This window comes from Pieris napi, chromosome 21 (assembly GCF_905475465.1).
Source record: "Pieris napi chromosome 21, ilPieNapi1.2, whole genome shotgun sequence".
NCBI lineage: Eukaryota > Metazoa > Arthropoda > Insecta > Lepidoptera > Pieridae > Pieris > Pieris napi.
In genome coordinates, this window is record NC_062254.1 from 8,213,216 (window position 1) to 8,357,394 (window position 144,179).

General features: G+C 33.7%; 2 protein-coding genes and 1 non-coding gene across 3 annotated transcripts; 2 read left to right on the plus strand and 1 right to left on the minus strand.

Annotated features, from left to right (window-relative positions):
• The first annotated feature begins 54,190 nt into the window (after positions 1-54,190).
• LOC125060440 (connectin-like) lies at positions 54,191-117,667 on the plus strand. The gene is made up of 3 exons (XM_047665345.1): positions 54,191-54,314; positions 100,438-101,498; positions 116,424-117,667. The coding sequence occupies exons 2-3, from the start codon at positions 100,451-100,453 to the stop codon at positions 116,843-116,845; spliced, it is 1,470 nt and encodes a 489-aa protein (XP_047521301.1). The 5' UTR covers positions 54,191-54,314; positions 100,438-100,450; the 3' UTR covers positions 116,846-117,667.
• Positions 65,326-67,152, plus strand: LOC125060441. Its single transcript, XM_047665346.1, has 2 exons — positions 65,326-65,494; positions 65,954-67,152. The coding sequence occupies exons 1-2, from the start codon at positions 65,326-65,328 to the stop codon at positions 67,150-67,152; spliced, it is 1,368 nt and encodes a 455-aa protein (XP_047521302.1).
• Positions 117,668-122,098: 4,431 nt separating the features above from the next.
• Positions 122,099-122,217, minus strand: LOC125060559. Its single transcript, XR_007118886.1, has one exon. It is a non-coding gene; the product is annotated as a 5S ribosomal RNA (ribosomal RNA).
• Positions 122,218-144,179: the final 21,962 nt, after the last annotated feature.

The window sequence follows — 144,179 nt, forward strand, 5'->3', positions numbered from 1 at the left end:
AGAAGACTTCTACTGTAGCGAGCGGAACACAAGTACCAAGAGAAAGCAAAGTTAGGAAGAGTATAGACCAGTGGGAGGGGACAACTGCAGAAGAGGAAGAAAGAGGGAAAGGTAAAGAATGTAAAGAGTATAAGAGTCGCACCACGGAAGCATTGGCGCAAAGACAGAGCGTAAGCAAACATTTGAGTATGTCAAGAAATATAAAGGGAGAAATAAAAACAGCGATCACGGAGGCAGTCAAAAAATTATATGAACTTGTAAAGGAAACTGAAGCTGAACTCAAAAGAGAGGAATTACCAATAAACAAAACCTATAACATAGACGGTAACGGAAACACGAGAAGCACGCCGCAAATCGATACAGAAAAATTAGAAGAACAAATAAAACGGCTGGAAAAAGAAAACGACAGGATGGAGGAAACCAGCAAACAACTAAAAGAGGATATAAAAGCTCTTAATACACAACAAGGAAACAGTATAGTAGAAGAAATGAAAATGGAACTAAGAGAATACAGACGCGAGGAAGAGGAAAGAGAAAAAAGGATAGAAGGAAAGATTTTAACGTACGCAGAAGCGGCAGCAATTAAGCAAAGAAACACTGAAACGAATGAAGATGAAACGAACAAAACCCTGAACAAACGAGGGCAAATGCACTCGATTATAATAAAGTCCGCAGGCACAGAAACGAGCGAAAAATTACTAGAACGCATCCGGAACACGGTAGACGCCAAAAACACCGGACTCAATGTAGACAAAATCAGAAAAGTAAAAGATCAAAAAATAGTTATAGGATGTACCACCACGGAGCGACTTGATAAAATCACAGACCGCTTAAAGACCGACTCATCCTACATAGTGGAAACTGCAATCACCAAAGACCCACTGGTCGTCCTCAGAGACGTAATAAAATCCCACACTGATGAGGAAGTGGTGACTGCACTGAAAATCCAAAATCAGAACGTGTTCAAAGACCTGCGGGAGGAAGAGATAAGAGTGGCAGTAAAATACCGAAGACGAGCCAGAAATCCGCATACCGAGAATATAATCCTACAGGTCTCTCCGCGCGTGTGGAAAATGCTCACAGAAGCAAGGAAGGCACACATAGATTTGCAGCGAGTATCGGTGCAAGATCAATCACCTCTTATACAGTGTTCGAGGTGTCTGGGTTACGGCCACGGGCGGAAATACTGTAAAGAAGCTGACCCAACCTGCTCACACTGTGGAGGATCGCACCTGAAAGCTGACTGCCCAGACCACCAAGCGGAAGTACCACCGGTGTGCGTGAACTGTCGAAAGGCAAACACTGGCCCAGATGCGCACAACGCCTTCAATATCGAGTGCCCAGTGCGGAAAAGATGGGACATACTGGCTCGCAGCCCAGTAGCTTATTGCTAACGCCAGAGTTGAGCAAAAATCTATCAGGGTGATACAGGCAAACCTGCAAAGAGCTAAAATCACCACTGAAGAACTCATCCTGGAAGCACAAAAGCGTCGCGTAGCGATAGCCCTAATCCAGGAACCATATGTCGGGTCGAAGGGCAGAATGAAAGAGTACAGGGGAACCAGTGTGTACCAAAATGTAGATACGATGGGAGGCCACAACAAAGCGGCTATTGTTGTGCTCGATGATACTATCGAGGTACTGCAATACCCCGAAATCACAACTAAAAACGTGGTACCCATCGGTCTTAAAACAGCCGGAGGCGTGATACACCTGGTTTCCTTCTACATCGAGCCAAAACCCAAGCCCATAAGACCGTTCCTGGATGAGATAGAGAGGGCTATCCAAACACTCCGCCAGAAGATTCTGATAGGAGGAGACACCAACGCAAGAAGCCCATGGTGGGGCAGCAATACCACGAACGACAGAGGCGAGGAGGTCGAAGCGACTCTCGACGGTGCAAGTATGGAGATCGTAAACCAGGGCGGGGAATACACATTTGACACTATCAGAGGAAAGACAAGATACACGAGTTGTGTTGACATCACTGCCGTCACTCATGATCTTCTCGGACTTATCGAAAAGTGGAGGGTCGATCATGACGTGACAGGCTCTGACCACAACGCTCTTACATTTACCATCAAATTAGAACTAACACAAAAAGTAAGCGTTGACAGCACAACCAGGGTTTACAACGTGAGAAGGGCGAACTGGACCCATTTTCATGAGAAAATTAGCCAGTTGCTCTCCGAACGCAATCTCTCAATAGAACACATAAACAGTATACACTCAACACAAGATTTGGAAAACACACTCACACACTACACAAACATCATCACAGAGGCATGTAACACACATATACCAAAAATTAAAAAACGCAAAATACTCACCTCCCCCCCCTGGTGGTCCGAAACGCTCTATCAGATGAAGAAAGATGTCGCCAGGAAAAAGAGGAGAATTCGATGCGCAGCCCCAGCTCGCCGTACCGTGGTCGTTGAGGAGTACCTAAACGCGAAACAGAACTATAAGGAAGAAATTGAGAAAGCAATGACAGACAGCTGGAAATCCTTTTGCAGCAAGCAAGACCGAGAGAGCCTTTGGGATGGCATATACAGAGTGATAAAAAGAACCAACCAAAGGAAGAAGGACGAGATGCTGAAAAAAGACGGAAGGGTTCTGACGCCTGAAGAGTCGGCACAGTATCTGGCGGAGACCCTCTTCCCAGAGGACACGGCAATGGGAGAAAGCGGGGAACAATCAGAGATAAGGAGCAGAGCCGAAAGGTTAAACGGTACAGTTGATGATAATGATAACTATGATCCGCCGTTTACCTACACGGAACTCACTGAAAGCGTTGCCAGCTTCAACCCGAAAAAGGCACCCGGGGAGGATGGGTTCACGGCAGATATATGCGAACGAGCAATTTCGGCTAACCCCTCCATCTACCTAGCGCTAGCAAATAAATGCCTAAAACTCGGACACTTCCCTGTCCAATGGAAAAAGGCCACGGTTATCATATTACGGAAACCGGACAGGGAAGCGTACGACCAACCAAAGGCATACCGCCCAATTGGGCTGCTGTCTGTATTGGGGAAGATAATGGAAAAGATGATCGTCAAAAGGCTGAACTGGCATTTAATACCAAGAATGTCGGAGAGGCAATACGGCTTCGTCCCACAAAAGGGCACGGAGGACGCGCTGTACACTCTGACAAAGCATATTAGGGAAGGTCTGAGGGCAAAAAGGGTGGTGACGGTAGTGTCTCTCGATATCGAGGGGGCTTTCGACAACGCTTGGTGGCCGGCAATTAAAACTAGACTAGCCGAAGAGGACTGCCCCCTCGGTGTCGGGAGGATTATCGATAGCTACCTTAGGGACAGGAAGATCAGAGTTATATATGGAGGTACAGCCTGGGAAAAAACCACAAGCAAAGGGTGTGTTCAAGGTTCCATCAGCGGACCGACATTTTGGAATTTACTGGTGGACCCCCTGCTAAAAGAGCTAGAACATCAAAATGTATACGTACAAGCCTTCGCTGATGACATTGTGTTGGTCTTCACAAATGAAACCGCGCTGGAAACGGAAAAAAGTGCCAACCAAGCACTAACACATGTCCAAAGGTGGGGACAGCGCAACAAACTAAAGTTCGCACCACACAAAACAAAGTCTATGGTGATAACTAATCGGACTAAATACGATGTCCCGAGACTCACCATGGCTGGTGTGGACATCGAAACTTTTAAAAGTATAAAGATACTGGGACTTATCATAGACAATAAATTAACCTTTAATGATCATACGGCAGCGGTAGCCAAAAAGGCGATAAACTTGTACAAACAAATAGCTAAAGCAGCGAAAGTAAGCTGGGGTCTAAATCCAGAAATAATCCGCACAATATATACAGCGGTAGTAGAACCAATAATCCTTTATGCAGCCAGCGCCTGGTCTCCATCAGTAAGCAAGCTGTACATAAGAAAAAGGCTGGACACGATCCAACGAGGTTTTGCAGCAAAAATCTGTAAAGCACACAGAACCACTTCGCTTAACTCAGTGAGGGCACTCGCCGGACTGCTGCCCCTTGACCTGAGAGTGGAAGAGGAGGCAGCACTGTTCAAAATTAAAAAAGGGCACGAAAATCTGGAAGCGCTGAAGGACGCGGAGTAAGAGGTTAAAACACCCTACCAAAACACTCCGCACCCAGCAAAAATCCCAAAAGTTAGCTACCGGGTGTTAGCAGATGAAGAAGTCATAACGAACGAAAACGAAATTCATATTTACACAGACGGCAGCAAAACAAGCGAGGGCGTGGGTGCAGCGGTGACATTCTGGAGAAACAATCGTGAGATCCTGAAACATAAAATAACCCTGGCCGGCTTTTGCAGTGTTTACCAAGCCGAATTATTGGCCTTGAAAAAAGCAGTGCACTTGGCGGTGCGACGAAAGGAGGTCGGCTTTAATATATTTAGTGATGCAAGGTCAGCGCTTGACGCTATAACAAGTAGCCGCTCTCTCAGTCCCCTCGTCACCGATATTCGTGAAGTGCTCGGAAAACACCCGGAAAAGGAAATAAAACTTTTCTGGGTGAAAGCCCACGCAGGTAGGGAGGGAAATGAGAGAGCGGACGAGCTAGCCAAAGAAGCAACAAAAAACCACAAAAACAAGCCGACCTACGATCGCTGCCCGCTGTCGCACCTAAAGCGCCTCATAAGAGCGGAAACGCTGCAAAAGTGGGCCACAAGGTACAAAAACGAACAAACAGGGAAAATAACAAAAATGTTCTTCCCGGATGCAATCGCTGCATACAAAATAATCAGAAATATAACATTTAACAGTACACTGTCTCAGATACTCACAGGACACGGGGGATTTTCTGCCTACTTATATAGGTTTAAATTAAAAGAAAGCCCGACGTGCATATGTGGATACGCAGAGGAAGACGTTCCACACATCCTATTCGACTGTCCCGTCCACCTTTACGAAAGAATGAAACTTGAAAACCAGATAGATGTAGACAAAATAGGCAAATGTAATATAGCATCGGAATTAGCGAAAAAAGATAATAGAGAAACGATACTTCAATATTGTATAGAAATAGGAACCTTAGTAAATAATAGAAAAAAGTAAAAATTGCAAAATATGTATTGTAAAAAATGTAATCAAAATTTAAATGTAATTTGAATTGAATAACCAAATAAAGGAACAACTAACAAAGTATCAGCTATTCCACGGCCCGGAGTTGCCCAACGTCCGGGGGTAGGCTATTAGGAAGAAAAAAAAAAAAAAAAAAAAAAAAAACCCATCTAAATAATATTTGTTTTTTTGGACAGCTCCGATCGAAATAATAATTGTTTAATCAAGCCTCAGCTTCTTGGCGACCAAATATTCATATACTAACCTAACCTAACCTAACCTAACCTAACCTAACCCATCTAAATAATATTTGTTTTTTTGGACAGATCCGATCTAAATCATAATTGTTTAATCAAGCCTCGGCTATTCGGCGACCAAATATTCATATACTAACCTAACCTAACCTTACCTAACCTAACCTAACCCATCTTAATAATATTTGTTTTTTTGGACAGCTCCGATCGAAATAATAATTGTTTAATCAAGCCTCAGCTTCTTGGCGACCAAATATTCATATACTAACCTAACCTAACCTAACCTTACCTAACCCATCTAAATAATATTTGTTTTTTTGGACAGCTCCGATCTAAATAATAATTGTTTAATCAAACCTCGGCTTCTCAGCGACCAAATATTCATATACTAACCTAACCTAACCTAACCTAACCTAACCTTACCTAACCTAACCTAACCCATCTAAATAATATTTGTTTTTTTGGACAGCTCCGATCTAAATAATAATTGTTTAATCAAGCCTCGGCTATTCGGCGACCAAATATTCATATACTTACCTAACCTAACCTAACCTAACCTAACCTAACCTAACCTAACCTAACCCATCTAAATAATATTTGTTTTTTTGGACAGCTCCGTTCTAAATAATAATTGTTTTATCAAGCCTCGGCTATTCGGCGACCAAATATTCATATACTAACCTAACCTAACCTAACCTAAAGTAACCCATCTAAATAATATTTGTTTTTTTGGACAGCTCCGATATTAATAATAATTGTTTAATCAAGCCTCAGCTTCTTGGCGACCAAATATTCATATACTAACCTAACCTAACCTAACCTTACCTAACCCATCTAAATAATATTTGTTTTTTTGGACAGCTCCGATCTAAATAATAATTGTTTAATCAAGCCTCGGCTATTCGGCGACCAAATATTCATATACTAACCTAACCTAACCTAACCTAACCTAACCTAACCCATCTAAATAATATTTGTTTTTTTGGACAGCTCCGATCTAAATAATAATTGTTTAATCAAACCTCGGCTTCTCAGCGACCAAATATTCATATACTAACCTAACCTAACCTAACCTAACCTAACCTAACCTTACCTAACCTAACCTAACCCATCTAAATAATATTTGTTTTTTTGGACAGCTCCGATCTAAATAATAATTGTTTAATCAAGCCTCGGCTATTCGGCGACCAAATATTCATATACTTACCTAACCTAACCTAACCTAACCTAACCTAACCTAACCTAACCTAACCCATCTAAATAATATTTGTTTTTTTGGACAGCTCCGTTCTAAATAATAATTGTTTTATCAAGCCTCGGCTATTCGGCGACCAAATATTCATATACTAACCTAACCTAACCTAACCTAAAGTAACCCATCTAAATAATATTTGTTTTTTTGGACAGCTCCGATATTAATAATAATTGTTTAATCAAGCTTCGGCTTCTCGGCGACCAAATATTCATATACTAACTTAACCTAACCTAACCCATCTAAATAATATTTGTTTTTTTGGACAGCTCCGATCGAAATAATAATTGTTTAATCAAGCCTCGGCTATTCGGCGACCAAATATTCATATACTAACCTAACCTTACCTAACCTAACCTAACCTAACCCATCTAAATAATATTTGTTTTTTTGGACAGCTCCGATCTAAATAATAATTGTTTAATCAAGCCTCGGCTATTCGGCGACCAAATATTCATATACTAACCTAACCTAACCTAACCTAACCCATCTAAATAATATTTGTTTTTTTGGACAGCTCCGATCTAAATAATAATTGTTTAATCAAACCTCGGCTTCTCTGCGACCAAATATTCATATACTAACCTAACCTAACCTAACCTAACCCATCTAAATAATATTTGTTTTTTTGGACAGCTCCGATCTAAATAATAATTGTTTAATCAAGCCTCGGCTATTCGGCGACCAAATATTCATATACTTACCTAACCTAACCTAACCTAACCTAACCTAACCTAACCTAACCCATCTAAATAATATTTGTTTTTTTGGACAGCTCCGATCTAAATAATAATTGTTTAATCAAACCTCGGCTTCTCAGCGACCAAATATTCATAGACTAACCTAACCTAACCTAACCTAAAGTAACCCATCTAAATAATATTTGGTTTTTTTTACAGTTCCGATATTAATAATAATTGTTTAATCAAGCTTCGGCTTCTCGGCGTCCTGGTCGCCTTCGGCGACCAAATATTCATATACTAACCTAACCTAACCTTACCTAACCTAACTTTACCCATCTAAATAATATTTGTTTTTTTGGACAGCTCCGATCTAAATAATCATTGTTTATTCAAGCCTCGGAAACTCGTCGACCAAATATTCATATACTAACCTAAATTAACCCATCTAAATAATATTTGTTTTTTTGGACAGCTCCGATATTAATAATAATTGTTTAATCAAGCTTCGGCTTCTCGGCGACCAAATATTCATATACTAACTTAACCTAACCTAACCCATCTAAATAATATTTGTTTTTTTGGACAGCTCCGATCGAAATAATAATTGTTTAATCAAGCCTCGGCTATTCGGCGACCAAATATTCATATACTAACCTAACCTAACCTAACCTAACCTAACCTAACCCATCTAAATAATATTTGTTTTTTTGGACAGCTCCGATCTAAATAATAATTGTTTAATCAAGCCTCGGCTATTCGGCGACCAAATATTCATATACTAACCTAACCTAACCTAACCTAACCCATCTAAATAATATTTGTTTTTTTGGACAGCTCCGATCTAAATAATAATTGTTTAATCAAACCTCGGCTTCTCTGCGACCAAATATTCATATACTAACCTAACCTAACCTAACCTAACCCATCTAAATAATATTTGTTTTTTTGGACAGCTCCGATCTAAATAATAATTGTTTAATCAAGCCTCGGCTATTCGGCGACCAAATATTCATATACTAACCTAACCTAACCCATCTAAATAATATTTGTTTTTTTGGACAGCTCCGATCTAAATAATAATTGTTTAATCAAGCCTCGGCTATTCGGCGACCAAATATTCATATACTAACCTAACCTAACCTTACCTAACCTAACCTAACCCATTTAAATAATATTTGTTTTTTTGGACAGCTCCGATCGAAATAATAATTGTTTAATCAAGCCTCAGCTTCTTGGCGACCAAATATTCATATACTAACCTAACCTAACCTAACCTAACCTAACCCATCTAAATAATATTTGTTTTTTTGGACAGCTCCGATCTAAATAATAATTGTTTAATCAAGCCTCGGCTATTCGGCGACCAAATATTCATATACTAACCTAACCTAACCTTACCTAACCTAACTTTACCCATCTAAATAATATTTGTTTTTTTGGACAGCTCCGATCTAAATAATCATTGTTTATTCAAGCCTCGGAAACTCGTCGACCAAATATTCATATACTAACCTAAATTAACCCATCTAAATAATATTTGTTTTTTTGGACAGCTCCGATATTAATAATAATTGTTTAATCAAGCTTCGGCTTCTCGGCGACCAAATATTCATATACTAACTTAACCTAACCTAACCCATCTAAATAATATTTGTTTTTTTGGACAGCTCCGATCGAAATAATAATTGTTTAATCAAGCCTCGGCTATTCGGCGACCAAATATTCATATACTAACCTAACCTAACCTAACCTAACCTAACCTAACCCATCTAAATAATATTTGTTTTTTTGGACAGCTCCGATCTAAATAATAATTGTTTAATCAAGCCTCGGCTATTCGGCGACCAAATATTCATATACTAACCTAACCTAACCTAACCTAACCCATCTAAATAATATTTGTTTTTTTGGACAGCTCCGATCTAAATAATAATTGTTTAATCAAACCTCGGCTTCTCTGCGACCAAATATTCATATACTAACCTAACCTAACCTAACCTAACCCATCTAAATAATATTTGTTTTTTTGGACAGCTCCGATCTAAATAATAATTGTTTAATCAAGCCTCGGCTATTCGGCGACCAAATATTCATATACTAACCTAACCTAACCTAACCTAACCTAATCTAACCTAACCTAACCTAACCTTACCCATCTAAATAATATTTGTTTTTTTGGACAGCTCCGATCTAAATAATAATTGTTTAATCAAGCCTCGGCTATTCGGCGACCAAATATTCATATACTTACCTAACCTAACCTAACCTAACCTAACCTAACCTAACCTTACCTAACCCATCTAAATAATATTTGTTTTTTTGGACAGCTCCGTTCTAAATAATAATTGTTTTATCAAGCCTCGGCTATTCGGCGACCAAATATTCATATACTAACCTAACCTAACCTAACCTAAAGTAACCCATCTAAATAATATTTGTTTTTTTGGACAGCTCCGATATTAATAATAATTGTTTAATCAAGCTTCGGCTTCTCGGCGACCAAATATTCATATACTAACTTAACCTAACCTAACCCATCTAAATAATATTTGTTTTTTTGGACAGCTCCGATCGAAATAATAATTGTTTAATCAAGCCTCGGCTATTCGGCGACCAAATATTCATATACTAACCTAACCTAACCTAACCTAACCTAACCTAACCTAACCTAAGCCATCTAAATAATATTTGTTTTTTTGGACAGCTCCGATCTAAATAATAATTGTTTAATCAAGCCTCGGCTATTCGGCGACCAAATATTCATATACTAACCTAACCTAACCTAACCTAACCCATCTAAATAATATTTGTTTTTTTGGACAGCTCCGATCTAAATAATAATTGTTTAATCAAACCTCGGCTTCTCTGCGACCAAATATTCATATACTAACCTAACCTAACCTAACCTAACCCATCTAAATAATATTTGTTTTTTTGGACAGCTCCGATCTAAATAATAATTGTTTAATCAAGCCTCGGCTATTCGGCGACCAAATATTCATATACTAACCTAACCTAACCTAACCTAACCTAATCTAACCTAACCTAACCTAACCTTACCCATCTAAATAATATTTGTTTTTTTGGACAGCTCCGATCTAAATAATAATTGTTTAATCAAACCTCGGCTTCTCAGCGACCAAATATTCATATACTAACCTAACCTAACCTAACCTAACCTAACCTAACCTAACCTTACCTAACCTAACCTAACCTAACCCATCTAAATAATATTTGTTTTTTTGGACAGCTCCGATCTAAATAATAATTGTTTAATCAAGCCTCGGCTATTCGGCGACCAAATATTCATATACTAACCTCACCTAACCTAACCCATCTAAATAATATTTGTTTTTTTGGACAGCTCCGATCGAAATAATAATTGTTTAATCAAGCCTCAGCTTCTTGGCGACCAAATATTCATATACTAACCTAACCTTACCTAACCTAACCTAACCCATCTAAATAATATTTGTTTTTTTGGACAGCTCCGATCTAAATAATCATTGTTTATTCAAGCCTCGGAAACTCGTCGACCAAATATTCATATACTAACCTAAATTAACCCATCTAAATAATATTTGTTTTTTTGGACAGCTCCGATCGAAATAATAATTGTTTAATCAAGCCTCAGCTTCTTGGCGACCAAATATTCATATACTAACCTAACCTAACCTAACCTTACCTAACCCATCTAAATAATATTTGTTTTTTTGGACAGCTCCGATCTAAATAATAATTGTTTAATCAAGCCTCGGCTATTCGGAGACCAAATATTCATATACTAACCTAACCTAACCTAACCTAACCTAACCCATCTAAATAATATTTGTTTTTTTGGACAGCTCCGATCTAAATAATAATTGTTTAATCAAACCTCGGCTTCTCAGCGACCAAATATTCATATACTAACCTAACCTAACCTAACCTAACCTAACCTAACCTTACCTAACCTAACCTAACCCATCTAAATAATATTTGTTTTTTTGGACAGCTCCGATCTAAATAATAATTGTTTAATCAAGCCTCGGCTATTCGGCGACCAAATATTCATATACTTACCTAACCTAACCTAACCTAACCTAACCTAACCTAACCTAACCCATCTAAATAATATTTGTTTTTTTGGACAGCTCCGTTCTAAATAATAATTGTTTTATCAAGCCTCGGCTATTCGGTGACCAAATATTCATATACTAACCTAACCTAACCTAACCTAAAGTAACCCATCTAAATAATATTTGTTTTTTTGGACAGCTCCGATATTAATAATAATTGTTTAATCAAGCTTCGGCTTCTCGGCGACCAAATATTCATATACTAACTTAACCTAACCTAACCCATCTAAATAATATTTGTTTTTTTGGACAGCTCCGATCGAAATAATAATTGTTTAATCAAGCCTCGGCTATTCGGCGACCAAATATTCATATACTAACCTAACCTAACCTAACCTAACCTAACCCATCTAAATAATATTTGTTTTTTTGGACAGCTCCGATCTAAATAATAATTGTTTAATCAAGCCTCGGCTATTCGGCGACCAAATATTCATATACTAACCTAACCTAACCTAACCTAACCCATCTAAATAATATTTGTTTTTTTGGACAGCTCCGATCTAAATAATAATTGTTTAATCAAACCTCGGCTTCTCTGCGACCAAATATTCATATACTAACCTAACCTAACCTAACCTAACCCATCTAAATAATATTTGTTTTTTTGGACAGCTCCGATCTAAATAATAATTGTTTAATCAAGCCTCGGCTATTCGGCGACCAAATATTCATATACTAACCTAACCTAACCTAACCTAACCTAATCTAACCTAACCTAACCTAACCTTACCCATCTAAATAATATTTGTTTTTTTGGACAGCTCCGATCTAAATAATAATTGTTTAATCAAGCCTCGGCTATTCGGCGACCAAATATTCATATACTTACCTAACCTAACCTAACCTAACCTAACCTAACCTAACCTAACCCATCTAAATAATATTTGTTTTTTTGGACAGCTCCGATCTAAATAATAATTGTTTAATCAAACCTCGGCTTCTCAGCGACCAAATATTCATAGACTAACCTAACCTAACCTAACCTAAAGTAACCCATCTAAATAATATTTGGTTTTTTTTACAGTTCCGATATTAATAATAATTGTTTAATCAAGCTTCGGCTTCTCGGCGTCCTGGTCGCCTTCGGCGACCAAATATTCATATACTAACCTAACCTAACCTTACCTAACCTAACTTTACCCATCTAAATAATATTTGTTTTTTTGGACAGCTCCGATCTAAATAATCATTGTTTATTCAAGCCTCGGAAACTCGTCGACCAAATATTCATATACTAACCTAAATTAACCCATCTAAATAATATTTGTTTTTTTGGACAGCTCCGATATTAATAATAATTGTTTAATCAAGCTTCGGCTTCTCGGCGACCAAATATTCATATACTAACTTAACCTAACCTAACCCATCTAAATAATATTTGTTTTTTTGGACAGCTCCGATCGAAATAATAATTGTTTAATCAAGCCTCGGCTATTCGGCGACCAAATATTCATATACTAACCTAACCTAACCTAACCTAACCTAACCTAACCCATCTAAATAATATTTGTTTTTTTGGACAGCTCCGATCTAAATAATAATTGTTTAATCAAGCCTCGGCTATTCGGCGACCAAATATTCATATACTAACCTAACCTAACCTTACCTAACCCATCTAAATAATATTTGTTTTTTTGGACAGCTCCGATCTAAATAATAATTGTTTAATCAAACCTCGGCTTCTCTGCGACCAAATATTCATATACTAACCTAACCTAACCTAACCTAACCCATCTAAATAATATTTGTTTTTTTGGACAGCTCCGATCTAAATAATAATTGTTTAATCAAGCCTCGGCTATTCGGCGACCAAATATTCATATACTTACCTAACCTAACCTAACCTAACCTAACCTAACCTAACCTAACCCATCTAAATAATATTTGTTTTTTTGGACAGCTCCGTTCTAAATAATAATTGTTTTATCAAGCCTCGGCTATTCGGCGACCAAATATTCATATACTAACCTAACCTAACCTAACCTAAAGTAACCCATCTAAATAATATTTGTTTTTTTGGACAGCTCCGATATTAATAATAATTGTTTAATCAAGCTTCGGCTTCTCGGTGACCAAATATTCATATACTAACTTAACCTAACCTAACCCATCTAAATAATATTTGTTTTTTTGGACAGCTCCGATCGAAATAATAATTGTTTAATCAAGCCTCGGCTATTCGGCGACCAAATATTCATATACTAACCTAACCTAACCTAACCTAACCTAACCTAACCTAACCTAACCTAACCCATCTAAATAATATTTGTTTTTTTGGACAGCTCCGATCTAAATAATAATTGTTTAATCAAGCCTCGGCTATTCGGCGACCAAATATTCATATACTAACCTAACCTAACCTAACCTAACCCATCTAAATAATATTTGTTTTTTTGGACAGCTCCGATCTAAATAATAATTGTTTAATCAAACCTCGGCTTCTCTGCGACCAAATATTCATATACTAACCTAACCTAACCTAACCTAACCCATCTAAATAATATTTGTTTTTTTGGACAGCTCCGATCTAAATAATAATTGTTTAATCAAGCCTCGGCTATTCGGCGACCAAATATTCATATACTAACCTAACCTAACCTAACCTAACCTAATCTAACCTAACCTAACCTAACCTTACCCATCTAAATAATATTTGTTTTTTTGGACAGCTCCGATCTAAATAATAATTGTTTAATCAAACCTCGGCTTCTCAGCGACCAAATATTCATATACTAACCTAACCTAACCTAACCTAACCTAACCTAACCTTACCTAACCTAACCTAACCTAACCCATCTAAATAATATTTGTTTTTTTGGACAGCTCCGATCTAAATAATAATTGTTTAATCAAGCCTCGGCTATTCGGCGACCAAATATTCATATACTAACCTCACCTAACCTAACCCATCTAAATAATATTTGTTTTTTTGGACAGCTCCGATCGAAATAATAATTGTTTAATCAAGCCTCAGCTTCTTGGCGACCAAATATTCATATACTAACCTAACCTTACCTAACCTAACCTAACCCATCTAAATAATATTTGTTTTTTTGGACAGCTCCGATCTTAATAATAATTGTTTAATCAAGCCTCGGCTATTCGGCGACCAAATATTCATATACTAACCTAACCTAACCTAACCTAACCTAACCTAACCTAACCTAACCTAACCTAACCTAACCTAACCTAACCTAACCTAACCTAACCCATCTAAATAATATTTGTTTTTTTGGACAGCTCCGATCTAAATAATAATTGTTTAATCAAACCTCGGCTTCTCAGCGACCAAATATTCATAGACTAACCTAACCTAACCTAACCTAAAGTAACCCATCTAAATAATATTTGGTTTTTTTTACAGTTCCGATATTAATAATAATTGTTTAATCAAGCTTCGGCTTCTCGGCGTCCTGGTCGCCTTCGGCGACCAAATATTCATATACTAACCTAACCTAACCTTACCTAACCTAACTTTACCCATCTAAATAATATTTGTTTTTTTGGACAGCTCCGATCTAAATAATCATTGTTTATTCAAGCCTCGGAAACTCGTCGACCAAATATTCATATACTAACCTAAATTAACCCATCTAAATAATATTTGTTTTTTTGGACAGCTCCGATCGAAATAATAATTGTTTAATCAAGCCTCAGCTTCTTGGCGACCAAATATTCATATACTAACCTAACCTAACCTAACCTAACCTAACCTAACCTAACCCATCTAAATAATATTTGTTTTTTTGGACAGCTCCGATCTAAATAATAATTGTTTAATCAAGCCTCGGCTATTCGGCGACCAAATATTCATATACTAACCTCACCTAACCTAACCCATCTAAATAATATTTGTTTTTTTGGACAGCTCCGATCGAAATAATAATTGTTTAATCAAGCCTCAGCTTCTTGGCGACCAAATATTCATATACTAACCTAACCTAACCTAACCTAACCTAACCCATCTAAATAATATTTGTTTTTTTGGACAGCTCCGATCGAAATAATAATTGTTTAATCAAGCCTCAGCTTCTTGGCGACCAAATATTCATATACTAACCTAACCAAACCTAACATAACCTAACCTAACCTAACCTAACCCATCTAAATAATATTTGTTTTTTTGGACAGCTCCGATCTAAATAATAATTGTTTAATCAAGCCTCGGCTATTCGGCGACCAAATATTCATATACTAACCTAACCTAACCTAACCTAACCTAGCCTAACCTAACCTAACCCATCTAAATAATATTTGTTTTTCTGGACAGCTCCGATCTAAATAATAATTGTTTATTCAAGCCTCGGCTTCTCGGCGTCCTGGTCGCCTTCGGCGACCAAATATTCATAGACTAACCTAACCTAACCTAACCTAACCTAACCTAACCTAACCTAACCTAACCTAACCTAACCATCTCACTCTTCACCAGACCAACTTGGGGCCCTCACCCTGATAACATTAGGCTCATATACCAAAGGGTTATCGAACCTATTATTACTTACGCTTCGGGAATATGTACCTATTATTACGTATGCTTCTTAGTGGCGATATGGCCCATATCGCCACTAAGAAATATATTCGAAAACGACTAAATAATACTCAAAGGCTTTTCGCCATAAAAATCATCAGGGGGTTTCACACTATTTTAACCTGCGCGGCCACGGCTTTAGCCCAAATCACCCCGCTAGACCTCAGGGTCCTAGAGACCTCTGAGCTGGAACAAACCCGAATCAATAGAACTAGCGATAGGATTCCCTCTGACATCCCGATAGAAACACCTATATCGACCCAGGAGCTCCTTCACCCTGCGCATAGGATAGCAATCAGTACACGTGTTGCAGACACCAACACTAACAATAACTTCACACACATATACACGGACGGCAGCAAACAAAACGACGGCTCTGTCGGCGCGGCATTTGTTGTCTTCCCACCCTCTACCCGTACACCCAGACTTACAAAATTATTTAAATTACACAGCACTAGCTCAGTCTTTCAGGCTGAGCTGTTTGCAATTCTTAAAGCTGTAGAACACATCTATAAAAATAAAATATCGCACTCGCTCATTCATACCGACTCACAATCATCGCTAGCTGCACTTAAACAACCATCTAATACACACCCACTTGTTGCACAAATACACAAAACCATTCACCAGCTAAAAAACACATATATAAACTCCGAGATCCTATTTCAATGGGTGAAAGGACACTCCGGGATCCCTGGCAACGAAGCCGCGGACGCAGCTGCCTCTAAAGCTGCGAACATGCATTGCTCTCCATCCCACGTTGCATGCCCCCTGTCCCATATTAAATTATCAATTAAAAGCGCGACCAAAGTCATAAGCAATAGCAGATATGCAGGAGACTGCACAGGACGCTTTACGGTCAACATATTCCCGAAACTAGAAGACATACATTCATTTTTCTCCTCTACACCAGTTTCGTTTCAACTCACACAATTTCTCACAGGACACTCCTTCGCCAAAAGCTATCTGAACCGATTCAAAATCACTGACAACGACACTTGCCCATGCGACAACCAAACCACGCAGACACTGAAACACTTGCTAGAAGAGTGCCCTAGATTTATAAATCAAAGACACAACCATACACAAAAATTCACAAAACACATGACCAAACTTAACCCCTTCTCCTTAAGAGAACTGATTTCGCACCCCTCAGAACTAGAGTCACTTGTTCAACTGATGACCCATATCATAAATTGCCTCAAACAATTAAACAGATAATTCAACATTCGAAAATGGCTGTTATTTTAACATACTCATAGAGTTGTATTTATCATCTTTTACTGTCTGACTGTCTTGCACTGTATAATGTTAATTTTAAGTAGTATTATAATATTCCCTTTGTAAATGTTAAAAGTCACAATTACATGTTTCAAAATAATTTTTAACTCTAGTTTAGCCCTATTACAGTAATAGAAGTAATAGAAAACTTGTAAACTAAATCACTAACATTTGTTAATTTGTACAATTTTTCATTAATTCTAGTTTAGCCCTATTACAGTAATAGAAGTAATAGAAACCTTGTCAACTTAATCACCAACATTTGTTAATTTCTACAATATTTTATTCACATGTTATCAAAGTAATTCTAGTCTAGTCCTAGTACTACTGTAACAGGACTAGACTAGAATTATTTTGATGTTATTATTTTATTATTATTTTATTATATTTATGTTACTACATTTCCTATTTTTTTTTGTACTGTATAAATTCAGATTATTCTACAATGAGACTCCACGTCACATTGGACGCCAATAACTTGTTTATACCTCACTACAATTACTGTGTATAATTATTTAACAAATAGCAAACACTTTCATTATATAAATTTTATATTAATTCGTCCATGTGACAAATTGTAAAGGTACAAGGAACAAGAAGGTATCAAATAGCCACTTCTTCCTTGCATCTCCACCAAATATTCATATACTAACCTAACCTAACCTTACCTAACCTAACTTTACCCATCTAAATAACATTTGTTTTTTTGGACAGCTCCGATCTAAATAATAATTGTTTATTCAAGCCTCGGAAACTCGTCGACCAAATATTCATATACTAACCTAACCTAACCCATCTAAATAATATTTGTTTTTTTGGACAGCTCCGTTCTAAATAATAATTGTTTAATCAAGCCTCGGCTTCTCGGCGTCCTGGTCGCCTTCAGCGAGCAAATATTCATTTACTAACCTTACCTTACCTAACATAACCTAACCTAACCTAACCCATCTAAATAATATTTGTTTTTTTGGACAGCTCCGATCTATATAATAATTGTTTAATCAAGCCTCGGCTTCTCGGCGACCAAATATTCATATACTAACCTAACCTAACCTAACCTAAAGTAACCCATCTAAATAATATTTGTTTTTTTTTACAGCTCCGATATTAATAATAATTGTTTAATCAAGCTTCGGCTTCTCGGCGTCCTGGTCGCCTTCGGCGACCAAATATTCATATACTAACCTAACCTAACCTTACCTAACCTAACTTTACCCGTCTAAATAATATTTGTTTTTTTGGACAGCTCCGATCTAAATAATAATTGTTTATTCAAGCCTCGGCTTCTCGGCGTCCTAGTCGCCTTCGGCGACCAAATATTAATAGACTAACCTAACCTAACCTAACCTAACCTAACCTAACCTAACCTAACCTAACCTAACCTAACCTAACCTAAAGTAACCCATCTAAATAATATTTGTTTTTTTGGACAGCTCCGATCTAAATAATAATTGTTTAATCAAGCCTCGGCTTCTCGGCGACCAAATATTCATATACTAACCTAACCTAACCAAACCTAACCTAACCTAACCCATCTAAATAATATTTGTTTTTTTGGACAGCTCCGATCTAAATAATAATTGTTTAATCAAGCCTCAGCTTCTTGGCGACCAAATATTCATATACTAACCTAACCTAACCTAACCTAACCTAACCCATCTAAATAATATTTGTTTTTTTGGACAGCTCCGATCTAAATAATAATTGTTTAATCAAGCCTCGGCTTCTCAGCGACCAAATATTCATATACTAACCTAACCTAACCTAACCTAACCTTACCTAACCTAACCTAACCTAACCCATCTAAATAATATTTGTTTTTTTGGACAGCTCCGATCTAAATAATAATTGTTTAATCAAGCCTCGGCTTCACGGCGTCCTGGTCGCCTTCGGCGACTAAATATTTATTTACTAACCTTACCTAACCTAACATAACCTAACCTAACCTAACCCATCTAAATAATATTTGATTTTTTGGACAGCTCCGATCTAAATAATAATTGTTTATTCAAGCCTCGGCTTCACGGCGTCCTGGTCGCCTTCGGCGACTAAATATTCATATACTAACCTAACCTAACCTAACCTAACCTAACCTAACCTAACCTAACCTAACCCATCTAAATAATATTTGTTTTTTTGGACAGCTCCGATCGAAATAATAATCGTTTAATCAAGCCTCAGCTTCTTGGCGACCAAATATTCATATACTAACCTAACCTAACCTAACCTAACCTAACCCATCTAAATAATATTTGTTTTTTTGGACAGCTCCGATCTAAATAATAATTGTTTATTCAAGCCTCGGCTTCACAGCGTCCTGGTCGCCTTCGGCGACCAAATATTCATTTACTAACCTTACCTAACCTAACATAACCTAACCTAACCGTGGTTGAGGGAAAAGAATTGTATCAAATAGCAAAACCAACCCTCAACCACCTAATCCACAACCACTGTATATATTTGTTTTACTTTAATAAAGACTTCTAGCAGTATTTAGCTTAGCTTCCTCGGCCCCGGGACGTTAGTCGCCGGGGATGGTAGGCCTACTAACAATTAAAAGGAAAAAAAAAAAAAAAAAAAAAAAAACCTAACCTAACCCATCTAAATAATATTTGTTTTTTTGGACAGCTCCGATCTAAATAATAATTGTTTATTCAAGCCTCGGAAACTCGTCGACCAAATATTCATATACTAACCTAACCTAACCCATCTAAATAATATTTGTTTTTTTGGACAGCTCCGTTCTAAATAATAATTGTTTATTCAAGCCACGGCTTCTCGGCGACCAAATATTCATTTACTAACCTTACCTAACCTAACATAACCTAACCTAACCTAACCCATCTAAATAATATTTGTTTTTTTGGACAGCTCCGATCTAAATAATAATTGTTTAATCAAGCCTCAGCTTCTTGGCGACCAAATATTCATATACTAACCTAACCTAACATAACATAACCTAACCTAACCTAACCTAACCTAACCTAACCTAACCTAACCTAACCCATCTAAATAATATTTGTTTTTTTGGACAGCTCCGATCGAAATAATAATTGTTTAATCAAGCCTCAGCTTCTTGGCGACCAAATATTCATATACTAACCTAACCTAACCTAACCTAACCTAACCTAACCTAACCCATCTAAATAATATTTGTTTTTTTGGACAGCTCCGATCGAAATAATAATCGTTTAATCAAGCCTCAGCTTCTTGGCGACCAAATATTCATATACTAACCTAACCTTACCTAACCTAACCCATCTAAATAATATTTGTTTTTTTGGACAGCTCCGATCTAAATAATAATTGTTTATTCAAGCTTCGGCTTCTCGGCGTCCTGGTTGCCTTCAGCGACCAAATATTCATATACTAACCTAACCTAACCAAACCTAACCTAACCTAACCCATCTAAATAATATTTGTTTTTTTGGACAGCTCCGATCTAAATAATAATTGTTTAATCAAGCCTCAGCTTCTTGGCGACCAAATATTCATATACTAACCTAACCTAACCTAACCTAACCTAACCCATCTAAATAATATTTGTTTTTTTGGACAGCTCCGATCTAAATAATAATTGTTTAATCAAGCCTCGGCTTCTCAGCGACCAAATATTCATATACTAACCTAACCTAACCTAACCTAACCTAACCTAACCTAACCTAACCTAACCTTACCTAACCTAACCTAACCTTACCTAACCTAACCTAACCTAACCCATCTAAATAATATTTGTTTTTTTGGACAGCTCCGATCTAAATAATAATTGTTTATTCAAGCCTCGGCTTCACGGCGTCCTGGTCGCCTTCGGCAACCAAATATTCATATACTAACCTAACCTAACCTAACCTAACCTAACCAAACCAAACCTAACCTAACCCATCTAAATAATATTTGTTTTTTTGGACAGCTCCGATCTAAATAATAATTGTTTAATCAAGCCTCGGCATCTCGGCGACCAAATATTCATATACTAACCTAACCTAACCTAACCTAACCTAACCCATCTAAATAATATTTGTTTTTTTGGACAGCTCCGATCTAAATAATAATTGTTTATTCAAGCCTCGGCTTCACGGCGACCAAATATTCATCTACTAACCTTACCTAACCTAACATAACCAAACCTAACCTAACCTAACCTAACCTAACCCATCTAAATAATATTTGTTTTTTTGGACAGCTCCGATCTAAATAATAATTGTTTATTCAAGCCTCGGAAACTCGTCGACCAAATATTCATATACTAACCTAACCTAACCCATCTAAATAATATTTGTTTTTTTGGACAGCTCCGTTCTAAATAATAATTGTTTATTCAAGCCACGGCTTCTCGGCGTCCTGGTCGCCTTCGGCGACCAAATATTCATTTACTAACCTTACCTAACCTAACATAACCTAACCTAACCTAACCTAACCCATCTAAATAATATTTGTTTTTTTGGACAGCTCCGATCTAAATAATAATTGTTTAATCAAGCCTCAGCTTCTTGGCGACCAAATATTCATATACTAACCTAACCTAACATAACCTAACCTAACCTAACCTAACCTAACCTAACCCATCTAAATAATATTTGTTTTTTTGGACAGCTCCGATCGAAATAATAATTGTTTAATCAAGCCTCAGCTTCTTGGCGACCAAATATTCATATACTAACCTAACCTAACCTAACCTAACCTAACCCATCTAAATAATATTTGTTTTTTTGGACAGCTCCGATCGAAATAATAATCGTTTAATCAAGCCTCAGCTTCTTGGCGACCAAATATTCATATACTAACCTAACCTTACCTAACCTAACCTAACCCATCTAAATAATATTTGTTTTTTTGGACAGCTCCGATCTAAATAATAATTGTTTATTCAAGCTTCGGCTTCTCGGCGTCCTGGTCGTCTTCGGCGACCAAATATTCATATACTAACCTAACCTAACCAAACCTAACCTAACCTAACCCATCTAAATAATATTTGTTTTTTTGGACAGCTCCGATCTAAATAATAATTGTTTAATCAAGCCTCAGCTTCTTGGCGACCAAATATTCATATACTAACCTAACCTAACCTAACCTAACCTAACCCATCTAAATAATATTTGTTTTTTTGGACAGCTCCGATCTAAATAATAATTGTTTAATCAAGCCTCGGCTTCTCAGCGACCAAATATTCATATACTAACCTAACCTAACCTAACCTAACCTAACCTAACCTAACCTAACCTAACCTTACCTAACCTAACCTAACCTTACCTAACCTAACCTAACCTAACCCATCTAAATAATATTTGTTTTTTTGGACAGCTCCGATCTAAATAATAATTGTTTATTCAAGCCTCGGCTTCACGGCGTCCTGGTCGCCTTCGGCAACCAAATATTCATATACTAACCTAACCTAACCTAACCTAACCTAACCTAACCTAACCTAACCCATCTAAATAATATTTGTTTTTTTGGACAGCTCCGATCGAAATAATAATCGTTTAATCAAGCCTCAGCTTCTTGGCGACCAAATATTCATATACTAACCTAACCTTACCTAACCTAACCCATCTAAATAATATTTGTTTTTTTGGACAGCTCCGATCTAAATAATAATTGTTTATTCAAGCTTCGGCTTCTCGGCGTCCTGGTTGCCTTCAGCGACCAAATATTCATATACTAACCTAACCTAACCAAACCTAACCTAACCTAACCCATCTAAATAATATTTGTTTTTTTGGACAGCTCCGATCTAAATAATAATTGTTTAATCAAGCCTCAGCTTCTTGGCGACCAAATATTCATATACTAACCTAACCTAACCTAACCTAACCTAACCCATCTAAATAATATTTGTTTTTTTGGACAGCTCCGATCTAAATAATAATTGTTTAATCAAGCCTCGGCTTCTCAGCGACCAAATATTCATATACTAACCTAACCTAACCTAACCTAACCTAACCTAACCTAACCTAACCTTACCTAACCTAACCTAACCTTACCTAACCTAACCTAACCTAACCCATCTAAATAATATTTGTTTTTTTGGACAGCTCCGATCTAAATAATAATTGTTTATTCAAGCCTCGGCTTCACGGCGTCCTGGTCGCCTTCGGCAACCAAATATTCATATACTAACCTAACCTAACCTAACCTAACCTAACCAAACCTAACCTAACCTAACCCATCTAAATAATATTTGTTTTTTTGGACAGCTCCGATCTAAATAATAATTGTTTAATCAAGCCTCGGCATCTCGGCGACCAAATATTCATATACTAACCTAACCTAACCTAACCTAACCTAACCCATCTAAATAATATTTGTTTTTTTGGACAGCTCCGATCTAAATAATAATTGTTTATTCAAGCCTCGGCTTCACGGCGACCAAATATTCATCTACTAACCTTACCTAACCTAACATAACCAAACCTAACCTAACCTAACCTAACCTAACCCATCTAAATAATATTTGTTTTTTTGGACAGCTCCGATCTAAATAATAATTGTTTATTCAAGCCTCGGAAACTCGTCGACCAAATATTCATATACTAACCTAACCTAACCCATCTAAATAATATTTGTTTTTTTGGACAGCTCCGTTCTAAATAATAATTGTTTATTCAAGCCACGGCTTCTCGGCGTCCTGGTCGCCTTCGGCGACCAAATATTCATTTACTAACCTTACCTAACCTAACATAACCTAACCTAACCTAACCTAACCCATCTAAATAATATTTGTTTTTTTGGACAGCTCCGATCTAAATAATAATTGTTTAATCAAGCCTCAGCTTCTTGGCGACCAAATATTCATATACTAACCTAACCTAACATAACCTAACCTAACCTAACCTAACCTAACCCATCTAAATAATATTTGTTTTTTTGGACAGCTCCGATCGAAATAATAATTGTTTAATCAAGCCTCAGCTTCTTGGCGACCAAATATTCATATACTAACCTAACCTAACCTAACCTAACCTAACCCATCTAAATAATATTTGTTTTTTTGGACAGCTCCGATCGAAATAATAATCGTTTAATCAAGCCTCAGCTTCTTGGCGACCAAATATTCATATACTAACCTAACCTTACCTAACCTAACCTAACCCATCTAAATAATATTTGTTTTTTTGGACAGCTCCGATCTAAATAATAATTGTTTATTCAAGCCTCGGCTTCACGGCGACCAAATATTCATCTACTAACCTTACCTAACCTAACATAACCAAACCTAACCTAACCTAACCTAACCTAACCCATCTAAATAATATTTGTTTTTTTGGACAGCTCCGATCTAAATAATAATTGTTTATTCAAGCCTCGGAAACTCGTCGACCAAATATTCATATACTAACCTAACCTAACCCATCTAAATAATATTTGTTTTTTTGGACAGCTCCGTTCTAAATAATAATTGTTTATTCAAGCCACGGCTTCTCGGCGTCCTGGTCGCCTTCGGCGACCAAATATTCATTTACTAACCTTACCTAACCTAACATAACCTAACCTAACCTAACCTAACCCATCTAAATAATATTTGTTTTTTTGGACAGCTCCGATCTAAATAATAATTGTTTAATCAAGCCTCAGCTTCTTGGCGACCAAATATTCATATACTAACCTAACCTAACATAACCTAACCTAACCTAACCTAACCTAACCCATCTAAATAATATTTGTTTTTTTGGACAGCTCCGATCGAAATAATAATTGTTTAATCAAGCCTCAGCTTCTTGGCGACCAAATATTCATATACTAACCTAACCTAACCTAACCTAACCTAACCCATCTAAATAATATTTGTTTTTTTGGACAGCTCCGATCGAAATAATAATCGTTTAATCAAGCCTCAGCTTCTTGGCGACCAAATATTCATATACTAACCTAACCTAACCAAACCTAACCTAATCTTACCCATCTAAATAATATTTGTTTTTTTGGACAGCTCCGATCTAAATAATAATTGTTTAATCAAGCCTCGGCTTCTCGGCGTCCTGGTCGTCTTCGGCGACCAAATATTCATATACTAACCTAACCTAACCTAACCCATCTAAATAATATTTGTTTTTTTGGACAACTCCGATCTAAATAATAATTGTTTATTCAAGCCTCGGCACCTCGGCGATCAAATATTCATATACTAACCTAACCTAACCTAACCCATCTAAATAATATTTGTTTTTTTGGACAGCTCCGATCTAAATAATAATTGTTTATTCAAGCCTCGGAAACTCGGCGACTAAATATTCATATACTAACCTAACCCATCTATATAATATTTGTTTTTTCGGCGACCAAATATTCATATACTAACCTAACCTAAGCTATCTAAATAATATTTGTTTTTTTGGACAGCTCCGGAGCTACGGGAAATGCACCCCCTTCCTCCGCACCTCCGATTATTTATATACACTCTAGGGGTAAGGCAGGCAAGACCACGTGGATAGTGGGGTGCTCTGATTCGGTTTTGGGTACTTTTTGAATAATTTAATAATTTTCGGAACCATGCATTAATTAAAACATGAAGTTAATGTAATGTATGTACATTTGACAAGTAATGCTTAAATTAGGTTCAACTATAAAATTAACAAATGAGAAAATAATCGATCCGATTAATTTACCGAAAATGTCACATCACTTATAACCAATAGAAAATGACAATGACACATCACTTATATCCAATAGAAAAGTAGTTAGATAATGGCGGATTATTTATAAATTTCAATACAATTCACAAAACTTTAAAAACAATTTTTTAATACTTTGACGCATTTGAGGTGTTCCAATCAAGGGTCCCCGAGACTCCTGCATAATCAGTATCATCAAATTCGGGTGCGTTTCTCTCACACCCAACCCTAAATAATAATTAGGTATATAACTATGTATTTTTAAAGCAAAACTTAATGAAATCATAGCTTTTATATATATATTTCGATGAGTAAGGGCCTGTTCACACGTACCACAACCACACCACGGCCACAACCACACCTCAACCACACCACGTGGCTATTCACACGTACCACATTTTGCAGTCGTTATCGACCGTGTGTGTGATACCGACCACATCGCAACCACAACGTGACCACCAGCGGCACTGCGAACTAGTGGCCGACCACATCGCAAACAAAACGTTGCGTAGACGCAACGACAGTGCGCGCCCGCCGCTTTTGCCCTCCCCCAGCAGAATGAATGAATTCTGCTTTCGACTACGGTGACAAAGTTTCCTCTTCGAATTCCATCAGTTTGGTCAGTCAACTCCGGCTTTCATAGCGGAAACACGTTCCGCAACTGTGTTTGCACACGACGTAACCGCATCGCAACTACTGGCGACAATGCAACATCGACATTTTGTCGGTACCACAACGCAACTACAAAAAGCTGCAGCGACACTATTCACACGTAACCACTGCTTCACAGCATTTTGTCGTTGCGACGTGGTGTGGTTGTGGTACGTGTGAAACAGCCCTAAGGTAAAAGGCTACTTATTAGTTCCGAAGCTTAATCGTAATTAAGTTTGACGTATAGGGAAGTATCTAAGTATTTAGAATTGTATTTTTTGCATGAGTATTATTTTAATACAGTCCATTTTAATGTCTTGATTCCAAATTCTAGGATAGGTTTGCGTGAAAAATGTCATCAAAACCTATAATATTCTGTGTTATTATGATTTAATAAATGAAATTCTTAATAACATTACAATAATACCAAACATAATGTTCTGAAAACATATCTCACTGAGTCGTGTAGGTTCTTTACATCTACCAAAAACCTAGAAAAAGAAGAAGCAAAGCGTCTGTATCGCAGACAAAAGATATTCTTTCTTCACTTTGGTATTCAATCAGATTTTTTACACAAATAATAATAATAAAGTAAAGTTAATACGACTTAAAGAAATACAAATAAAGACAATATTTAAAAAAATATAATGGTCCTCTTGTATAATCAGCCAATACTTGATAATTATTCCGTAATAAGTCGACAATATAATGGGCTGGATGAATATAATAGGCTGGTTGGATTATTTCAATGGTTCCTGGATACCTTCAGCCAATTAGTGGATTGAGAGTGCTCCACATGATTAGAGGATAATATTATGATAAACAACATCTTCATCATGTAAAATTTACATTTTGTTCAATTATAATTAATACATTTGACGAACAAAACTTACAACAGAATGAATACTATCAAATCAAAATAACTATTTTTTTTCCAATACAAATTTGGTCCTGGTAGCTTAGTTCTGGCTGTATTTCGAGGCTGATACGCTGTGTGAAGTCGCCAGTTCTTACTCCAGAAGTAACTGATCCGGGTTATGTCTACTTATTGCCTGTATATTGTTCCCTAAGGCCCAAAATCTCTTTTCCAAATGAGACAATAGCAAAGTTGTGATTTTTAAACTTAACACTTTATATATATAGACTAGAGTTTATCAAGTGGCTCTTATCTGAACCAGGAAATCATCATGAAAAGGCATCGTATATAGGTGAAAGTACTCATTGTTCAAATGTTTTTGGAATATGGAATTTTACAAAACAAATACGCCAATAAAGTTTGAATGCCTCAAAACCGTGAATTTATAAAGTTAGTAACTTTTAATTGTTTGGCCAATTAACTTTATTACAACTCGCAAACCCCATTAGATGCCGGAGTTTTTGCCGAAATATAAAAATTAATGCTTTCATAATTTCGGACTATTAGCAGCTACCATCGTGGTAGCATGTATTAACAACAATTTATAAATACCAACAATAATCACGACATTTCTATATAATAACTAGATGACCCGGCAAACGTCGTGTTGCCATGTGTATTATTTCTAGGAAACATTTTTTTCAACAAAAATAGGGAATGATCGTACAGGGGACACAATTAAGGGTTGTATGTATTTCTGTATGCTGTATCATAAAAAAATAAAAACAAACAAACTTTGTCTATAAAATAAATAATGTTTTTTGGGGTGGACACCCCTTATCACTTAGGGGTTTGAAGTATAGATAGTAGCCGATTCTCAGACTTACTGAATATGCATAAAGAATCGGTCGAGCCGTTTCGGAGGAGTATGGGAACGAATATTGTGACACGAGAATTTTATATATATAGAGATGACAGAATATTCTTAACAAACGAGTGGCAATAATGTTTAATTATTACTTTAGCGCGTCCCTTAAAAAGGTTACCTAAAGCTTGGTGGACTCAGTTTCCGCACTTGGGCTCTCACGAGGTACGTTGTGCATAAAGTCTTGGCTAACTAACCCAGCTCCTTCCAGAAGCACAGAAGTCTCCTGGGCACTTCACAGGCTTCACGGAGCGACCTCACTACTCCGAGGATTTCTGTACGTTGGTTAGCCACAGCCACGCATTCCAGGACTACGTTGGTGACTGATTCCTCTGCGCTGAAACAGCCTCTGCACATGGGGCTGTCTGTCGTGGCATGTCCCTTACTACAATGAGATCCGTCAACCTTTATAAAGTTTTAAAGCCGTTAGCTAGTTTAAGTTATAAAGTTTTAACCGTTTATAAAGCAATATTTGTTTTAAATTATCGACAGTTTTATGAATGACTAGCTGCCCCCGCGAACTTCGTTCCGCCTTAATATGATTTTACTTAGCAATCCAACATATGGTATATTTTACTATGCTAACCCATAGAAACCATTTGCATTCACAATTACAGAAAAAGAAACCTTGTTTTTATATATAAAACACTTTCTCAGGTTAGAAATAATTTCTCAATCTTTTCATATGAAATAAATGTTAAATTGTGTACATAATATATTACAAAGACTAACTAAGTACAATTTATTTTCTTAATCTGTGCGATAATTTTATTTAAATGCGTAGTCTTGTCAACGGATGGCACCACATGCTGTTTGCATTCGTATTTATTTATTGTTATTCGATAACTTGTCCGATAGTTTATTACTGATTCTGCTATTCGGAGCTAAGAAGAATCCATCAAAACTATAACTAACATCGGTCCAGCCGATCTTGAGTTCTAAGTGGTGTAACTAACACGACTTTGTTTTATATATTTAGATATAACGATGCTTTGATGAAATTTTTTAGTAGAATATACAAAATGTTGTATGAAATCTTTTATGTCTATTACAAAGAGCCAAAGTAGTTAATATTTTTATTTATTTGACAAAAGCACTCCAAACATATTGTTTGAATTTAGCAGAAAATATCTTTTGATTGCATCATTAAATATTATATTTTCATTCAGAAATAGAGAACCTAATAATAAAACATTATTTTACGAATGTAATGGTCGTATTCATCGTCGTTTTTGACTACTTATTTTATGGAAATATCGTGAGGAAGATCCTCCCTTTAGGATAGAGTAACAGTACTGCATCCTTCCTTTACATACCTACATGCGTAAAAAGAAAATATGGCTATTAATTATCAATAAACATAGAAATATGCCCTATTCTTATCAATTAGTATATTTTTTATTTCAACGTCGAAGAGGTTAAGTATCTGACGTTAATCTTATCTTAATTTAATTCAATTATCAAATTAGAATCCTTTCGAATAATTAAATTATCATACAGACAAATTATTCGCAGAAGACGAATTATAATTTTCAATCATTTCCAGTCCCAATTATTCAGAGACATTTTATTTCCAAAGGTATCAAGTGTAGTGTTGTAGTTAGCTTCAATTTCTTTCTTTCTTTGCCTATTAAACACTCGCTCATACGGTAAAGGAAAACTTCGTGAGACATAGAAGGCTGATCATCTACTTGCCAACTACAAAAAAACAAATGATCACGGAATAAATATACAATGAGGCCCAAGCATATTTGACTTGAGGGACATTTTCTTACATGATAACATCTTCACAAGATTCTTACTTTTAATAAGTATAATATGTCACCGTAAAATTTTAAACACCGTTAGTACACTATCTCGCGAGATTGTGAACTGTCGAAAGATTGTGTACCTCAACGAACTGCTTAAAATTTAACGTATTATTATTCGATAGATTGTAATCTATCGAAGTGAAACCGTCAAATTGTGAAACGGATCGCACCTCGCGCGCTGATTGGTTGAACGGACTATTCCCCGCGCCACCATATTTGTTTGTTGTCGAATGTAAATTGATTGTCGTCAGTTCACAATCTCGCGATAGATTACAATCTAACGGTGTTTACAATTTGACGGCGACATATACAAAGCTATAATTTCCCCTTCGTTAAAATATTTATGACGCCAACTTCAATTCATAGAGCAGGTATCATCACCGAAACAACATTGTTAAGCGTCTAATAGAACCATTACCTAGGGCTAAGATTGGCCAGGCCTTGAGGGAAATCAGAAACGGCGCTTTCTCCCAAATCGGTCGCGCTCATTTCAACCACTGCCAATGGTACTGTTTCGTGTAATTCTCTAATTTAACTTAGTACAGTCACGTAGAACGAACGTTTTATCCTGTGTGAAGTTAGTAAAAAGGTAGCCGAGTGCTTTTTAAATATTGTAGGTATGTGAGACGGAGATTTTTATTTAGGATCAAGGATTTAAAATATAAAATTCTCGTGTCACAATGGTTGTGTCCATACTCCTCCGAATAGGCTCAGCGGATTCTTATGAATTTTTTATGCATATTTGGTAAGTCTTAGAATCTTTCAAACCCCTAAGTGATAAGGCGTGTCCACCCCAAAACGATTTTTTTTTCGATATTTTTTTTTGTTTTTATATTTTTATGATACATCATATAAAAATACATACAACCCTTGATTTTCACCCCTCTACGATCAACCTCTATTTTTTTAATATTAATAGTTATTTTTATTAAACAAAAAAAATGTTTTCTAGAAATAATATACATGGCAAAATAACGTTTGCCGGGTTAGCTAGTGTAGTTGTAAAAAGGTTTAGGTTTTATGTTTTCTTGTTTTGTTTTATGTAATTATGTTTCACCGCATCATATATATGCTTTATATACAGTATGTGTTACATAATATGCTATCTTTTCTAATGATTATGTTCTTAGTTAAATTTTTATATTAATAAGTGTTCTATGGTATTAGTATATAGTAACTGTAAGAATAGAAAATAAGGAAATATGTTTCACAATATTTTTATCTAGTAATAAGAACTACAATTTTACATTTGATACAGGGTTTGAAGTGACTTCAAGTTTGATATGACGTGTTAAAGCGATGACGATTAGTTAAAGCGTGCAAACAAACGTTATTATTCGTACTCATATAACTAAAACTGACAGAAATGAATATGCAACAACCATGTAGGTGAAAATAGGTTAATACGAGAAAAAATATTTTCGTGAAAGTAATTAAAAAGAGATAAGTATAATAAATAACTATGTCATCATTAATTTTGAACTCGGAATGGGGACAGCTGTTGGCCTGTTATGCATATCGGATTAATAAATAGAATAGAAATTATTATGAACACGTATAGATATTTAAAACAATATCAAAGTAGTACTGGCTCACACACGATGATATTTAATTAATGATTATTAAGTTCCTTGATTAATTACAATTACAATGACAAAAACTACTTTCATGAAGTCAGTGTTGTTAATACTGTCTTATTTATTTATAAGTAATCTTATATGTACATTGTACATATTATAAAAAGAAAACACTTAGTCAATATACAAAGCCATAACAGATTACAGTGCAGTGTTGGCCTAGTGGTTTCAGCGTGCGACTCTCATCCCTGAGGTCGCACGTTTGATCTCGTGCACCGATGGACTACTATGTGCGCATTGCACATTCGCTCGAACGGTGAAGGAAAACATCGTGAGGAAACCGGCTTGCCTTAGACCCAAAAAGTCAACGGCGTGCGTCAGGCACAGGAGGCTGATCACCTATTTGCCTATCACGTTAAAAAATTATCATAAAACAGATACAGAAATCTGAGGCCCAGATCTAAAAAGGTTGTAGCGCCACTAATTTATTTTATTTATTTTTATTTATAACAGATTACATTGTTAAACAAAATATATGAAACAGAAAACATACTTCAATTAAGTAAAATAATAGATTAAAAAAAGAAAACTGAAATAAAACATTAAACAAACAACTTGATATTTAAAAAAAAAATTACTACTGCTAAATAAAATCAAAGTCTAAATTTAATCCTCACTATGAATACTCACATTAAGTACACTAGTACAGGTCCAACATGCTTTCGACATTCGGGATACATATTTACCTAATTCATGACCCTCTATCTAAAATATTCATAAAAAAACATTATTTTTATTTGTGACAATGATTAAGTTTGATTGCATCATAACTTTTTATAGACGAAGTGTTGTTTATGCCATATTTTGTCCGCCATAGACCTTATTGAAATATCGTTAAAACCTTATTCGCTTATCTGTAGACTGTACCCGATAACGTCGGGCTATGGAAAATGGTCGCTACAATGACAGTGGGCAATCTGATGAGGGTCAGGTTAGAGGAATTTCAGTTAATATGCGATATATCTCGACCCGATCTGAGTTACGCTTCATCGAATATGTTACGTTAACGTTATGTTGTTACTTTTATATTGGATCAGGGATTTAATAAAACACTAATATGTATAAAAGGGATATGAAATGTGGATTGCCTTCTTAGGTAGACGAGAGGAAAGGTAGGAAGAAGATTTTGAGTATTTAATCAATCAAATTCAATTACTGTGAATATTTAATTCAAGCTATTGAAACATTGAGTATCGTAACGTTTAAAACCTTAATGTTGTTATGCATTCTGAATCGTAGGGATTTAATTTTGAAATCGTAAAAATCAATTAGTCAAAATAATAACATAAAAGTACCATCATTGTAATAAGTAAGAAAGGACGAAATTATTGCTCGATTTTACGATTATTTGTTCGATTGAAGTAAAGTAAGTCGAAGGAATCAAAAACCAAAGGTTATAGATACATTAAGATTATAATAAATGAATTATAATTCAAAATGATAAATGAAATGAAAAACTGAAATGAGATAAATTGTAATACGATAACAAAGTAAGTTTAAGGCCGAATTATATGCTAGAACTCAGATTTCATATTTCAGGGAATTTCAAATATACTTAAGATTGTAATAGAAATAAATTTGATAATATTAGTTTTCATAAAGAAATAAAATTGATCATCAAGACTGATCACTTGTTTACAATAAAATAATTATAATCTATGAAAAAGATATAAATAATAGACGGAAAGTCATCGAAAGCGTTTTGTACTGCCTCTTTGGTGCGGTTTTTTTCCCACTTAAAAATAGACAAAATGTTTTTGAAAAAAGTAGAAATCTATTAGAGCATGTTCCGGTGACGTACGGTTGGTGACGGAGAGCTTCCAACTGCTACTCTTGTAGCTATGCAATGCTCTATTGTGACGTGTGAGTTTGCGCGTTGTCGTGGAGAAGCAATAGGGAAGAGAGATTGACCAGTCCTAGTCGTTGAATTGCGAGCATCTCCATCGTTTTTAGCAATTCATGGCACTCTGCCGTCACTCTCCGCCGCCATTCGGTAAGAAGCTGTGCACTTGTCCACCAGACAGTCACCAACATCTTCCTATGAGTAATCTTTTCTTTAGTAAAGTGCTGAACCCGAGTCCATCCATTGAGATGTACACGTATACGTATACGTTTTTCGTACAGGATCCACTTTTTATCGTAGGGAACAATCCGATTTCGAATTCCCTCGTTTCTATGCCAATTTAGTAGTGCTTCGATGATTCTTGCAGTTGGTCGCTTAGTTCGTGTGGTACCCACTTATATAACTTAGACACTAACTCCAAGGCCCGCTGCTTGGCCCTAGATTAAGTTAGAATCACTTCCATTATCGCCTTTAATTTGTCGTTGCCGATAATGGTTACCGGCAGACCGCAAGGTAATATCAATATTTCCAGATTCAAAACGATTGAACCAACGCTGTACATACCTTGTTTATGCAAGCAGTGTTAGGCTCGTATACATAATTTATGTTTCGTGTTGTTTGCGTAGCCATATTTCCACGTAGTAACTCATATTCGAAAAAAAAAATCGAATTTCTCCATGGCGCCTAAAACAAAAAAACTATCTAAAAACAAGTGACTGAGATTGAAATTTAATTGATGCCGGTTTTTAATAAATCTATTAAAATTTCAAATGGGGCACCTATCATTTAAGAATGAAACTTACTGGAGGGATTTTGATTGAAAAAAAAGCTTGAACTAATTTTAGCCTATAAAGAAATACATTATTACAATCACACCAACTGATTAAAAAACAACACAAAGACAAAAAGGAACAAAATGATTACGCTTTTTAATTAGCAAGTACTCGTATCATAACTAGGGGTGCCTCTGACTTAAATTTGTATTCGATTTTATTTATTAATTATACCTATATTGTACATATGTATCCCAATTATATTCCAAAGCAGACGCTTGATTGAACCCACAAGGAAGTGTGGCCGTCATATTTTTTTAATTATTATTATTATTACGGATATTATTATTATTATTATACTAATAGAATATTCTAAATACTGTATAATTTAATTATAAATCAACATAATCGAACACAAAAGATTTTCATCTAAAATTATTTTTATTATACAGAGTGTGTCAAAGATGTTTGTTGTGAAATTTTCTTACTTACATGTTGAATAGCTATTATAGCTAATTATACATCAAGCTAATATAAAAAAAGCCATTGGTGCTTCAACCTTTTAAGTTTCGACCCCAGATTTTTGAAATACAAGATGTGTTCAAGATGGTTAATACAAGATGGTTTCCTCAAGATGTTCTAACTTCAATTGCGAGTACTAAATTCGCATATATAAAGTCAATTGGTGTACATTGTGATCACCACACATCAAACCTTCAACCTCAGAGAGAGTCGCACGCTGAAACCATTATACTAACATCATTATTATGACATACAAAATTAATGCATGATTCATACTTCCAAAATTTACATATTTAACATAATTAGTTCACAAACGGATTTTTATTAAATTTAACAGTCGACAGCCCTAATCTTGCTATGAGAGTACAAAGGTACAAAGAGGGTGTCACAAAGGACGTTATGCTGAAGGTTTTTTTCATTAGCTGTGCTAATTGTGGGGTCGAGAGTCAGACAGATGTCGTGAAATCACTCTGCCGTCATAATTATTACAGAAATAAAAGATTTTTTATTTTCATACAGTAATCCGCAATGCACTGTATCAAAGGTATTGTTTTTATAAGAAATGATTATGATAAATTTAAAACATATAACATCTTTGCAACATATAAAATACTAGTCGTTTCCCGCCCGCTTTGCTGGGCGAATTAAAATTGGAAATAAATAAAATTTTATGTTATTGTTATTATTTTTTTCATATTTTTAATATTCTTCTTTTTAACTTGCTGCTAAGAAAATTATTTTTTTTTGAAAATCGAGTTTTTAACAGATGTTGACGTTTTGAGGTTCTAGGAAGCCTCCCCGAATGTTTCCGCGGTGAAGTCCGTATGTATAAATTTTCATAAAAGTAAAACAGCAATAAAAATTTCGCATCGAATGGCAGTAGTTTCATGTCGATACGATCAGTGGTTTAGGCGTGAAGGAGCCTCAAACGAAGACCATTTTTCTTATATATATAGATTTTGTATGAAATATTAGAAAATATTTTTTCTTCTATTAACTTTGTGGGATTCAAAACAAACAAAAATGTGTCTGACGTGGTCCATCGGAACGAAACTGTAATTTCTATAAGTATTCGATACAAAAAGTATTTTATATTTAAGAAGTACGAACAGGTTTATTTATTCCTATCTGCCCTGCGATTCTGTAACTCACTTCACGAACTCACACAGCGGTTTTCGCATCGGCGGTCGCTCTCAAATCAGTCGTGAAGCAGTCATTTTATGATTTGGCATTCTGATAAACAATAAAGTACAAGCTCCCACCTTTTCAGAATGCCAAATCATAAAATGACTGCTTCACGACTGATTTGAGAGCGACCGCCGATGCGAAAACCGCTGTGTGAGTTCGTGAAGTGAGTTACAGAATCGCAGGGAAGTTATATACTGCTCGATATTGACTTGACGAGAAACTAAAATACTGCTGAACTGTGTGCTTTTACAGGCTCCGCGTACCAGGATTCCACACCATATACGGGAATATGTAAAAAAAATACACATACCAAGAAACACAATTACCATGAGCTGGAAAAATTAGTAGCATTGTAGTAAGCAATCAAAAGAAGCGTACTAAAAGTAAGAAGAACATAAAAAGCACATAAGACATAAACAATAGTTGTCTATAACGTCTTGCAAAACAGAAGTTTCAGTGGGCGGGGCATGTAGCAAGACGCACAGATAAAAGATGAACTTTAAAAATAACTATATGGACCAAGAGAAAGTAGACGAGACTATATATAAAACAATAGCAGGATATGAATGGAGAAAGACAGCCATGCATAGAGTTGGAAAAGGCTGGAGGAGGCCTTGACCCGAGACAGGGTTCCGATCAATGGTACTGAAGTTACGACAACGAGTAATAAGAAATATATATATTATTTACATTATATATGTCGCAGGCAACTAGCTTAATTAGCAGTTCAATTAACAGCATAGCCTTTTAACTAAACGGCGCCGTTTAACTAGCGGCCTGAAAGAAGTTTAGACAGTTTATCAAACAGCTAGACAAATGCCTTGGATCGATGACGTTTCTTTACTTGCCTAGCCTGTTGACTGTTGATTTATATTTATTTCCACTTTCTGCCACTCTCAAACTCGAAATGAAACTCTTCAAACTGTACATTTTGCGTTGGCAAACCCACAACTTTGATGGTGTTTTCCAAAGTTTCACGAAAAAGAACAAGTTCAATGGAGGAGTGTAATGACAATAATAATGTCAAGCTATTTAATTTTAAATGGAATATTTTTATGTCATATGTTCCATCTTAATTCTTCTTTAATCTTTATTTCTGCCAAATAATGTATCTATCGTACGAATGGCCTAAGCATTTGCCAGCCAGTTTTAAACGCTACGGATGAATATCTTTCAGGCCGCTAGTTAAACGGCGCCAATTAAAAGGTTAGGCTGTTAATTGAACGGCTAAAATGCTAGTTGGCTGCGATATATATATGTCACCGTAAAATTGTAAACACCGTTAGATTGTAATCTATCTCGCGAGATTATAAACTGTCGAAAGATTGTGAACCTCAACGAACTGCTTACAATTTAACGTATTATTATTCGGTAGTTATATGAAATTGTTGGAAAGTAAAATTAATCTGTAATTGACCAAAGAAGTTTGAATGATAACCAAGTGAGTGTAGTACAATCTACCGAATAATAATATGTTAAATCGTAAGCAGTAAGCTGAGGTTCACAATCTTTCGACAGTTTATAATCTCGCGAGATAGATTACAATCTAACGGTGTTTACAATTTTACGTTAACATATATAAATGTAAATTGTAAACAATTGATTGGAAATAAACAGGCTTTATTATTATTACACTTTTCTGTAATTCCAACCAGCCAAACAAAACATTTGAAATTAAATTCAAACTTTGTTACCCAACAGATAATAAATATCTATATTAATAGAAATTAAACATTTCTAATTTTATCAAACTCCTCTTCATTTAACGACTCAACTATCCTAAGCCCTTCATCAAATTCTCCGCTTTAATTAATACCCTTCGATCCTTCAAATATCTCATATGCTCCTCAAATCAGATTTCGAGTTATGACGTCTTCAATAATTTGCCATCCAGGATTATTCGAAGGGTAATGGTCCCAATAAGTGTTCTCCACAACGAAGTGTCTGAAAACATACGATAGAAAATTACAATTTTGCACGTTGTTATATACTCAAAAAGCGGTCATAGAGCATTATATTGTTAAATTCAAACTAAACTAAATATCTTTTGACGTGACAACTTCTGATAAATCAATGAACGCCGGCTGGACGCACGAAAAAGCATGACTCATTGTCCCGTTACGCTCATTGTCCCATTGCGCTCATAGTACGCTTGCTCCCCCTTTCACTCTCTTCCACTCGAAGACTTAAGTATCCAATCATTTCATCAATGTTTTGTTGTGACGTTGCCACGTTAAACTATCGTCAATAAACCGACTTTACAGACAATAATTTTTTATTAATTCAATTTCTCTGCATAACTACCTAAAACGGCAATCTAGCAATCTGTTACATGCAGAACTAGAAAGGTTAAATAATGTGACTATGCGTAAATGTAATAGGTGTATTATGTAAACAAAACACAAAATTACCAAACAGAGTTTATGGTATTTCATTATATTTTTAAAAGTTATCTTTAAAATAAAGAAATATTTGAATCACGACAAGTTTAGATTTTAATGGGCTTAGTCCACAAAAGATTTTATCCAAAGCGCTCAAAGATTTAAAAATACTTTTCAAATATCTTTCATTAATGTATTAGTAGTAGTTCAAACAATTTTTTAAACAAAAGGCGATTTAAGAGTTTGTTTTTGGTTCTTGACAGTTCTTCTTGTGCGTTTTACGCTCTTGACGTAAGAACTGGCGGTAAACGTATATTTAGAAGTATTCATTTTTGCCTTTCTTGATTTTTAAATAGCTACTATTTATAATTCATTGTTGTTGTTCCTTGGTATTCTTTTATCTTGTAAAAACAAATAACAAATGGACTTTTTAAATTATTTTTGTTACAGAAATTAAAAATCTGCATTGTGTTACTTATAAATAAATATTTTTTTCTATGATTCATTAAACTGCAAGTCACTCAGTCATTGCATACGTTTCCATTCGATATATACATTTGTATATTTTTCCTGTATAATTGAAGATCAAAAGAATACGAATAACAATATTTGTGAAGGTCATTGCGAATTGTAAGAAGTTCCGAAAGTGCTGAAGTTCGGTTAAATTAGGTACTTAGCCTCAATTCGCTCGCCCGAGTGCTGATTGCTTGGATCTTAAGTCGACTTTCGAGTTTTAATTTTGAATCGTTTTTGGATATAGTGATGGTTACTGTCTCTGTTACCCAACCTTGTATCATTTTTTTGAATTACTTGATTAAATAACGCAATGCCGCAGAAAACAAACTTCTTAAATTTATTTTAGTTTTATGTTTAACCATTTTTAATTATTTATTTATTTTTATTTATAAAAACACTCCTGCCCTAACAGGCGACCCTAAATTGACAAGAGTGAACAATAAGTGTATAACATTTACAGACGAAATAAAAAAGCAAATATACAAGGAAAAACAAAATTACATAATAAAAATACAAGAATAATATAACTTTTGCCAGTTCACTCAACGGACAATGATAAAGGTCCGTTAACCTATGTTTAAATTAAGTATTTTAAATTAATACACCGAATCATATGAGCCCTTTTCAGATGGTTAGTCCTAGCTGTGGGCACATGAAGTAACGGCGGACCATGTCGCTTTCTGACGTACCCATCAGGTACATTGAAGCTAAGGTACTGAAGTACTGCCGAGTTACTGTCCTTGCCATGTAATAATTTTATTAAGTACATCACAAGCGCGAATTCTCGTCGTACTCTTAACTCGTTGTAGCCCACAAAACCAAGAATAAATAAGGTCGGACACATAAGTGGGTAAAATTATATGATAATTATAACCCATTTATATAAATTATACCATCTAAAACAATATTATATTAATTAAAAGAATGGTACTATCAGATCAAAATAGTACGTAAAGGCGTATAGTATTTAATACTTAATTGGATATGTAAAATATATTTTAAAGTGCAGTAATCATTTAAGAACAATAAATAACGGAAATAATTACGGAAACACGATGACGCGAACTCGTAGATACTACCCTAATTACACACTCCACATACATTTCAATAAACGCCCTATATTTGTGCGCTCGTGCCGAATTGTAATTTACGGGAAATTAGCACTTCACATCGGAATAAGCTCTATGAGGGCGTGTCAAGTTGCTTCCGTAAGTGATAAAGTTCATGAATAATAATGGTTTCAGATATAGATGTTTATTTTTCCTAAGAGAATTGTGTGTGGGTAACTATGCGGTTCTCAGCTATGGTCGAGCCCCAGCTGTGCACAATTAACTTGTACGATGGTGAAAGAAAGGTGAGAATAACGGCATGTCGTGAAATTGGCGGGGTGAGGATCAGTGCTAACAGGATAAAGCGAATAGAAAAACAAATAGAAAAAAATGTGCGTGTACTAGTGTACACACGTTAGAAGTGAAACTTCTTTATGACCTTATTTTTCGAAAAATTATCTATATGCAACTTTACAGAAATTGGTTAAATAAAGTTAAATTAGATAAAGTTTAACAAAAGGCTTTTAATATTACAGACTTGAATACAAATAATACAATTATTTCATTTTACCTTATTACCACTAAGATTATTACAGAATTTCATAAATTGTAATAGAATTTTTAGTATCATTACAGTACACACACAGCGATTCTCAACAGGGCAACAGAGTATCAACCTCATATTGCTGCGCCCTGTGATAGAATCACTAACCAATTAATATTTAACAGGAAATATCATATACAACTGAGAGAAGAGGAACATGACCGGTCGACCGTGAATGAGCTACGTATATATACAGATGGATCCAAAACAGGGTCTGGCTCAGGCGCTGGCATATTCTCTCTTGATCTCAACATCAACATACACCTACCCTTGGGCACACAGAGCACGATCTTTCAATGTGAATGTGTCGCCTTAACCGAAGCAGCCAGAGCCGTGCAGCGGCTAGGGATTAATGACTTTTGCATTAAATTCGTATCCGACAGTGCATCCGTGCTGATGGCGCTCGGAAACAAAAAAACCAACAGCAAACTAATACTGGAGTGTCATGAAGCACTGGAGGTTATAACCCGAACCAATAGGGTTACCTTACAGTGGATAAAGGGACACAGTGGATCTCTCGGCAATGATGCTGCGGACGAGCTTGCGAGAAGAGGCTCCGGAATGATGCCTGCTGGCCCGTATCCGCTCCTTCCTTTGCCCTTCTCGCTGGTGCGAACCTGGATCCGCCAGAGATCCGCTGAACTCCAGCAACAACGATGGTCGCATGGTGCGGCCTGCAGACAGTCCAAAGTGGCTCTGCCAGCAGTAAACCCGCAACTGACAAAGCGACTACTTAACTTAAATAGAACCAACCTTAAAATAATGATAGGGACAATAACGGATTGCCTCCTAAATAAACATCTTTTTATCCTAGGCGCGACAGACAGCCCCCTGTGCAGAGGCTGTTTCAGCGCAGAAGAAACAGTCACCCACGTAGTCCTGGAATGCGAGGCTGTGGCTAATCAACGTGAAAAAATCCTCGGAACGGTGAGGTCGCTCCGGGAAGCCTGTGAAGTGCCCAGGAGACTTCTGTGCTTCTGGAAGGAGCTAGGCTGGCTAAATTAGCCAGGACTCGTACGCACAACGGACCAACCACGAGTCTAATTGCGGAGAAAGGAGTCCTTCTACCCTAACCCCTAACCCCTAGTATCATTGTTATCGTTATCATACATTTTTGTTATTAATGGTTAAGCATCTCTTTGAATCAACCCTGGTAGGGACAAGAAAAAGACGCGCGTAACGGTAAAATGTGACGCGTAACCGAAACATGTGACGCGTAACCGAAAAATGTGACGCGTAACGAAAAAATGTTACACAAAATTTTTTCCAACCCCGATAAAGAAGTTTCACTTCAATTGTTTTTGGAGAAAATTTTGGTGTTTTGGGACTAGCCGTGCGGTCACATGTTTTTCATACCCCTGGTTATAACTTCAATGAGTACTTTCAGTCACAATTTCCTCCAATTGAAGTTCAGTTGAAGATGATGATGGTCTAGAGTGGCCCAAATCTCCACGACACTTTGACCACTACGAAGAATGTGTATTTGATAAAGTCCATTTACTGTAAGCCTTTACTAACATTTTCAGGGAATCCAAACACGAAATTCTATTCGCCATGCAAAATTTACTAGATTAAACTCTTTGTTAGATGTTTTGGTCAATTATGAAATTCGGAATACACACCACATACGGTCTAACATAGAAACAGAGCTGTATTTAATCTGAAAAACAAATGCAAATCAAAATGTCGCGCCAAAATGAAAAGCAGTTGTGCCAATCTAACAACAAAAAGATAAACAAAAACCGGATGTCTTTAGTTTGTGAGCAAATTTTAATTAGTAAATATGTATTATTGTTCTTGTAGAAAAATATAATACGAATATTATATTGAATTCTCTAGAGACTCGATCATAAGAACAATTACATTTAATACGCGAGATTAGTTACTGTTCCACGTATCTAGAGGGCTCTTTAATAAAATCCCACATATCAGTAGGGTAACCAGAGCTTAGAAATATTGGATTTTTGTTTTGTTGCCAAGGTCAAAATTAAAATAGAAATAGATTGCTATATTTAGATTTTATTAAATTCATTATTTAGGTATTTCAGTTATAGGTATATTTTTGTCGTGAACGAGTTCTTGGTAATATTTATTTTAAAAAATTTGCACCTCCGTGCTTATGTTAGTAGGTGTGTATACATGTTGTATATCGGTGGTCCTGGTGTCGATTCCCATTGAAACGATAATTGTCTCGGGTTGGAATGAAAACATATAAAATAGAGGCAGAAATGTACCTACATACAGTGATTAAGGCATATAAATTATCACATCACTTAACTTCAATACAGTAAGTTATTTTTTAATAATATAATATTTTTTTATAATAATATTAATTTAAGGTAGTCGCACAGAGTATTTTAGTTACATGGAATTGACAGATAGACTATATCTCGTTCTGAAGGATTGGCAATATTTGTTTTGCTTTCAGTCAGAAGTCAGATGTCAGATGACAATTGTCAGTTTGACTTTGACATTTGCGTTTCGATATGGACCTAGGTGGTGGGGACTTAGCTTTTATATTGTTATTTCCAACGAGTGCTCCAAAAATAATACTGCCGCCAACGATAAGTTCTCAATTTAATAAAAAGTTTTCATTAAATAAATCTTTGAATATTATAAAACGTGGTTATACTACGTAGTGCGCAGGGAGTTAAGAAAGCGGAATTAATTTTTAAAGGATTTCTCGGAAACCCTTATAATAATTAGAGTCAATCTCTCTCAACAGAATATTATCTCTTAGATTAAAATATGTCATGATATAACGATAATTATCTCGTGAATGTTTGAAGTTCCGTAACCCATCAACGTACCATGGAGCCGACACAGTTCTATTTGAGCCTTTCAGTATCAGAACACGTGCTGATATTCTAAGACAATTCGGTATTTTAATGAAGACTCTTTACTGAAAAATGTGAAGATAAAGTATATAGAAACCAAAATAACATTGATACAGAACTGAACGGAGGGGTTTGAACGCTCGAAGGAACATTTCTTCTTTTGAACGAAAGTATTGAAGTAAAATTATATTAATCATAACAGCCAAAAGCAACGCAAAAACTATAATTTTATAATTTTGTACAAAGTCCTTAAAGTAGGTATTACAAAAGTAAATGTACTATTTTTAATAATTTATTTGAGTTTTACGCATCTGCACTAATAGTTAATAAATAAAACATGCACAGAGCTTTAAGGAATGGAAACCTATGACATAAATAATTAAATGGTTGTAGCGCATCTACAATTTGCGCTTACAAATCAGTGTCGTCACGCGCGCTAACGAAGTTATTCCGGCTATGGATATATTATAAGACTTTTCGACCTTTGACCTCTGTGGATAGACTTCGTTTCTTTAAGAGGAACTGAAAGGGAGGAACATTAAACATACAAGACAATTTTAATATTTTGAACCCTAGTTTTGATGACTCTAAAACTTTTTTAGGCTATTTCATAGTAAGTATATACAAGTACACATGGTATAAGTTTTCAGGAAATCTGTTTTTAGGTCGACTAGTCGACAGTTTCGAGTGCAGATCCGAGAGATTGACATCAAAGAGACAAAAGTGCGAATAGTGACGAAAAGGCATCAAGTGCTGTGAAAGTGTGAAGTGCGGGTAATTGAAGGAATTAGGGACAGTGTGTTGTGCATTTATTAGTGTTTTTCCGCGTAAATTCACATTTTAGTTTGTAATAAAATTCCTCTTGATTAGTTTAAAATAAACACTTGAAGAGATTAAGGATTTTCTATCTGATCCCCTAGCTCGTAACAATACAATAACAAAACTGACAAAATGTTGTGTTTCAATAAATTCAAATTAAACAAGTTCCAAGAGATTCTGGGAAATCCCTTTATCTATTCCTCCTTTTGTTTAGGTTATTACTAATCTTAATATATATAAATTACGTGTCACATTGTTTGTCCGCGATGGACTCCTAAACTACCGAACCGATATCAATCATATTTGCACACCGTGTGTAGTTTGATCCAACTTAAAAGATAGGATAGCTAACATCTAAATTTATACCCGCAATATTATTTTATTGCAAAATATTTGTTTATTATTTGATAGTCACAATTCTAACAGATGGCGCTGTGTTGAAAGTACCAACGTTTCACATAAGCTACAATTTAATGGCATAACCACCAAAAAAGCATGGTGGTCCCCATGACTGGTGTTCTCCTACCGTTTCCCTTGAATAGTTTGCTACTATGTAATATAACAAAACCTTAGCCACAGCAACGCTTGGCCGGTCTGCTAGTATTTTATATTTTATACACAAGTTATTAAGTTATACGAACGAATAGCAAAATATACAGTTTATACGAACCTATCTACGATTGATATATAGTGTATGTCATGTAACCGGATATCCAGTGTATGACCAACTATGATGCCAAAGTCTATCTTTGGTCAAGAGCCCTATGTCTCCGTAGTGAAATTAAACAATGTTGTGAGAAACAAAGCCCGAGTGGAGTGGTTAGGCCTCAAAACCCTTTGTTCGGTCACCCTACTGCTGATGTTTCTTTTGATGTGGTACATGTTACAGAATAAAGCGGATGACTTATCTCTTAATTTATTATTTCTGAAATAGAAATTCTTTTAGAGAATGTACTAAATACTATATTGCATACTATACTGTATTTTACAAGTATATTGTCAAGTTTTAAATTGTGCGGATGATTGGGTGATTATTAGAAAGGTGATGATAATTTAAAGGTCACTTACGGTTAAAACGTATCGTCTGAACTATTATTGTGTAACTAAGATATATAATATATATATATATATATATATTACTAGCTGACCCGGCATTTTTTTAGTTTAATAAAAATAACTATCTACAATAAAAAAAAATAGGGGTTGATCGTAGAGGGGTGAAAATTAGAGGTTGTATGTATTTGTATATTCTGTGTCATAAAAATATAAAAACAAAAAAGATTTTTTTTTAAATGTAATAATTTTTTTTGGGGTGGACACCCATATTACTTAGATTAGGTTTGAACGATAGTAGCTGATTCTCAGACTTAATGAATATGCATAAAAAATTTCATAAGAATCGGTCGAGCCGTTTCGGAGGAGTATGGGAACGAACATTGTGACACGAGAATTTTATATATTAGATGTTTATTACTAACATAGGTTTACATATCCTTGTAACTTGTGGAAAAGGTACTATTTAGTGGATTCGCGCTTTTTTGTCTTTATATTAATGTAAATAATAATTTAGACATAAGAAATATATATCTGATTGTTTTATAACTTAAAAGTGATAACTTTATACATATATAAAGTATATATTATATTAAAGAATATACACAAATCATAGTTAAATAGGATTGTAACTAATTTTTTTTATCGAAAATTCTAATTTTCTCGTTAAGTTTATGCCTTGTACAAGATCACGTCAGCACGAAACAGGAAACTCTTTAAAACAAGCATAATAAAAGATCTCTATTGTGTACAAAGATGACATGCCCCGCAGTCGAGATATAATATTTTTCAATTTTACTTTATGAAGGAAATATTTTTCTTTGATGGACGTAGTATTTGTAACATAGAAATATAAATACAATTGATAAATATAGTATTAATGACACAAATTTAGAATATTCACAATAATCTTAACCTACATTAGCGTTTAAGATACAGAGTAGGCCTAGTTTAAACGCTAGTGCTCATAGAAGTATATCTATACTTTAATATTATAAAGAGGAAAGGTTTGATTTTTTGTTTGTTTGAAATGAATAGGCTCCGAAACTACTGGACCAATTTCAAATATTCTTTCACCGTTGGCAAGCTACACTATTCCCGAGTGACATAGACTATGTTTCATTTTCAAAAAAATTAGAGATGCTTACTAAAACATGAATAATCTAGCCCAAGGTGTAAAAAAATAAACAAAAAACTTCCTTCAATCGTGTGCGCTGCGAAAACTATTAATGATAGAACAAAATGATGTATTTCAGCATTGATCTATCTTTTATAGTTACGTCACAATAAGCGTCCTTTTATTATTTTTTTTTATTCAAATACCACCGCTAGAAAAGGCTCTTTATTCGTACCTAGGTATTGATCTTATCAAAATAAATACCAACGTTTCACATAAGCTACAATTTAATGGCATAACTACCAAACAAGCATGGTGGATTAGTATTCTCCTGCCGTTTCTCTTGAATAGTTTACTACTATGTAATATAGCAAAAATCTTAGTCACAGAAACGCTTGGCCGAGTCTACTAGACTATAAGGTTAACCACAATGAATATTGTATCTCAACGATTCGTAGCATAGTATATGTTTAGAATCTTTTAAAAGTAATGTTTTTATTATTATTATAGCAATAATAACTGTGATAAAAATTGGATAGAAAACTAAAATTAATTTTAAAAGTTTGGTCACTGTGGCAGTGCCTTTAATGATACCAGAATTTCCTATTGTATATATCATAATTTATTGTAATTGAAACAAAAACCCCAAATAATGTATTAAAAAGATGTCATGTTATACTAAAAGTACGTATAGAGAAATAATGTTTCACAAAGACCAGACATAACGGCACAAAATACAAACATACATACAGGACCTGAAGTTTAAGCATTGTATACCAATCTGCAAAAAATGCTGTTATGAAACAAAAGTACGGATCTACAATCGAGACACCTTGATGCTAAAGTTTTAACCCAAAATTTACATCGCAGCATGTAAGTTTTGCAACGTAGCACTAAGTTTCACTTCGTAGCGTCAGTGCTACGGCGTAGAACTAAAAGTACATACGCTATATACTCAAGTACTTGTTTCATTAACAAAACTCTAACATTTATATTGAATTTCTTTTTATATTGAATTTTTTAAATAAAGAACTCTTCTTTTGGATGAAGTCACAAATCTCTAAATTGACTCCTTCGTGGCTATTGACGTGAAAAATACGTCATACGTGTCTAGTTTAAGAACGAGGCATTAGCAAAGTTGAGACTTTGGGAGAATCTTAAATGTGGTCGATGTAAAATGCACCTTGTAACCTTTCCTAGTTCACTTTAAGTAACATTAATATAGAACAAAGTTTTTATCGTCTTACCCCATAACCTGTGATCCCTATGGGTAAACTGGATCTAAAAATTACTCTATACAAATGATACTTTTTGGAATATTTTAATTACCTTAGTTACTAAATCGCATATTCATATAATGGTTTTGTTGTTAAGAACAAAAACAATGGGTTTTTAGTTAAATATTTAAAACATTTTTAAATAACTAATTTAATTTTTTTGTATTTTTATCTTTTAATCATTTTCATGAAAATTCATACGAATCGATAACATTAAGCATACACCAAAAGCTGGGTAAACTAAAATATTTATAGTCTGACAAAGGCATAAAACAAGCAAATTCTTTTTCATAAATTACTTATAGTCATTTTTTCATAGGAATAAATATTTACATCAAAAGCTTAAATCACTCTGTAAGAGCATACTAATGTCACTTACGTTACTCTTCCATAAAAGTACCATCTTAAGACGTTTACATAGCAACGAGAAATCTTGGAGAAATAAAGTATATTAAAGCGTTCTGACAGAAGTTTCCACAAAGTAATTATCCAGTGACGCGTATACGCCTACAGCAAATCAAAATTGTTTGCCAAGTAAACATAATTTACTGAGTTTAAGGGTGAAATTGGCAGTATTTTGAAATCTTGATTGTTATTCTTAAACTACTAATACTTATTACAAATCAATTCTTGTCATTTGTTTTTATCAACATTTGACTTTTTGTTTATAATCACCACATAAGTTGTCAAATCGGCAATTTTATCGCTAAAATGAATGCTTACAATTTGTAGATACCTTAACATGATATTCAAGTCAGAAGCAACATTTATTTCAATTTAAGTGGAATATGTCGGCGTATCTCCGTTTCCTGAAAGTGTCTAATTAATTCGTATTATGTTTCGTTGTCGATGTGAATGGCTCTTGTTTAAAGTACTTGAGAAAGACGTATACAAAGGAAGGGTTCTTATGGAAGATATGTTTCCAAATAACACTTGTGTTTTTACAGATTAGGTTTCTTGGATAGTAACTATTCTCTGATACTACTACTATCCCTATCAACTGAAATTTCACATTTTTGTGTCATTTCATTTTACCAAATAAACTGCGTAAAAATGAAAAATGTATTAGCTTGATCAAACTGTGAATATTTGGGTAATGGAAATGAATACATAAATCCTTAATCAGTGGAATATGCTCGTTAATGTAGAAGTAAAAAAAAATATTTAATGGATGTACTATGTTTTAAAATAAATAGTTAATATTTTGTTAAGTCACTCAACGTTGGCGACATACTATACAATACCTTAAATTATGAATAATATACGGGATGAATGCATTACTCTTCGTTCCTTGTCGTGACTGATAGTCTCTAGTGCAGAGTCTGTTTCAGCGCAGAGGAATCAGTCACCCACGTAGTGATAGTATGCGTGGCTTTCCAACTTCGCCAAAATGGAATCCCGGAGCAGTGAGTTCGCGCCGTTAAGCCTGCGAATTGCCCAGGAAACTTCTAGAAGGAGCTAGGCTAGAATGGCATGGCTGTACATTATAATCGTGATATAATTACTTTCTTACTTATTTATTAACTACTCATCTAAAAAAGCTATACGTGATGATATTGTTACGCGAATTAAACTTACCCTTAAACAATATTTTAATGAGTAATAACTGATTATATAAATAAGCATAGAAGGATAATGAAGGAACTGCAAGCACTCCAACAGGATAAAGGGCATAGTATGACTTCATAATTTATATGACGCCTTGTCAATACTTGCTTTATTATATTTATATACATACTTAATAAAGTACAATCTTATACTAATATAAACAATGGTACTGGCGTTCACGTTATTTACTTTAAATAAAAACCAACTCATTATTATTGTTTAAGCAGTGTTGGCCTCTCGTGCGACTCTCATCCCCGGGGTCGTAAGTTTGGATCCCCGGCTGTGCACCAATGGACTTTCTGACTATGAGCGAATTTGACACCCGATCGGTCGGTGGAGTAATAGGTACATCATGAGAAAACCATGCCTTAGAACCAAAAAGTGGACGGTGTGTTTCAGACACAGAAGGTTATCCTATTAGAAGAGATACATAAATCTGAGGCCCAGATCTAAAAGATTCTAGCACCATTTATATATATATATATAATTATATATGTTTGTTTAATAGGTTTGTACCACATCAGCCTAATATATCAAAGTATGTAATTACCCTCAACCGTACGCGTGGAGATAAAATCACGCACGTTTCAAGTAGGCGCAATACGTGCGTATCTGATCATAAAATATCTATCGCTTAATATAAATTGTATTACATTTCTTCAAAGTATCGAATAGTACCAATAAACGCGCCTGAATGGAGTGACTTAACCTCGAAAATTGGTTTATTTGAATGGAAAAGTCATCCGACAGCCCTCCTCAATCTGGAAGTCGTACATTTGTAACCGGGATTGTAATCTATTGTATTTATTAATGGGGATGAAATATTAAGGAAGATTGTAATGTCAAAAGATTTAATTGAAAAACACAATATTATATATACGATTCAAATGTCTTGACATCGACATGCTTGATTAGAAGTTCCTTAGATAATTTTTAAGTATAAGTATAATAAAGCTATTATATTCTAAAACTAACTAATTGGAAATATAATTGAATTGAATAATAATAATAAAATAAACAACGCATTCTCTTTAGCGTGTAAAAAAACTAGTGTAGCGATTTTTTAAATCATCTATATTGTTGTTTTTACAATAGTATGAATTGTTTGACTTTGTAATTATACCTGTTGTCATGCGTTATGTTTGAAATTGCTTTACAAATTCAATAATTTTATAGCCTATTCAAAGCCAACGTTCGTGAAACAGATCCACTCATTTTGGTCGGGTTTAAATTACGTGCGAAGTATTTTCAAGTACATTTTGTAATGAAATGCTCGCGCCTTTCTTTATACATAGGGTTATCATTATTGGTATTGTTATTTATTTGAAAACTCTCTCTGAGTTGGTAATTTGAGTATCCTGACCAGTTGTCGAGTATATGCCACGAAGGATTTGCCACCACCGGTTTCTATATTATAAATTGGATGACCCGGTGAACTTTGGTGAAATTAACAAAAGTTCATATAACATTTTTAAAACAGATCAAATAGATAGAGAAAGTAAAAAGTAAAGATCATTTAATCAGTAAAGAAATACATATTAATGCTTCTAATTTTACATTTACTGCCAGTTCTCAAATCAAGGGCGTAGAACGGGAGAGAAGAACTGGCAATAAACTCTCCGGCACTCTTTTTAATCGCCATTTTTTTACACAACGTTAGTAAGGAGCTGCAACCATTACACCATGTTCCACATGACATCTTAAGTAATTTATAATAACATAAATTAAAAACAAAGACTTGTCCTCTATCAGCAGGTGGCCTGGTGAAGTAGGAGAATGTAAGTGACATTCTCGTGGGAACAACACGCAAACACATAGTCGAAATAACCAACATCACCGCATACACGAATTCAAGTACGACCAGTCTACTACAGCTATAAAACGCAAAATTTCTGAGGGCATATATTATGACAACCAAGTGCCTTTTTTTTAAGGACAACCACTATTTCCCAGCTATGGACAGGTTTTACTGGAAACTTCAATTATCGTATTTAGTATTTTTCTTTACATATTATTTATGTTTCCCTTCCGTTTACTCTATCCGTGAATGTTTAAATGTTTAACTTTCCCTAAACCTTAATAATAATACATAACTTCGATCCGGTAAAAAAGTGTTTTCTTTAAATGTGTAAAAGTTATTTCAATAAAAGTCAATACTATTTCCCTAATCTTTCACAAATATTTCAAGATCAGAAGTAGCCGAATCAGTCTAGCTATTTTCGAGTTTTAGCTAGTCAGTAGTAGTTAGTAGACATTTTTTTTTAACACAAGAACGTATAGAATTAATAAATGAGCAAATAAAATATGCCTAATCTTACTTTCGTGTTTTAATATCATTTGCGATAAGGTAAAACGCTATTTCCTGATTTTAAAATTTTTACATTAAAATAAATTACACACAAAGGGCTACTTTAAAGTATGTACTTATTAAAAAGTTGTTTGTTTTTAGTTAAAAGTGAGCATTTAACCTGTTTTTTGTGAATAATGAGGATAACTTTTAACTTAATTTTTTTTCTATCCCAAGAGTGGGTTTAAAACCAATCATTTTATTTATTTCCTATTAACAGTATCTTTGTACTAATACAATAGAAAACTTATTAAAATAAAAATGAAACTAAAAACAATATAAACAAAAGAAGAAAACATAAAACCTAAAACTGTAACTAATTATAAATAATACAATTGTGCAACTTTAATATCCGTCTTATAAGCAATAATATTCAGGATCATATTTCTATTATACATAATCTAAATTAAATTGATTGTTAAAGGAAGTTTATGATATTATGATCTTCTGGTATATTATTATTATTATTTATTATTTATTTATAATTACTCATAAATATATTAAATTTGAAATTTAATTTATTCATTATTACCAACCCTATTTTGACCTTTGTACCGGCGAGTGGCGAGTGGCGAGTGTTTCACGTTTAATGCGATTTTTTGCTGTTCACGAATCCAGCAAAATTTAAAATAAACCGTACGTGTTGACAAAAAGTTACTTCAGTATGCAACTTCACCTGGATATACTGGATGCGACTACTTTTATTTATTAATTCTTTTTTGTTATTTTATTTATTCACTGCACATACATGAACCTCACTAATTCTGTAAAAACCAAACTTATTCCTATATATATGTTGCAGATTCAAGGCGATTAATAATTGCGAAATTGGTCTCACTGCCGTCGTCCGACATTATTACCTAATATTTAAACAAAGTCAGTGCGCACGTCTGGCGCAGGCGCCGATCAGGGAGCAGCTCTACTCAAGTACTACGTTCTACGCACTACTGACAAATGGAATTTGACACATTGACATTTTACAACCTGTAAAATGTCTATGATATCGCGTGGTGTTGCCATTCCAATAAAACAAATGACGTCGTGTTCTTTAATAACATAATCTCTGACATATAATATAAGTCTAGTCTTCCGTGTGTTTTCTCGCAAAGCTCCCATTTCAAGTTACTTGTGCTTTCAGTCCAAAGCTACCCTTCGCCACCTTAGCCCTGTAGTTTACTTGACAGTCCGCCCGTTGTCGTGATTAAGTTGTAAATCAAACTACTATCTGCCGAAGTTGAAACGAACGTACGTGAAGTTGGGAACTAAAAATATTTGATTGCAAAGATCTATCTAGACGCCTTATTATTTTATGGCAGGCTTTACAAAAACAAGTTTAAAATTTGTATTCGATGCATTTATATTCTTTTCTATTTCTATTTCATAAAACTTGAATTTTTTTGAAATTGGTTATGAATTTTATATCTTAAATAAAAAACGATCTATTTAATTGCCCTAATAGATCATTAGGTACTAGTTAAATTAAAATTCCGTAAACTTTACTAAAAATTCCACAAATCATCTTTTAAAATAGTAAAACTTAAAAAAAATCCATACAACTCGCGCTAAGATCCACAAATAAATATCCTCTTAATATTATTTCTATAAAAAGTACACTAAAATATTATAAAATAAAAATCAAGATTATATTCAAAGCTCTGAAATGCGTTTCTGTATAAAACTACTAGTCATAGCAATTACGGCAGGTTAAATATAGAGACCGTTAATCAAATTGTAATCTAGATATGCATTACGAATATAAATCCAATCATAAATCAGCATTTTTGTGTGTCCGCTTAAATCTAGAAATATAAATCCGTGCTATCTCTCCCATACAAGCTGTCGGAAATTTAATTAGATAAACGTAATTATACCTCACGACCGTCGCATTCATTGTGACCACTGTATATGAGGTCAAAAGTACCTTTATTATATGGGGATAAGGGTTAATTTATTATCGTGTTTTGCAAAAATATAATTGTTATTTTATGTATGCGGCTATTTGAATTTTTGGAACATACATTTTGAAAGCTATCCCATTCGCCAAATCGTCGTAATAATTACCGTATAAAATAACTTCTTTTACTATTTATATGATATGACAAATATTAATTTATTTATTTATTCAGAAGATTCACAACACAATACAGAAATAGATGTATATATATATATATATATACCATTATGGGCCAATTACAAACCTCACATATAGTTACATGTAGTTTTTTTTTAATGATATTTTATGAAAATGATTGTTATGCTATCACATACACCGATAACTTAAATACGATAAGTGTAAAGATGGTTTATTAAAACGTATTAAAGCTCATTTTTGTCATAGTCAACGTAGACAACGTCAAGTGACAAGTATAATAGAACTTTTAACGGTCTAAAAATGGAATTATAATGTACTAAACTTGATTGATGACACTTTAAAAACGTAATTTTAGCCTAAATTAAATTATGGGGACATAAATCTCCACGAGATAAATAAATTTTCATTATAGCGCGACAAATTTTTCACCGAAAATCCGTTGTGCGCATGTCCCAAACACAGCCGACTTAAATCCAGTCGGTTCTGATAGGTGCTACGAAGCGCGCGTGGGACCGTACTACGCCGCTACGGTTGCAAAGTTCTACGAAGTTTTGTGCCCGTAGTTACGATGTGTAGTTGTTATAAGTGATTCTTTTGTGGATTGTTAGAGGTAAGTCATCTACAATGTTTCATTCGGTAATTTAAATAATTTTGATTTATTCGTCTAATAAGTAAGTTCTACCATAAATAAAAGAACAATGTTTGAGATGAGGAATAATGTTTAATCTAGTAGGGCGAAGAGCTTGCGAGCTTTAATATGTTAATTCCCGATCAAATCATTTTAAAATTTATTACATAACCATACCTAATGTAGCAATGTTAAACACACACACACATACTGTATTGCTACCAGTGATGACTTTTAAGTATCACTATAATAATATAAATAAACTAAATACCAAGTGTAATCTGTCATTAAGCCTCGGAATAAAACTACATCGCATAGCTTACGTACTAATGCAAAAGCCGTCACATTTTACATTTGAACTCATATAAATGTGTACGCTGGAAATCTAGTTATTAAAACTATGTCTTTAATGCCTATATTATCAGGTTATAATTAGTCATGGACATGAGCGTTTAGTAGTCTCGTCACCAAGTGAAAACTTCTTTAATAGAATATTTTTTTCGTCTCACTCATATTGTACATTTATATAGATATACATATTTTTCTTTTTGTAATAATCCTCCATTAGTTACAGTAGTTTAATGAAAAACAATTAATTCTGGAAGAGATAACGTAAATACCATTTTATTTTCTCTTTTTTATTTGGCAGGTATTTAAAGTCAGTTGTTTTATTTAAGTTAAACAAAGCTAATGCATTATTCTGAATTCTAAAGACTTTATATTAGCATTTGCCGATGATTTTGGTCTTCTGGAAATCGTGTTAATTCCATGGAAGTTATAACTAAAGTTTAGAGAGCGTTGTATGTTCAATTTTCCAATTTTGTATATAGGAACAAAATATTCTCAATAAAGTCTTTCACATCGTTTTCAACCAAGTATTTAAATCTAAGCCGGCAATGTAAGTACTGAATCTAAATTTTAATTATCGTTTCTCTCTCTCTTTTTTTCTCAACTGTAAAGTCAACAGCAATCGATTGATTTCAACGACCGAGATTGAAAAGCGCTAGGAACGTCGACATATATACATGTAGCCTATACAATAATGTAGAGTAATAATTGATATAATATCACTAATTTAATTTCTACTATACCAGTAAATTATTAAACCTCAGACAATGCTTATTATATAATAGATAACATACTAATGGAATATAACCAATTAATAATAATTTAACTTTATTACTGATACTACTTAATACGTTATATATGTTATGTTTCAATCGTTAAGAATAAAAGTTGTTTTCCAATAAGAATTATTAGGTTTCTTGTAGATCAAACGTTAACTTATTCTCATAAAAATTTGAATTCATTCGCTTTGATAGTTCGCCAATCATATAACAAGCGCGCCTAAGCTAAATCTCTAAAAGCTTCGGAGCGTAACTGTTTGATCAATGCGTCATTAAATTAAGAGAACTTTTTGCTGATTCTTTAATCGGTGCAAATATAAACTTTTTTATTCAGTAACAACTTTGTTCGCTGCCCTTACCTTCAATATGCATTAAAGGTATGTCCATATGGGAAGGTATCGTCTAATAATTCATGTTGCGTTAGCTACGTGCGTGCCCCAATATGTTAAAATTTCATACAACGCTTCGCTTCAGTGGCTGTGGTTTCACTAGGTTCTTTGGAAAAACGGGAAATCTTGTTAGTAATATTGTTTCTACAAGTATTATTGAAACTATCATTTTTAGAATCATCTTTTTGTATTCATTGCTTTGTGATATTTTATAACTAAACGGTTAAATATATCATGTTATACAGAATAATTATAGTATAGAGATATAGTATAGACAATGGTAGTATAGAGATGATAGTGTTTATGTTGCTATTTATGATATTTAATGCTTCGGAGACAGTTCTCATTTATTAATTTGGCAACCCGATTTAGAAACATTCATCACTTATACAATGGAATTAAAATGTATATTGTATAAATATTAATATAGACTATTGGTTTGAATGGATAAACTGATATTATCAATTACATTTCAAAATTATTTCAGCAAATATCGTTCTATTACTTGTGTTTTGTAATTTATTCTTAATCTAGTAATAGCCTAAAGCAACCATAACTATGTGACTCGATGTTTGAATAAAGATAAAATTAATAAAACACATGTTATGTGTACATGTTTTTATGTTTATGTTTAATACAAAATCTATGTAGATTAGATATATTAGGAAGGATATTTTTTGTCTGTCTTTGATTCTAGCCTATACTAAAACGTATCAATATATAATCTATCTTACTATTTATAAATATGAGAAAACGAATATGGCACAATAATAAACTGTCTGTGTACGAAATTACGAACAAAAACGGAATGACAGGGTACACTAGCTAGATTCATAGATTGATAGTGTACGATAAACTTCAACAATTATAAACGCTACATACATATAATGGCAACGTATTTGCTATCGCGTTTTACACATGCACAACGCCATCTGTTGATGTGTAAATAATGAAAATGAAATTATTAATCTAGGCACGTTTCATTTTAATCTTATTATAAAACTACCTGAGAAAAACAACATTTGCTGTGAAGTGAGATAGGTTTATCAGTCAGTGTAGTTAAGTTTTTTTTCTGCGAATTTCTCTTTATTATTGTAATTAAAGATATCGTTTTACATTTTAGCTTCTAATATATAGGCTTTTTATATATCGCAACTAAGTCTGGTTTTGTTTTAGTGCATTATTGTGTTACATAAAATATGTGGTAGAGATTTCCAAAATCTAGCAAACATATTCTATATTAACTACAATTGAGTAATTTGCTAATTAAAATTCAAATCATACAGAACACAACATACATTAAAAAATATTCAATACATCTTACAATTATAAAGTTACTAACATAATCAGAAAAAACTAAATATTATTTCAAATAAGGAAAGAGTTAATCATTATTATAAAGAAGCAAAATAACTGAGCCTCACTCGTTAACACAACAAACTGCGAATATTACTTGAAAAATGCGAGAAATCCTTCAAAAACTCACCATTATCTAAACACTTCGGATTGGAGAAACTCCGGGAAGATTTAGTTATTTTTCAAGTAGTAAATTTGGCGGAATAGACGTTCCCGTCTTACAATGAACGTTTATCAGAGATTACGCGCCTCGCGATCGTTGCACCGGAAAATGGAGCAGCCTTTTTGAAAGTGGAAATAGGAATTGTGTAGCCGAATAGGATTAATTAGATAATATAGCTCGTAGCGTTTCTGTTGAGCGCTTTGTTCCCTATTTGAGTACTGAAATAAATATGTTTGGTATATGTACCGGAACACTTATGAATATTTTACAGTTGACGTAATACGTTTTGTATTGTTGCAATTATATTTGAGGTTATAAAGCTGTCAAGAAAATAAAATTTAACGGGGGAAATACAGAATTAGTTGTATTGACGAAAATTTAATTTATTTTTTAAGTGACCAGAGAAAGATCATGCGTATGCGAGTATAGACAATATTTAAACATGCACATCACAAATACAAGATATGTAAATTGTCTTTAAATTGTTTCAAACACAAGATTTTTTTTGTAGTATGAACACAACTAAAAGTAAAGAGAAGTCAATAATAGGCACGAGAATTTAAAGACAGCAATTAATAGTAGACAATTATTACAACAATTACAATAAGGATTTTTAAAAGGCGCTTGAAAGAAGTAGGGGAGCATGAAAAATTATCAACTTTGAAAAGTATCATACGAATTACACTTTCTATGTATGGAAGCACAATGTTAGTAATAATATTAAGCTGCTTTGTTATTTACGGACGCAGTGTTTGCTTAGTGGAAAAAGCATGCCATTTTTTATCCAGAACCAGGACCTCTAGATTTTTAGACAGCTGCTGAATTGATGAACCAATATATTTTTTTTCTACGTTCGGTAATAGTACTTGCTTGTGCTGTAAAGGAATCGAGAAGTATTGTATCAAATGTAGTATCGAGCTTGATTGGCGAACTTTCGTATAAAAAAAAAGTATTTTCGTTTTAGAATAAGAACTAATTTATTTATATTATCACGCATTTTTCACGAAAGAGTAGGTAAAGACCACGGATATCCACTTGCTAAAGTCCTGACATATCTTTCTCTCTTCATGCACTTTCATGACATTCACCATGCATGCTTTTCGGGCCACGGGCATTTTTATCTTGTCTCTCTCTCTTTTGAGGTCGAGGTATGTACGAGAAGGCTAACCCAACCCAATCTCACCGCTTTTCGTTCATCCGTTCTACATAATAAAAGATAATAGGATAAAAATCAACTATATTCCGATCGATACGCGTGTCTGAGAGCAATAAATTGGTCTACCTAAAACGGGCGTGTAGCACTTCAGAATTGAGGTGTTACCTAATTTATATTAAGAGTCATTATCATAAGTGCAATTTTTTTATAGATTAAGTTCATAGAAAAGCATGTAACATCCTTATAACAATCATAGGGATTTGTTTTCCTATTTTTGTATGGAACAAGTGGCAAGTATTTTGAATCAACTGCTAATTGTCGCTCTTGGGATTTGAGGAATTCCTGATTAATACAGAGTACATCTGGATTTACTTTAACACGTACATTTCGTCTTTTTTCGTCAATTTCTGTTGAGTGACGAGTGAAGACCCAGGAACTAAATACACAATTACTATTAAAAAAAAACTTTAGAGGTGTCAAGGGACACCCGGATGGAACGAAATTCCTTTCGATTAATTTATATGTTAATTGGTATCATAACAGTATGATAGATTTTATCGACACCAATCTTACGACGAAAAAAAAAGCCAACATCACGAGGTGTTCTCAGGCGGTCACCCATTTAAGTACTGACCTCGTCCGACGTTGCTTAACTTCGGTGATCGGACGAGAACCGGTACAATAGCAAATAGCAAAAAAGTGTCGTGACAACTTTTCGTAAGAATTTTTTCCGTCTAGCCCCCTTTCACAACGCGTGATAAGGAACTTCGTTCCAATATAAATTTATTACTAAGAAAAATGTAAAAATGTTTTCAAACGAAAGTAGTGATATAAGTTATGTTCGTAATATGTGTAAGGAAGTATGTGTGTTGTATGACTAAAATCAAGTTGTTATTCTTAATGATTACAGTAGCTTAGAATATATAAAAAATCCATTGATGTGGTACTAAACAAAAATGCATGATTAAATGGAAACCAATCGCAGAATTTGGCCGGATATTTGGAACAAAAAAAGGAAGCAATATAAGGTTTGGAATCACGGCGTTCCATTTCCGTTTTAGAATTACTCTTTTAGCAGATATCAAATATATACTTGCGTCTGCCAATAACTAACTTGAATATATCAAATACTTTTATAAGGTATTTCTATATAATTTTAAACATATTAACTAAATTGATGTAAAACCGTTTTTCTACGGGCCTTTATAGTCTGTACTCTCCAGATATTTGAAAATAGTAAAGGATCTGAACATGCCCATGTCAAAGAGAAAATCTGACATTATCAAATTAGAGCCGCCTGCTCCAAGTGTAATTGACGTGGAATTCCAATTGATCTCAAGAGTGAACTGTAATTTACTTAGCTTTTTGGAACAAAGAAACTACTACGGTATAATATGAGTGTAATGGTACAAATAATAATTCACGGCCAATAAACTCTTTATGAGCTTTATCATAAAAGAATGAAAGCTTTCTGTGCCTAATAATTGCAGTTGAGAAGTCGAATATCCTGTATGTCAAATTAGAATACGTTTTTGACATTTGTAAGTAATAACTAATTAAGTCTCTACTCCCGGATCTTACCATAAGGCAAGCTTTGTTGTATGTACATAAAAAATAAATTTATCTACTTTAGATATAGGAATATTTATTAGTGAATATTTATTTTAATAAATTCAATGGATATTCATAACTTATGCATTTACTAACGACTATTAAAATTCCAAAACATTTTAGAAGTCATCAATATAATGTTTATAGGGGCCTTTGTCGATTTTGCATAGAAAATGTACAATATTTTAGCGTAGCAAAATATTCAAAAGCTATCCACTTCGCTACAAAATATGTATGAATTTACAAGTTTAAACTGAAGCTTTTTATTTATAAAACTATGAGTGATGACCCTTGCAACTTTAACTAAATCATTGTGAATTAATTTTCCAATGTTCAAAATTGTAAGTTTTCTGTTTAAACTGCGTGTTCCGCTAAGTAATGAATCAGAAAATGCCAGAAATCAGTAGCGTGGGAGGTACCAACGAGCGTAACGAAGCCAGATAGGACCTTTTGTGCCTACGCTTTGATCTACAATCTGAACTGACTAATCATTCGAACAGGTGCGGCTTCTGTACCGGACTCACATAATTGATTTCGTGTTACAGGCCAATGTATTCCGATATACGAGTCATAATTGCGCTTCAACTAATCACAGCGGGATTGTAAGCGTTCGACTTGTTAAAAACCGCACAACCGCTAAGCTATATCTGCTGTTCTCACTCTTTAGTCGTATTCTTCATTGCTGAAAGTCGCATAATTGAAAGTCTGCTGTGTTACTGTTGATATCACTCCACTTTGTTCGGCCATTGGTTTAGTAGCCCCGAAGAGTCGTGACGTGGTCACACCGGCGTGATGGCGCATTGCCCCGCGGCCTTTTGCCTACCTTGCAGACAACGACCAGCTTGTCCAGGTTAACTGGTCTTCAGGCGTTATGACCTAAATAAGTTAGAACTCTTCTATAACATGTCGGTGTTGTACTTTAAGTTTTTGTCAGACTTCAATTTCGCTAGACGAAATATGTAACGTAAATAACCAACTTAGTCATTCTTGGAAGCCGAATATGAAACTGCGTGTACAGAAGTTCCCATTAAGTTTTCATGTTCATAGTTCGTAAATAATTCATGCTTCAGATGTAATCTCCACGTACAAAAGACAAATAGTGGTATTATGAAGGAACTTAGGGCTGCGGGCGGTTTACAAGTAACAAATGTTAAATCGCTGTAAACCAGTTACAAGGTTACATACAATTGTATGTATAAGTTCCCCCCTCGTGTTTAGCCATGGATGCTGGGAGCCATTATGAAAACTATCTTATGAAGTGTTATTTAGTTATTATATACATAGCAATCATACAACTAAACAAAATTAATAAAAATAAAATTAAAACCGATTTAAAAAATCGGTTGTCTGTAAAGTCGGTTTACTGACGATAGTTGAACGTGACAACGTCATAAGAAAATACTGATGGAACGGTTGCATTTATAGATATTTTGTATGGATATTGGATATAGAGAAGGAGGTAAATGGAATCAAGATTCAATTGATCGATTACAATATTATCGATGTAATACGATATATACTTTACTAGTGGACCCGACAGACGTTGTCCTGCATGATATTTCAAGCAATTAGTAAAGCAAAGTATGAAAGTACCGACTGCAGCGCCATCTGGCGGGCTGATTTGTGAATCTAAACCATTCCCAGATCCCCTTGAACACACACAAAAAATTTCATCAAAATCGGTCCAGTCGTTGGAGAGAAGTTCAGTGACATACACACTCACAGAAGAATTATATATATAAAGATATACAATGTCGAACGCTGCCGAATGCGGAGGCCGATTGTGCCTCTTTGTCGCTTGTTCTGCGCTCTCGCTTGCACTTCAAGCCTTAAATGGAACGCCTCAGAGCGAGGTAACGCCGCATGCGTCATGTGCGTGCAGTTGGCTCCATCGAATTATAAGACGTTGTCACGTCAAAAGTTTGGTCCCTGGCAATGTACCTTTAACGCAGCATTTCCTCGCTGTATTGCAATACTTATTCGTTGAGCAAAGAAAGAACCAGCTGGAGTCACCGGTTTTATCTATCAGACGCCAATATAAATCTTTAATTAGCGCCTGTGCACTTGAACCTTACGGCACAAGAGTCTTTACTCCAAAGGGAACAAAATTGAAGTTGGAGGAAAGACTCTTATTTTTGAGCCGTTTATTACTTTCCGCCAGCTCTGCGACTACCCCAGCCTTTCTCTTGATGTAATTAGATGTTATTCACTTTATTTCTGTATATTGTGCTTCTTCTTGTTAGTGTTCGTGCAAAATTTAAAATATTCTGTTCGTGAGGTCCCAAAAAATATATTTTTATACATTTTATAATTAATTTCATCGGACATTCATTTACAAAGCATCATGTACAATGTATTATATTTTTCATGTTTACAAAATCATGTTTTAGCAGATGACAAATGGGCAATGAACTCACCCTAATATTCTAATTGTTACTGCTGCCCTTTGATAGATAAGCTCACGAGTACGTTCCCGTCCTATAAACACGAATTGAAATATATGTAGCATTTCTCATAATAGGTTATATAACTTGTGTTCCTCCTTCTTTTCCTTTATTTTAGCTGCCTTTGTTTCAGCTTGAAGGCATTTCAGAACATTACGGAAACAACTTTCATAAATAAAATACTTAAGTATTTCTATCGAGATATTAATTCTTCTTGAAGTAACCATCTCAATCATGCTTATAAATCTTAAAGCGTTTAATAATTCCGAGTATTTTCTAGATTAAAAAATCGCGTTAAATTTGTAAAATTAAATTCTCACACGGCGTAATAGATCTTTCGTGAGGTCAAGAATAAATCTTATCCGCCTACGGTTGCATAAAATTCGTTATATCCCAAACATTAATCTCTTAAGCAATTGTGTTTAAACTCGCCACTTCCTTCCGGTAATAAATCAAGTTAGTATACATTGCTGACGGCTTCTTTGTTTAGGTTAACAATTGTTGAAATTTGAATGTATCACTATAATATTTTATGCGGGATTAGGACAGATAAGACGAGGTTTTGCTGATTGTAATAAATTAGGATATACATTCGTTATTTGAACTATACTCTCACCCTAACAGAAGAGTCGGGGTTGTGATGTCGGACTTTTACAAATCGGCACGCTCTGAAACTGCTTACTTTTAAGCTTACTTTTGGGAAAATTTACATAACTTTGTAGCATATACATGTATTGTATTTTTATCGACACTTTACATCGATATCATACTATCGTCACTCGCACAGAACTACAGAAAACAGCCTTGCGATTCTGTAACTCACTTTTCGAACTCGCACAGCGGTTTTCGCAGCGGCGGTCGCGCTCAAATCAGTCGTGAAGCAGTCATTTTACGATTTGGAGCATTCTGATAAGGAGGGAGCTTGTAGTTTATTGTTTATTAGGTTATTTGGTTTTGAGATACAGAATCGCAAGACTGGTCTTGCGGGATTCGCACGAATGTGTGCGTGTACGCAGGTAACCGGTGGTACGCGGTCAGTGCGCTTGGTGGCTTTGTATTTGATGCACATATGTTTACTTCGTTATATTATAAGTGAATGGTAACAAAACATTAAATACAATTAATTCACTTGAAAAATGGTGGTTAATTTATTTACCCCATACTGGTGACTCCGACGTGATATCGATGTAAAGTGTCGCTAATTATACAATACATGTATAATGTATATGCTACAACTTTATTCAACGAAGATCGATTCGAATCATCGACGAACAGTCATTTTCCGAGCAGCTAGATCACTTGGCGTTGCGTAGAGATGTGAGGTGTCTCTGCATCTTCTACCGCATTTCCCATGGAGAGTGTTCAGAGGAGTTGTTTGACTACATGAAGCTGAGTTTAGCTTAGAGAGCTGTTGCAGAATACAAAATACCATCCGTATCACCTCGACGTCCGTCGTTCCACAACTGAGCGTTTTTTAAGGCAGTTTTTGCCGTGTCCCACCACTATATGGAACCAGCTGCCCACTGAAGTATTTCCACACCAAAACGACTTATGATTCAAGAAAAGATCGTCCAGTTCTTAAAAGGCTGACAACGTACTTGCGAGCGTTCTGGCAATGGGAGTATTCATGGGCGGATTCAACATCAGGTGAGCCTCCTGCCCGTTTGTCTTTGTTAACTAAAAAAAACTTAATAGAAAGTCATGTAATACATAAATACTTTGTATGTATTAGATTGCCTTATACTTTGGTCCAGATGCACGAATCGTTACACATCGGTGACCTGGACGTGATCTGAACAAGCAACTTTCTAATCTGAAGTCGGAAGGCGAGAAAAACAACTTTAGTGTCTTTTTAGATACACTGGTGACCGGCTCCTCTATTGTGCTATATGTGTTATATGTTATGTGTGTTGTTATGCAGTGTGTTGGTTATTGTATGATTAGAACTATCAATTATATTACTGCATATTTCAAATACATTGAGCAGCGTGTTTCTCCCAAGTGTCGTTCTTTGACATTTCTAACAATAATTATTTTATTTGAACCAATTAAAATAGGACCTTGACAAATTACGTAGGTATTTTTTTTTATTCTTATTGCGAAAAGACGTCGGAGGCGTGATGTTAGACTCATAGTCTGATATGAAATGCTTGAATCTCGTGTCATTATCCAAAAATAGAAACGTGAAAAAACATTCAAAAAAGGAGACCTACAATTTACATTGACCTTCTTTAAAAATTTCCACTACCACGCAAAATCCTGCCAGTGAGACAAATATTCAAATCAAAGAAAAATGGAGATGTATATCTATGTATACGTAAATATAAGTTGTTATAAACTGTTTGATAGAAATGTAGAATTGTCGGCATTCAGAAAATTGTGCATATCGATACCTCCCACGTAAGTTGTTGTATGCCACAAAAATGCTATTTTGCTTTTTTGCTGAAAAACATCCTAATATGGATCATTATATCCATTCAAAGTAAAAAAACAACAAAAACACTACTTTTAAAGGATTTGTCAGACGCATAATGTTCGAATTTTCAAACGCGAACGGAGTAGACCAATGTATATGCCTATGCATTTGTGTACGCGGGGCGCGCGGTGGGTAGAATCACGCGCTCGCGCCTCGTATCGGTTACATACAACAGACCACGCCGGACTTTCAACCAGCCGCCTGCCCGTTGCCATCGCATATATTATTTGATGATTCATTGACGTAATTAGTTTACTTGTTATTTGTTATAATGAAACGTGCAAGTATTATATTATCAAGAGGGCGTCGAATATGTGATTTGCTCAATAATTCGAATATACAAAATAACAACTCCGATACACCCATTGAAAAGGACAATATTTCATTAAATGAAATAGAATTAAACAGTTACTCTGATTCAAACCTACTAAATAAGAATGGTAAGTTTCTTTTTGTATTATTTTAGTCGCATGAATTAAATTACTAACACTTTTCATGGTGGCCCCAACCTAAACTATTGTATAGATTACTTACAACAATATACGCCGGTGAGCGTTCATCGAAAATGTTGTATGTAATACATACAATGTTTTACGTCTTCGTTGAAGTTAAACATTTTGTTGTATCTAATAAATACATCGTTTTACTTCGGAAATCGTTCATCAAAATGTAGTTGTATAGTGAAATGCTATATTTTACGTTGGATTTACTTTTTTTTTACTTAAAATTTACGTTGTAAGTCAAGTCATCAGTTCAAAAGTCGATCTTTAAATGGTAAGTAGGGACTGCCTCAATAGCCAGATGCATACCTAGTGCATTGTATTAGCACGCCAAGGTCTCAGGTTCGATTGCCTAAATCTGCTGATCATTAATTATACAAAACATTATTATTCTTTCAGAGTCTCCATTACCAATAAGCTTTAATGAGTCGGATATTAATGAGCTAGCAAACATAATTGATGCAGATATATTTGATAATAACCTAGAAGTTGCTTCCGATTCTGATACTGCAAATCTCGAAACATCGCACCCTTCACCTTCTTGTGGTACCAACCACTTGGACTACGACTGTGATAATGATTTCTGCCCTTATTATATACAAAAGGAAAACTTATCAACTTTTGATATTTTGCCCGTACCCTCACCAGGTTATCTGTCTAGCTGCTCAACGTATACAACAATAAACAATTATAGTCCGCTGTCAGATATTTCGAATAATAGTCCTAGCACAAGCGATCGCCGTCGTCAACTAAGGAAAGATAAAGGTAATATAAGAAAAAGACATTTTAATGAATGGATAGACACTAAGAGAAAGAATTTACGTAATATGGGAAAAGAGTACATGTCAAGAAATGGTAAAATTCAAGCAAAGAGAAAGATGGGGCCGCCATGTCAATGCCGCAAGAAGTGTTTTGATAAATTAAGTGAAGGAAAAAGACAGAAGATATTTAAGAGTTTTTGGAATTTGGGCAATCGAGAAAAACAATGGATGTTTATAGCCAGCTTAGTAAAAAAGCAAAATAAACGCAGGGTCTACACAGATACCACTTCAAGACGAAAGTACACGTTAAAGTACTCATTGCCAGTAGATCATGGTGAAGATAATTATGTGGATGTATGCAAAAAACATTTCTTAAGCACTATTTCCGTCAGTGATCAGGTTATTAATAAGGCCCTAGAAAAGATGGCTACGACTACTGGAGTATTAATTCCAGATCAAAGAGGAAAACACTCAAACCACCCTGTAAAAAAGACAGAGTCTGTTATAACCAGTGTGTGTGACCATATCAAGAGTTTGCAGCCAGTTGAGTCACATTTTACTAGGCAAAGGTCAAATAAGTTATATTTGGATGGAGATTTAAATTTTCATAAATTATTTGAAATGTATAATGAGTGGCTTCAATCTAATATATATGAAGAGAAAGCTAAATCCGAACGTCTATATCGAGACATTGTAAATGAAAACTTTAAGCTCAGTTTTCATATTCCTAAGAAAGATCAGTGCGATCAGTGTCACATCTTCAGGAATATTAAAGGTCCAACAGAACTGCAAGTCATCGATCATGAAATTCACGTCACTAACAAGAAGTTATCCTGACAGCTTATGAAGTCTGACAAAGAAGAAAGCAAATCTTCTGAAGGTAAAATAATTGCTGGTACTTTTGATTTTCAAAAGATTCTCAATGCACCCCATGGCCAATTGAGTATTTTATTTTACAAACGGAAACTGTCCGTCTTTAATTTTACTTTGTTTGATTTAGCAAATAAAGAGGGTCATTGTTATATGTGGCACGAGGGAGAAGCCAAACGTGGTTCTAATGAGGTATCAGGCTGTCTTTCTCATTTTATACATAAAATGCATGAACAAGGTGCAAAAGAATTTAGATTCTGGTCTGACAATTGTGCCGGTCAGAATCGCAATCGTATTGTGTTTGCGTTTTATGTTTATATTGCTCATAAGCTTAATATTACTATCAAACATACATTTCTTGAAAAAGGTCACACCCAGGCAGAAGGTGATAGCGTACATGCTCTAATAGAACGTTCGTCCAAAAATAAACTTATTTATACACCCTTTGAATGGTTTAGCTTGGTTCGATGGGCGAAACAGGAGGGCAAACCATATAACGTCATAGAAATGAAGCATACAGATTTTTTAAACTATAAAACACTTTTGATTGGACGTAATTGGTCTAAAAATGTAAATGGGAACGTAGTTAGATGGAATAAAATAAAAGAAGTAAGTGTATGTGCAGAAGATCCTTTTAAAATTATGTATCGGTACGATTTGGCAGACAGTAATGCTATGACAATTGCTCTTAATACCAATACCCGTAGACGCCAAAGGAATAGTATGGCTGAGCTATGCCCCTTGTATTCCAACCGTCTTCCCATAACTAAGGCAAAATATGATGACTTAATGAACCTGTGTCATACTGAAATTATTCCAGCTACGTATCACGACTTTTTCAGGCATTTATCTTTCGTTGCTGGCGTTAATAATGACACTGAATTTTCTGATTCTGAATAGACATTAGTCTTTTCCAAATATTCCGTTTATTTTTCTTTTTTCTATATTGCCTTTGATTAAGCATCTCAGGTTTTAATAATGATCTCATAAAAATAATATTTATTTGTTTTACATTGTTTTAAGGCTCCCATAAAAGCTAATTTTAGGTTTGTTAGGTTGACAATTAACACAATTGTTTTTATTTTAAAATTTCTTTATCATTATTATAAACCAATAAGTAGGTACATGCCAAAAATTATAAATAGTTTCCAAATTACTACTTTGATTTTAAGCTGATCTCATTTAAATGATTAATTTAGTTCATATTTTTATTTTTTATAGTGATGTTGATTTTTGTAATTATATTTGATTAAGAAGAGTTTGTAACGTTACCTATTCTAAAACTTTGTATTAAAAAGTCGTTTGTATGATTGTTATGTGTTAAAACGTTTTTGATTATTCAGCAAAAGAAGAAGTAATTGAATTAAGTTTTAAAAGCTCACTATTTTATTTTCAAAGATTTTCTGATTAGCTTTTTAACACTGATGTTGTTTCTAATAAAAAAAATAACCTTAATAACATTTCTTTTTTATTTATTAACCTAAAAAATTAATCACCTTCAAATTGTACATTTGAATTCTGTACCTAATATAAATATAATTACCACATACAACAGAGTAAGACTTATGTTTTTCAAAGTATACAGTTGTAACTATCATATACCACAAGTGATGCTATCTGGGCGCCGCGGTATAATGTTGTTAGTATCAGATGCAACATCTGGCATAGCTTCTACTCCGGAGTAAAATGTTGTATGAACAATATCTCCGCAAATAGACATATTACTCAAAATTTCTTTTAACGTAGTTAAGAAGACTAATTATATTACATTACATACGAAATTTTAAAAAGATGCAACAATAAATGCAGATTTTGGGTTAATTTGAATCTTTGAAACGCTCTACTGTAAAATTGCAGTTTTGGAGATACAACAACTTACGTGGGAGGTATCGATATGATCGGTGCATTAGCGAGCAGCTTTTCCGACCTTTGACCTAAAAAGTTCTTGGAATGAGCCATCGACTTTAGTACATTGTTACACTCTGCAACGTAAGTTTCATTACAAGGTAATTTAACCTTTAAAGATGGAGATTAGGTACTTCTCTTCTATTTATACATGTATCGTGAAACTTTGTAATAAGTATTGTTAGTAAAAACTATTGGATATAGTTTTTGGAGATGGGGTAATAATAATATTACATTCATAATATATTATTTTTGTAAATTTGACGAATACTTATGATCCTAATCCTTGGGATTGATTTGTTCCAGTTCAAACAATTTGTATGACAATACTTGGCGATTAATAAGAGTGGCGGAAAGTTTCTTGCCAGTCTTCTTACCTGCTCTACGCCCTTGACTTGCGAACTGGTAGTAAATATAAATTTACAATTAATTTAACTTCTTTTTGACGATTCATAAGTGTACTTGTTTACCTATATGAATAAAGATATTTTGAGTTTGAGTTAGCTTAAATACCTCTTCACTATATTATATATGTATTACTATAGATTTTTATATTTACTTTAATGTACATATAACCTCTTGCCTATATAATATGTTAATAAAAATAATCAATTGAATATTTTGAAAGCAGCAATACTAATCTTAATTTAATATATAATTGGAGTGATAATAGGTAAACTCTAAATTGTATTTATAATAATTTTCGTAAGACACTTTTTCAAAAAGAAATCTTATTAAAAATATTCCCATAAATTCTACACATAGGCTGGACGTGAAGGCATTACGACCTCATATATCATTCATTTCTTATACCGATCCTACACTTTTATTAAAATACTGGCTGTCGGGAATGATCGTTTTCTCTCATGGTTTTTCGTAACTACCTAAAATAGTGAGATTTCGTTGCGTCCGAACCTGAAGCAAATACACCTTTATATATTAAAGTTTTCAAAGAGTTATTTTTAAAATCAATTTTTTAATGTTCTACACAACAAATCGTGATTATTGGTTATAACTACTATTTGGGATCTGCTTCTGATATTTGATGTGCTATACGATTTTTATTCTCTGATTACAGCTATCCCTTTGGTATATCTATATATATAAAATTCTCGTGTCACAATGTTCGTTCCAATACTCCTCAGAAACGGCTTGACCGATTTTTAGGGAATTTTTAATGCATATTCAGTAAGTCTGAGAATCGGTTACTATCTATCTTTCACCCCTAATCACTTAAGGGCTTATGTGATAAGGGGTGTCAACCCCAATTTTTTTTTTTAATTTTTTGACAATTTTTTTGTGTTTATTTTTTTATGATACAACATACACAAAAACATACAACACTTAATATTCACCCCTACACAATCAAACCCTTTTTTATTATAGCCAATAGTTATTTTTATTGAACTAAATAAGCTTTCTTAGAAATAATATACATGGCAAAACAACGTTTGTCGGGTCAGCTAGTATTTTATTGAAAGGCCTGCCATTTCTTCGACTTATGCTTCTAATTGACAAAATCTATGTGATTCGTATACGTGAGTACATACCTTATTATTGAGTCATGCAATAATATATAAAATATTTCAATGAGTAAAAGTAATTGAGAAGTATTTCTTCTTCTTTATTATTCATTACGTCAGGTATCTTAGTACTCTCTAAGGTACCTGACGTATTAGATTGTAGAGAGACGTATTACTCTCTATCTATTAATTTATTATAACTTTAAAACAGTTGCCTGAATTTCTAACCTCCCAATTAAAATGCGCAAACGAAAATCATTCATAAAACTTGGCCTACTTTACGCACCAAGTTAAAGTATTAGATTTATGTGACATGGTAACATCTGTATATAATGATATGACCTTCGTTTTAATTAAGTAATACGATATAATGAAACTCGTAAACAAGGGTGCGACATTACTGTAGTACTTTGTATGTAAATACAAGACCAAATAAAGAGGCATGAACGTTGCATCTTTTGGGCGGATATTGTATTCGATGTTACTTGTATGAGACAACTTCAATAGTGTTAGATTTATATTGGGTTTTATACGTTTTGTTTTTGAATATATTAAGTACATTGGACTTTGGCTGAATAGTATAAAAATGTGACCAATGAAGTATACGACTTCGGGACTCGTTTAGAGTATCTTCAGCCAAAAAAATCTTTACTAAGTTGACCGTTTTAAGCTCCAGTTCTAGTAATCCTTGTGAGTGTCTATACTCACAATACTAATTGCCGACAGAATAAAAAAAAGTCAGTGGCGCTTCAACTTCTTCAGATCCTGGCCTCAGATTTTTGTATCTGTATCATGATCATTTTTAAATCTAATAGGCAAGTAGGTGATCAGCCTCCAGTGACTGACACACGCCGTCGACTTTTTGGGTCTAAGACATGTCGGTTTCCTCGCGATGTTTTCCTTCACCGTTCGAGCAAATGTTAAATGCGCACATAGAAAGAAAGTCCATTGGTGCACAGCCGGGGATCGAACCTACGACCTCAGATATGAGAGTCGCACGCTGAAGCCACTAGGCCAACACTGCTCAAGCCGACAGAATCGGTTAAAATAATATGAGTCCTGTCCATTTGTCGTTATTGTTCTATAAGTTAAATTGAGATAAAACATTTTAAATTAATTTGATCAATCCTTGGAATTCCACGTCTTCGGCTTCGGGAAGAAACCGATAAAAGCTTTCATTGTAAAGCATAAAAAAGCATTTTATTCTTAGGAGCATCGGTTATTCCTAGAAAAAGTGTAGTTCGTTTGCACAGCTTTTAGAACATGCCATTACTTGTTCAAAGAGCGTCTTACCTTTAAGGAAATATAATGATATTCGTAATTATTTCTCACTTAAATAAATATAATTTTTAAACATCAAGGGAAAATTTGCAACTTAAGATGTCAATTTGTTTTAGTAAAACCCTTCCTGCTTTAGTGGATATAAACGCAAACTTATAACATTATTTACATAACTCGACGTTTCGAGTGCTTTTCCGCAATTCAGGCCAGCCGAAATGTCACGTCAAATTGCCAGACAACAATTAGGTATTTCTAATAAAAGATGTTATTTAAATCAGTAGGAGTTTGAAACTGAACTCTTCAGTTACTGTGATCTGCTATCATAAAGAAATTGAAACATATTATACATGTCACCGTAAAATTGTAAACACCGTTAGATTGTAATATATCTCGCGAGATTGTAAACTGTCGAAAGATTGTGAACCCCAACGAACTGCTTACAATTTAAGGTATTATTATTCGGTAGTTATATGAAATTGTTGGGAAGTAAAATTAATCTGTAATTGACCAAAGAAGTTTGAATGATAACTAAGTTAGTGTAGTACAATCTACCGAATAATAATACGTTAAATTTTAAGCAGTACGCTGAGGTTCACAATCTTTCGACAGTTTATAATCTCGCGAGATAGATTACAATCTAATGGTGTTTACAATTTTACGTTAACATACATACTGAGAATGAAGGGAACACAAGATTGGATTGAAAATAGTTTCACTTTATTCATAAACAAAAAATACAATTTTATGTGTTTGAGATTATATTAAAAAGTTCGCTCAGCATCTTAAATATAATTTTTATATCTTCTCTATATTATATTGTATCTTAATAAACAAAAAATATAACATAGTTATACAGTCGTTGCCAATAATTATTTTATGAGTTAGTGACCATTCATTACATTTTCATTGTTGATATTTGGAATTGTTTTAAATGAAATGCGTTATAAAGTAATAATAATAATAATAATCTTTATTCATTTTTCTCACAAAAACTTAGTACATAAACAAGTGACAGTTACATACTATTATCACTACATAGTATCAAACAAAGTCGCTTTCTCTGTCCCTATGTCCCTTTGTATGCTTAAATCTTTGAAACTACGCAACGGATTTTGATGCATTTTTTTTCAATAGATAGAATGATTCAAGAGGAAGGTTTATATGTATAATAACATCCATTTAATAATGGAGAAGTACTGTTATTTTTGAGGTTTCTAATGTGATGTCGTAAATAATTACATTTTTTCCGCTTACATTGCAAACACAGGCTGAACCCTACGAGTTTTATCAAAATAATGTATTAAGTATTGTACACATTGAAAAGGTCTACAGAAAAGTCCGTGATGGTATATGTCTATCTCTTATGGATAACCCACAATAACTTTTTTTTGTCATTTACTTTTTACGACAAATAATGGCTAATTTTAACCAATACAGCATAAATCCTTATCCAATTAAATACCTTAAATAAATTGTTGATTTAATATAGATTTATATGTCCCTTTACAGCATATGGTTTAAATGAATATTTTCGATGATATTACAAATTTAATAATTGCGGGACGCAGCGCGTCGGAGGCCGCGGTTCTCCCTCTATAGCACTTTGAATTTAGTATCAGCTATGCATCCGTGCGAAGCCGGGGCGGGTCGCTAGTAAATAAATAATTGTCTTTTAGGGAAAATGCTAGTTTGTGTGAGACTGATGCCTGCTTTAGCATCCACCACTTCGGATCGACAGAAGGTCTTAATAAGTAGGGAAAAATTTAGTGAGAATAAACAATCATAATTACATAGACTGCAACGTAAACAAAAAAAAATATTTATAAGGAGACATATATTAGGAAACCACATGGGGTATATGTGTGTGCGTAAGTGTGTGTAGGTGTGTGTCTGTGTGTTAGTGTGAGTATGTGAGTGGGTGTTTGTGAATGTATTATTACTTAATTGTTAATCTAATAAAGCTAAAACTATTATAATAAAAAACTATTATAAAGTTTACGGACATTAAACCTAGGACTACGTTGAAATACCGTAAAACATTCAGAGCGTTGTCTGTGTAAAGCATAATACAATTAAATGCATTGAAATATTGTAACTAACACAAATACAAGCCCAACATACATGTATGGTTAAAATAAATTATAATAAATATATCAACTACAAAACAAAGGTGTTCCAAGTTGTCGATATCTACGTTATTTTATCTTTCACACAAGTTCACTCGCTTACGTGCAGACTACGCTTTTAGGCAGCCTGTGTCAGCTGTTTGAAGATGCATTCACGGAAAATTTTAAAATGCTTTTAAAGTAGCTGGAAAAATGTTGAAGCTTCCTTTGTACAGGGAAACTGCTTGTTAGCTATGTTGTTCCATATTTTGTAACACACGAGTTGACATCTGTTTGGTTTAAGTGTTGGGCCACTTGGCAACGTGTTGCGGCTTTGAGTCTTGTGCAAATTAGTGTGACCCACTTATTACTAATTGGTAAAAATATTTGTTACGTCACATAACGGGGTTTTGGTACTTCTGTGTCATGTCAAGTATTAAATATTTGTATACTGAATTAAGGGTTTCCCAATCTTGGCCTTTTCCCTCAACGAATTCTATGGGCGTTTGTTCTAGACAAGTGAATCTGACCATAGACAATACATACTTAGTTTTGAGCAGACCAACTCGTAGAAACCTGTCTGCTTTTAATTGGGGATCATGACCTGCAATATTTTACCATCCTTTTAAGAATAATAAAGTGTTACCCGACTACAAGACATTATATAAAGAACCATTTCAAAATTATTCGGTTCATATGGTTTGTTTATATGAGACATAGTGCGGTTTTGAAAGTTTATTCAATACATTGCGTTATTAAAAATATTTTTTATAGTAAACGGAGAAAAACGTTATGGCATTTTTATAAAGGAATGGATCTATGTAATATCTATACTTTTAGTAAATTACATGTAAATAACTAGAAACCGTGTATACAAATAAGATGAGGTGAGATTAGTTGCTACATTTAACACCATTGTAAATTCATTCACACTAGTCAAAAACAGCAATGTCGCGCATTAGCGTGCTGTTTCGGTCAGATTCAAAGAATACCTGCGATCGGGACGTAAATATTATCGCTAAGTTCACTTGGGTTAAAATTATAACAAATTCAAAATAAGTGGTTACGATTGTTTACTTTTTATACGTTGTATGATACTTAAATATATCTCGACTATAACTAATGTGTGCCTTGTAGCATACCTAATACCAAACGAAATTTTGTTCCAATCTACTTCTAGAGGGCCGATGGCTGGCCATGCGTCATGCTCGTGAACGGGTGCTGCTTGTGGTGACTGGTCGTGCTTGAATTCGTGTATGCGGTGATGTTGCTTATTTCGACTATGTGTTTGCGTGTTGTTCCCACAAGTGCGTGCTCCTATTTCACCATGCCTCCTGCTGATAGAGGACAAGTCTTTGTATGTTTTTTTTAAGTTTATGTTATTATTATTAATTACTTGATATGTCATTTGGAACATGGTGTAATGATTGCAGCTCCTTACAAACGTCGTGTAAAAAAATGGCGATTAAAAAGAGTGGCGGAGAGTTTATTGCCGGTTCTTCTCTTCCGTTCTACGCCCTTGATTTGAGAACTGGCAGTAAATGTAAAATTAGAAGCATTAATTTTTATTTCTTTACTGACGAGTCATAAGTGTACAATATGTTACCTAAATGATTAAATGATTTTTTACTTTTACTTTTACTTTTTATACGTTGTATGATACTTAAATATATCTCAACTATAACTAATGTGTGCCTTGTAGCATACCTACCTATCAAACGAAATTTTGTTGTATACTTTTAACTTCATAACTAGTCAATCCTATTTATAATTAATATCAAATAAATTACTGTAAGTGCGCGTACCTTAGAATCCGAGCAATCGGCTACATCAAATAACTGCATTCGTAGCAAACGTAAATAATGGTAAATTGCTACAGAGATCGTATAACTTTTACGATCATTAATAAACAGACTAGGTAAAATTATTTCTAGTTTAAAAGAAATTTTATTACGATTACTCACAAAGGGTTATTTTATTTTTAAATAAGTTCAAGTGTAGCGTGTAAGGTATGACTCAGGAAACTTGTGAAACATAAGACAATATGGTAAATTAAAAGCTTACTGCTTTTTTCGAAAAGGCTTTAATTTTTGTAAAGAGCAGTGTTAGCCTAGTTGGCTGCGAATTTCATCCCTCAGGTCGTAGGTTTCATCCCCGGCTGTGCACCAATGGACTTTCTGTCTATGTGCGCATATTTAACATTCGCTCGAACGGTGAAGGAAAACATCATGAGGAAACCGGCTTGCTTTAGACCCAAATAATCGACGGCGTGCGTCAGGCTGATCACCTACTTGCCTATTAGATTTAAAAATGATCATGAAACAGATTCAGAAATCTGAGGCCAAGACCAAAATTTTGCCTGTTATTGTAACCTTTATATTATTATTTATCTAATACATAGCGACTAGGTGTACACAGAACAATAAAACAACTATAACAAAACAACACCTGACCCATAGTTTGGAAGAATAATGATCTGAGTAAATAGGGGTATTTCAAAATAGATGGAATACGTTCAATTGAACTGACATGCTTAATGAATGAACTATCGGACGGAATAAATTGATGAACGGTTCATTTATATTTCGACAACTCGTGTTACCCATTACTTGAGAATTTACACATATATGGCTATATTATTTACTGCATACGTACTACGTAGTTCTTGGTATTGTAATAATTTAATTCTGTCTATAAATTTTTGTTAAGCGAATGTAATACTTTGTAATTAATATCAATAAATATAATTCTGGCCTCTGATTTCTGTATATGTTTTGTGCTCATTATTTTTCCTGAATAGGTAGGCAAGTAGGTGATCAGCCTTTCCGATTGTTTTACTTCCCAGTATAAGCAACGCAAAGCACTTACGAGCCTTCTGGCTATGTGTCCATAGGTGGTATCACTTAACATCAGGTGAGCCTCCTGCCCGTTTACCTCCTATTACAAGCGAGTGTTCAAAGCGCACATAGAAAGACATATCTATTTATGAACAAAATTTGAGGACTACTTAAATGATCCTAATCCTTGGGATTGAATTGCTCCAGTTCAAACAATTTGTATGACAATACTTGGCGATTAAAAAGAGTGGCGGAAAGTTTCTTGCCAGTTCTTCTTACCCGCTCTACGCCCTTGACTTGCGAACTGGTAGTAAATGTAAATTTAAGATTAATTTAACTTGACGATTCAAAAGTGTACTTGGTTACCCACTTGAATAAAGATACTTTGAGTTTGAGTTTGAAAAATAGCCACTAGACTAACACTGACCAATATCCAGTAATGTGTATTTATTTATTACTAGCTGACCTGGCTAACTTCGTTCCGCCCTACAACCTTATAATATCGTTGTTACTTTAATTTAACTTATTTTAGGATTTCATTAATGTTAAGTATTACATTAATACAACTTTTTTGCAAATACAGAAATGTTTTATTGCTTGCCATTGCGAAAGAAGAATGGCAGTTTTACACATTAGGCATCTTCTCTCTAGCGTCAATATGGCGATACTGCATGTTAAGCACTTTCTGATATCCAACATCTTTTGATCAGGATCAAAGCATGGTTATGTATCTCCTCATTCACCATTCAAGATCGGAATTTCTTGAACTGACACGAATACGACGTAAAATGATGCGTGGTTTTGTCAACAGATGGCACCATATGGTTTTTGCATTCGTAAAATTAATTTATTAATTTATTGTTATTCGATAACTTATCCGATATTTCGCTTATTCTGCTATTCGGGACGGAAACAATGCCAACAAATCAAAAACCATGGCAATCGGTCCAGCCGTTCTCGAGTTATAAGTGTTGTAACAAACACGACTTTCTTTTATATATATAGATGTATTTATAGCCGCACCAACAAAGCCAACAAAAAAAGACAAGTTATACATCTTATAACAAATATGTGGCGTCGATTGTACGTGCACAAACATAATGCTTATAATTAATACGTTTACAAAACAAAAAAGTGTATATTATAAAGCATACGAAAAGAACCTAATAATGTGACAACAGAATGCTTCTGTAATCGGATGGGCGATCCGAAAAGATGTTAACATTGTTCGGGCCCTGCAGTCGAATGCACATTCTAGCCATTCTGTTTAGTGAAGCGTAGAACCCCAGCTTATAATTATTATTAATCCTCGGAGCTGAAACAACCTTCTTTTATATATAAAGAAATATTTACGTTTAACAGTGTTATTTATTGAGTAATTATGTAATGTACATCATATATATGATACATTTTCTACAATATAAGTTACAATCTATCTTTTCTAAAGTATATGAAGTTGACGGTGAACATAATATTGCTAAAAAGTAATAAAAATATTACAATTCCAAAAGACAGAAAAAAAATTTGGTACATAGGTACAATGCTTTTTCTAAATTTATCATCCCATCACCGAATATATAAGTATAATAGTTATTCTTGTGTCTTGTGTACATTGTCGACAACCTCATGAAGTAATACATTTAGTAAATTATATATTATATGTCCTACATAAAACTATTGCGATTCATATATCAATGCAGAACCTGGGGTTAGCTAGTTACAAATTTAACAGTCACTGTGTTATATTCACTATTATCAAAACTTTTAAGGAGATGGATCTATATACTTATCATTATTGAAACTTGCCAGAATTATCGCAAACACAAGATATGTCAAAAAAAAATTATATGAGTAACAAACTAAAATAAATGCCGTACAAAGGCTACCTGACTTTACAAATTTTGATTTTATGTTAAAGAAAAAAGGACCTTAGCCATTCTAAAAAACCCACCGATCGATCACTACTATCCCATAAAACAATGATGTGCCATTGATGACTTGAAACCACAAAAATACGCCCAATTATTAGCACTGCATATTGGTATCGTAAAACCATAAATGACCCACCAAATAACGGATATTCTAATTAAATTATCTAAAACATATTTTATGTTACCATAAATTTACAATGGCTTGGCAGCCAACTAAAGTCGCTAAATACGGTTGATGCAAAAGCTCCGAAGCTCGACACATAATATAAAGCTTACTGTGAGATGTGTCAATTCGTAATACTGTTACATAATCTGTAGTTTTATTTTAGAGTTATCTTCAAGCGGACTTGCTTAATTAATCCGAAAGTGTAACGTACAGCTAAATCCGACTGAGTAATGAATACACGAACCGCACGGGGCATTGACGAATAGTATTGAACCAGTTTTTTATATAGATCTGTACTGAATACATTTTGCTTTTGAATTCCAAAAACGCGAGTTCTTTTTGTTAGAACTGCCGAACTGAGTGACTTAGTTTGATATCTTTAAGGTTTATTAACAATGACAAACACAGTTCATAGAAAAACACTTTTTTAACGGATTTGAAGTTATGTTTTATTATAAATTTACAATTATTTTACATAATTTTAAATTTAACCGACGACCTTCAATAGATAAGACGGCCTAAAATTTTCAAACACCTGGGATCCAATAATATCCAAATTAAAATCTCAAGGTAAACAATTCGCGAAAATAGAGGACACCGTGAGCCATTTCTGCCAAAACCCTCCATCTTTTAGTCGATACCAACTCCCGGGAAATAAATACAGATAACACAACTTTTTCTACAGCTGTGATACTTTTTGACATTCAACACCTTTTGTCTTCAGTCACGCATTAAAGCACGCGAAACGTCGGTTAAATTTAAAATTATGTAAAATAATTGTATATTTATAATAAAAAATAACTTCAAATCCGTTAAAAAAATGTTTTTCTGTGTCTAAAAGTTATGTCAATAAAACACAATACTAAACACAGTTCATTTAACTATGCCAGGTATGACAGCCTTGTTTTTATCATATGTCATTAATTTATCTTAATAAATACAAACTTTTAATTTTGTTCAAAATGGAAAGCTTTACAAAACAATGATTGTAATCTGTGATAATCCCGGAACATTATATGATTGAACTTAAAATTGTAAATATTTTAAACTAAGAGTTGAAAACATTTTCAACATTATGTGCAATAAATAACCTTAAAATAAATATGTGTATATAATAATATAAACATGTTTTAATCTTGTGCCGTATTTACTTTAATACGGGGAATATCCCGACTAGGCCTGTCAACGATGTGCGGCTGGACATTTTTTTTTTAGAAATAAATATAGTCTATCTCATTCAGAAATAATATTGCATAACGGTAAAATAGTTTTTGAAATAGTCTAGTACAAAATTCGAATCTTTTCCCTTTATAATATTAGTATAAATATACGTTAAAAAAGACAAGATACAACGGTAAACCGGTAACCATGTTATGTATTTTAATTCTACTACTTTAAAATACAATCCACAGATTGTATATATTTAAATATAGGTTAATTAAAATTTTGACCAAACATTGCATCCAAACAATTCTAAATAACATAGTATTTACGCAGAACGCTAAAAAGTTCAACAGAATATCAATTTTAGTAGATGGCTGGAAAGTGGAAACTTACACTGAATTATCACTTTTTACTGCGCAATAAGATTTTCCGTAATATATTCTATAGGCAGAAGCCGCTCTTAAGTGACTTAATTAAATTTAGATCTCTATCCAATTCTAATTAAGTTTACTTGATAAAAACTTATTGCAGACTGTAATGATCTGAGTCTGCTTAATTGTAAAAAGTGTTCTGTTAATAACCTTTTATTGCTTTAATTAAAAGTATTTTTAAATTAGACGCAAATAATTATATATTATTAATTAACTATTATATGTAACAATTTTTGGGAGTAAGCAACGCTGATTTCCTTTCTATAATTTGCTTTTCAGTGTGCAATTTTGCAATACGCAATAAAATACAATACCAGAGCAGTGGAGACTTCAGCATGCGACTCTCATCCCTGAGGTCATAGGTTCGATCCCCGGCTGTGCACCAATGGACTTACTTTCTATGTGCGCATTTAACATTCGCTCGAACGGTGAAGGAAAACATCGTCAGCAACCAGCTTACCTTAGACCCAAAAAGTCGACGGCATGTGTCAGGCACAGGAGGCTGATCACCTACTTGCCTATTGAGCAAATGATCATGAAACAGATACAGAAATCTGAGGCCCAGACCTAAAAAGGTTGTAGCGCCACTGATTTATTTATTTTATTTTATAATTGCAAATATAGAAATAAATATATTAGCCTTAATACGATTATTACAACGTAACAGATTGATGGCCTTTTTAATTACTATTTAAATAATCGTATCAACAATATTTTATTTCCCTCATGCTTCGATATAATAATGAATCAAATAGTAGAAAACTATATTAACATCACACAACACTATTCATACAGATACTTAAACTTATATTTATTTATTTCACAAAATACGCTGTTTCTCTATGAAATGGAAGACTAAGATGGACTTAGCCTTCTTTATCTCGGGATCCTTCATGCTTCGCTGAACATAGTTTTGATATAACAAGTACACTAATTAAAGTCTAACTTGCAAGTATTATAAATATACGGTATTAAAGAGGATAGGAACAACACACAACAAATGTAAATTTATAGAGTACATGAGACAAAATAATATACTACGAGTATTTTAGTAATAGTAACTTTAAATTGTTAAAATACTAATAGTTTTGTAACTTATATTCAGATTTCATACATAGTGTACGGTTTTAATTGATGGGAGAGTTTATCTGCTATATTTCCACATGTAATATATTTAATTTGGAAACAGATAAATAATTGAGGATTTTGTAAAAATAATGAATCACAACTTGTTGGCAATGGCATATAGCACGATAGACAGATAAAAGCTGGACTAGTTGAATATGGAAAGGACCAATAGGAAGAAAGAGAAGAGGCTGCCCAAAAAAAAGGGTGGATAGAGAAATAGAAGCAGTAGCAGGAAGCGAATAAACAAATAATTCCATGGACTTGGAAAATGCTGGAAGAGGCTTTTACCCGTGAAGGGGTTCCAATCGATGGTACTGAAGGTAGCTAGAAATAAAACACAAACTGCGTATTAAAAAAATACGTTGCAATACTAACTAGGGAGATTTTCGAAAAAAGTTAAATGTAGTGCAAACTATACTAGTGGCTATATATATGAGAGTGTAATTAATAAATTATAAATGATACGAAAGCCTTGGACCTACAGTTGTTATCCTAGCACCATCGATAACAAATTATAGCAGCATAACAAAACAGTTAAAACTAAAAGCAGAATTTATAGACGTGTCAAACAATATAATTGTCTGAAAGAGATATAATCCTTTGCCACCTACTTTCAAACGCGTTGTCTTTCTCAAATATACGAAAACAAGTGTAGCTTTCTAATGCGAAGCAATTTTGACAAAGCAGGTCTATACATATTTCGTGTTGCTACAGCAATAATATTTCCAAGGAAGGAGAATATTCCTTATCATTAGAACTGTATTTTATTATCGTTCCTACATTTTTCGTATTGAATTAATGAAACTGGAATGAAAATACCAATATTGATAGTACGGCTTCATTAATATTGAAATATATTCGATGGAGTAGTTGCTTCTTTGAAGTATTAGAAATAACATTTAAATGTCACGTAAATGTTACAAATATTTCGCGCTGTATCATATCGATTACAAGTTTCAAACACGTAAAGCCAGTCATGTACCTTCAGCTTCAAAGGCAAGTAGAGGCTTTGATCCAAGCGTATATCGCGTGCTTTCGCTACGATGTTTTCTTCACCGTGTAAGCAAGTATAAACTATTAATTCCTCAAATTAGCACACAGGTGAGATTCAAAGGCAGGACGCAGGGTTCAGAGTCTAGATCATAACCAAAACCATCGATTATGGCACAAATATGTGGCTAAGTTAAACCGATACAACATACCATTTATATATTTCAATATACCCGTCTCTGTACGTCGCTACGAATGTAGAACGTGTAGTCTATGTACAGCTTGGTAAATACTTGAAAATAATTATCAAACCGCATCCAGTCGAAACGTGTACTAATACATGTGGTTATGGTTTTAAATGAATATTGTTTCGCTTAAGTTGTGAAACTTACGAACGTAAGTTAAGTGTTAATATTACGTCCGAAATATTGACTTCGATTTTCGTCTAATAAACATATCCAGTGCCTGCTTTGAGGTTCTAGAACGGGTCGTTTTTTCAACTTTTTTTATTATATATATTTTTACTTTCTTTCTATGTGCGCATTAAACCTTCGCATCAAACGGTGAAGGAAAACATAATGAGGAAACCGGCTTGCCTTAGACTCAAAAAGTCGACGGCTAATGTCAGGCACAGGAGGCTGATCACCTACTTGCCTATAAGATTGAGAAATGATCATGAAACAGATACACAAATTACTATTTATTTATGTTTTTCATTAAATTTGTGTCAAGTATATAACAATTCCTCAACGTTACCGCAGATTGACATTACGGGCAATGTTTAATGGTATTTTTATAGCAAACTAAATTAATCTCTTACTATGATACCAGACAAAGCTTTTAACAATTAAATGTGACGCTGGAAGTTTCCAGGCACAAAAATATATACATATATTTATACGGATGTACCGTATGGCAGGAGGCCTGATGTAAAGTGATACCGAAACCCATGGACACTGCAAAAAGCTCGCAAATGCGTTATTAGCCCTTTAAGAATTGTAACGCTTCTTTAAAGACCAAGGATGGAAATACTTCTATGGGCAGCTGGTTTCTCTTAACATATTTTGTTATAAAATACAATTGTTTAAGACAAACACATGTTTGGAAACTAGATAATACGGTTATATTTGATAGAGGCACTATCAATACACTTGTAACAAACGCTAAAAGCTTGCAATAGGAGCAGTTGTTTGAACAAACATTACTCTACAGTATTCCTGCACAAATGCTGATCCAACTTTAGCAAGATAAAACAGATGTTCTGCACGTTGTTGACTATTATTATTGAGTTGCTATTTTTGTTGCGCTTTTAAAGATTAATGACAATTTACGAGGTTAATTAAACTTACAGAACTTGTATTTATCGTGTTTGATGGAAGGCAAGTTTAGAGATCTATAAATAACATTTATTACTAACGAAACACTCAAAATAATAATAGTCAAAAAAGAAAAATAACAATAATTATAGAAAGAAATAAGGTACATTTTAAGTGTGTAGTGTTTACTGGCCTTGGTTTAGCATTATGCTCTAATTTACTTATAAAGCGATTATTGTTGAGCCTGTACATTTTTTTATACGACACAACGAAACACGCATAAGCCTAAACAATCACTATGTTAGTTAAATACATGTATAGAGTAAATCAATCATTAAACGGATGCAGATATATGTCTGTCCCATACGCCATCGGTTTATGTGAGACGTGAGATTTGCTAGTTCATACACGATTGTTGAAAGAGTTAGAAGATATTTGAAAGGCCGGCAACGTACTTGCGAGCCTTCTGGCATTGTGAGTGTCCATGGGCGGCGGTCCATCACTCAACATCAGGTGAGCCTCCTGCCCGTTTGCCTCCTATTACATTTAAAAAAAAAACGATTTTTGGCTTAAAGCATTAGACAGTAAGACCTTTTGGGGTAATTAGAGAATATATTTCTTCAGACTTCATAGTACGTGTAAAAAAACATTTTTAACACATTTATTAAAGGCGAGACTAGATTTATATCAACGTAAAGTTTCAATTGAAAAATTTAGACACGTACGTGGCATTTATCTTTTATACTTGCTGTAAAATATAGCACTGTGTGCGCTATGATTGAGAATCCCTAGTACGTTAGAGTTAGTAACTTAAACTTATAAAATTCTTAAAAGAACTGAATATAAATAGTAAAACAGAAATTTGTCTATAATCTCTTAAAGGCTTGGTATAAGAGGCCACAGATAACATTTTAAGATAAATACAGATTACAACTTGTAATCTCCAACAGATTGAAAAGTTTTATTTTAATTTCATACAACAGTGATTGTATTTTCCAAATTTGAATTATAGGCGATACATAGTGAACTTTATACATAATGTAACCAACATGTTTTTGTATATAACAAATGAAAAGTTAATAGAGCATTTAAATAAACAAAACACTACTAGCAACGTCAGAAATCCATTTTATATCTCTATAATGTGTCCAGACTTATATTATTTAAACTATTGCTATTTACTCGCTCACACTTAAACTTTCTATTTTAAACTTACACTTACTCGCTTACACTTACTCTTACTTGCTTACACTTACACTTACTCGCTTACACTTACTCTTACTTGCTTACACTTACACTTACTCGCTTATACTTACTTAAAATAGCATCACTTCACCGTTCTAAGTTTCATTAGTGAAACTTTTTGTGGATACATCCAATGTGTTTATTTAATGTTTTATTCTTAACTTTTTTTATTGTGTATGTATCTGTTTTGTTTCCAAATAAATAAGTATGAAAAATCAGCGTTTATTGAAACGCTAGAATCTATTACTTTGTACCGTCGAGATAACGATCCAGCGAGTCTCGAAGGCCCCAGTTAAGCAGGTTCTCCAGACTAAACTCTCAAACTTCGCTATCATAAATCAAATACTGATGTTTAACTACACCTCCAAGTTTTCATCCTGTTAATGCACTGTTTGGGCTACTTTTCAAAGGGTTCGTCTTAGTTTTGCTTTTGATTATCTTATTTAATAAATTATGATAACTGTTAGTAATTTGAGAAATAGAAAGGATTTTAATTAGAATCACATTGGTTACTTAATTTGAGAAACTACTGTGGATTTGGGTGGAGAGAAATAGTGTTATTGAACATAGATATAACAAAACTTTATAGTGACACATACACGCGCGCGCGCACACACACACACTCGCACATACACTCACACACACAAACACACACCAAATTTATTTTTACGACTCCGTTTGCAATGTTTTCTTTTAGCACTTAATACTTATTTTCTTCTATTGTATCTTATGTCAATGACCTGATTGTACCTGTGCCGGTCCGGTGGTGGAGAGGCTGGCTATCTGTCACTCAGGTCTCCTGTTACAGAGACCAGTCTCTCACATACACTTCCTAATGTTGTCATCTTAGTTTAGTCATAATAACCTTGTATGTATAATGTATATGTGAGAGAAGAAATAAAGCTTATTATTATAGTTTTATACCCCCAAATGAAATCCCGGGTCGTCTGTTACGTTTGTAATTTATCAAGGAAAGCTAACTAACCCGAAGATCAAGTATCCCTTTTAACCACTAAGCTATATATAACGTACTAGTCGTAAAATAATATTTTCTATAATAATATCCTACTAATATTATAAACGAAAGTTTGTAATTAAGGATGGATGTTTGTTACTCTTTCACGTAAAAACTGCATGGATTTTAATAAAACTTCACAATAATATAGTTTATACATCAGAATAACACATTGGCTACAATTTTTATAGATATTGTGTGAATTGTCTAAAATATCATGTAAGTACATTGATATACAAAAAACCCAAGATGCACAGTCTCGAATAAAAGAAACGCTCGAAAGTGTCCCGAAACACTATTTCTGTCCCTTTCTATAACAGTATATGTTACAAGCATATATTATTGCAAAATCAACCTTACACGAATTGCTTAAAGTTGTTATTACAACGCAATGTATACGTACATAAAGAAATAAAATTTGACGACCGACCGTGATCGGTAGGACAAGGTATTGAGTGGAGTCGAACATGACTTTTTTATTTACAACTATTTAACATAATTTTAAATTTACTCACTTTTCGGGTACTTTACAGCGTGCGTGGTCACGGTGACTGAAGACAAAAGGTGTTGAATGTTATATAGTTGTAAATTTATAATAATACATAACTTTAATCCGGTTAAAAAGTTTTTTCTTTAAATTAAAAAAAATGTTAAATTGGCTACCTCCTGACCTACACTTTATATAGCGTAAATATATTTGTCAAAAACTACACACAAAAAAGTTCAAAAGTACGTAAATTTATTTATAAAAAAAAACACAAATAAATAACATCGACTCCACTTATTAGACGCGAGACTATTTGAAATGAGCGCACAATTTAGAATGTTGCGGTCATTTTTAGAGGACGTTTTTTTAGACGTTGATTGTGCATCTTGGGTTTTTTGTATATCAATGTGTAAGTAGGAAAAAATCTACCATCTGCGAGCTATTCTGGCGTGCGCTGCCAAAACCGCTAGAGGTACTCATATGTCATGTATGATGGAAATGTTTATCTTAAATAGTCAAAATCTTTAGTAGTTTTTTTTTACGACACGCTAATATAAGCTACTCGACACACAAATGTCGCGGGCACCAGCTAGTATTTTATAAAGTATTTCTGTCGTCAAAGAACTTTTTCTAAAGTCACCCTAAAGCTTTTATGTCGCGCAAAGCTTCGGTCAACCGATCAGTGCCAAGTCTTTATATAAAAAGTTCTTCATAAATAAAAGACAGTAAATATTTGACGCTGAAGCTATTATCACGCACCGCGTGCTGCTAATCGAACGTGCCCTTTTGCCCGATAACTCATAAAGGTCAATAACTTTTATGGGATCCTATATTATATCGATATTCCCAGTCATGCGGAAATTAAAACCAATATGTGGAACCAGCTGCCCATTTAAGTATTTCCAAACAACCTTACCGATCCTTAAACTCACTCACATCAGGTTCCTACCCGTTTGCCTTTCTTAATTTCCTAATCTCCCCGACGCTTGTGGCGTGGGTTCTTATTATACGAAATATATTATTTTTTTATAAAAAATTTTGATATTACGGAACTGATAAGAGATTAAGACGAATTTCGCAAATAAATTCTTTATGCTTTATCAGAAATGGCAATCTAATTAAACTTTTTATATTCGAAAAGTGTTATATGTTATATATCTACGTCATGGTGTATTAAAATAGTCTAGTCTCATATAGCAAGTAGGTACTATAACAAATTAGTCCTATTTAATATAATTGAATTATATGTATAATTATTAAATAATAATATAACGAAAAGATGTTTTTTTCATTACGTGTACTCTGAAAACTTATAAATGTACAATAGGGCATTCAATAGTCATACATTATTTACATATATTACTTATATAACATTAAAACAAAACAACTACTGCATTAAAAAAATATGTTAATTTCAATCCTAAAAATATATACTCTACGATATGTATGTAAAAATATTCAAACATTCAATGAAAAATCTCCAATATTTTCTTTGTTAAAGGATATGTAGACTGTGGGAATGAAGCCATGTGTTTGCTGTGCATCGAGTATTTTAACTTCCGGAAAAAATACGATTCAATTTAAATAATTACACTTCGCCACTTAAAAGCTGTTAATATCTTTTAAGTGCCGTACTACATCGTTGAAATCAACATGGGCAATCCTATAGCCTCCTTAAATAATAGAGATGACTCCAAAATAGCTTAAAAAGTATACCATGTACAAAATTAAAGATTTGCAGTAGGCATCAATTATCAATTTAGGGAACAAAAAAAATGACCGATACGAGTCTTAACTTCAGAATAAACAAGAAAAACTTCATAAAAACGGTCAAACCGTTTCGGAGGAGTTTAGTATAGGACTATACTAGCTATATAAAAGTATGAAGGGATGGTGATCCATCCCTGCAAGTTCTGGAGCCGATCTCCTCTAGCTATTACTAAAAGCGAATGGCCCGGTCTGTGAAGGGTACTTGCTGTGTCAAGTGTCTTCACAACTAACAATGGGCGTGGAGAGGCGGATGCAACCGCCGCATCGCATGTCAGGAACTGGATACGGCTCTACTCTTACTGCATCCCTAAGGCGATTGTTGGTGGCGCCTTGGGATTTTAGAGGGGATTAACAATCGTGAGTGCCACTTAACCATCCCGCAATGCATATCCCTAAGCAAAAATAAAAGAAAAATATATTGCGAATAGTGATGTTAAAATATAAAAAGCGCTCAGTGCTTAATAGGTAAACTCGTAGTGTACACCTCGATCCGAGGCCGCAGTCCAGTTTCAGAACCAAAAAATAAAGATAGTAAATAGCATAGACATTATATATATATATATTTTAATGACGAAATTTCATAGTGAATTTAGATTTATATACTATATTTTTAGGGGCTCTAGATTTATACGGAAAATACAGAAATTTTAACAACTATATAATTTTTTTCATACCATTCTCATGTTTAATTGATAACATAAATTCCAAGAACAGCCATTATCGCCGCACCTAAAGTCGTTCGTTGAGAATTAATCGCTACACCATAGACATTTTAAATAGTGAAACAGCATCTTTTGTAATATTCACCCTGACACGGAATTTAAACCCGATACCTCATGACACAGTCCACGTTAAGCAAATACCCATTTTAATTACATATATCACCAGTACTAGTGGTAAATAAAGTGGTGGATAAATTTAAAATTATGTTAAATAATTGTAAATTTATAATTATATAAATTATTATTTAATTATATATATAATTATATAATTTATAATTATATAATTATATATATTATAATTATAATAATACATAACTTTAATCCGGTTAAAAAGTTTTTTCTTTAAATGATATAGATTTTTACTTCTTAAACCTATATTTTAACAATTTAGGTTTAAGTAACTCCTATTTGAGTCCCAGTGGACTTAGAATAGACTGTTGGTAACGAAATTTACGTAGTTACTGCAAACTAATTGTTTCTGGCTCGCTATTCGACCGCCAACTGTTTAATATCTTAAAATTGGAGCTTAACATAGTGACGCAATATAACGTTAAACTACTGAAATAAATTACAGTAATTTTGATAAGACACATATTTTTTGTCTTTGATTAACATAACCTTTACACATTTAAAGAAAAAACTTTTTACCGGATTAAAGTTATGTATTATTATAAATTTACAATTATTTAACATAATTTTAAATTTATCCGACGTTTCGCGTGCTTTACAGCGTGCGTGGTCACGGTGACCACTATAATAATACATAACTTTAATCCGGTAAAAAGTTTTTTCTTTACACATATTTTTTCATTATAAAACATACAATTTGACAGAAAGAGACTTAGCAATTAAAATATACAAGTAATTTTGTCAGTAGTGAGAAAACTAATGCACAATCATAATAGTGAAAAGCTATAGTATACTTGCGACCGGCTAAGGTTTTTGTTATATTACATAGTAGTAAACTATTCAAGGAAAACGGTAGGAGAACACCAGTCATGGGGACCACCATGCTTTTTTACTTTCAACTTTTACTTTCAACACAGCGCCATCTGTTAGAATTGTGACTATCAAATAATTTACAAGTAATTTGCAATAAAATAATATTGAGATGTAAGCTATCCTATCTTTTAAGTTAGATCAAACCGCACACGGTGTGCATATTTGATTGAAATCGGTTCAGTAGTTTGGGAGTCCATAGCGGAAAAACAACGTGACACGTAATTTATATATATTAAGATAAGTATAGTTCTTATAGCATTCAATAGTATAACAGTTTCCGCGTGAAATCAATGTGATCTCTGCATCACATCGCGGGAAATTGCAATTTTTAATTTATAGAGATGTTATATTATTTTTTGCCACACCTATGCATAACGGAAATCAATGATATTGTTACGTAGATGTATTTAAGTAAAGAGATATAAGAGATAAGTTTGAAGTGCAAATATTTTTAATTCGTAATTAATTTAAATTGAACAAAATAATTGCATCGATGAATAAGCTTTCACCTGTGGAAAGCTTACTTAAAGTACTGATGAATAATACAGTGACCGATGGACTTATTTATTAATGAAATTTATGTAATTGTAGCGAGCGATCTTATTTCCTTTTAATATCAATAATTCAATATGTCCGGTCTCCATACGGTATTGAATTTCGCATTTTATTCAAGAGCTGGTTAGCTCTTGTATACAATTTAACAAGTTATGTATTCACATAATCCAATAAGTCTGAGGTATTATTATTTACGCGATATGAAAAAGGTCTTCCCGGCTTTTTTTTGCCTAAAACCTGAACCTTTTCATAACAAAAAATGGTAATGCGAATTGCGAATGTTACGTCCATATTCTAATTGGTATCCCAAATCTCAATCTCGCATGTCAATTATGCCAAACTTCATGATCAAAACATGGTTTGACAGATCTTAAAACTTGATCTATGTTTTGACGTTCTTAGATCAATTGTCAAATGCTGTTTACGGATAAATAAATGCGTAAATGCAACTATAAATAGATTTAAAATTACTACTACTATTTAGAATAAAGATAATATCTTATTATATATTATGTCGGAGCAATGGCTCTACTATCCGCAGCCATTGTACAGGGCTTATCAATTAACAAAGTCAAAGTCACACCAGTATAAAACCGTTAATACTTCTGGTTTAATTGATTTTCCAATATTCATAGATCTCCAAAATAACGACTTTATTTTGAAAGTCAATATTCCATAGTCATTATTATTGTTAAATGTATTGTTATGTCGAAGCAATGGCGTCTGTCTGACTGTCAGCTGCCATTGTCTTTATATGTCACAGAGCTCTTAAATTAAGAAAGTCAAAGTTTAATCGGTTTGAAACCGTTAATAGTTGTGGTTTATTGAATTTGCCAATATTAATATTAACGACTTCTGTTTGATAGTTAATGTTCCATAGATATTATTATTGTTAAATGTAATTTGTTATGTCAAAACAATGGCGTCACTATCAGCTGTCATTATATGTCCCAAAGATTATAAGTTTAGAACTTCAAAGTCTAATCAGTTTATAACGTAACATAAACTGTAGAAATTTTATAATACATGATGTGGTGCGCTGTAATTAATAAATAATGTAAGATTATTATACATTTATATTATTATTTATTAAATTATAAATATATTTTTAATTTTATTTATAATACGACAGACTGAAATAACGCACGAGTAAAAATCGTGCAAGTTATTTAATTTCTGTATTCAATATGCTACGGTTCAAACCACAAAGGCATTTTAAAGGGAAAATGTTCCAGCTTACAAGGAAAAATATTTACATGACCTGTGCTATATATAGGCAAGGAAGCTTTTCCAAAGTTTTACCTAAAAGACAAAGTTAAAGAATAAATCGACGTAGGAAAGCATATTTGATGTAAGTAGACAAAATACCTAAAGTGACTTTTTCCTGCCATTAGAATCAGAAAAAAAAGCCGCATCGAATGACCCGGGTCCTGTGTCTCTACGATGAAAAAAAAATTATATACGCCATTGAAAACGCCCGTACTTATATTTTTTTTAGCAAGATTAAATGCTGTATGTAGACCAAAATCCAGTCATTATAGACAATTTGTACTTACAGCAAAAGAAAAACTGCATTTTTTTCTTTACAAATACTTACTTCTTCCCATTTAAAAACTTAACGCTACTTACAGCATTTCAGCGACGTGTGATTTTTACATTCGTTTACTTACAGCAAGTTTAGGGAACCTACAGTTTTAGTTTTTTTTTACCATTTACAACATTTTATTTCATTCAACCAAACATTACATTAACAAATGACCCACTGCATTTCTAGATCTTATCATAATTATAAACTAATCTTACATCTTGAATTGCAATTGAAAGTACCAAAATATATAAATTTACTGCATACAGCATATTTACCGCCTGTAAATTGATAATATTTCCGCGAGTACATTTTTCTTCCTTAGTTACAGCGTTTTAAAGGTTTGTGATTTAAAAAACTGTTTGCTGTAACTAGCCAAACACGTACTTATAGTAACTTTGGATAAAAAGTTTACATTACAAATGGTGACTGGCAGTTAAATAAATATATGTTTCAAAAATGGTAGCAATATCATGGATAGGTCAGACACTATTAATTTTTTTCCGAAATTAATAAAGTTTTTTGGCTCTGGTGAACAATTGCAATATGTCTACTTACAGCAAATGTGCTTTCCTACGTCGAAATATACTTCTACATGATGCTGACGTCGTGAAAATTTTCAAGCGGTCCGCGGGTAATGAATTTCAAGAGATTTGTCTCATATTTATCTCATTTTTGTATATTACGCATAGAATCATAAATATAAAAGTACCGTCCACTTGTAATTAAATCTACTTGCGCAGTGAAAAATCCTAGAATAACAGTTGAGTACGATAGCAATTATATTCTTAATTTAAAAAATACATTATTGGACTGTTTTACATTCAATTGTTTCTTTACAGACTAGACAAGTGTTTTTAGTGCTGTAAAAACAGTTCGCAATGTTTGGAATACGACGAATAATACAAATAAACGCACCAATTTTCGTTTACTTAATGATTTCGAAGAATGAACGAAAGATCAGCCATTAATGTATTATTGATATCTGATTTCAGATAATTTAATAAACGGGACAAAGACAAAACAAAATAGACGCATTGAAAAATAGTTATACAAGTTAGCAATAGATATTAAAGGTTATTACATCGCGGTCCATAGAGAACAATAAAAAATATGAAAATTCAGTGCAAACAATCGAGTATAAAGCGAAAAGCAATAAACAATGACACGAATAAAACATGTGTAATATATGTATGTTTGATTATTATCTTCGCTTTAGATAAGGTACAAAAACTATGAAACTAACGTCAATCACATTTGTGGGCTACACGACTTCATTGAACCTAGTAATTGATTGATTTTTGACAATTTCGTCCAATTAGTGACAAATTCGAAATCTTTCTCCCCATACAATTAATAAATCGGGATTTAGCATGAAAATTCCGATAACCAATATTGAAGGCAAATTTTTAAAGAACAAAGGCAGTAATTAAAAAAGGATTATTTTATAGACATTTTGTAGCTCTTCATTAAAGTGTCGGTTTTTGTCTGGAATATTTCATATTTTTACGAGGATTGAGTTATTTTATTTTCGGACGAAATTTTTCTTTTTAAATAAAACTTAATTAAGCATTTCTCTAGTTCACTCAAATCAAGTGCCTGCTTAAAAAATAATCTGTGCAAATTACGCCATAGTCTACTTTAAAATTGAACATTATCGTTGGAGGAAAAACTAAAAAAAAACATGTGGTTTAACCGCTATGGTTTTACCGCTATGGTTTAACCGCAATGGTTTAACCGCTATGGTTTAACCGCAATGGTTTAACCGCAATGGTTTAACCGCTATGGTTTAACCGCTATGGTTTAACCGCAATGGTTTACCCGCAATGGTTTAATCGATATGGTTTAACCGCTATGTTTAACCGCGATGGTTTAACCGATATGGATTAACCGCTTTGGTTTAAAAACTTATGGTTTTCTGCGGTGAAACTCCTGCTGAGATGAGAGCAGACTATCGTTACAGTACATAAGGTATTCTATAAGACTGATCTTATAGAAGACGACCCATTTTTATTCATTGAGGCATCTGGTAATGCACAGTATTTTGGAAAGTATGATATTCTAAGCAATCAACACAACGCGGTAGCCAATAGTTGCTAATAACAAATATGTGTATATTGTCCATGCGTTATCGTGTAGTGCATTGTTTCCCAACGTGGGGCCCACGCCCCACTGGGGGGCAATTTTATTGTTAAGGGGAGCTATTCGAAAATTTATTAAAATTATTTGGAATTTGAATTTCAGTTTTTCATTATATTTTGAAAATTTACTGTTTTTCGTTCACAATTTCCTAGTAATTCCTTCCTAAAACCTATCAGTTAAGTTTCTAATAATAAGATTTTAAATAAATTTAAAGACTGAGCTCGTCTGATATCAAGAAGTAGAGAGTTCCAAAGCAGGATACTTGCACAGTAAAGGAGGAGTGACAGAATTTAGTTTTATGTTTCAAGAATTAGATTGTCAAGGGAACGGAAATCAAAACTACCGTCAGAAAGGAACATAAAAATTTTGCTTTAAGTAACTAGGACTTTGAGGATTAAAGATAACAAAATGTGCCGCAATCGAATGGATAGCCAATTGAGCTTTCTTCAAAACTCCGAAATATTGTCAAATTTACGGAGTCCAAATATGAATCTGAAGCATACAAACGCTCCAACTTATCAAGCTGCATTTCAGTTAAATTCGGAGAACACACATCAACGTAGTCGAGAATAGAAAGTAGCAGAGAAGGAGCGAGATAAATTTTAGTAGAGATGGGCAAAACAGCTGAGAAAACGTCTGATGAATAAAGAAATTTAGCAGAAAGCACTTTAATTAACACATAATATTATTTAATATTCAAAATAATTTTCCTAGTGAAACCAGTCTGAAAACATAAACGGACGAATGTCGAGAGAAGCTTAAACGCAACACAAGAAATATTGCTTTGCTTTTTAATGGCTCGGCGCTCGCTTTGTCGGAAATAAATCTTCTAAGAAAGTCCTTTCTGCCGAGAACTGAGAAGCTTTCGTTATTTTTAGTACTAAAGATAATTGGCATTTTCGTATTTTTTAAACTCTATCGCATTTTTCAAATAAGTTGTTGAAACGGTAAGTATCCCCATATTGAAACCCTTAATATAAATAACTGAATTTGTTTTTTGTTACATAGAAAATTTCAAACTGGTAGGAGGCTCACCTGATGTTAAGTGAATCACGCTTATGGACACACAATGCCAGAGGGTTCGCGAGCGCGTTACCGGCCTTTTATGAATTGGTACGATCTTTTCTTGAAGGACGCTAATTGATTCCTAAATACTGGAGTGGGCAGCTGGTTCCACATAATAGTGGTGCGCGGCAAAAACTGCTTTAAATAAACTATTCTAGTACTAGTAACCGATGAGGTCGACATGATTGACATCGAGTATCTTTTATCTTGTGCTACACGGCGAGGAAGCTACTCTCAATAGCTTTGTGAGAGTTGCAGTTACAAGCACGGACAGTGACGGCACGTGGGAAGTCCTCCAGAGTATTAAAAAAAAAATACCTTAATGTCACCTTAAAAAAAGCATTTATGGCTTTAAGCATCATCGTAAACACTAATGAACATTTTTCTCGGTAAAAATTTAGTTTTAACAATGCAAATCCTACTGAACTTTTAATCCGGTCGTGAACTTCCAACTTTTATAAAATCCGTAAAGCCGACAGTGAAATATCGTATTTTGTCACGACAACAAATATGCGGATATTTCATAAAACGTCTTATTAACTTGGTTTTATATATCAAAAAAACATTAATGTGTCAAGGTTACTTTACGTTACGTTACACAGTTAATTACAACAAAGAAGATAAAAATGCTTGGCAATAGTTCTAATTATATTCTTATAATTTGTTTTGTTATCTTTGAAGTTTTGTGAATATGTGTATAATGGTGAATGTGGTAGGTAAATCACAGAACAGATTTTTTTTTAACTTAGGTATGTAGCTTTAATGACGTTGTGGTTTATGACATTTTTGACGTGACAACGTCTTATAATTCGATGGAGCCGGCTGCATGCACGAAAAAACATGACGCATGCAGCGTTACCTCGCTCTGAGGCGTTCCATTTAAGGCTTGAAGTGCAAGCGAGAGCGCGGAATGAGCGACAAAGAGGCACAAACGGCCTCCGCGTTCGGCAGCGTTCGTTCGTTAAAAAAATATAATGACAATTGTATTTATGCGTACAAATAAATGTAACTTGATCAATTCAATTGTGATTTCCTCTCTTTATCCTTACAAAATATATATAAACAAATAAAATTAAAATGCAACCATTCCATCAGTATTTTCTTATGACGTTGTCACGTTCAACTATCGTCAGTAAACCGACTTGACAGACAACCGATTTTTCTTTGAATAATTGCAATGTAGAGGGAGGATTAAACTTGCTGAGTTTCTTGCCCGTTCTTCTCAGAGCAAGGCCTCCTGGTAGTTTTGCGAACGGATGGCGTAGTCTTGCTCTTTCGCGAATTTTGTAAACGTTTTTGACATTCATAAGCATGCCCTAAGACGCATCTAAATTGAATAAACGTATTTTGAATGATTGATTGATTTTATTCTTTCTTTGCGAAATTATAAAATATAAATACTATAAATATATATATAAATATAATAACCACCTTGTATGTAATACAAAACGAATAACAAGAAGTTTATTAATAATGTGAAGTACATTCTACTTTTCGCAACGTTAAGCCAAATCAAATATACCAAATAAATAATGTATCTTATAAGAATGAAAATGTAAAAGAATAGAATTAACTATCATAAAGCATGCCCTCTCACAACGTTGCTGTGCCTAACCAAGGTCCTTATTGTAATAAATTATAACGTGTAAAATATGAACATAAGGAATGCAACAAAAAAAGTGGCGGAGAGTTTATTACCAGTTCTTCTCCGTTCTACGCCCTTGATTTGAGAACTGGCAGTAAAATTAGAAGCATTTAATGTAAGTTTCTTTTGTTTGACGTTCATAAATGTACATTGTGTTGCCTACATGATTTTTGATTTTGATTTTTGAAGAATGATTTGAGTTTGATTTTTAAGACAATGTGAGGAAAATGGAATGCCTTAGAATTGAGATGAAAGGCTGTCTTTCTGATGAAAGGCCGCCCTCAGTACTTATTATTGTAACTTAATATTACAAACATTGAAATATGACAGTGTTATAAATAACTTTGTACCAAAATTTTAATTAAAAAATACAAAGTGTTAACGGCTGTACGGCTTTGCAGGGTTGGATATTCAAATATTTTAGAAACAAATATTGCTCATTACTCGTGAGTAATAAAGCAATGCAATGGTGAAATAATGTTCCGCTTTCTGTGTTTTTACGCAAAAACGGCAAATGGTTTTTTATTGCTTTTTACTTATTATAAATAAAGTCAGAGTTCAAAACACCAAGGCCTGAAGGTTTTCACCACGGTACGAACTCCTTTAAATTTCTTACAAATTAGGAGGAAAAAGTTTTTATACAATATACCTATAACGTCTATCTTGAATGTATGGTGCCAAGCAAACAAATGTTGTCCAAAATTACGGCCATTTTTAATATGGAATAGCCGTCCCACAGGTCCATTCGCAGATTGAACTCAAGAGCTGGGGGAGATCGGTTCTGATATTCTGTTTGCAAAAGTAGTAGCAGTGGACCCGTTCCAAATACGGTTGCGAAGCATTTTGGAAGAGGACTTTGATGTTTGAAAAGTTTTTGAAACAGTTTTTCAAATATCGGAATGTTTTCTGTTATGAAAGTGAAACATCAAATATTTTAAAGGGTTTTATAAACATAAAATATTGTAAATATTTGTAATATATAAGGGAGCGTTCAATTATTACGTAACAAATTTTGGGAGGGGGGGGTCCTTTTGTAAAACGTTACGATGCGGGGCGGGGATAGAATTACGCTTTATTGTTAAAATTATTTTCTATTTACACCACATAATAGTAACTAAAGAGTCACTAGGTGGTCACGAAACGTTTTACTATACTTGGGTACAGTACTGTACTTGGGTACTGAAAAACGGCGGGGGTCAATAATCTCCAAAAATTGCGTTACGTAATACTTGAACGCTCCCTTAAACCATGAAGTCAATGTTTTAAAATACCCCCTCACCTCTGGTCCCCTCAAATAGAACCTAAACATTTATAACTCTAAGAACTCCACGAAGGAGTAACCTATTATGGCGTATTAGTAAGCGAATTAGTAATTTTGAGTATATTTTGCTAACAGCCTACTAATTAACAAATAGCAAAATCATTTTCATCGGCAATGCGTCTTAATGAATATTAATGAGGCTCATAAATTATTACATACGACCTTAACTAATATCTAATTATATTTCGCACCTGTGACCGTCGCAATACGTGTTTGGTACACGCAATATTATTTATGAAAGAAAATCCAAACGGAAATTAATATGGAAAATATCCCGTGTTTTGGTTAAATAGTTCTATAACTTTTAAACTGACATGACGAATACAAGTTTGAGAATCATTTTTCTTTAACGTGGCGATTAAAAATAGAGTTTTTTACCAGTTCTTCTCCGTTCTATGCCCTTGATTTGAGAACTGGCAGTAAATGTAAAATTGGAAGCATTTAATGTATATTTATTTTTTGACGTTCATAAGTGTACATTGTGTTACCTACGTGAATAAATGATTTTGACTTAAGACTTTTTCGTCACTTTCTGTCTAATTGTGTATACGCTGTGATAAAAAGAGACATATATTATAGTTTACTTATAACGATCTTAGAGTATAAATGTATTGAACAAATCACGTGCTTAGCTAGCGTCCCTATTATATATAGACGATATAAATTTTAGATAACTTGAATTAACAAAGAGCATTGACTCTATTGTTAGCGATATCGAAGTGAATGGCTTCTATCCCGTCACTTCTAAGAGCATCGGATGCGTATTGCTAGTTTCAATAACTGGTATATTCTACAACGTTGATGTGTCATATAAATACTATCTTAGAATGTCATAGATTTTGTTACCTTCTTTGTGTAATGCTATCTAATTCGGAAGGTTCTCTTCATCACTCAATCATATACAAATACTAGCTGACCTGGCAAACGTTGTTTTGCCATGTTTATCATTTATACTAAAAAATAGGGGTTGATCGTACAGGGGTGAAAATTAGGGGTTGTATGTATTTTTAATCATGTATAATAGAAAAATAAAAATATAATCTAAAAATTATAAAAAATAATTTAGGGGTGGACTGGACTATCCTAAACATTTAGGGGGATGAAAAATAGATGATGTCCGATTCTCAGACATACCCAATATGCACACAAAATTTCATGAGAATCGGTCAAGCCGTTTCGGAGATGTTTAAGTACAAACACCGTGACACGAGAATTTTATATATTAGATATATCCAAATATCAGTAAATACCTTCACACTAAAAGCACACAACTTCATTATCTCGGGCTTCAAACTCACGACCCTTGATTGATGACTTAGGTACAAAACAACATATTAAAGATTTTTCTGTGTGTAAAAGAGTATATGTATGTTACTTATATTATTTGAAGTTTTCCCTAAAGCCACTTAAACTCATGAGAGCATAATTTCGCCAAGGAAATGGGAGCACTTATTCTCGGTCTTATTCAATATTAAAAGTACAAGGAAACGTTTTACATATTTTGTTATGTGTTTAATAAGGATTTCGTGTTGGACAATATTTTTTGCTACAACTTAACTTAATTGTTATATTTCAGTCAATTGACATCTAACTATAATGAATCTTAACCACGCTATTTGTGAAAAGCGTAAAACTGTTTAGTAGTATTTTTTGTTTTTAACGCGTTTATTCAGACAAACACCTGGCATTCAACTTCATTATATAATATGTGAATAAATGTGATATATCTATCTATCTATAATAATTTTAACGGTCTAAAAATCTATATCTTAACTGATGCACAAGACATCAAAGGTTAATATAAGTAATAAACGAATGTGCCAAATTCAATACTTAACTTATTTTTGTATTTTTATTTCGCGTATTGAAATAGCACTATTTCAAAAGATTTTTTCGATAAAATCATATTTATTTGTTTCAGGTACTCGAATATAATGGAGCAGATAACGAAGTACATAATAATCATAACCTCACTTTTAACAGTGACCCCATTAGTCACAGAAAGCAAAAACGACACGAAACCTAAAATTGACAGACGCTATTACCAGATGCCAATATTCATTAACGTGTGCGATATAAGCGATCGTCGCTCAAAAGTGCATTGCTACTGTGACAGTAACAAACCAAAATTGGCGACTAGAGCTGACTGCTGGATATTTAGCGGCGGACTCACCGAAGATGATCCGATTTGGCTCAGTTTTTCCTCTCAGTCAGAAATAGAACATCTCATTTTTAATGTACGAATCGATGACGCATTGACGTTCATCCCAGCGAAGGCCATAGTTAGACTAGACAAATTAAAGTTTCTCTCCATTCAATTTGGAACTATTAAACGAATCCCGCCCTACGCATTCACGAACTCTTCAACAGTTCGACAGATACTACTGAAGTCGAATAAAATATCTAAATTAGATAAACACTCGTTCTCCCAACTTATGATGCTTTCGAATCTTAGTTTAGAAGACAATCTGATATCTGAACTTAAGAGGGATGTATTCTTTAACCTACCCAACTTACATGTACTGCACTTGACGAACAATAACCTAAGTTTGTTGCACGAAGGATGTTTCAAACACTTGAACAATCTGATAGAATTAAGATTGGATATGAATTATATCTCGGTTGTGACTAAAGAAATGTTAGAAGGGCTAGAGAATCTATCCAGATTGAATTTGAAGAACAATAAACTGACAATGATCGGGAATCTCGCTTTCAGCGAATTATGGGGATTAAAAGAATTGATGTTGGACAATAATGCGATTGAGTACATATCGGAGCGCGCGTTCGGCGGACTGATTCAGTTAAGAAAGTTGACATTGTCGGGTAACAAGTTGACATCGTTTTACGACGATATACTGGAGGATATAAGTAGTCTCATCGTGCTGGATTTGAGGGATAATCTGTTGACGACAATGTCGTACGAAACTGTCAGGCCTGTTGTGGAAAACGATAAGGCGCTCTCGTCAGTTGTTTATTTAGATGGTAAGTGATTTTCAAGTGTTTTTCTAGAAATTTAGTAAGTATGGCACAGCAGTTTCTTGGTTAACGCTCATAGCCAGATATTCGATTAAGTTTCTGGCTATTAATTTTTAAGATCTAACATTTTTCAATCCATGATTAAAGCTGTAAGGTTAAATCAAATAAATTTGAAATATACACGCCGATACAATAATATATAGTACGTATATATACACAAAAATGAATATTAGTATAGTGTTTCATGTAAATAAAAATGCAATTATAAACGTCTTCTCTTGTAAATTAAACCTGTATAAATTTCAGTAATCTCACCTGAAAGTGCATGCAAAGTGGTTGTAATAATCTGAGCAAAGTTTAGTTAGGAAATTAGTTTACAGGCAAACCCTGTCGTGGGTTTCTGAAAATGAACTTCAAAGTTTCATGTTAACATTTTTATGATAAGCTTTTGTATATACTTTTTAATAAGGTACAGATAAAAGCATTTATATGTAGATAAAGGATAGATAATAGATATGCTTTTTAACTGTAGGTTAATGGATTTCATAAGTATTTTAATGCCCTCTTTTTAACATGTGTGATGTTTGATAGCATAAGTTAAATATAATAAAAATGTCAGTATCATAAAGAAAATATCGAAAAGTATATTATTCAATATAACAATACACAATGTATGTTACAATATATAATGTATGTTTCAAGAATTCTTTATATGTTATTAGCATTATTTTCATCATAAACTAGACAAATAAAAAACTAACTCTTAAAACATCAATTTTATTTCAAGTCAATAAAAAAATACATATTTTATTATATATTTCATAAAGATGCATCGTGTTAGGCATAGCACTAATGATCTTCTAAATGTATTGATCACAAAGGACTATATATATATATATATATATATAACTTTATATACTTATTATAGTAATTTATTTGCAACAATGTTGAATAAAATTTTATGGTGAAACAATCTAAAGTTCGCATATTCTGCCACATGTAATGCATACAAATTTGTCTTAAAAGGTAGAATTTTACATAGAAGTTACAATTACATTATGAGTCATTATATATATATCATTACGGTATCTAATTAATATTTATTATAATGTTCACCAATATTCATTATTACTCACTAACTAGCATAGCAACTTAGACGGAATTGTTACTAACTAAAACTATATATTAATATAATCTTAAATAAACACGTTATTATTATTATATTATCACGTAGAAATATTACCGTAATAAAACGTAAAACATAAAGCTTAATAAAACAGGCTAAACAGAATACTTTTCTCAAAACCCGAATAAAAGATCTAATAAACATTGAGAGACAATAAAAGTAAAAATAAACGTAAATGTGACGCATCTGCCGATAACCGGTTGTTTTAATCAGAATGATCGAAGAGCTTCGCACTTGCCAATATAGAGATGGAGGTAGGATAAATTGGAAAAGAAGGGACAATTTTTACACTATACGAAAATGAGGTCAAAATCTTTGTGATAAAGATTCATAGTTTTAGGTTTTTGTAAAGGTATTTTTGTTTGGTTATTAATTTATTTTATTAAATTTATTAGTTATACTATTGTCTATTTATAACTTGAATAAATATCAAACCAGTTTTATAAATTTAAAATAAATTGTTGTTAAATCAAGTTTTTAGTACGCAGGCTGCAATTTCCCCGTACTAGACTATCTAAAGCTAGTAATTCTTTTTTGGGGAAAGAGATACTCTTCTTTAATAAAATCCCAGAGGCTCCTTTATCTCTGCCTTTCAATAAATTTAAGAAATGTATTAAAGAAAAGCTGTGTAAAAAGGCTTACTATAAAGTCAACGATTATCTAGTTGATAAAAGGGCCTGGGACTAGTGCTAGACAGGCTACCTCTAATTAATTTGCGATATTTGTTTTAAAATAAGTGTTGTTTGATGATTTGATATTTTAAAAGAGTACGGAGAGTTTTTTACGCCGGCTTTTTCTCTCGGCCTACACCCTCTGTCTTCTTTGCCGATGAGTAGGGATGCCTACAAATTCAAATTTAATGACGTGGAATAAGTGATACATGTATCTTATGTTCCATAATAAACATATTTTTTTAATTTTTTTATTTTAGTAACTTAGCTATAAAAAACTTTAAAATACCTATTTAATGTGTCTCAATACAATATAAGTAGTAATACTACATTTAATTATTCGGACACATACTTTAAACAGAAACCTCACAATTATTTTTGTAAAAAAATTGACTGAAATATTATGTATAATAATTTTCGGCATTCTATACTAGTGTTATAAAGAAATAATATTTGTTGATGTATATTTAATGAGTAAACTCTAAAACGAATCAATTAAAAATCCATCACCTTAAGAAAGTTACATTATCCGATAACTACATAGGTACTTCATTCCAATAATGGTATATGGTACTCTTCACTCTCAGTAAATGAAATAAAATGAAATAAAATTAGAAGCATTTCATATATATCTCTTTTTTGATGTTCGTAAGTGTACATTGTGTTACCTATATGAATAAATGATTTTGACTATTGTCTAAGCGGATAAGGCTTTACTGTTACCTCATCCCACCTAAGGCGATTGTTGGTGGCACCTTGGGGTTTTAGTGGGTATGCACAATCGCCAGTCCCACATAACTCTCCCGCACGAAGTAGTCGGACAGGGGTAGGGTATGCGCAATGCAAAAAAAAATAGTACACTACACTAGCGGTCTAGTTAAAAAAAACTCAATGGCAAAGTTTTTTAACTATCTGTCAAATCAAGACACATATAGTATGGACGAAAGATGTATACGAAATAATAAATCAAGGTTAATAGTTAAAAATCAGAGACGAAAGCAATTGATGCACCAAGCCACGCAAAAAAAGTGAAGTGGAAGTAGGCCTCACAGATTGCAGGTAGACGAAAACATTGCTCCTCAACCAGGCAAACGATACAGAGGCAGACCTTACGCTCGGTGGGATGATGTTATCAAAACATCGCGGGTCCTCAATGGATAGATACAAATAGCTCGGGATAGAGAAAGATGGCAAGCCTTTGGAGGAGGCCTTTACTGGAGAGGGTTTCTCATACATACTTACCGTACTAACACATAGGATAATTAGATATTAGTGTATCAGATCATAATTTACGGCTAAAAATAAAAAATATATCTGTATCTACCTTTTCACGTTGTATCTACGTAAATCAGTCTTGAATTGTACCTATCGCAAGGGCAGCGATAAATTTCACCCATTTCCATCGAGGAATGCCATTTTATTTACAAACATTCCCGCTTGTTTATTAGCTGCTTTATAACGCCATTCTGTAAGCGTATAGACTTTTATATTATTCACGAGTGGGATTTCGTATTTGAGCATTGAAAATAAAAAGTTGTTTATATTTTGGGCTTTTTAGTACGTCGTGAATAATACAACAGTGATGTTGGAAAGCTCGAATATTAATGTAATTTTAAAAATGTTTCTATTTGCACATTGAGTATGTTAAGTGGCTCCTTTATGATTATGACATTGAAAAACTCAGTGTCATTGAAAGATCTCAACAAGTTTACTCACCTTTATAAGTAAAAGCTTTACACATGTAGACCAGTGCCGATAATTTTTGAAACCAAAAAAAATTACAGTAGGATGAAACCCATTAGAAAAGCAGGGGAATATGATCAAAATGAAAGGAAAAATAAATTACGGTCGATCTGAGGTCGGGAAGGAGCAGGGGGGGAGGTTTAAGGGTAAAAAACGGTTTATCTCGATTTCCGGCAAAACTAAAAGTCCTATCGAAGAAATTTAAATGGCAAAGTTGTAGGTAATAAAAAGATCTAAAACTTTTGTATTCACACATTTCTCACATAACCTCCAAATTTATGTGAAAAATTCAAAAAACCAAGTTTTTGGTTTTTAATTTTTATCTTTTACAAATTTCTTTTTTTTTTAACGAAATTTGGTGAAAACTTACCTTATTATGTCCCAAATATATTGTAATTTATTTGATTAAAAATATTTATTTTTTCACCTTATTTTGAATTAATATCGAAAAAACACCCTAATTTTCAATCGAAAATTCTGACGTCAAAATTTCAGCTTTTTTCAAAAAGTTGGTGTGCTTTCAGTTCGTTGAAATCTCTACTTTCCTATGGTAAAAAAAATATATATATTACCATAGTAAATCTTCTCAGAAAATGCAAAACATCGTATGCAGTAACGCCCAGACCCGTCATACCCTTCCCTACTTCTCTATGAAATACGAAAATTTTAGCCCATCTAAAGGCTAAAAATTTTTTTTAGGTCACTCAGGTATATATAAGTTATCTTAAAATAGTAATGAATAGGCATCTAATTATAATTTAAAGAAGATTCGTAGAGAAGTAGGGAAGGGGATGACGGGTCTGGGCGTTACTGCGTACGATTTTTTGCATTTTCTGAGAAGATTTACTATGGTAATATATATATTTTTTTCTACCATGGGAAAGTAGAGATTTTAACGAACTGAAAGCACACCAACTTTTTGAAAAAAGCTGAAATTTTGACGTCAGAATTTTCGATTGAAAATTAGGGTGTTTTTTCGATATTAATTCAAAATAAGGTGAAAAAATAAATATTTTTAATCAAATAAATTACAGTATATTTGGGACATAATAAGGTAAGTTTTCACCAAATTTCGTTAAAAAAAAAAGAAATTTGTAAAAGATAAAAATTAAAAACCAAAAACTTGGTTTTTTGAATTTTTCACATAAATTTGGAGGTTATGTGAAAAATGTGTGAATACAAAAGTTTTAGATCTTTTTATTACCTACAACTTTGCCATTTAACTTTCTTCGATAGGACTTTTAGTTTTGCCGGAAATCGAGATAAACCGTTTTTTACCCTTAAACCTCCCCCTCCTACCCCTTCCCGACCTCAGATCGACCGTAATTTATTTTTCCTTTCATTTTGATCATATTCCCCTGCTTTTCTAATGGGTTTCATCCTACTGTAATTTTTTTCACTTTTTATTTATTTTGAAGGCTATCTGCACTGGTCTAATGTGTATAAACTTAATTATAGACATGAATCCAAAAAATCTAAAAATTAAATTCAAAGTTTTGAAAGTAGGGAAGGGGATGACGGGTCTGGGCGTTACTGCATACGATTTTTTGCATTTTCTGAGAAGATTTACTATGGTAATATATATATATATTTTTTACCATAGGAAAGTAGAGATTTCAACGAACTGAAAGCACACCAACTTTTTGAAAAAGGCTGAAATTTTGACGTCAGAATTTTCGATTGAAAATTAGGGTGTTTTTTCGATATTAATTCAAAATAAGGTGAAAAAATAAATATTTTTAATCAAATAAATTACAGTATATTTGGGACATAATAAGGTAAGTTTTCACCATATTTCGTTAAAGAAAAAAAATTTTTGTAAAAGAAAGAAATAAAAAACCAAAAAGTTGGTTTTTTGAATTTTTCACATAAATTTTGAGGTTATGTGAAAAAATGTGTGAATACAAAAGTTGTAGATCTTTTTATGACCTACAACTTTGCCATTTAGTTTTCTTCGATAGGACTTTTAGTTTTGCCGGAAATCGAGATAAACCGTTTTTTACCCTTAAAACTAACCCCCCTTGCCCTTCCCGACCTCAGATCGACCGTAATTTATTTTTCCTTTCATTTTGATCATATTCCCCTGCTTTTCTAATGGGTTTCATCCTACTGTAATTTTTTTCACTTTTTATTATTTTTAAAGGCTATGGCACTGGTCTAATATTCCGTGTACAAAAAATCTTACTTTATCGCTACAAGATACCGGGAATGTAAACCTGAGATATCAATAGTAATTGCTACCAGTCGTTCATTTTTCATCAGAATAATTATAAAAAGCGCTCAGCTGTCTGGTTCATAAAAGATCACTCTTATTAACTTTTTTTATCACAAAACGAATACAATTTACAGAAGATATAATACTTCAAGTACATTAATAAGCCTATAATAATATTAGTAGTATAACAATACAAAGCATTGAATAATTAGTATAATAGATATTAACTGTAAAATCTGAGCGATCCCCGACCCAAGTTATTGAACGTTGTTTCCGTAAGTAATTTAGTTAAGTGCTCCTCGACTGTCCGCAATATAAATTAAAAGGAAAGTGCATTGTATGGAACTAATTGTAATTTGGACAAATGTAAGGACTATATAGGAAGATTACAACATTTTACGTTATTTACCAAATGCTAATGCGGAAAATGATAAACGGCTCAAATATAAGAGTCTTTCCTCCAACTTCGATTTTGTTCCCTTTGGAGTAGAGTCTCTTGGGCCGTGGCCTAAATTTTTAGATTAATTTTTAATTTATATAAAAATCTCTGAATAAGATAATTATTAAAACTTAATTTTGGCAAAACTGAAATTCCGTCTCTCTTCTTTTATTTTTTAAATATCCAATAGTCGTGAACTTATTGTTTGTAGTGGGATAAACCAGTATTAATTTTAAGTTTTTCATTCAAAAATTAAATTACTTCGTTTTTTACCTGCTGGTAACATACACAAAAGGATCCATGAAACAAACAGAGCTTTAAGTACCACTGGCATAAATAGATTTAAGAAAATAATAATGAAATAGACTCAAAAATTTATAATATCCCTATAGGCCCTGAATAAAACAGGAACTACATGTAACCAGTTTTGTAAAACTAACAAATATTATAAGTTAAAGGAACATTTTTGCAAAATTGTGAAATATCTGCAACCGTTGAATTATTTATTCCTGCCTGGGGAGATAGCAGCTTCAGAATATTCCAGTATTCAAAGCAACTTAGTGAAATACAGGTTAAATTACTGGTCATTTGAGACTATGATGTCTCAAATTTACCGAAGAAGTATTATGCAGTATTTGCATTAGTTAGAGCTTCGTTCGATAGTGTAGTGTCTGTGTATTTTTCCTATTTCAATAGACATTTGTTAGCGGCACTACAGCATTATATGATCTATGTATAGAATCAGTATATTATAATTAGTATACAAAAACCACGTGTGCAGATTTAATATGATCATTTAAATATAATATTTTTTATAGTATACTAGCTGTTCCCTGCCACGTTTCGCTGTCGCACATTCTGATTCAATGGTTGAGAAATGAGAAACAAAACACAGAAAATATTTCAAAAAGTCTATTAAAGTTTATTTCAAAAAGCTTGGTGTGCTCAGCAAGGCGAGGCGGTACTTCACTCCGGGCCACCGCATGCAACTATATAAAGCGCAAATTCGGCCCCACATGGAGTACTGCTCTCACCTCTGGGCGGGGGCCCCCCAGTACCAGCTCCTTCCACTTGACCGTATACAACGCAGAGCGGTTCGAATCGTCGACGACCAATCCCTCTCCGAGCGGCTTGATCCTTTGGCGTTGCGTAGAGATGTGGGGTCACTCTGCATCTTCTACCGCATTTACCATGGAGAGTGTTCAGAGGAGTTGTTCGGATTAATACTCGCAGCTGAATTTCATCATCGGACGTCGAGACAGAATACGAAATTCCACCCGTATCACCTCGACGTCCGCCGTTCCACAACTGAGCGTTTTTCAAGGCAGTTTTTGCCGCGCACAACCACTATGTGGAACCAGCTGCCCACTGAAGTATTTCCGAACCAATTCGACTTAGGGTCCTTCAAGAAAAGAGCGTACCTATTCTTGAAAGGCCGGCAACGCACTCGCGAGCCCTCTGGCATTGAGTGTCCATAGGCGGCGGTATCACTTAACATCAGGTGAGCCTCCTGCCCGTTTGCCCCCGTTCTATAAAAAAAAAAAAACAAATTTCATATACGTTTAATCTTGCAATACTTGTGAAAAAAATAATAATAAAAAAAAACAAATAAACAAAAAAAATATATAAAAAATAGATAAAAACAATCCTTGATGTGGATTATGTCTTGCTAAATTTTAGCTCGATTGGTGCAGTACTTTTTGAGTTTTTAAAGCGTACACGAACCAACATAACATTTATATATATATAGATTATTTTTAAATTTCTCTATTTGTCTCTATGTGTAGCAACTTTTTGGTCGTGTTTAGGTTATTTACTTGCAAATCTAAAGCTTTTGATTTTTCAAAGTTGAAAAGCTTTGGAAAAAGCATTTATAAATGTTGTAGGACTATTCAAAAAGTATTCGGTGAGTGTTTTTTGAATATAATGTTATTCCCTATTCGTAAAATATAATACTTACTTTTAACTTCTTTGATTGTATAATTTTTTTATTATATCCAAATATTATCATCATTTATGACAAAACTATTTAGTAGATTAGTAAAAACAACTGGTTAGTTGAAGGTTGTATATTGTAATCTATAGATGTTTTGCTAAGTTTGTATATGTGACAAAAAAATAAATTAAATTTTTCATATTTATATTCGCTCTGGATATACTGTTATTTGGTAAATTAAATCCACTATGATTTTAAATGTTGCCGGGATATAGGTTCTTGTATGTTTAAACGCTGTTCTTAAAACAATTTTTTTTTAAATACAATGTTTTTCACGTTTATTTCTTTTCCAAATGAGCAATTATATATTTTAAACTACTTTAAGTAATAAGACTTATTAAAACGGAAGGAGAATAGTGCTTCGTGAATGCAAGCCAAATACCGTAGCACTAAATTAACCGTTGTCGGAAATCACGAACATACTTCAAATATTTGAAGCCACAGTTAAACAAACATTTAAGCGCAGTACCCCCAGGGTATTGCTCCTTCGTGATTCCGTTCTTCATACATACATAAAATGTTAATTTAATTAAATTAAAATACTACTACAATGATAGGTGAAATTATTTATATTTCAAAAGCAGGAGACTAAAAAGTTAGTTAGTGTGCTATGTTTATCCAATAGATGTCGCTGTGTTACCTTGAATCGCGGTATTGTTTTGTTGTTAGAACCGTATAAGTTGTTCAAGGTAATTTCTCTCAGCAATAGCTGAAGCTATATGTTCATACTTCCTAGTAACCTCGCTGTTATAGTAGTGTGTTTTGGGTTTGTTTGTCCCAAAAGGCAAAATCTCACCAAGGATTGCGCTTCCCAATTGGCCATTGGGTATTTCAGTATTTCTTTGTCTCAAGTAGAGAGACTCTACGAACTAATACTCAATAATTGTCTTGGTACAAGTCAATTGCGATTTGCGTATTCTTTCAAGCATTTTGTATTTTTTCTTGTACATTCTCGTTGTATTATATATTCAATGACATCTTGTCATGATGTCATTTAAAATATAATATACTATATTTACTTGTGAGTTGTGACCGTCTGTAATCATTAAAACATTTAAATTAATTTTTTGCTTGCATTTTCTATGACAATATATGATTTGTTTCTTCCTTAAGGCTTATGGTATATTTTTAAACGTTACACAAATGACACTTTATATGCATTTGAATTAAAAGCCTGAGGTCAAGAGCAGCTTTGGTCTAAAAGCTTAACCGTGCAACTCTCAGCCCTATACCACAATTGGTTTTCTGTAAACTTGCCCCTACGGTGAAGGCAAACATTGTAAGGACATCAGGTTGATTACCTATGTATATAAATATAGCATTATCGTACGTACTTTATAGAGTAATACAATTTATTTTCAGTGTATATAGCAGTGTTGGCCTAGTGGCTTCAACCGCAGGCCCGTCAAATCCTCGCCACCTAAAGAGTGCCCAAGCGGGGAAGCAGGGGTCCATGCGTTCAAAAGAAGGGATGGTGATCCATCCCTGCAAGCACTGGACCCGATCTCCCCTAGCTATTCCTAAAAGCGTATGGCCCGATCTGTGAAGGATACTTGCCGTGTCAAGTATCTTCACAAATCAACAATGGGCGGGGAGAGGCGGACACAACCGCCGCATCGCATGTCGGGAAGCGGACAAGGCTCTGCTGTTACCGCATCCCGCCTAAGGCGATTGTTGGTGGCACCTTGGGGTTTTAGTGGGTATGCACATTCGCGAGTCCCACATAACCCTCCCGCACTAAGCAGTCGCACCGCGATGGGGTATGCGCAATGCATTTCCCCAAGTAAAAAAAAAAAAAAGTGGCTTCAGCGTGAGACTCTCATCCCTGAGATCGTAGCTTCGGTCCCCGGCTTGTGCACCAATGGACTTTCTTTCTATGTGCGCATTTAACATTCGCTTGGTAAAGGAAAACATCGTAAGGAAACCGACATGTCTTAGATCCAAAAAGTCAACGGCATGTGTCAGGCACGGGAGACCTACTTGGCTATTCGATTGAAAATGATCATGATACAGATTTATAAATCTGAGGCCCAAAGAGGTTGTAGCGCCACTGATTTTTTTAATACAATTTATTTCCAATACACAAATATACAGTATTTACAACATTCTTAACATAGATTACGGTTAGCACCTGGAAGAAAGTACAGGTGACCCCAGAGCTGGTGCTTTCCTCGCTCGATGAATAAGTATCGCAATACAGCGATCCCGTATCACCTCGACGTCCGCCGTTCCACAACTGAGCGTTTTTCAAGGCAGTTTTTGCCGCGCACCACCACTTTGTGGAACCAGCTGCCCACTGAAGTATTTCCAAACCAATTCGACTTAGGGTCATTCAAGAAAAGAGCGTACAAATTCCTGAAAGGCCGGCAACGCACTCGCGAGCCCTCTGGCATTGAGAGTGTCCATGGGCGGCGGTATCACTTAACATCAGGTGAGCCTCCTACCCGTTTGCCCCTTGTTCTATAAGCACCAAACTTTTTCAATGTATCAATTTTTAATTATTATTATTAATATGTAGAAACGAATTAGACTTGAGGCCACTGGCCTTAGTGCCACTGGATTTTTTGATTGTCTAACAACGTAACATAGACTTTTGTATGTAACACCACTCTCCGGATCGCAATAATTCCATTTACGATATGCAATATTTCAACGTCAGTTCAATTCAACGTTTTGTTACATCCGAACGAATATTGTACGTGAGAACTCGAATCCATTTTTCTTAACCGACTGTGGGGTGGAATCGCATCTATCTTGATCACGACGGTTTAGGCCTAGCGTACATGCCTGTCATTTGTCTGTTCATATTCTACTATAGACGAACAAGACTTTAGTAGTAATTTAATATTTAATAATCTATAGCCGCTTCCCCCACCGATGTAAAGGTATATATCATAACACATTTTTTTCTTCTTATCATCTAAGCTTTGCATCCCAATAGGTTTCTACGACGCTCGAGTAAATCCCCATTTAGCATCGTGGGCTCCCCTACCATAGTAGTTCTGCCTTGCGATTTTGTAACTCACTTTTCGAACTCACACAGCGGTTTTCGCAGCGGCTGTCGCGCTCAAATCAGTCGTAAAGCAGTCATTTTACGATTTGGCATTCTGATAAGCAATAAACTACAAGCTCCCTTCTTTTCAAGACTATTGAAACAAATTTTTTAATACATTCCCCCGTGTGAAATTCATTTTGCAATGTTTTATCTTATCACAGAGTAAACTCAATTTGACAGAGAGTTGAGACAATTGTCTTGTTATAGTTTGACTGAGCTCTCAATTATCTTAAACAACTATTTCCAAAGTTCATTGATGTTGCACTGCTACATACACTTCTTCTTCTTTAGCCGCACTCTTCATTTCTGAAGGTCGTGTTAGTGGCACCGCACAATTTTCTCTACTCTCTCCTGTCTTCGTCAAGCCTCAGCGCCTAGGGTGGTGTAAGGGCCTGGAAAAGAGGTCTGGTGCCCACTTTTCCAGTCATGGTTTTTCTAAAGTTTCTAAATCTGCGTGTTACATGTCCAAATGTAACAAAGTGTTGATATTTACCTGTAACCGTCTTAGGTCCTAGAAAACCTATATTTTGTTTTATTAATACTATTGTACTACGTTCTACTGCATTTGAATACATTCATCAAAACAAGATAAATGTTTACGTAATGTAATCGATTGCCGGCCTCATTCACAACATCTTGTATCTGTCTAACACAAAACGTATTGGAAACTGAATAAATGGTGCCATGTACACAAGTCCAGGCGAGATTTATTGTCACACGGAACACTCTGTCTTGCTAAGCTTTCTTTGGTCCGAGAACATACGATAAACACAACTGTATACCGATATTCTGTTTGCAATTCAAATCCTTCTGAACACAGTTGGAAAACGTTTTATTATGGATATGTGAAACACGACGGATTAATAGGGTTTTTCAAAGACTATGGATTTATGGTTTAGAGACAGTTGGTATATATTAAAGCACTGTTAATAAGCTGATTGGGTTGAGGAGTAGTGTTTGCCTAGCTTCAGTGTGCTTCACATTTTACTTCTTTGAGGTCGTCAGTTTGAACCCCGGCTGTGTACCATGCGCGTGTGTGTTTCTATGCGCGCACTTAGCACTCGCTAGTACGGCTTCCCGGAAACATCGTGTCGAAACCGGCATGCCATCAATTCAAAAACGTGTGTCAGGCACAGAAGGTAGATACAGAAATCTGAGACCTTAAGGCTGTTGCTTTATTTATTTATAAACAGATTACTACAAACGCAAATGCCATGAAATTGGTTTTACGCACGCAAAACGCAAATCAAACGTGCGTTTGATTCTGATTTGACAAGCGATCATGTCGTGTCAACGCGTATTGACCAATAACTAGCAAACGGACACCTGCGTTTCATCATCCGTTTTTCATTTATTAATAACAATATCTTTTTACATTATAATTATTCTCGCCGTTACACTAAGCCATTCGTTAGTGGTAACGACGTAGATACTGGCCAGCTTTAATTCTAAGCGCGTCCTGAAGTAATTATCTGGTCGGGAATATAGCCAAAACTAATGTTAGGAGTTAAATATTATAATGGTATTATTATTAAATCAGTTGCAAATTAAAAAACAAAATATTTTTTATTGAATCCGACAGATGTCTGATTTGTGTCAATGATATTAGCAGCGAACTAAATTGAACCATTATAATGAATATACTATAAAATGACGCAAACTTTAATAATAATAAATTGATAAATAGAAAATTAAAACAGATTTAAAAACTTGGGTCCCTGTGACGTTGTACTTTTAATGTCGGAGGCATTTCCTCGCTGTATTGTGACACTTATTCATTGAGCAAGGAAAGCGCGAGCTCTGGGCTCCTGTCAAATATCTGTCAATATTTGCCTTATTTTTTATTTTTGAAGTTATACTTCTTTAGGCGCGTTATGAAAAATAGATGAGAGTGAAATTTTACGATGAGCGCGCACCGTGACACAAACTTAACAGAATGAAGTTGCCCACGGAAGATGCTACGGCATTGGACATAATTTAAAAACAACATTCTAATAATTATAGAATTTAAGTTACACTTAATGTAAGAGAATAATAATAAATATTTATTATATATAAACTGACTTTATTGACTATAATGACTCCTTTTCCAGTTTTTGATAATTTAATTGTAATTAATTATTTGCATACAATCAAAAACTATTTTTAATAATGCCAAAGAAGTATAACTTAACTTTTTTATGAAGATATTTTAGTAATAATTGTCATAGTATACATAAAGCCGTGTCTTCTAATAATAAATCGCGTTTTTTGCGGTTTCCATATATAATTCAATGACGAGAACTTTGTATTATACAGTTTTATATTGCAATTAAGTAACACCTATAGAAAGATAAATGTTACAGAGGCTGTATAATGTATCTATTTCTATCTATATATTTTCTGACTCAAGAAGCCTTTATAATTTCCCTTAAAGATAAGTAGTTTATCAGCATTTTGTACAAATCATCTTTTTTTTCCTTATGGAAACTGTTAATTGCGCAATTGGTAAAAACAATGGGCACACAGCCATCACATAATGGCCGAGGGCTGCTCGCCTATTAAGACAACGCTGCTATATTAATCTCTATATAGAAATAAAGGGCAACCTCACAATCAAGTGTACATAATATAAATCACCTTGCATTAAATACCATAAATTATGTAGATAATTAATTAATAAAGCTTGTAAGTGGCCTACATGTCAAAGTGCTTCAACAACTGTTCAAATACCCCTATTGCATAAGTGACCTAATTCTAGTAATACTATTAAGCTCTATAACAGCGAACCAGAATTCGATTTAAACATCTATTCAAAATGAATGAATTTATTTGAAGAGCTGCTCTGAAGTTAGGTAAAAGGGTAGCAAAGGTCTTTAAAATGATGTGTTTAATAAACTATAACTAAGTAATATATAACGACTACTGACTTTTCGTCCGTTCTTGATTTGAATTGTTATATCTAAATGAATATCATATTTTTTTATTTGAGTTTCCCTTTGTATTAATAAACTGTTTTACAAAATATTGCGGGATACAAATTATATTTAAATATATTAATTAAATATGTGTTATCATAATCCTACACGAAACATCTAATCCTAATGTTTTTCTTTACTTAATGTTTATATCGATAATTCGTTTTTGGTTCTTAATGCGGTAATTTTGCTACTAGAAAGTCTGTTTGTTAAGACGCATTTTGCATCTTACGGTGCGTACAGACTATATAACATAACATGTTATACAACATGTTTCAGATAATGTGGACACTGAATGTTATAAAACATGTTATAATAACATGTTAACCCAGCATCTACGTTTTTTTGTTTTTCTTTTGTTATTTAAAATGGTTATATTGCATTGTTATTCTAATGTGTACAGTATTGTTTTATGTTATTATGTTGAATAACAAGGTTACATAATGTGGACGTGTTATAAAACACAAGTTATATAACATGTTACATAGTCTGTACGCACCCTTAGAAGTGTTTGAATCGTGGAATATATTTGCATATTTTTTTTATAAAATAATTATTATTTATTAAAATTGATAAATGTCACTGCCAGACATAGAACCAGCCGAGCCCACTATTAAATTCATTGTTTATTTTCCAATAATCCAGTACTAAAAGCGTTTCTCTTTGCAGGTAATCCTCTGAGTTGCAATTGCCGTCTCTCCTGGATTTATACCCTTCGCAATGAAACAAAAGACAACACACTCAGACAGGCTCTAGACAAAGTAACATGTGTCGCTGAAAACAATGAGATTGATAGAAGTTTAAACGATCAAATTGATGAACAAGTAGAAAATCCTGTTTCAACTAATGAAAATTACGACTATTACGACAAAAATGACGAAAAAGAAGAAACGGTCACAGAAACGAGAGGTAAAGCTATTAAACTATTAGATTTACCGGTAGAAGAACTACCATGCCCAAAAGAACTGATGCGATCTATTGAAGAGTCATATGGTCACCCAATTCAGAACGAAATTAGGTTGAAGGCATATTCAAAAGACGATAGAAACTTACCACATATAATCCTTATCGTAATGATGATGCTTATCTAAGATGTTAATAACGAATCAATACTATTTGTGATATTAGATGTTAAAATTTTAACTGTAGTCTGGACTTAAAATATGTAAAACGTTACCAACTTCTGTTGTTTGAAGGTAGATTTGGAAAAGTTAAATTAATCTTCGAAACTTAACATTGGCTTAAGTTATAACTTTGGTTTCGAAAATTGTAAGATGTCTGTTGAACTGAAACCTACGCGTTTATAAATTTAATGTATATAATGTTATAAATTACATTTATAGTTAATTACTAAATATTAACGTTAAGATATTTCTAAGGAAGCTTTTCAGTCAAGTTATTTCATCTGCAAATAAATCAACAAGTTTGCTTTGAACAAAGCTTTTTCTGCGAGAACTTGGTAGTCATTTTTGTAGAGCAAGTTTATAAAGCACAATATAACTTGAGACCAGAGTTAAATATTAAATGAATTCCACAAACTTTTGTCACGGCCTTGTTAAGTGAAACGCTAATATTTTAAAAGCATATCGGAGTTGTTTCGCCATGAAGTAGGTTACTTTATAGGTTCTAAGGCCGGTTATAGTATTATGCATTTATGATTGTCCTGGAAAGGATATAACGCAGAGAAGCACATACGCGTTATATATAAGGATCTTGTTTATACTAAAATCAGACATTGAAGACAAGGTTTTATAGAAAAAAATAGTATAGTCACCCATCAACTATAAAACTAAACAGTGTACTTAATATGAGCTCTGCAACAGTACCAACAATACATACCGTCGTTACAGGTGTAATAATAAATGTTTGTATGGAAATTTTATTTTATCTGAATCCAATAGAATGAAGCGTTAATACTCGTATGAATATATAGCCAACAAACATATCGCTGAGTTTATTCTGAAGGTACATCCAATGGCATTCGTGTATATGGATAATGATGATAAGCTTATTGAGTACCTTATACTTAATCGCTGTCGATATTTAAAGTTCACCCACGCCTAGCAATGGCAGAAGCAAACTTATACCGAATGCCATTTTTCATACGAAACTTAAAGTTATCGTGTTGGAGTGGCAGAACACTACTCATATCCAGATATGGAAGGAGGATGTTCATGTGAATTAGGAGGAATTTTTTCAAAAGTTTTTATTTACAAGATTTAGATTTAATTTGTTCACTGACTTTGATGGCTTGGAACAGCCTGTTCTTTCCGGGCTCTTAACGAATATTTCGGAGTGTATAAAATAGAAACAATATTGTTTTATTTCTGAAATATATAAGACATAAGTTTTAGCTTAAGACACCTACAAACTTCGTCTACAATCACGTCGATTGCGTCAGACATTGACTTACGCTACTAAATTTTAAAGCCGCTAAGGGTGTACACAACATTTATTTATTTCCTTATTTCCTATTTTTACAGTAACTTAATACTAATACAATAGAAAACTAACGTAAAACATAATATAAACATAACAAGTAAACATAGGGTATTTGGGTCAGTCAGTGGTTAGTCTGAACATCCCTTTATGTCGGAGGACTAACACTACGTCTTTCCACTGGCTGTTTAGGTTTTCCATACAAACATTTATAGTTACGCTAATATTAAAATGTTTGAGTATTCGTGTTATACACCACTCAGATATATGGATTTTTGTTAGTGTTTTATAATATTTTCTAATTTGCAATAGTGGATTTATATTATAAGCCTAAGATTCGTTTATAAGTGTTCATTCTTAAGACAATATTCAAATGAGTTTATTACAAGATAATTTATAGATAATTTCTATTAAGAATCGTATAGAATCATACTTATGCTTTTAAATTTAAAGTTACATAATAATAATTTAACAATGACCCGACTTTATAGATCAGATTGACCTTTGAACCTAGTTCCTGTTTATTCTAGAAATGCATGGATACCTATTGATTTGATTGAATTAGTGATTTTGATTGACCATTTCTCTCATATATGTGATTTAAATCAATAGATCATAAAGCATCATATATATATATATATACCAAATTAGCGCACATGCTTGGAAGGCTAATTAGATCATCATACTCAGATATTATACGATTCCAGCAAATAGGATCCTTATTTTATTAAATCAGGTAAAAACTGTCCCAATATTTAGCGTACTATATGTTGTACACATATCTAGTAAATTATTGTAATTATTGATAAAACGGTGTTATTTTTAATTTTATGATTAATTATTTATCACGTTTTAATATATACAAATCAACAAAATTTTAGTCTAATTAACTTTGATTATAAAAGAAATAGTTGTTAGCTAATTTATTATTTTAATAAATCTACTGTACATAGATGTAAATAGAAGTAATTTTATTTATAACATATTACAAAATTATAAATACATTTGATTCTGTTGTAATAAATATTTCTACTCGTGATTTGTGTTTTAATTGATATTCTTACTAACAAAGGATTAGATTTATTTAAACAAGTTTTCTAACGGGCTTAACAATAAGATATCTAGAAACAAACAAAAATTTACTGCACACCATTTAAGAGGCAAACACACTAACAACTTTGCTACGACGGTACTTTAAACATATATGATAATAATGTGAATTAGCAAAATTTAAATAATATGAAACTCAGAATTTTGAAGATGCACTGGAAGAGGGGCAGAAGAGGTCAATTAAAAGGGAAAATTTATTTCCTAACTTATACATGGTTGGAAAAGCAGAGTTCGATTATATATTTTTTATGTATTTATTTAAAACAACGTGTATGCATAAAGTTATATAAGAAAATATGACATCACAAATTTTACACAAGTACACATACACATCAATTATATTAGAACATAAATTTTGTTTTTGACACAACTTTTCTATTTCCAAATCATATCTCACATACATATGAAATATTGATATAGATTGCCTAGTTGAAGCTTTATATATTTAACAATTTTAAATATTTAGATTAAATAGCTGGAAAGGATATGGTTAAGTGGTGTTTATGTATAAGACTTTTCAAAGATGCTAGTAGGTAATCGTATGTGACCGTATTCCATAATAGACCAGTGCCGATAATTTTTGAAACCAAAAAAAATTACAGTAGGATGAAACCCATTAGAAAAGCAGGGAAATATGATCAAAATGAAAGGAAAAATAAATTACGGTCGATCTGAGGTCGGGAAGGGGTAGGGGGGGGGAGTTTTAAGGGTAAAAAACGGTTTATCTCGATTTCCGGCAAAACTAAAAGTCCTATCGAAGAAAGTTAAATGACAAAGTTGTAGGCAATAAAAAGATCTACAACTTTTGTATTCACACATTTTTCACATAACCTCAAAATGTATGTGAAAAATTAAAAAAAACAACTTTTTGGTTTTTTATTTCTATCTTTTACAAAAATTTATTTTTTTAAACGAAATTTGGTGAAAACTTACCTTATTATGTCCCAAATATACTGTAATTTATTTGATTTAAAATATTTATTTTTTCACCTTATTTTGAATTAATATCGAAAAAACACCCTAATTTTCAATCGAAAATTCTGACGTCAAAATTTCAGCTTTTTTCAAAAAGTTGATGTGCTTTCAGTGCGTTGAAATCTCTACTTTCCTACGGTAAAAAATATATATATATTACCATAGTAAATCTTCTCGGAAAATGCAAAAAATCGTATGCAGTAACGCCCAGACCCGTCATCCCCTTCCCTACTTCTCTAATGGGTTTCATCCTACTGTAATTTTTTTCACTTTTTATTTATTTTAAAGGCTATCTGCACTGGTCTATAACTTTATGGCGGAGATATAAAAGCCTTGCCTACGAATGAGCGATATAGAGAGTTTAGTACACAACTCCATACCTATACATATATGTATTTCGTAATAACAATAAAGTATGAAACAGACAACAAAAATGTTTTGAAACTAACTCTGTGTTGTTGATAGATTAAAATTAGAATTAGAAGTTAATATTATATAAGAGCAATTGGATGTGTAAAACAGTATTAATATCTTAAAAGCTCAAAAGAGATTAACATTTACTGAATCATTTAAAATTATCCACTTTGAGAACACGTTCCTTCTAAGTAAAAATAAATGGGTCGGTAGCACATTATCGATTCGGCCCGAGAATTGGACTAGACAAAATTTGAATGAAATTTATGTTGACAAGACGGTTAAGAGATGAAAAGAAAAATTGTTTTTAGAAAAAACAAAAAGCGATATTACTAACTTTGCGTGAAGTTAAAGCGTTGCTCAGAAAAAACGTTATTTTAATATTTAGGGGATTTTTCAGATGAGATATTTCTAAAATTAGGGCTCGGCCTCAGTTTTTGCATTTTCTGGTCATTTTTATTATATAGATAAAATATTACAAGTGTATCCAACGCATGTCATCGATTTTTCGATATAACTCACACACATATGTATATACACGATGTTTGTCTTCACGGACCGAAAAAGTTTTATAGAAAGTAAAATTGTTGAACTGCCGAATTATTTCTTTACTGACAAGTCATAAGTGTACAATGTGTTACCCATATGATTAAATGATTTTTGAATTTGAATTTGAATTTAAAAACACGGGACCTTTGTGATGTGAAAGAATGGGTTGAGAAATTAGAGATACACAGTGTGTATCCCTTTTTCAACCCTTTGTCAAAACCAACCCATTGGTGTATTACACACTAAAGCTCGAAATATATTATATTTTTTCCGCAAACAAAGTCACCTACATGAAGCCTTATTAATATGAAAACCTATTGATCTATAATATTCTCGAATACTATTGACATAAGCTTTGAATATTTCAATGATATTAGCGTTTAGAATTTATGTTGTGTTAATTATCGAGAAAAGCTTTGAATATTACTACTATAATGAGCTTAATACTTACTGAGAATTTACATTGTCTAGGTTGCTATTATACTCAGAACTACGTAGATATTTAAAATAAAGTGTATAATAACAAAAGTCACGATTAAACAGATGGAAAAGATATGGTTAGAAGTCTTTTCAAAGATGCTAGTAGCTAATCGTATGGGAGGGTATTCCATAACTTTATGGCGGAGATTTAAAAGATTTGCCAAGGAATGAGCGATTTAGAGAGCTTAGTACAGGTTGCTATTATACTCAGAACTACGTAGATATTTGAACGATATAAAATTTATCCTTCTAGATCAATGTCAACCAATATTACCTATAATAGAAGAAAAACTTTCCTTTCGATTAATTTATATGTTAATTGGTATCATAACTGTATGATAGATTTTCTCGACACAAATCTTACGACGAAAAAAAAAAGCCAACATCACGAGGTGTTCCCAGGCGGTCACCCATCTAAGTACTGACCTCGCCCGACGTTGCTTAACTTCGGTGATCGGACGAGAACCGAAGTATTGAACGTGGTATGGACGTTGGCAATAGCTAAATCGAAAATGTAAAATATAACAACTATAGCAAAAAGTGTCGTTACAACTTTTGGTCTTAATTTATTCCGTCTAGACCCCTTTCGCAACGCTCGATAACTTCGTTCCAACAAGACTAATTTAGTTAAGTGATTCCAAAAATAATTTTCATTTCTTATCCCTACAAAAAAGCCAACATCACGAGGTGTTCTCAGGCGGTCACCCATCCAAGTACTGACCTCGTCTGACGTTGCTTAACTTCGGTGATCGGACAAGAACCGGTGTATTACAATAGCAAATAGCAAAAAAGTGTCGTGACAACTTTTCGTAAGAATTTTTTCCGTCTAGCCCCCTTTCACAACGCGCGATAAGGAACTTCGTTCCAATAATGTAGCATTGTTTTAACATTCGCTCGAACGGCAAAAAACATCGTGAGGAACCTGGCTTGCCGTAGACCCAAAAAGTGGACGGCGTGTATCAGGCACAGGAGGCACGTACTTGCTTAATAGATTGACCATGAAACAGATACAGAAATCTGAAACCCAGATCTAAAAAGCTTGTGGCGCCATTAATTTTTTTAACGTCGCGTTGTATTTATATAAAATAATTTTATTAATAGCTAAGATATTATCTAAAAATATTTATCTTTATATTTCATTACTTACTCACCCACACCCTCAACTACAAAGTATATTGTACGCACACATACTCATAAATTCACCCATACTTAAGTTCCTATACGTCTTTTGTTTGATTAGATGCTAACTAGCTTTTCTTTAAAAAAAGGGTACGTCAAAGTTGCGCCTCCTATTTTATTTTTATAGTCTGCCCATCTAGAATAATTGTTGAATGTTATTTAAATTTTTACGTAAGTTTCTTTGAACCTACCTAATTATCCTAATACAAATCGAACTTTCAAAGTCACGACGGTAGTAAGTGATGAATCCTTTAAATTGTCATTACATAACTGAGATTGATTACACAAAGACTGCGAGTTATGTGTTTAATGCAAATAGGAGAGTATGCTCTGGAGAGAGGTTTAATTGACTAATTAATAATACATACTCCGCTAAGTACCATCTGGTTAAGTGTTGGGGTGCGTACACATTCTAATAATGAGCCTCGAAGTAAATAAAACCTCTAAATGCACACAACTTTAAATTATATTAAATGGAGTTATTTAATAAGAGGCCAATAAAAAGACAATCTAAACATTTTCTCTTGATAAAGCTTTAGTTACGTTATATAATAGATTATTAATTTAATCATAAGTTCATAGTTTTTGTGTTAGTTACAATATTGTCCTATTATGTTAGTTTTAAGATATTTTCAATCATGAAAATTAAAATTATATCGATAAAGTTCGCCTCTCCTCGCCTTCTCAATGTCAATTTAAGTCATCCTAGAGCGTCCGGGCGATCAAAGACTACAAGATGCTAGTCTTGGGTTTATAATTTGTAGATTATTATTAAAGCAAATTATTAAGTTGCGTTTTCATTATGCACCACAGGTAAAGAATATAATGATGTTATAGTCATATTTTAATTTATAGAGCAGTGTTGACCTAGTGGCTTCAGCGTGCGACTCTCAAAGCTGAGGTCGTGGGTTCGATACCCGGCTGTGCACCAATGGACTCTCTTTCTATGTGCGCATTTAACATTTGCTCGAACGGTGAAGGAAAACATCGTGAGTTGGTGGAGGCTGATCCACCTATTAGATTTAAAATATAGATAGGCCTATTAGATTTAAAAATGATCATGAAACAGATTCAGACATCTGAGGCCAAGACCTAAAGAGGTTGTGGCGCCACAGATTTTTTTGAAGTGAAAACTTCTTTAGCGGCGTTGTACACTTTTTTTGGAATGGGTAAAAAATTTTAAACTCGCGTCAGGACACGTGACCTGATCGAAAATTCGAAGACGGATGGAGAGTAGACAGCTGGCGCGGTGTATTTAATGTAATATAAATTGTCATGTTTGTGTACGATAGCGCAATAAATAAATATTGTATTCTACCACATAAATGATAGTACTTTTATACTGATAATTAAAGCAATTCAAAATATTAAAAGAGCACAACGTTAATATTCAAGTTTTCACTTCTGCCGGCACTCCCGGAGTGCAACCCGTCGTTTTTTTTATAGTCATATTTAACAAGAAATGCCCAGATAATGCAAGTCGGTTCTCACCCTAAACCAACTGGCACTACACGGTTTTTCATTAGCATAATTAAGCCTTTATACTAAAGTAGTTTGTATCCGAGGGAATTAAATGTTATTTAAGCGTTGTATGTGGATGTGGGGCAAACCCGTAGTCCACTTGTATTTAAATTCAGGTCTAATTTTGTTGATTACACTTAAAACAGGTTATCAGGTCATTTGACTCTTGAACTAGCTTTTTGTGTTTCTGTTTGGTGTTTAAGCATCAACACGATAGTGTTACGTGTAGTTCAAGATATTAAATCGATGTGATTTAGAACTTACTAGATTACTAATCCGCAAGATGTATCAGAGAAATATATTTATTCTAAATAAGCGAGTGCCACATTTAAAGCGACATATACCGGACTCAGTACTTAGACATTTGGATCTTTGTGCGTTAAGTCTTGGCTAATTATGCCAGCCAAGCTTCTTCCAGAAGGTTGGGCACTTCACTTAGCCAGAGTGACGACCTGCTCTCCTTATTTTCAACCGGAAGAATCCCCTGGCCCTGTTTGCGACGAAGGTGTTCGGCGTATCCGCTACAATGAAGAATTTTATAAATCCTTGACGATGTCAACATTGTCCAATTCATAAAACGCAACAGGCTCAAGTGGTTGACAGAACCCCAAGGTCTTACTGAACTCACAACCTGCCCTGCGATTCTGTAACTCACTTTTCGAACTCACACAGCGGTTTTCGCATCGGCGGTCGCTCTCAAATCAGTCGTGAAGCAGTCATTTTATGATTTGGCATTCTAATAGCCGCGAGAACCGCGGTGTGAGTTCGAAAAGTGAGTTACAGAATCGCAGGGCTGGTGGCAAGGGAAAACCCTGTAGACCGAGGCTGCATTGATAGAATAGAGTTCTCAAGGAAATCGAAACAATAGGGGTTTGCAGTTGAACGCAAGAAACACGAAATAGATTGCGATGGTGATACTTGAGGAGGCTAAACCCCAAAAGGGGCTGTATACTGTATAGTCATTGACGATGATGATCTTTATTCAGCTGTCTTTCTATTATTTAACAATTTACAGTACACACTTAATTTCTGTTCAATAAACGTATGTAGTACTCATATTATTTAAAATCTAATCGTATCTAAGTATGGAAAACGGCCTTCTCTGGATTTGGTCCAATTTGGCAACATTACAGCAATCTGCTATGATAGTAAAATTTTTAGGAAAATCAGGAGATTAGTATCGCATGAGATTTATAACTACAAAAACATAAAAACAACATTATAATTTCAATGTCATGAAAATGAGAATATACGTTTTTGTTGTGATTTCTCACGTAACCCCTAATCATGTCGCCTACACAATACTGTAATTAGACACGTTATCATTTTGTACCTCGAAACAATATTTGTTTTCCATTCCGACCTTGTACTTTGACCTTTAATATCTTTCTTGTCTTTGCTCCTCACGGTTCTATCCTCGATCCTCAGTAACTCTCTACTAAAATACCAATTCTTAAAAGGCCGGGAGCGCGCAAGCCTTCTGGCAGTGCGAGTGTCCATGGGCGGTATCACTTGTGAGTGAGCCTTCTGCCCGTTTAAAATGTTAGATTTAAATTATCTTGTTTTATTTTGTTTCAATACTCATTAATTACATTCACCTTTTGTAATAGCGTGTTTTCAATCACAAAAACTGATTTATCAGAAGAGTTTTGAAACCGGAAATTGCTTGGTTTAATGAAAAGAACTTGGGGTTACAAAGATCTGGCGTTGAAAGAGAATTTTGTAGCCACATTAATATCGAGAATATATTTATTTTTTACTTATACATAGCACATGTAACTACAAATAATCATCATAATGGTAATTAAAACTAAATTTAAAAATATAAAAATCGTCATAAAAAACCACCGTAGAGAAATGTAAAAATTGAATTTTCCAAGCGTTATTTTCCTTCTATTGAATGTGGCGAACAACAATATTTTCTTCCATATTTATAGCCGAAATTTTCGAAGCGTTTTAAAAAAAAACCTCAAACAGAACGTGGTGGATTAGCCCAACCAATTTTTGGCTCACACATGTCCAAACGAAGTAAATAAGCTTCACAAGTTCGTGAGATTTTTTTCTATTTTCAGCACACTAAGTTAACGCTCCATGTTGGCAGAGCGCCCAGATTCAATCCAAGGCAGTATTCTAAGCCCGGTTACTTTACATGGAGTTTTTCAGCGGGTAATGACGCTTGAATGAGAAGCCGTAATAAATTCTTAGTCAGAGAGCTTAAGATGCGGTATTCATTGTTATAGAGGCACTGATATTTAAATTACTTTATGTGTTTAAATTATTTTATAGTACATTGAATAGGTAATAGAAAGATAAGATCCAGTTGTCGTTTAAAAATTGTTCTGGGTTATACATTTTGTTAATTTTTTGAAATTATCTTAAACTTAGAAATTTGTGTAGTATTGGAGGGCTTAAGTTTTGTGTATTTATTCTCAAATAAGGTGTACTATATAAACAGTAGAACAAAAAAAAGTGCGTGCGTACGAAGTACACATGTCAGAAGTGAAACTTCTTTGGCAAACTTGGTCTGGTCTTGTTCATATTTATGAACTATAGACTTAGAGGGTCGTCCACCTCATGTGCCAGTCAAAGGAATGCCGGTTTTCTCACGATTTTTCTTCGTTTTCGGAGGAATGTTAAATGTGCACATAGACAGAACGAACCTACGACCTCAGGGATGAGAGTCGCACGCTGAAGCCACCAATACTGATTTTAACGAAATTAAATCTGAGAAGATTTAATTTAGTTTTCAATATTATAATAATTTTAGGAAATGGAGAAATTAGTAAAAAAAATGTTAAGTCCTTATTTAAAAATACCTTTAACTAATTTCATGTGTCATCAGTCTGAATATTACAAATACCAAGTTCACAGAAATAGATGACATTAATATGGCAACATTTCAACCTACATATCATAATATCGAATAGCTGTCAACTTGATGTGGCAGTCTCGCTTACCACGATTGTTCATAAGTATTCAAAACGTCTAGTATTAAAAAAATAATTTCGCGAGTTATTTAACCTATGTTAGTTAAGTTACATATATTTTAGTTAATAATTAGAAGCGCAAACCATATGTTAGCAAACATTTGAAGCCAAAATGAGCCCTTTAGTTTTTCCCACAGTCATAAATTGTAATTTGACATTCTCGTTTTCGATAATGTCCAATAGGTCGACAACACTTACATCCTTTATAGGTAATAGAAGTGTCACTTAGATTTAAGAACCCTTGAATAAGTAAGTTTTTTGTTAATCCAGCGTCGCAACCCCACTTCCCCTAGTTTTATGTTAGTTATAATGCTCATGTTTTAAACGATTAAAGCCAGTTGACACCCAGCTTCAAGCAAGGAGTTTCATTAACATACAATTGACCATTCCATCAACAACCGCCACATTTTCGAAATCGCAAGCGTTGTAATACTTATCCTCCAACTCAATCACACTGGGAAAACATACCAAATTACCCACAAATTGAAGTTCAAAATATGTAGTATATTCAATTCCGTGAAAATTCATTTTCCGCGTATTTTTCGAAACATTCAAGGGCGGACATAATTATTTTTCCATTAAGCACAATATTTTCCTTGAAAATAATTTTCTCTTCGAATTCGTTTTAAACGTAAATGCACTCTTAATGGACACTCCTTTTTTAATGAAATGTTTAGCTTTTTAAATGAAAATTTAAATATGAATTTAAATATGAACGTTATTACAATCAGTTTTTTAATTAGCCACAATACATTTAGTAATAATGTTTTCTTAAACATTTAAATAAGTGTAGTTAAAACGTACCAGAACAACTAAGTTTAATCATATCGCCCGTTGCGTACCAGATAACCTGGATAAACTGGTTGTCGTTGGCAAGGTGAAAGGGAAAAGGCTGCGGAACAAATCACCATGCCGCTGATGTGACCAATTCACAACCCTCCCGGGTCTCCCTATAATAGCTCCACCAAGATATAGACGGAACAAAGTGGAGAGAACACAGAGAACAGCAGGCACCTTACAGTGACGCGACCTTTAGCAACGAAGAATACGACTGAGAAGAACACATTTCTACCGTGTATAACGTAACAAATAAGTCACCCTACCACCAGCATGCTGCTGAGGGAATAAACAGCAGTCAAGCTTTTTAACGCCACATAGAAAGCTACCACACTAAACCTAAAAAACTGTTGAATTTTAGATTAATATAAAAGTTACCTATAGACGTCTTATAAATGTTCTTCTATTTTTTTGTACCAAATAGCAGACTATACGTTATACATATAAATATTTTTATACCTCAGTAGCTACACAATAAGTGATAAATTAAACGCAAAGTACGAAAAACCGTACTCTAGGTTTTTAACGACGAAAATTTTCGTAAATTCAGGTGTGTTTCTTGTATTTTCATCTTACAACACACGAAGGGTTTTGTCTTACATTATTGTTATAATGTTAATTATTAAGTCTATTAAATATAACTTAGTCTAATATTATATTAAAGTGTATTCGTAGTAATTTATTGGCTTTTAAGTATCTTTTCATTCACGGTAGATGTTCAGATTTCATTTGAACATTGAGCAACTGTTGACACGAGAGCAACCACCTCACACAAAAAATATTATTTATGTGGGAATAGGTGTAAGTAGTATTTAAGATGTTTGAATATCGCTCAGTCTTATTCATTTCTCGCTTCCTCTCAAAGTGGCGAAGACTCCTTCAATCTTTTAATTCTCGTGGTGATGCCCGTTACCTTTGAGATAATCCAACCTTGAACCTCTGATCCTACCCGTAGGCCTCCATCCTTAGGTTTCTTGGTGCAGACGTACTTATGTATATTTTCACTATTTATGTGCTTAGGTTACTAAGTCTTACCCTCTCATATATTTAGTTATCTAGTGATGCTTGCTAATGCATACATTACATACAGATTTATCTACTATATAAAAATAAGTCGGGTTTTTCTTCCTGACGCTTTAACTCCAGAACGCACGAACCGATTTCCACGGTTTTGCATTCGTTGGAAAGGTCTCGGGCTCCGTGAGGTTTATAGCAAAGAAAATTCAGGAAAAATTTCAACAGAAAAGCGGGATCACCAAACGAAATGTTAGATAAAACGAAGCCATCTGGTGGCGAAACGGAGTTCGCCGAGTTTGCTAGTTACGTATAAATTTAAATACACATTTCACAGTCCACTACCTGGTAAACTGTATAATAGACATTATTCTATTTATAATTGAGATGTTATGTAAAATTTGTATAATTTTCCTCGTAGTCAAATCGAACTAACTCAACCCATTCCTAGTAAATCGTAAATTTAATTCATTACATTTAAATTTGCCAACAATATAATTTTTTTAATACATATACAAAGTTGTTTTTAGAAGCTATAAATGAATAGTTTATTTCATAATTCTTGCTTAAGAAACCAAACTCAATCGATTCAAATGTATTCAATGAAATAAAAACTCTGGGATATTTTCACAGGGACATTTTCACACGAAAATATTTCTCGTACAAGTATTATTTAGAGCTTTCTACGCGATGTGAATGTAATGGTAATATTCTTTGGTAAATTACGAGGGATTATATTAAAACTTTTACAAAATATTTTTTGTGAATCCAAAAAAGTTATCGGATATTAGAATATTATTTATAAATGTAGATACAATAAATCTACATGGCCATGGACATTTATTTTCACTGCTCTTCAAATAAGATAATAATAAAAATAAAAAAACGTTTATAAATCTAAAGGGTAAGTGCGACGAGCTGCTTTATCAGGAAAATAAAATAATGCGGACTGACTGTGAGTGACGTTTTTGAATCGTTTCATTTCATTTCATCGTTTGAATTTTAAAATAAGAATACAGATTTACCAAATCATTTTGTTTCATCAAAAATTTAAAAATGGAAAAGGAGTCACTTGATTATTATAATTGGCCAGTCACAGATAAGATTAAACAGTATTAAGAATCAGTAATTGACTAGATTAAACAATCTTTAGGATCATTCACAGATAAAGCTAAAGATTCTTTAAAACCAGTCAACAACTATTTTTTTTAAAGATCAGGGGTCAAATGGGCAGGAGGCTCATCTGATGTTAAGTGATACCGTCGCCCATGGACACTCTCAATGTCAGAGGACTTGCGAGTGCGTTTCCGGCCTTTTAAAAATTGGCACGTTCTTAAAAATCCGGGGGTCTTCAGTGGGTTCACATAGTGGTGGTACTCGACAAAAACTGCCTTAAAAAACGCTCAGTTGTGGAACGACAGACAATCCGGCATTCGAATTTCAAAAGTTTAAGTTCAATTCTGAGCCACCACGGTAATTAAAAATGTGAGGTAGAGAAAATTGTAATCTTATTTGGGCGGGTATGAAAATACAGTACTTTATTCACACAAAATATCTGCACAGAAAGAATTTAAATATAGAATAACGCCCGGAGCAATGTTTTAATAAATACATATCATTTTCGAGGTTTGTTTTTAAATTCATGTTTTAGCAATATATGTCAGTTCCTATATTTCATTTATACACGTAATAACTATGATATTTAAAAAAAAAATATATTGGTTGTTTGTAAAGTAGGTTTACGATCGAGATGTTTACGTGATAACGTCTTATTGGTGATATAAGTTTTTGGGAAGTAAGGAATTAATGAAGATAACAATTTTTTTTGTTGCAATTGTTGTAACACTTCACTTGCACTTCACATTTTGTTTCACTGTTAAACATTCAACGAAAACTTAACCGCACGAGAAAATCTCCATTCGTTTGTATGCCGCTAGAGTGAGAGAGACGGGAGATCGGTCCGTCTCTCTCTCGTTATACCTGCGATCGCGCTCGTGAGGTTTTGGTGTGACACAAGTTTCTGAACATGTCACCCGACTAAAACGATTTTAAAGACGTTATCACGTCAATATAGATAATGGAGTAATATAAATTATAAATTCCTAGTAACAAATGTTTATAATCGTCACATAAAAACATTACTTTTTAAAGACTAAATTAATATAATTGCACATTTTTAACTGAAGTATCCGCATATATTCGTCCCTTTTGATCACTGTGTAACAACCATTTGGAAGAAAGAGAAATAATATTTATTTATTAATGTTATATCAGATAGCAACGGCCTTATCGCTAACAAGAAAATAATTTAATTAAAAGTTAGAATAAGAATTATGTATATATTTAATTTTTCGAGTTTTACGCAATAATACATTTTAAAACAATAACTAAAGTAACATTAAAAACATACTGAAAAAAAGAAACTATTTTTAAGCAATATACCTACCCTAAATGAAATTCTTTATATTAACAATTGCCACATATCAATTTACATATTACACAATACTAAAAGTATTACTAAACACATTCAAAAATTGAATGTATGTCTATGGAAATAAACATTCTCCAAAACAGGAACTCACACCTAAACCATAACCAATAAAGTAGTCGTAGATACAGTATTTACATCACACCACTACACTACAGGACACGACTACAATATTAAGAGAAATAAATATGTATGGGGACGTGAGTGCCTTTTTTCTTGAAGGTCTCAAGAGAGAGCACTGCCTTGCGATTCTGTAACTCTCTTTTTGAACTCACACGGCGGTTTTCGCATCAGCGGTCGCTCTCTAATCAGTCGTGAAGCAGTCATTTTATGATTTGGCATTCTGAAAAGGTGGGAGCTTGTAGTTTATTGTTTACAGAAGTTACACCGGCTGTACGCTGTGCAGTTTTAAATAAACCTATCATAGGTACATAAATTATTCATAATCAGGAAATTATTCTATATCAAATATTAGGATACAACCAGCTGCATCCGCAAACTTCGTTTCTCTTTAATGTTATTTTACTTAGCCTACCTTTTTACCAACATGGAATATTTTGCTATGCTACCCCAGAGACTGTTCGGTTTTCAGGAATGAAAACTTTTTAGGTTTTTCTGTGATTTTTCTCTATATAAACCTCAGAGTTCAAGTCATAAGATTTTAATTAATAAATAAAAATAGGGGTTGATCGTAGAGGGGTGAAAGTTGTATGTATTTTTGTATGCTGTATCAAAAAAAAATTAAAACCAAAAAATGTTATCTAAAAAATAAAAATTTAGGGGTACCACCCCTACACATTAAGGGGTTTTAAAGATAGATAGTAGCCGATTCTTAGACTTACTGAATGTGCATAAAATTTCATAAGAATCGGTCGATCCGTTTCGGAGGAGTATGGGAACGAACATTGTGACACGAGAATTTTATACATTTGATAATATTATATTAAAATATACAAAAGCTAGAGTGTACTCCTTCCTCAAAGGCCGGTAACGCATCCTCTAAAATTGGGTGTTTATGGGCTGCGATGACTGCTCTTTATGGGCGTACCGTAGGCCCATAAAGAAAAGTTTTCCCCCCTATTTTATAGAAAAGTACCATAGTCAGAAATGAAAATACAAAAACGGTGGTAATCTAAAAAGTTTTGTGTAGCTTTTAACCCTAAAACTAGACCCAAAAAAGCAATGGCGTGTGGCACAGGAGGCTGATCACCTACTTGCCAGAAATCTGGCCCAGACCTAAAAAGGTTGTAGGTAAAAAAAGAAGATAAATGTAAAGGAAATAACTTAAAGTATGCAAGCCTACGAGAAAAACCTTCTCTCAGTAAAAACTAGTCAATATTAATCAACGGGCAACAAAGCCACAATAAGTCGAACAATGTCTCAAGATTGTGCTCATTCTCGTTTATTCCTTGGTCATTTGTTCGTAACATTTTACATGACCGGTATTGTCTTATTGTTACCGTTGTTCTATAATTTGTAGAACTTGGTGAAGATCAAAGTTGAGTAAAAGGAACTCTTATCTTCATTATCTTTTATAGTATTTTAAATAATAATAAATCGTTTATGTGGAAGAAAGAAAGCCGTGCATTTAGATCGATTAGTTATGAATCAGCACATTGAGCCATATAAAAATAGCCTTGCAAATTTCATATTAATTTTCAGAATGTCATATAATAAAAACATTTATAGTATCTCTATATATATAAAATTCTCGTGTCACAATGTTCGTTCCCATACTCCTCCGAAACGGCTCGACCGATTCTTATGAAATTTGAGAATCGGCTACTATCTATATTTCAAACCCTAAGTGATAACGGGTGCTCACCCCAAAAACTTTTTTATTTTATGGATAATTTTTTTTATTTTTATTATGTGGCATTAAAAATTACATACAACCCTAAATTGTCACCCCTCTACGATCAACCCCTATTTTTTAGTATAGGAGATAGTTATTTTTATTGAACTAAAAAAAATTTTCCTAGAAATAATATATATGGCAAGAGAACTTTTGCCGGGTCAGCTAGTAATATCATAATAATAAGTTGAGTTATTTATATTTGTTGTCAAACGCCTCTACGTAAAAATACTCGCCCATGCTATAAGGGCAAAAGCCTTTAAATTTAAGGAAATGTAGTTTTCTTAAGAAAGGAAGATTGACAGCTACTCAATAACCCCGGCTACTTTATTATTATTGATGGTAGGCTGATAAGGGATAATTAAAACCATGAGGTCGTTCATTCAAATCCCTGCCAATCGTTTCAAAGGACTCAATTAATCCAAACCCCTTTTTTTTATCATCTTTATTGAGTAAATCAAGCAACGCAAATGCATAGACCATAAACTCCGAAGGGACCTATCATATTTCCAAGCAGGCGCTTGATTGAAACCCGCAAGGAAAGCGGACGCGTGGCAGTCCCAAGCAAACCTGGCGCCGTACAGTTGCCGATGAGAGCCGGAAAGACTTGGAGCGAGGTGAAGGCTCAAGACCGAATGCGATGGAGACTAACTGTGGACGCCCTCTGCCCCATCTAGGGGTTATAGGAGATTAAGTTATTTTGTAGACAAGAAGGCGATTAGGTTTTTAGTTGACACGTATTGTAGGTACTGTCATTTACTATCGATATTCATCTGTAGGCTATATGTGTTTATTGAACCAGAGTGAAATTTAATAGCCACTTCAGAACGCACGACTTCTCTTACTCCTACTTTCTCCTTCATAGCTCAAACACGGCATTTAAAAATGGTTACCATGGTAACAAACATAATAACTTCAGTCCACGCTAATTCATTTAATATCTCTCTTCTTAGTCTCTCTGAAGAATTATGTTTACGCTGTTATGGAAGGAGACCGAAGAGTGTGTGAAGGAAGAAAGGTGCTACTCTTCCTACAGACCCTCGATGTGTCTAACAACCACGGGCTTGAAAGCCTCACGAATTTGTAATACAGTCAAAACCGTTTATGACAACATCGTTTAGAACAACATACCGGTTATATTGACCAAAATCAAAGGTCCCGGCTGAATTTTGATGTATTAGGTATTTAATAACAACGTCATCGGCTGTTACGACTATCGGTTTTTACGATCAAATATGAGTCCCTTCGATGTTGTTATAACAGATTTTGACTGTTGTTGTTTGACCTATATCCTTAACAGTTGGAAATAGTTCTTTAGCGCACTTCAGGGCGTGTCATCATCGTAATGAATGTAGCTGTAGATTGTAGGTGTAGTACATTCGTTTTATGAATACTGGCATATCGTCAGCTAGGCTAAATAAAAAAGTTAAAATAAACCGTATAACTAAACAAATTACCTACAAAATATAACGCTGTTTTACCGTCAAACTTTCTTCGTAAAACTTTTCTTATGCTTAGATACGCGAGCTTTATTAAAAAATATGAAAGTATGAACTTAATTTTTATGGTAAAACGGAGGTGGCATAAAAAGCTTTATGAAAATAATATGACGCTATGTAAGAGGTTTTCTATAGTAATTTATTTTGTGAATCCTAAATTAATTTCGAACAAATTCGTTATTAATTCACGTTGCAAATTATGGCTGCAATAAATTTAATGATTAGTTAAGCACGCTTACCACGTAACTTAAACAAAATACATTGTTGAGTTAAGTATAATGTAATTCTAAGTTTGCAACAATGGTACGTATATTGCAAGAGCTGTGGAAATTGAGTTTCATTGATGACATTAATATTAAATATAAAGTTGAACATAGATATTGCTTTTTAAGTTGTAGGCTTACTGTTGCTTTTTGCGTGGTCAAGACAGTTTCCTGTGTAAGAAGTTCTAATATTTTTGAAGTGAAACTTCTCGGGGTTGGAAAAAAATTTAGTGTAACATTTTTTCGTTACGCGTCACATTTTTCGGTTACGCGCCATGTTGCTTTTTGAAGTTAAACTTCTTTATCGGCGTTGGAATGAAAGTTCTTTATCGACGTATGGGAGAAATTTTGTAGCAAATCGTCACGTTTTTCTGTTAGGCGCCATGTTGCTTTTTGAAGTCAAACTTCTTTATCGGCGTTAGAATGAATTTTTTATCGACGTATGGGAGAAATTTTGTAGCAAATCGTCACGTTTTTCGGTTACGCGCCATCTTTTTCTTGTCCCTACCACGGTTGATCCGAAGAGATTCGAAGCCATTAATAACAAAAATATATAATAACGATAACAATGATAGTAATAATTCTATTATAATTAATGAAATTCTGTAATAATCTTAGTAGTTATAAGGTAAAATGAAATAATTGTATTTGTATTCATGTCTATGATAATAAAAGCCTTTTGTTAAACTTTATTTAACCAATTTCGTTAAGTTGCATATAGAAGATCATTTTTCGAAAAATAAGGTCATAAGTCAATAAATTATTACAAGAGGTTTTTTGTTCTGTATGTTATATTTGAGTACGATAGTCTATTTGTAAGTAAATGTTTTTCTAAATTTTTTAACATACATATGTCATACCGACGATCCAATATACCTTTAAATTGGGAGTAATATCTCTCAGTACGTAATTCGCGAACATAAGATGTTAAGCAGACGTAAGCAAAACTCGTTATCTGTTTACTTCTCTGAAATAACCCTCCCGCATACAATTTTGTGGCTTAAAAAACTAATTAAAGTTTTATCTGGACGCGAGCGGCAAAGCCAATGTCATTGGTAGGGCTCCGTGGGGCTTAGCTCAACTTCGTACATTATATTTTAGACTCGCTAGGATAAATCTGCTAGTATTAACTGTTAAATATTGCATATAAACCCTATAATTTATTTATTCTCAGAAGATTGGGGAAATTTTTAAGTAAAACATTATGTATTTCATCTATGCCTTTCCGTCCATATTTAGCAAGTAGCATTTTAACAAAGTCAAAAATCATTTAATAATTATAATTATAATAACATAAATTAAAAACAAAGACTTGTCCTCAATCAGTAGGAGGCATGGTGAAATAGGAGCACGCACTTTCTCGTGGGAATAACACGCAAACACATAGTCGAAATACCTAACAATTTACAAGGTTTCGGGTTTGAATCTATGTTCAGCTAAAACTTTAAAATTGCCGTTTTGAATAAAGAAAATATTCATGATAGTCCTAAGTAGGCGGTGTTAGAAGCGCAACATCCTATGTAGCTATACCATCCACTTGTACTTGAATTAAAATCATCACAGGAAAAATGTAACCAGCCTCGGTACTCTGGTTATTATTATTAAGTACCTTGAAATTAGTTTGGATAAGTTCGTAATAATAAAATTAAACATAAACAATATTAAGTAGCGCAAAAGATCTCTGAGTAGTATCTAAAGGGAAAGATCAAGACTTAGAGTGAGATCAAAAAAAGTAGACAGCGCGGCGCGAACTAGGAGTCAATTTCAAAAGTCATGTCAATGTGACATTGATCTCGTACGTCAAATCTATACGTTTTTGACGTCACACTTAGCTTACACCACTTACTGTAAAAAAAAACATGGCGATTAAAAAGAGTGGCGGAGAGTTTATTGCCAGTTCTTCTCTTCCGTTCTACGCCCTTGATTTGAGAACTGGCACTAAATGTAAAATTAGAAGCATTAATATGTATTTCTTTACTGACAAGTCATAAGTGTACATTATATTACCAATATGATTAAATGATTTTTGAATTTTGAATTTTGTACCTCCCGAATGTCAAAATACGTTTGGTGTTCTGGTCATACGAGATAGTTTTGTATGATTATTTATCTATAGTCAATCGCCAATTATATATTTTATCAAATAATTCATTAAGACAATATATAATTTGCGAGGTATATGTCGGAGTGAAACCCATTACGCAATGCAACATATAGCCTGCAGACATACTTTAAAATTACCAATGTTTATTATGCAAATGTAATAATATTTTGTTCATTGCAGCGGCGACGGCGCCCGTAATTTATTTTTATCAACTCTCGCCGTTATTTCAGTAAACAACTGTGTTTTGTGTTTTCACACAGTACCTGAGAGTGCTTAATTTTTTTTAATGTGGCGAAGTATAGTTATATTTTTAAAAACACCTGAGTAGCGAGTTTGGAATACACAAAGATGAAAGCTATTCGTGTGTTCTTTTTTATGTGAATTTTAAATATTATTGTCCTTTTGTTTTAATTGTTTTATTATCCCTAAGTACCTAATTGTATATCTTATATAGTTTTGCACTGCTTGTCCTCACTTTATTTAAGTTAATTTTTTTCCTCACAGTGGTTGCCTGGAAGAGATCGCTCGAAAGCGTAAAGGCCGCCGGTTGCCCTTCCTTAATATAATTATTTTAATTGTATCATGTTTTGCAACGAAACCCATATAAATAAATTATTAATAAACGACTTTTCAAATTGAACCTCAATATTCTTCATAAAAATAACAATAGCAGTGAGACACCACAAAAGACTTCCTAAAACTTGATAAAATATTAACAAACTCATTACTGGAAGCGAAGATATTAAATTAAAACTAACGGGCCATTTTCAAGATAAAAATTCTTAGGAGAAAGTGGCGGAATCAATTAGTACCCTGTAATTAGCGTCTGGTAGCGCCAACATAGAAAAGCTTTGGGAAACTGAAATGCAAAACAAACAATAAATTAGACAAGAATTTTTAAATTTAGTGCGAATACGTGATATCCAAATATCTATGGGAGTAATTATCTACTAGACTATAAAAAAAATTATTAAGGACGTACAGTTATCTGAGGAGAATATAAAAATAGGTCCTTTTTATGTAATACAAAAAGAAATCTTAAACACAAAATACTATGAATGCAAGAGTTATGTTGTTGAAAGTAGTTCAGGCAAATGAGCCTTTTGAGTGATTATGTTTGCATTGGAGCTGACCATTGCTTATCATTGTAGGTGCTATTTTGATTAATATTTAATCTACAACGCCTTTTCTTTATATACAAACACAACATGCGAAAATAAATAAAATTATTTTTGGCGATTTGAATTGAATGAGAGTCGCGGTCTTCGTAATAAATAAAGTTCTTTAAACAATTATATTTATTCAGCACTTTCATTTCATAGCGGCCTGAGCCAAAATGAAAATATTTCCTGCAGCCGAATGCATTTCGCACTCACAAACCATTACCGCATTTCATATTAAATAAATGTTACGCTAACATTTCACTAAATTCAAAGCCTATACACATTAAAATAATTCCCTCACATTAATTTCAAACATAAGCGATCGTCAATTATGTTTTATATTAACAAATGCATAATTTAAATATGTAAATACTTAAGGAGCGTGCACGATACCGCACTGTCTCATCTACTTTATTTAATTAAACCGAGACTGAACAATTGTATAACTCTAAACCAAACCAGCGTTTTACCGCATTCCGGCTAAAAGGCCTCTATTTGTGTATAGTGCTATTAGTTTGTCTTTCGAATTAAAAGTTTGTAATTAATATTACAGTATTATAATAGCATTTTAGTCAGATACTTTTACACTTCAACACAATTATATTTCTATCATCTCAGGAGGCTCACCTGATGTTAAGTGATACCCGCCGCCCTCAAGGCCAGAGGGCTCGCGAGTGTGTTGCCTGCCTTTTAAGAATTGGTACGCGCTTTTCTTGAAGGACCCTAACTCGAATTGGTTCGGAAATACTTCAGTGGGTAGCTGGTTCCCCATAGTGGTGGTGCGCGACAAAAATTGCCTTACAAGCGCTCAGTTGTGGAACGACTCCGATGATGAAACTCAGCTGCACGTATTAATCCGAACAACTCCTCTGAATACTCTCCATGGTTAATACCTTCGGCACCTGTTTAGTTTAATATTACAGTATATAGTTGTATAAATATAGAACTCGATTGCATAGTGTAAACAATAGCAAACACTTCAATACAAATAATACCAAATGTTTTGACTTACAGACTTTTAAAATGCACGGAAATACATTTCGAGTATATTCAACGAGAATTATTTCCATTGCTTTATTTTAATTACTAAGTAAAAGTAACAACTATTAGCGGTATAGTAACTACAAGACCTTGGAGAAATCAAACGAAAATAATATACATTGAATACCAATAACCAATATTAATATAACTTAAACATAAATACGTTACAATGGGTACAATGTTAAGTAAAGTATGTAATAATTATGGCTTTTAAAAATGCAAAGGGAAAGAAATTACCCGAACCCATTTGGTGTATCAACAATCAAGGGATGAACGCGACTAATTAAGAACCATATCCATTTTCGGGCACGCTACGTTTATTACCACTTGTTATGTGACCTATGAGTAATAAATAGGGGTTAGGTGAAACTGTCTTATATTCGTAACTAGCCGTTTCGCGCCCGCTTTGCTGGACGAATTAAAATAAATTTTATGTTTCATTATTTTATTTTTTTTCATATTTTTATTATTCTTCTTTTTAACTTTCCGCTAAGAAAATTGAAATATTTCGAAAATCGAGTTTTTAACAGATGTTGACGTTTAGAGGTTCTAGGAAGCCTCTTTTGTTTTTATTAGCGGGAAAAATTTTCATAAAAGTAAAACAGAAATAAAAAAATGAAGGAACGTTGGAATTAATGGATGGCCATAAACCATCTAGGAAAAATTTCGCATCGAATGGTGGTAGTTTCATGTCGATACGATCAGTGGTTTAAGCGTGAAAGAGCCTCAAACGAACACAATTTTCTTTTTATATATATAGATTAATTCTAAGTGAATCTAGCGGGCAGTTGTGACGTGACGCCTGCAAGCAACGATAAAATAGCTTGCTTAATTTTGGCTTCATTCCATCTGTGCGGCGTTTGAGGCAAATAGTTTATTGCATCAGAGGATTAAGTCAAATTAAACATAATTTCGATGGAACTTGCTGTATGAATTTTAAATTGAAAAATAGTTGTAGGATGACGTGTTACATATAGGACATACGAGTATGTAGTATGTTCTTTATAGTTCTCCTTGATGTTTTTAATAGGAAAATACGTGGTAGTTTTTTGCCAATCTGTATCTTTCACTTTGGGTATTGATCGTAGGAACATTGATTTACCGCATTAAAATAACAAGTCAAAGGTGATTTAAGTATTAGTTAGTAATATAGAACAGAACTTGGTATACTATTCCCACATAGAATATGCCTCACAGGTATGGAACCCAATATATAACATTTATATAGACCGCCTTGAAAGTATACAAAGAAAATTTTTAAGGTACATTAAATTTAAATCTAATTGTTACCTGCCTGACTATCATACACGCTGCAAAAAAATTTCATATTTTGCCTTTAGCTGAGCGTAGAAAAATATCGGACATTACGTTCCTAGTGTCTTTATTTAATGGTGCGGCTGAGTTGCCAGAACTGTTATCTAGGGTGGGCCTGTACGCACCATCATTGTTTCTGCGCGGACCAAATTTACTGTACGTCCCCATAGCAAGAACTGCATACAGAAAAAATTCTTACCTATTGCGAGCATGTCGTTCTTTTAATGTGGCATGTCGGGAGCTTAATTTGGATTTGTTTTGCACAAGTGTTACTGCAACGAAGAAAGCCCTTTGTGACCGATACTTTGAGATTTAGTTTTTAATATAGCCTTGAGAGTTTTTTTGAGCGTTGGTGTGTAATGATGTGATAATGTGTAAGTGTGGAAACTGATAATTGGCTGTCATCATGTTAATTGTATATTATTGAACCTTTTTTAGCTGTAAGTTTCCCTAAAATTGTAAAATAAAATAAAATAAATAGCCATGCGATTAATATCTTTAACAAATATTTAAATAGCTCAATCAATACCGCTGCAAATTGTATTAATATTTAATAAGATGCCGGTTAAAGATTTATATAATGTGATCGTAATATAAATCCCAACAATACACAAACCCGCAAGCGTGTCAAGTGAGTGTAAATATTTCTTTTGACATGCCGATTGTGCGCCATGTTTGTTTGGCGTCCGATCGAACTGTCAGCTGTCAAGCGTCCCGCGGCCGAGGTTGAGTCAACATTTTTAACGCACCCTTGTCAGTTCTATCCTCTATCGAATATTTTTTATATCTTTCATTAATGGTTTACGGACGATTTTAATTTATGACGGACGATTAATATAATAAGGTTATTCTAGTAGATTGCCTTAAAGGTATCTCAAGGTCTTTATTTTTAAAATTCGGCACAGATTAGAATACAACAAAGACCAAAAAGTTTTTAATGTTTATACATATAGTCAGTATTAAATTTATTAAGATAAATACTAAGTTAATTGTACAGCACTAAAGATGATGTTTAATCTCTACTATTTAGTAGAGATTTGTAGAGGTTGTGTGATAAAATAATATTTAGCTAAAAATATATACTTAGACAAAACATTTAAATTTGATACTCCACCGAAGAAAACAATTAAACGTCGACATAAATTACTGTATTAATAATGCCTATGCGAGAGATACAATACAGTGAGAGAGACGTAATTGTTCAGTACGAAATTGAAAACTTCAAACCAATTTTGGTTGAAATAAAACCCAACAGTAAAGTTACTTTATTTTAATTATTCTAGTATATACACCAGTTGTTTATACTTTTAATAGCGGAGAGGCTTCAGGTGAAACCGGATTTATTATTGTTTTCCTTTGATCAAAGTAAGAGGCTTTGATATATTCTCATTATCCTTAATCCCAGGCAAACAATAGATCTTTTAAATGGGGCAAGCGTTGGTCAGTGGGACCAGCACTTCCATTATATTGTAGGCTATTATTATAATATATATCATAGAAATGCTTTTGACTTATTTATGGTTTGACCACCCACATTCTGGTATGAATTTATATAACGCCTCAGAATCGTAAAAAACGATAATGTGTTAAAGTGCGCATTCGTCTTTTGTACAGAAGGTTTTTTCACCGTTGAATGTGACAGATCTATGGTTAAAACAATGTTGTAATATTATTTTGTTACTAGCTGCCCCTGCGAATTTTGTTCCACCTTAACATAAGTATTTACCTACTTAGATTACCTTTTTAGTAGCTACATTTCAACATATGGAATATTTTGCTACCTTAGAGAGAATATTAGTTTTTCAATTTTTTACGTTAAAAGCCTTCATCAGGAATAAACAAAAATACTCGAATTTGTCGTCATCGATATTCATTTGTTTTTCAACAAAGTCTTTCTAGTTAGAGTCTGTGCGGACACTGTTACATCATGTTCAATAATACGATATGAAGAATAAAAAATATATAATATTTGTATTTATATAATTTTTGGGTAAAAATTAAATGACGCGCAGCAAATAAGAATGATACTGTCCATTTAGCATAACTGCCGGGTGTGTTCAGGAATTCTCAGCGTCTGCAAAACAATGTAATAAGGTTTAAAAAATAAAGTTTTGTATCATAGTGAATAAAATCCCTTCTACTGATTGATACTTTTTAAATTAGAAGCTCTTTTTAACTGACTTCAAAAAAAGATCTGTTTAGGCTTCCGGGTAAACTATGTTAGTTTTTAATCACAAATCTCAAGAAAAGTCCTATGGAGATTATCCTTTGGTATCCATGGTGACTAACTTCGAACCCGGCTGTGCACTAACGAACATTCTGTCTATGTGTGCAACTAATACTCCTTCGTATGGTGAAGGAAAACATCGTGAGGAAGGCATGTCACAAATTCGAAAATCGACGACATATTGTGTCGGACAAAAAGCTTATCGCCTACTTGTGTATAAAATCAATATAATCAAAGGTGCAATACTGAATTATAGTCTCAGTTTCATCAAAATCACAAAATATTTCTCGACAAAACATGTATAATACAGGTACCAAAGCTATTCAAACTCAAACTCAATATATCTTTATTCATATAGGTAAATAGGTACACTTATGAACGTCAAAAAGAAGTTAAATTAATAGTAAATTTACATTTACTACCAGTTCACAAGTCAAGGGCGTCGAGCGGGCCTGAGGAACTGGCCAGAAACTTTCCGCCAGTCTTTTTAATCGCTAAGTTTTGAGTCATACAAATTGTTTGAACTGGAGCAAATCAATCCCAAGGATTAGGACCATTTAAGGATTCGTCTAATTTATAAAAAGCTTTATTGATTAATTTACGTTTAACGAGGGCTTTATTGATTAATTTATATAGTGATAATTCTTTAATTTCGCTAATTCGAAGTCGATTAAATTATTCAAAATGTATTTTATTACTTAGATTCTTAACTACTAGAACCGGACATTGATTGACATCTATGCATCCTGATTAACTTAAAAGAACTGCTTATTAATCTGGAGTTTAAAGACTTTCCTACTATCTGATTATACGAAACATTGTGACATAATAATGTAAATATAATGGCGAAACACAGTCTGTGGGTTCCAAGCAAGAACACCCAGGTCACATCTGTTGGTGGTACTAGCTTAGCCACGAGCAAGTTTGATTCATAAATTTATACGTTTCTATAAAATATGTTTATGC

What these genes read in the sequence shown, in the direction of transcription:
- LOC125060441 (XM_047665346.1), top strand. Translation starts at nt 65,326, where the DNA reads ATGAAACGTGCAAGTATTATATTATCAAGAGGGCGTCGAATATGTGAT. An exon ending in AAACCTACTAAATAAGAATG is followed by an intron (nt 65,495 to 65,953) that starts GTAAGTTTCTTT and finishes TTATTCTTTCAG; the next exon opens with AGTCTCCATTACCAATAAGC.
- LOC125060440 (XM_047665345.1), top strand. Translation starts at nt 100,451, where the DNA reads ATGGAGCAGATAACGAAGTACATAATAATCATAACCTCACTTTTAACA. An exon ending in GTCAGTTGTTTATTTAGATG is followed by an intron (nt 101,499 to 116,423) that starts GTAAGTGATTTT and finishes TTCTCTTTGCAG; the next exon opens with GTAATCCTCTGAGTTGCAAT.